Source organism: Nycticebus coucang, chromosome 1 (assembly GCF_027406575.1).
Source record: "Nycticebus coucang isolate mNycCou1 chromosome 1, mNycCou1.pri, whole genome shotgun sequence".
NCBI lineage: Eukaryota > Metazoa > Chordata > Mammalia > Primates > Lorisidae > Nycticebus > Nycticebus coucang.
In genome coordinates, this window is record NC_069780.1 from 103,157,980 (window position 1) to 103,302,158 (window position 144,179).

The following is a 144,179-nucleotide window of genomic DNA, read 5'->3' on the forward strand; positions in this document are numbered from 1 at the left end:
TAAATACTGATAAAATTAAATCAATTAATATTAAGAAAATAAGCTTAGGAAAATAAGATGAAAAATGACTAAGGAGGAAAGAATAAAAAGTATGTGAAATAAATGTCAAATCTGCTTCAGTGAGTTACTTTATCAAGGACCAGTATTTTTAGTCAACAAAATAGTTGTTTATGTTTAAATAAAATCTTAAGGTCATGGCAGAATACATTTAACCATCTGGTTTTTTTCTTTCTTTCTTTTTTTTTTTTTTTTTAAACCAGGTTTTTTTTGAGGCTTTGATTTTAAAGAAAACAATGAGGTTTTAAAATAGGAATTTCTTTATAACAAAATGGCACACATATAAGTATATGGTTGTTTTAAAATTAGAATGGTTTCACCCATACTTATTATGTTTTAGGATGCAGATAAGCTGCAAAAGAAATAACAGGAAAAGCCTCTTTTCTGAAAGAATGCTGTAAAATAGTATAGATAACATCACTTGCTATTTGTATTGAATAGGTCATTTAGGGTTGACAGCACACATGAATAATTACAGTTTATCTTATATTTTCTCTCCAGTAATCTATTGTTCAGTAAAAATGACATTTGTTTTGAGAAAAATTCACACAGAATGTTGCAGTGTTTAAAAATTATCATCTCTAAGAAGGCAGTAATAATTCTGAATGCCTATGAACTAGTTTGAACAGAAGTCAAGCTGGCAAACAAAGTTCCTTTAAAGTTATTGGTTGGTGTTTTCGTCAGTTTTATGTTGTTATAAGAGACTATCACACACTGAGAAATTCATTCGGTTCACAATTCTAGGGACTGGCAAGTCCAACAGCACAATGCAGGACCCCCATGCTTCATGTGAGCACGAGAAAGCAAGGGGGGGGCCAACTCCCTTTTACAATAAAGCCACTCTCAAAATAAGTCACCTACCAACAGTAAGGACAGTAATCCATTCACGAGGACAGAAACTTCGTGTCCTTACCCCTCTTATTATGCCCACTTCTCACGCTGTCACACTGAGCATTAAATTCTCAGCCCATGCTTATTGGGGGACATATTCAAATCATAGAAGTTGTCTTTAAAATATGCTGTGTATTTTATAATTTTGAATTAATATTTTTAGCCTGTGCCTTCTCACTCCTTTTCCCTGTATAAATCTGAGCTTTACAGAAATTCACTTATGTATAACAAAAGAGCAAGCAGTGGGCAGAAGTATAAAGGAAAAATATAGATCTTATAGGCACAAACTCTGGAAAAGTATATTATTTAAATCATTTTATTATTAAGGTATTTAAATAGCCTGCCTCAAAAGCAAACCTGGTAAGACTTATTCAGCCACCATGGCTGAGAAGGATTATTTTTATAATTTATGCAGCATCTCAAAGTAAACTTCACCCTGAAATGCTTTGTGGAGGAAGTACTGCGTATCATTCTTTCAAAGGTCGTTTACTCAACCCTCTCGTAATCACCCAGGTAGCTTACACTCAATTAGGATAGATTTTTACTTATATCGTTTCTTGAATTTATCTTTTATTTAGCCAATCCATCTGTATCTTCATTGGGCTTTTTTTTTTTTTTTTTGTCCTTATGGCTTTTTTCGATTAAACTTTCATTAATTGAATCCAAGACTGTTTCTATTATTGTGTCAATCAAAGTAATCTTTATTTCTAATACTTTGGCACTTGGGGAACTATTGAAGTTTTAATTGCTATCAGGACTTTCAAATCTTCTAGGACACTGATTTTTAAAGTGTGGTCCCCAGACCAACAGCAGTGGCATCGCTGGAGAACATGTTAGAAATACAAATTCCCACACTTTGCTGTAACCCAGCTAAACCAGACCCTGAGTGTGAGCCTAGCAGTCTGTCTTAACAAGCCTTCCAAGTGATCCTGGTGTACCAAAGCTTGAGAGCCACTGCATTAACAATCCTGGGACCCAGTGTGAAACCCAGACTAAGTACGTTAGAATCTCTGGGCTGGGACCTGGATAGCAGGTTTTTGTTTTTTTTTTTTAACTCCCTCAATGTTTGTCCACCCATTGTTAAGAGTTACTATGCCAGGAAAATGGCATGGATTGACATCTTGACAATATCGGGTCTTCCAGTTCGTGAATATGGGGTGTGTTTCCACTGATTTTTGTCTTCTTTATTCTTTCAGCAATGTTTTGGGCTTTATTGTCCAAATCATTCACCTCCTTGACTAAGATTAATTCCTAAATATTTTATTATTTTTTAATTTAGTAATTTGAATTTTCTTTTTTCTTAGTCCATCTAGGGAAAGTGTTGTCAAATTTGTTGATTTTTTCAAGGAATCAACTTTTGGGTTCATTGATTTTTCTCTATAGTTTTTCTGTCCTCTATTTCATGAATCTGTACTCCTATTGTATTTTTCCTTCCTTCTTCTGGCATTAAGTTTAATTTGTTCTTATTTTTCCTAGTTCTGTAAGCTATATATTTAGGTTATTGATTTGAGATATTTCTTGTTTTTTTAATGTAGGCATTTATGGCCATAAATTTACCTTTTAGCATTTTTTTTTGCTTAATTCTGTAAGTTTTATTAAAATTCTAGAACAGAAAAGCTAATTAAAAAGAAAAAAATCAGAACAGTGGTCTTGGGATGGGTGTAATTGGAAAGGGAAATAAAAACATGTTCTGGTGGGGATGGAAATGTTCTGTATCATAATGAATTAGGATTGCATAGCTGTGTACATTTGTCAAGGTTTTACAGCTGAGATTTCAGTGCATTTAAATACAGTATATGTAATTAATGCCTAAAGTAGACATATGATAGTAATTGTCAATATTCTTACCCATAAGGTAATTGCCATTAATATTATTGTTTTTTTTTTTTTTTTTTTTGGCCGGGGCTGGGTTTGAACCCACCACCTCAGGCATATGGGACCGGCACCCTACTCCTTGAGCCACAGGCGCCGCCCAATATTATTGTTGTTATTGTTGATATTATTGAGTGCAGGTGTGAAATCAATAAAGTATAGATATAAGCATAAGAGAATGTTCATAAATAATAAAGTTGAGTAATGCCAGATGGATAAATATTATTTTGTTTACTTTGAATGCATATATTTTCTTTTTTTATTAAGTCATATATACATAGATCATGAATACATTTGTGCCTTTGTGGGATTCAATGTGTTGATTATTTGTAAAAATTGGAGTGCTTACATCCTACTAATTAACATAGCTCTCATCTCATTTACTTAATCACAGTGTTAAGACATTTGTGTTCAATACTTGATATATTTGACTTGTACCCTTGCAATATGCTCCATAGATGTGGTCCCACCATTAACCCTCCCTCTATCGAATCACCCTCCTCCCTTCTCCTCCCCTTCGCTCCTTTATACTGGGCTATAGTTGTGATTCATCTCTCATATTAAAGTGTGAGTGATTATAAATTGGTTTTATAGTAGTATTGAGTACATTGGATATATTTTTTTCCATTCCTGAGATAATTTACTAAGAATATTTTCCAGTTCCACCCATGTAAACATAAAAGAGGTAAAGTCTCCATCTTTTTTAAGGCTTCATAGTATTCCATGGTATACATATACCACAATTTATTGATCCATTCATGGGTTGGTAGGCACTTGGGCTTCTTCCAAGACTTGGCAATTATGAACTGAACTGCAATGAACAATCTGGTGCATATATCTTTGTTGCCAATTGATTTTTGTTCTTTTGGATATACACCTAATAGAGGAATTGAAGGATCAAACAGTAGGTCTACATTTAGATCCCTGAGTGTTCTCCAAACTTCTTTCCAAAGAAGTTCATTCCCACCAGCAGGGCAGAAGTGTTCCCTTTTTTCCACATCCACGCCAACATCTGTAGTTTTGGGATTTTGTGATGTGGTCCACTCCTGGAGTTAGATGATATCTCAAAGTGGTTTTGGTTTGCATTTCTCTGATGATTAAAGATGATGAACATTTTTTCCATGTATCTATAGACCATGCACCTGCCTTCTTCAGAGAACCTTCTGTTCATGTCTCTTGCCCACAATGAAATGGGATCACTTGTTCTTTTCTTATTAATAAGTTTGAGTTCTCTGTGGATTCTGGTTATTAGACCCTTGTCAGAAATATAACCTGCAAATATCCTCTCCCATTCGGAGGCTGTCTATTAGCTTGACCTGATGTGCTCTTGGCAGTGCAGAATGCATATATTTTCTATAATTAAAGGTAAGAGAATATATAAACAGTGACACTATCTCAGACTTTTTGTTTGTAAATACCATCAAAAATTGGATCATGAGAAAAGTATCCTCAAAATTAACAGCAGGGAACATTGAAGACCCCCCCCTGAAATTTCTTCTGTGGGTCTAGATGTTTTTCTCTTATTTGTTTCAGAAAGATTTCTCTGTAGATAGTGATTTGATGTGAAAACTTCAATAATAACAATAAAAAGTTTATAATGTAAACATTAACTATTCACAATTATTACGTAAAGATATTCCAGAATAGGCCATATGTTACCTATGCTTGAATTAATATTTCATAAAACTAATCTGACATTTGGGGAAGTTCTGAAGTAAATTGTTTTTATTACATTTTTCTGCTTCCATAGAGTGGTGTACAGTATAGAAACATAACCATTATGAGTTGTTATCCCAAGAGTTCTTAAATTAATCACTATCCTTCAAGCCCTCCAAGTTCTGGTATAAATGTGACTTAGATTATGCTCATTTTCTTATTCCTCACAATTCATAATAATTGATGCCTACTGCATAATTCTATTAAAGATGTCAAATTCAATCTGTAATTCTGGTTTGCAAACTTTTCAGTGTGCTTTATTTTGTCCCTATTTGTCTGTGAAGATTGTCACTACAGAGAAAAAAGTGACTGCTTCAAAGAAAATATTCCATGAAATTATTATTTTTAGGAACCATACTTTTGTTTTTCATATGAGAAAAGACATGTAAAAAAAAAGTTTTGTGTGTGATTGAAAAGGGAGCTCTGTCGTATCCTCTGTGTAGGTGCCATGAATAATCATTACCGGAGTTGTTTTAAAGGATTCCATGTCCTGGAGGTGGCAGTTTAAAATGCACTGGTGACCTAAGTCACCGATACATTAATTCTGTTACATCAGATGGCACTGGAGGAGGGAGGCTGAATATTTAGTTATATATGTTATTAAAAATCTTAGCTTTTTAATTTTTGCCTCATTAACATGTAAAATTACCTACAGCATGATCTATTACCCAACTTGACATCCCCTTTCCAGGTAAGAATGAATCTAAGAGGGAACTTATTTCCCTTTTAGGGGTGGTGAAGGGCAGAAACAGAAGTCAGTAGAATAACATCAATTATAGTTCCATTACCCAGTTCTATAACCCCACCACAGTCCATACCCTGATTTGGGAAGAAGTTGGCACTGAACTTATGTCCCATGTCCTGGGCTTGTTAGCACTCATCTACTCTTAACAACTTTACTTCTGTTACTGTATCATAACACTATGTGTCAAGACCATGAAACTACACAGCCCTGGCTTTTTCTTGTAGTAATTCTTGGAAGAAAGGGCAAAGAACAATTATCTGCAATCACTTAAACCTCTAGACCAGCCCTGTCTACAAAGATATCATGTCAGCCACAAACGAGAACCACAAAAAAAAATTCTAAATTTACTCATAGCCATCTTTAAGGAAAGTAAAACAGAAGCAGGTGGAATTAATTTTAATAATTGTATATAAAATACTTCCATTTCAAGTTGAAATTAGTATAATATTATTCATTGGGTACTCATTTTCAAGTGTTTTTAATTTTTTAATTGTACTAAGCCTTCCTGTCCCTCCAAATTGTGCAGTTTCATTTTGCATCCCTGCCAAAGGCATCTCCACGTTTCTGCACAAATCTACCAGGTTTAATTCTATCCTTGTCCCTTCTCACGTTGCCTCCACTCCAATGCCTTTCTCCAGAACATGTAAAATGTTTGTTTGTTTGTTTGTTTGTTTTTTTCCCCTCATATTTTTGTATTTCTAATTCCCTACCAGTTCTTCTAAGGCCAACTTTTCCTTCCTCCATGATTATTTACTTCTCAATTCCTCCAATGCCGACTGTTTCCTGCAAAGGTCCTGTGGTTCCTATTACGCTGTTGCTGACTCAAGCCTCATATGTGTGTGTGTGTGTATATATATTACTCAGTGTTCTACAAGTCAGAAACTTCACACACATTTATTTTTTCAGAAAAGTTTTTTTTAATAAGAGAGCAATATATAGTAATTATAAAAACCTATACACACTATGAAATATACAAAGAACAATGCCAAAAATATCCTTTTTTTTTTTCTTGTAGAGAGAGAGTTTCACTTTATGGCCCTCAGTAGAGTGCCGTGGCGTCACACAGCTCACAGCAACCTCCAACTCCTGGGCTTAGGAGATTCTCCTGCCTCAGCCTCCCAAGTAGCTGGGACTACAGGCGCCCGCCACAATGCCCGGCTATATTGTGCTACCAAGATGAAGTCTGGTTGTATTTTCTTTCTTTTTTTTTTTCATTTTTTGGCCAGGGCTGGGTTTGAACTCACCACCTCCGGTATATGGGGCCGGTGCCCTACTCCTTTGAGCCACAGGCGCCACCCTGGTTGTATTTTCTTAGTCATTTTTTCCCTTTGCCTGTATAAGTTAGCAGTCACAGTAATACTTAACATATGCACTTTATCTTGCATATCTATCCATAAGATTCCATATTGTTGAAACATAATTTTAATGCATATATAAATAACATTTGGTAGAAGATGAATATAGTAACATGTGACCTCAGTTCCCCCACCTGCTAGCCCTTACCTCTCTCTCCCCTTTCATGTTCATATTTCCCAGTAGCATTTCCTGTGCTCATTGTCTTTTTGTCCTTATTGTCCCTTGTCCTTCCAACCTACTGAAACCTGACTTTTGCTTCCAGGTCAGCAGAGAAAGCCAATGGTTTTTCAGAGCCCATCTTACTTTCTTGTCAGGATTTCACACTGCCAGGGGGTACCTTGACCGCTGTGACCAAACAGCCTGTTAGCTTTCTTTCCAACTCTCAGTCTTCTCCTTATGCTCCTCTGTGGGCTCATTCTCCTCTTTTTGACTTTTTTCCACAGCGCTTGCCAAGGTGTGGTCTCAGGCTGGTCTATTCCCACATGATGCATTCTCTGAAGGTGCCCACAGCTCCCCTTGCGTGCACTAATGACTCTCAGATTTGTATCTGCAGCCCAGGCCTCTCTCCTGGGCTCCTGTCTCGCGCATCGGATAAGTATTCAACACTTCCACATGGACGCGTCGCTGATGTAGTGTGGAATGTGCAGTCTTCCTGCACAACTTGATCCCACTCTGCTTCCACATCTTGCTGGATTGGCACCGTCATCAGTGCTATGGTGAAAGCCAAAGCCTAAGATGTAACCCGACAGCATTCCTCTTGTTCGTTCCATGCCCAGCAGAGAACACCCAGCTCCGGAAACTTTACAGTAATCAATCCACCTAGTTCCACGTCTCCTGCCCATACCTGAGTTAAACTTATGATGCTCTTTTGACTGAATTCTCACAATTATATCCTGACGCTCATTTGTTCATAAACTCTTTCAGTCCATTTGCCCATAAACTCTTTTACTGCAGTCAGTGTATTAATTTAAAAGTAGAAGTCCAATGATGCCACTCTTCATGTTAGGACCACGGGGACTTGTCCTAAGTCACCTATGGACTAAGGACCATATGCCTTTTTCCTAAAATTCATATCCTTAACAGTTGCTACAAGGTATGATGGGCTCTGGCTGGGAAATAAGTCATAAGCCATCAGCTGCAAAATTAATGAATCCCTGTAGTTGGAGCAAACTGCAGATGTCAACATACCTCCAGTGATTAGTGGGTTTTCAGAAAACCAGAATGGCCAACAAGAGTCAGCACTAAGCTTCTCCCAGCTCGGAGAATGCTGAAGGCAAAGCATTCAGCCAGTAAAAACCAGGAAATACTTTTCCTCCTTCTGTCCTTTTACCCCCTCTACTTTTTTCTTTCTCTTCTTTAGTAGTGACTTGAAAGCATCAGAAACTGCACCTTCCAAGGACACAGAAAAGCAGCCAGGTAAAGCAACTGTGACTGCCCCTTTCTAAGATCAGTAAGACATCCTCACCCATGAACTCAGATTGAAAGGCCCCACAATGTGCTGAGGAGCTTATAGGTAAGTCATTATGGACAAATCACAGTAAAAGTAACATCATACACAAAGGGAACACGCCCACATTTTTTTTGATAGAATATAATGATTTTTCATTTCAGATTAATATGAGGGTACAAATGATTAGTTACAATGTTTGCATTTGTAGGTTTGAGTCCCTGTTGTAGCCGTGTCCCCCACCCAGGAGGTGTGTCCTGTGCCCTCACATGGGGCCCATCAGGTGGGAGCTCACCAACCCCCTTCTTGTATTCCGTGCTGCCCTCCCCCACAACTGGAATTAACTTGAGTTTTTCTCTTGTGCGAGTATGTATTAGTTCGTCTACTGGCTTCATCCCACTAAAATTTTCCAACTAGAAACCACAGATCATTAATAAGAAAAACCATATTAAAAATCTTAAAGAGGCAATATGAGGCAGTGTCTGATCTCTGGAAACTCGGCTCTGTCAAGAATTAGCTCTAAAATATTGAACAAGACACTTAACTTCTGCGTATCTCAGTTTTCTTGTTCATATCATATAGATCTTGTTTACATAATTTCTACAACATAAAATTTGGGAGAGGACTAAACATATTAGAATATGTAAAACTCCTAAAACTACAGCCAGACTCATGGTAGACATTATGTGACTATAAACTATTATTATGACTGGAATTCTCAGTATAGTATTTGATGGAGGAATACAATGGAATAACATTTTCAAAGTGCTTAAGAAAAGTAAGTCAGAGAGGCGGAGCAAGATGGCGGTGGAGTAACAGCTTCCTTTCATCTGGGCACCACGAGTCTGGGGAGATAGGACTCCAGGCATCTCTGGCTGGTGGGATCTGCCTATCATCACCCCTGGGAGGACACAGGGAGTTATTCCAGCAAGAGATTTCTGGACCCCAAGAGGAGGACTAAAACAGTGGAAAAATGGCAAGTGGTCGCATGTGTTCAATCTGTCTAAACCCGCCCGCAACTGTAAGTTCAGTAGCAGCGAGACTGCAAACCAGAAAGGCCTTACCTGTGAACTGTTTTGGTGTCTTTGGACTTGGCATTCAGTTGAACTGCCTTGGGGAGAGCCTAAGTGGGAGTACGGAGAACTCTGGCATTTGTCTAGGGCCCCAGTCTGAGCCGCTGAGCCAGATGGAGCTAATAGTGCTTGGCTGTGGGTCACAGGGAGCCATTGTGAGCGATCTGTCCCGGCAAGCTCCGCCCTCAGGGTTGCAGAGCTAGAATCAGGTGGGAGTTGGTAACCCAGCGACCAAGTAGCCTAAGGATGGGGTCTGAGCCGCCTTTCAGCCCTAACCCTTAGGGGCAGAGCGAGACCAGTTTTGGCACACTGGGTAAGTGGATAGCCACTTCAGCAGTGATTCCAGCGACAAGCACTTTCTTGGGAAATCTTCCGATCAGCAAGTTTATAAGATCTAAGTGCCTTTTAAGTGGGCTGAAGAGAGATTTAGGGTGTCTATCTGCTGGGGTATGAGAAATCAGCAGCCTCCAGTTGTAACAGAACTGTGATTAAGGGGACAGACAAGATGGCGGACTGAAGTCAGCTTTCCACAGAGGCTCCCATCCAGAAGGAGAGTTAAGGGACACTAATTTAGTAAGTATCCTGGTGGATTTGAGCCGCACCAAGAGAGAAGGTTGAAGAACGCACATCAACACCGCTGAGGCAAGCTGTGATCACAAGGATGCAAACAAAAGCAAAATGGCTCACTTCTGGATATTCTGAAGCCACACCCCCTGTCTCCATGGGCAACTGGACGAGGCCACCAGTGAGCAAAGGATTTGCATGATGCTGCTAACAAACCCAGGAAGCTTCTATGGCAGGGCTGACTCAGAGAGGTAATCAGACACAAACCTCCAGCATCAAAGATGTTTCAACTCAGAACAGCCCATCTTCTGTAGGTGATTTTAGCAGAAACAGAGACAGAACCCCACAAAGTTGTCTGTTCTGTTCTGTTCTGTTAGCATCATCAATCAGGGAGGGGGCTAAGCCTGAGTGAACACCTCCCTCCCACCACCTGCATCAAGCACTCAAAGATGTCATGCCCCATCGCCTCCTGCTAGATAGCGGCAGACTGCAGGGGCCTGGCAGACTTCCTTGCAATTCAGGAAGGTGCAAACCCCTGGAGTATCTGTTCACTACAGGCAACTGGGTTAGCCATCTGCAGAGATACCAGTGACTGGGTCCGACGGAGGGGCAAAGTGGGGAAGGAGACATCAACCTTCCCAGACTGATCCATTTGCTAGGTGGCTCCTCCACGCAGCACTGGAGTAAGCCATATGAGAGGAGTCACCAGACCCCGGTGATCCAGTTCCCAGAGACCTCTTGAACTCTCCCACCCGAGACAGGTGCCGATTGAGACAATTGATTTGGACCTTTTGAACTGAACTAATAGACTGAGGACTTTTCAGGTGGTGCCCTGGGTATGCAGTTGTAGGAAGGTTTGATTTTACTTTTCCAACTGGTGCCAGAGGTGGACGGGCAGGGTGACTTCATTGCTGGTTTTTCCACATAGCTGAGACTTCAAGCCAGAGTAAATGTTACATAGGATTGAACAGAAACCAGCTGAAAACAAGACAGAACCACTTAGCCCCACCACACAAGACAGGGCCCAGATTCTCAGGCCACAACACTGTACGGGCCCTTGATAAAGCACCAGGGGAAAAATCAAAGGGAGTAAAATAACTATGGGGCAGAATCAGCGGAAAAAATCTGGTAACATGAATAACCAGAATAGATCAACCCCCCCAAGAAAAGATACGGCAGATGTGATTGAAGATCCCATTCATAAACAACTGACTGAGATGTCAGAAATCGAATTCAGAATTTGGATTGCAGACAAGATTAATAAAATAGAATTAGGAATTTGAGGAGAAATTCAAAAGTTGTCTCAAGAATTTAACGAATTTAAAGACAAAACCACCAAAGATTTAGACACACTGAAGCAAGAATTTGCAGCCCTCAAAGATATGAAAAATACAGTAGAATCCCTCAGCAACAGAATGGAGCAAGCAGAAGAAAGGATTTCTAACATTGAAGATAAAGTCTTCGAACGCTCCCAATCTCTCAAAGAGGAAGAGAAATGGAGAGCAAAAACGGATCGCTCACTCAGAGAACTCTCAGATAATTGGAAGAAAAGCAATATACGAATAATTGGGATTTCGGAGAATGATGAAGTGGCCTCGAAGGGCACAGTGGCCCTTCTGCATGAAATTATGAAAGAAAATTTTCCAGACATACCTAGAGAATCTGAAACTCAGATAGCAGACAGCTTCAGAACCCCAGCACAATTCAACCCCAATAAGACATCCCCCAGGCATATCATAATTAGCTTCACTAAAGTTAACATGAAAGAGAAGATTCTCAAAGCAGCCCGGCGAAAGAAAACCATTACGTACAAAGGAAAGAATATTAGAATAACTGCAGATCACTCTGCTGAAACTTTTCAAGCCAGAAAAGAGAGGTCATCGACTTTTAATCTCCTAAAGCAAAATAACTTTCAACCCAGGATCTTGTATCCAGCTAAACTGAGTTTCATTTATGATGGAGAAATTAAATACTTCAATGACATATATATGTCGAAAAAATTTGCCATAAGTAAACCAGCTCTTCAGGATATTCTCAGACCTATCCTCCACAATGACCAACCCAATCCTATACCACAAAAGTAAACTCACTCAGAAACTTCAGATCAAACTCCAACTTCCACACTGGCGAAAGATTAAAAATGTCCACTGGACCTTTGAAAAACTCGATACCCAAAATTCCACTAGACTTATCAATACTCTCCATTAATGTGAATGGCTTAAACTGTCCTCTAAAGAGGCATAGGTTAGCTGACTGGATACAAAAACTCAAGCCAGATATATGTTGCATACAAGAGTCACATCTTAAATTAAAAGACAAATACAGACTCAGGGTGAAAGGATGGTCATCCATATTTCAGGCAAATGGTAATCAGAAAAAAGCAGATGTTGCAATTTTATTTGCAGATACAGTAGGCTTTAAACCATCAAAAGTAAGGAAAGACAAGAATGGTCACTGCATATTTGTTAAGGGTAATACTCAATATGATGAGATATCAATTATTCATATCTATGCACCCAACCAGAATGCTCAATTTATAAGAGAAACTCTAACAGACATGAGTAACTTGATTTCCTCCAGCTCCATAATCATCAGAGATTTCAACACTCCTTTGGCAGTGTTGAATTGATCCTCCAGCAAGAAGCTGAGCAAAGAAATCTTAGATTTAAACCTAACCATCCAATATTTAGATTTAGCAGACATCTACAGAACATTTCATCCCAAAAAAACTGAATACACATACTTCTCATCAACCCACGGCACTTACTCCAAAATTGACCACATTTTAGGTCACAAGTCTAACCTCAGTAAATTTAAAGGAATAGAAATCATTCCTTGCATCTTCTCGGACCATCATGGAATAAAACTTGAATTGACTAACAACAGGAATCTACATAATCATACAAAAACATGGAAGTTAAATAACCTTATGATGAATGACAGCTGGGACACAGATGAGATTAACAAAGAAATTGCCAATTTTTTGGAACAAAACGACAACAAAGACACAAACTATAAGAACCTCTGGGACACCGCAAAGGCAGTTCTAACAGGGAAATTTATAGCACTGCAAGCCTTCCTCAAGAGAATGGAAAGAGAGGAAGTTAACAACTTAATGAGACATCTCAAGCAACTGGAAAAGGAAGAACATTCCAACCCCAAACCCAGTAGAAGAAAAGAAATAACCAAAATTAGAGCAGAATTAAATGATATTGAAAACAAAAGAATAATACAACAGATCAATAAATCAAAAAGCTGTTTTTTTGAAAAGATCAATAAAATAGATAAACCTCTGGCCCACCTAATAAGAAAAAAAAAAGAGTAAAATCTCTAATATCATCAATCAGAAACAACAAAGACGAAATAACAACAGACTCGTCAGAAATCCAAAAAATCCTTAAAGAATATTTCAAGAAATTTATTCTCAGAAATATGAAAATCTGAAGAAAATTGACTGATACTTGGAAGCACACCACCTTCCAAGAATTAGCCAGAATCAAGTGGAAATGTTCAACAGGCCCATATCAAGTTCGGAAATAGCATCAACTATACAAAACCTCCCTAAAAAGAAAAGCCCGGCACCAGATGGTTTCACATCAGAATTCTACCAACCCTTTAAAGAGGAATTAGTACCTATATTACTCAACCTGTTCCAAAAGGTAGAAAAAGGAGGAAGACTACCCAACACGTTCTATGAAGCAAACATCACCCTGATCCCCAAACCAGGAAAAGACCCAACAAGAAAAGAAAATTATAGACCAATATCACTAATGAATATAGATGCAAAAATATTCAACAAGATCCTAACAAACAGAATCCAGCAACACATCAAACAAATTATACATCATGACCAAGTTGGTTTTATCCCAGAGTCTCAAGGCTGGTTCAATATACGTAAATCTATAAATGCAATTCAGCACATAAACAAATTAAAAAACAAAGAGCATATGATTCTCTCAATTGATGCAGAAAAAGCTTTTGATAATATCCAGCATCCCTTCATGATCAGAACACTCAAGAAAATTGGTCTAGAAGGGACTTTTCTTAAACTGATAGAGGCCATCTACAGCAAACCCACAGCCAATATCATATTGAATGGAGTTAAATTAGAATAATTTCCACTCAGATCAGGAACCAGAAAAGGCTGCCCATTGTCTCCATTGCTTGTCAACATTATAATGGAAGTTTTAGCCACCGCAATTAGGGAAGAAAAGGCGATCAAGGGTATCCATATAGGGTCAGAAGTGATCAAACTTTCGCTCTTTGCAGATGATATGATTGTGTATCTGGAAAACACTAGGGACTCTACTACAAAACTCCTAGAAGTGATCAAGGAATATAGCAGTGTCTCAGGTTACAAAATCAACATCCATAAATCGGTAGCCTTTATATACACCAACAATAGTCAAGTTGAAAAAGCACTTAAGGACTCTATCCCATACACAGTACTGCCAAAGAAGATGAAATATTTGGGAATTTACCTAACAAAAGACGTGAAAAATCTCTATAAAGAGAACTATGAAACTCTAAGAAAAGAAATAGCTGAAAATGTTAACAAATGGAAAAACATACCATGCTCATGGCTGGGAAGAATCAACATTATTAAAATGTCCATACTACTCAAAGCAATATATAATTCAACGCACTCCCTGTTAAAGCTCCACTGTCATATTTTAAAGATCTTGAAAAAACAATACTTCATTTTATATGGAATCAGAAAAAACCTCGAATAGCCAAGACATTACTCAGAAATAAAAACAAAACAGGAGGAATCACACTACCAGACCTCAGACTTTACTACTAATCGATAGTGATCAAAACAGCCTGGTATTGGTACAAAAACAGAGAAGTAGATATCTGGAACAGAATAGAGAACCAAGAGATATATCCAGCTACTTACTACCATTTGATCTTTGACAAGTGAATTAAAAACATTCAGTGGGGAAAAGATTCCCTATTTAACAAATGGTGCTGGGTGAACTGGCTGGCAACCTGCAGAAGACTGAAATTGGACCCACACCTTTCACCATTAACTAAGATAGACTCTCATTGGATTAGATATTTAAACTTAAGACATGAAACTATAAAGATACTAGAGGAGAGTGCAGGGAAAACCCTTGTAGAAATTGGTCTGGGCGAGTATTTTATGAGGAGAACCCCCCGGGCAATTGAAGCAGCTTCAAAAATACACTACTGGGACTTGATCAAACTAAAAAGCTTCTGCACAGCCAAGAACACAGTAAGTAAAGCAAACCAACAGCCTTCAGAATGGGAGAAGATATTTGCAGGGTATATCTCTGACAAAGGTTTAATAACCAGAATCCACAGAGAACTCAAACGCATCAGCAAGAAAAAAACAAGGGATCCCATCGCAGGCTGGGCAAGGGATTTGAAGAGAAACTTCTCTGAAGAAGACAGGCGCAAGGCCTTCAGACATATCAAAAAATGCTCATCATCTTTAATCATCAGAGAAATGCAAATCAAAACTACATTGAGATATCATCTAACTCAGTGAGACTAGACTATATCACAAAATCTCAAGACCAGAGATGTTGGCGTGGATGTGGAGAAAAGGGAACACTTCTGCACTGCTAGTGGGAGTGCAAATTAATACATTCCTTTTGGAAAGATATATGGAGAACACTCAGAGATCTAAAAATAGATCTGCCATTCAATCCTGTAATTCCTCTGCTGGGCATATACCCAGAAGACCAAAAATAACAACACAACAAGATATTTGTACCAGAATGTTTATTGCAGCCCAATTCATAATTGCTAAGTCATGGAAAAAGCCCAAGTGCCCATCGATCCACGAATGGATTAATAAATTGTGGTATATGTACACCATGGAATATTATGCAGCCTTAAAGAAAGATGGAGACATTACCTCTTTCATGTTTACATGGATGGAGTTGGAACATATTCTTCTTAGTAAAGTATCTCAAGAATGGAAGAAAAAGTACCCAATGTACTCAGCCCTACTATGAAACTAATTTGGGGCTCTCACATGAAAGCTATAACCCAGTTACAACCTAACAATAGGGGGAAGTGGGAAAGGGATGGGAGGGAGGGGGATGGTGGGTAGAAGGAGGGGAATCGGTGGGATCATACCTGTGGTGCATCTTACAGGGGTATTTGCGAAACTTGGTAAATGTAGAATGTAAATGTTTCGGCACAGTAACTGACATAAGGCCAGGAAGACTATGCTAACCATTGTGATGAAAATGTGTCAAATGGTCTATGAAGTGAGTGTATGATGCCCCATGATCATATCAATGTATGCAGTTATGATTTAATAAAAAAAAAAAAAGAACTATGATTAACATCTCATACCCCAGGAGACCACGTGTTGCCCAGACAATATTCAATAACATATACATACTGCTTTGTTTTTGGTTGTGATTTTTTTGGGGGGTTTTTTAGTTTTGTTTTTTTTTTTTTGGTTTGGTTGGGTTTTTTTTGTTTATTTTGATGTTGTTGATGTTGTTTTGTTTTTTAATTTCAACGTTTTCTATACAGATCTTTTCTCTTTCTTAATTTTTCTAGTTTAATTATAATTTCCCATTGCTGCCTTTTTCAATAATTAGAACTTCATTTTTGTTAGTGTTTCTACCGCTATTATTTGGTTCTTCACGCAATTTTATCCTGTAAAGTTTTCTGTTTGCTTGTTTTGGTTTGATTTATAGCATTTTTGTCTTTCGTCTCTACTTGGTGGAGGTGGGGTACTGTGTCTGATCAGGTTAGCAAAGAGCTGCTGACCTCAAGGGAACTACCCAACTGGGCACCCTCAGAGTGTGGGGTTTTTTTTAAGGTTGTGTCAAAGTACACTACTGTACACCTATATTGCTCTGTCTCCCTCTTTCTGTTCCTCTTTTATTTTTGTCAATATTCCTTTTTCCCACCCACTCTCCTTTCTATATTTTTCTTTTTTTTTTCTTATCACTCAGTCCTCCGTTCTTTCATCCCTTTTTTGCTTTTCAACCTTCTCACCCTTCTGGTCCTATAACCCTTAGTCCACAGGCAAGAGAACTTAAACAGCAAGAGGAAATGAAAGGAAAATTAGGGCAAGGAAATAGATAAAAGATATCATTCATGAGGAAGAATCAGCAGAAAAGTCCAGGCAACATGAAGAACCAGTCCAGAACAACCACGCCAAGGGACCATGAGGTAGCTACTGCAGATGATTCCACCTATAAAGAAATGTTAGGAATGACAGAAAGGGAATTTAGAATACACATGTTGAAAACAATGAAAGAAATGATGGAAACAATGAAGGAAACTGCTAATAAAGTGGAAAATAACCAAAAGGAAATTCAAAAACAGAATCAAATCAGAGATGAACGATATGAAGAATATCAAAAGGATATAGCAGAGCTGAAGGAACTGAAACAGTCAATTAGGGAATTTAAAGATGCAATAGAAAGCATCAGCAACAGGTTAGAACATGCAGAAGTAAGAATTTCAGAGGTAGAAGACAAAGTTCTTGACATAACTCAGATAGTAAAAGAGGCAGAAAAGAAGAGAGAGAAAGCAGAACATTCACTGTCAGAATTATGGGACTTTATGAAGCCTTCCAACATACGAGTTATAGGAATTCCAGAAGGGGAAGAAGAATGCCCCAGAGGAATGGAAGCCATACCAGAGAATATTATGAAAGAAAATTTCCCAAATATCACTAAAGATTCTGACACACTGCTTTCAGAGGGATATTGGACCCCAGGTCGCCTCAACTCTAACCGAGCTTCTCCAAGACACATTGTGATGAACCTGTCCAAAGTCAAGACAAAAGAAAAGATTCTGTAAGTTGCCAGGAGTAAGCGCCAGTTGACCTACAGGGGCAAATCCGTCAGAGTGACCGCAGACTTCTCTAATGAAACTTTCCAAGCAAGAAGACAATGGTCATCTACCTTTAATCTACTTAAACAGAACAATTTCCACCCCCGAATTCTGTACCCTGCTAAACTAAGCTTAAAAATTGACGGAGAAATCAAATCATTTACGGATATACAAACATTGAGGAAATTCGCCACAACAAGACCAATTCTACAGGAAATACTTCAACCTGTTCTTTACACTGACCACCACAATGGATCAGCAGCAAAGTAAGAACTCAGAAATTAAAGGACAGAACCTAACCTCCACACTGATGCAAAAGATAAAACTAAGCAATGGACTCTCACAAAATAAGATGAATAGAATACTACCACACTTATCAATTATCTCAATAAATGTTAATGGCTTGAATTCCCCACTGAAGAGACATAGATTGGCTGACTGGATTAAAAAACACAAGCCATCCATTTGCTGCCTGCAAGAAACACACCTGGCTTCAAAAGACAAATTAAAGCTCTGAGTCAAGGGTTGGAAGACAATTTTTCAGGCAAATGGAATTCAGAAGAAAAGAGGAGTTGCGATCTTATTTTCAGATACATGTGGATTTAAAGCAACTAAAGTCAAAAAAGACAAAGGTGGTCACTTTATATTGGTCATGGGAAAAATACAACAAGAAGACTTTCAATTCTAAATATTTATGCACCCAATTTAAATGCTCCCAGATTTTTGAAACAGACCTTATTCAGTCTGAGCAATATGATATCTGATAATACCATAATAGCAGGGGACTTTAACACTCCTCTTACAGAGCTGGACAGATCTTCTAAACAGAAATTAAACAAGGATATAAGAGATTTAAATGAGACCCTAGAACAACTGTGCTTGATAAACGCATATAGAACACTCCACCCCAAGATAAAGAATATACATTCTTCTCATCACCCCATGGAACATTCTCCAAAATTGATCATATCCTGTGAAACAAAACAAATATCAATAGAATCAAAAGAATTGAAATTTTACCTTGTATCTTCTCAGACCATAAGGCACTAAAGGTCGAACTCAACTCTAACAAAAATGCTCAACCCCACCCAAAGGCATGGAAATTAAATAATCTTCTGTTGAATAACAGATGGGTGCAGGAAGAAATAAAACAGGAAATCATTAACTTCCTTGAGCATAACAACAATGAAGACACAAGCTACCAAAACCTGTGGGATACTGCAAAAGCAGTTTTGAGAGGAAAATTCATCGCTTTAGATGCCTACATTCGAAAAACAGAAAGAGAGCACATCAACAATCTCACAAGAGATCTTATGGAATTGGAAAAAGAAGAACAATCTAAGCCTAAACTCAGTAGAAGAAAAGAAATATCCAAAATCAAATCAGAGATCAATGAAATTGAAAACAAAAGAATCATTCAGAAAATTAATGAAACAAGGAGTTGGTTTTTTGAAGAAATAAATAAAATAGATAAACCATTGGCCAGACTAATGAGGAATAGAAAAGTAAAATCTCTAGTAACCTCAATCAGAAATGATAAAGGGGAAATAACAACTGATCCCACAGAGATACAAGAGATCATCTCTGAATACTACCAGAAACTCTATGCCCAGAAATTTGACAATGTGAAGGAAATGGATCAATATTTGGAATTACACCCTCTCCCTAGACTCAGCCAGGAAGAAATAGAGCTCCTGAACAGACCGATTTCAAGCACTGAGATTAAAGAAACAATAAAAAATCTTCCAACCAAAAACTGCCCTGGTCCAGATGGCTTCACTCCAGAATTCTATCAAACCATCAAGGAAGAGCTTATTCTTGTACTGCAGAAATTATTCCAAAAAATTGAGGAAGAAGGAATCTTCCCCAACACATTCTATGAAGCAAACATCACCCTGATACCAAAACCAGGAAAAGACCCGAAGAAAAAGGAGAATTTCAGACTAATCTCACTCATGAATATAGATGCAAAAATTCTCAACAAAATCCTAGCCAATCGATTACAGCTTGTCATGAAAAAAGTCATTCATCATGATCAAGTAGGCTTCATCCCAGGGATGCAAGGCTGGTTTAACATACGCAAGTCCATAAACGTTATCCGCCATATTAACAGAGGCAAAAATAAAGATCACATGATCCTCTCAATAGATGCAGAAAAAGCATTTGATAAAATCCAGCATCCTTTTCTAATTAGAACACTGAAGAGTATAGGCATAGGTGGCACATTTCTAAAACTGATTGAAGCTATCTATGACAAACCCACAGCCAATATTTTACTGAATGGAGTAAAACTCAAAGCTTTTCCTCTTAGAACTGGAACAAGACAAGGTTGTCCTCTGTCACCTTTACTATTCAACATAGTGCTGCAGGTTCTAGCCAATACAATTAGGTAAGACAAGGAAATAAAGGGAATCCAAATGGGAGCAGAGGAGGTCAAACTCTCCCTCTTTGCTGACGACATGAACTTATACTTAGAGAACCCCAAAGACTCAACCATAAGACTCCTAGAAGTCATCAAACAATACAGTAATGTTTCAGGATATAAAATCAATGTCCACAAGTCAGTAGCCTTTGTATACACCAATAACAGTCAAGATGAGAAGCTAATTAAGGACACAACTCCCTTCACCATAGTTTCAAAGAAAATGAAATACCTAGGAATATAGCTAACGAAGGAGGTGAAGGACCTCTATAAAGAAAACTATGAAATCCTCAGAAAGGAAATAGCAGAGGATATTAACAAATGGAAGAACATACCATGCTCATGGACGGGAAGAATCAACATTGTTAAAATGTCTATACTTCCCAAAGCAATCTACCTATTCAATGCCATTCCTATCAAAATATCAACATCGTACTTTCAAGATTTGGAAGAAATGATTCTGCGTTTTGTATGGAACCGGAAAAAACCCCGTATACCTAAGGCAGTTCTTAGTAATAAAAATAAAGCTGGGGGCATCAGCATACCAGATTTTATTCTGTACTACAAAGCTATAGTGGTCAAGACAGCATGGTACTGGCACAAAAACAGAGACATAGACACTTGGAATCGAATTGAAAACCAAGAAATGAAACTAACATCTTACAACCACCTAATCTTCGATAAGCCAAACAAGAACATACCTTGGGGGAAAGACTCCCTATTCAATAAATGGTGTTGGGAGAACTGGATGTCCACATGTAAAAGACTGAAACTGGACCCACACCTTTCCCCACCCACAAAAATAGATTCAAGATGGATAAAGGACTTAAATTTAAGGCATGAAACAATAAAAAGCCTCAAAGAAAGCATAGAGGAAAAACACTGGAAGATATTAGCCTGGGGAAAGACTTCATGAAGAAGACTGCCATGGCAATTGCAAGAACAACAAAAATAAACAAATGGGACTTCATTAAACCGAAAAGCTTCTGTACAGCTAAAGAGACAATAACCAAAGCAAAGAGACAACCTACACAATGGGAAAGGATATTTGCATATTTTCACTCAGACAAAAGCTTGATAACTAGGATCTATAGAGAACTCAAATTAATCCACATGAAAAAAGCCAACAATCCCATATATCAATGGGCAAGAGACATGAATAGAACTTTCTCTAAAGATGACAGACGAATTGGGTGGCGCCTGTGGCTCATGGAGTAGGGCGCCGGTCCCATATGCCGGAGGTGGCGGGTTCAAACCTAGCCCCGGCCAAAAACCAAAAAAAAAAAAAGATGACAGACGAATGGCTAACAAACACATGAAAAAATGTTCATCATCTCTATATATTAGAGAAATGCAAATCAAAACAACCCTGAGATATCATCTAACCCCAGTGAGAATGGCCCACATCACAAAATCTCAAAACTGCAGATGCTGGCGTGGATGTGGAGAGAAGGGAACACTTTTACACTGCTGGTGGGACTGCAAACTAGTACAATCTTTCTGGAAGGAATTATGGAGAAACCTGAAAGCACTCAAGCTAGACCTCACATTTGATCCTGCAATCCCATTACTGGGCATCTACCCAGAAGGAAAAAAATCCTTTCATCATAAGGACACTTGTACTAGACTGTTTATTGCAGCTCAATTTACAATCGCCAAAATGTGGAAACAGCCTAAATGCCCACCAACCCAGGAATGGATTAACAAGCTGTGGTATGTGTACACCATGGAATACTATTAAGCCATTAAAAAAAAATGGAGACTCTACATCCTTCGTATTAACCTGGATGGAAGTGGAAGACATTATTCTTAGTAAAGCATCACAAGAATGGAGAAGCATGAATCCTCTGTACTCAATTTTGATATGAGGACAATTAATGACAATTAAGGTTATGGTGGGGAAGCAGAAAGAGGGATGGAGGGAGGGGGGTGGGACCTTGGTGTGTGTCACACTTTATGGGGTCAAGACATGATTGCAAGAGGGACTTTGCCTAACAATTGCAATCAATGTAACCTGGCTTATTGTACCCTCAATGAATCCCCAACAATAAAAAAAAAAAAAAAAGAAAAGTAAGTCAGTGTTAGTCTTTTAGATATTCATTTGAATAATTCTTTAAATGTAAGAGTTAAAAATATAATAAAAACAGTGCTTGCTTTGGCAGCACTTATACTAAAACTGGAAAAAATATAAAGAATAAAGATTAATATGTTAGGCATTAATAACACACAATATATAGCAATTATTATTTATGCTTTATTCACGTTTATTGATGGACTATTAAATGCCAAATATTATTGTATGTTCTTTACACATATTAACTAATTTAGCATTTGCATAAATCCCATGTGGCAAAAAGAAGTTCACCAAAGGTCATTCAGGGTAGGTCTGTCAGGCAATCAAAAGAGTTACCTCCACAGCAAGCTCTCTTTGTAAGATTTGTAAATGTCAAGCAGGTCTCAATACAAACCATCTGTTTCTCTTCCCTTTCTGAGGCTTTGCTCCATGAAAGTTTGTTTACAGATGTTATCTCTCGAGAACGGGTCCTTGAGCATGGTGTCAGTGGAGGCAGAGAAACCTTTTTTTTAGGGAGTTTTTGATTTTGGTTACCTGTCCTGTTTGTTCGCTTCCACATAAAAATTCAGTTATTGGTTGAGTTTAATTATGGATGAAACCAAATATGTATTTCATGACAAATCATGGGCACGAGCTGAGGTTGGTGCTTATAGGAAATACATACAAAACACAGAACTTGATAGTTGGTTTTGGCCAAGTCCTGCATATATTTCTCCCAATATGTGAGTCATATCAAAGAATGACTAAAGATATAGAAAATAATATTCATGTTAGAAACCTTGAATTTTCATTTGTTAATAACCATTGGCTAACTGTGCAGAACCCTAAGCCTACAATGATAACAGAAAATATAGAAGGAGGGAATGGGAAAAAAAAAAAAAGCATCAGATTCAACGTGGCTGGGTGGTCCAGTCATTCAGCTCTAGTTCTGTGGGTCTTGGGTGGAGGCTGCCGGTGCCTTGGAGTTGCCATCTTGAAATAAAGCCTTGTGGTGAAGCCTATCTCTGTCCAAGGACCATTTGCTTCTGGAGAATTCTGAAGAATTCATAGTTTTAAATTTTAGTGGAATATCAATTCTGTTGTTAGTGGGTCAAACTTTGTGTCTTTTTAGCAGGAAGACTTGAATCCAGGTATCTATGCCCCTGAGATTAACTGCTGTTCTAGTCAAAATTACCTGCTAAGTTTTGTGCAGCATGACTCCTAGAAATTTCTAGAAAGCTATGCTGTCTTTTCCAGATGACAAAGTCTGTTTTGTAAAGTTATATAGAGGCTGCTTGGAAGACAATGAAGGAAATGCAAGTTGGTAAGACTGACTGTATCACACACATCCTTTGCAGGCTTTGCCACGTCTGCCCAAAATTAGGGGAGGGATATCCAAACTTACACTTGCTCAGCAAACAAAAGTTTTGTTCCACATCGAGGGGATGATTGATTATATGAAACCCATTTGTAAGGTTTCAAAGGCACTCTGACTCTGGTTCTTGTTCATGCCCCACCATTATAGTTTTTGCCAGGATTATGCTGGTGCACAGGAGATCTGCAACCCAGAGACATTCTTAACAACATGAATAAAGTGTCTACATCAACGTTGACAAAGCACAGCAAAAAACTTGTCCTCCTCAGAGTGGACAATTGGATGCAGGGTTCCAACTGAGATCCTCTGCTGATAGCAAGCAGCCATTCTGAAGCAACAGATTATCTTCATGTGCTTTTTCTTTTCAATAACTCTTTTTATACTTTGAAACAGGTGTGGTGTCCCAAAGACAATTCTCCTGCTAAGAATCTGAAGAGGAGAGAGGGTGAAACAAGGGGAGATTGCAATTGATAGCTGCTACTTGAGTGGTTGAAGTCCAACAGAGGCTGTGTGACAGTGGGTTCTCTGTGGGAGGTCAGGGAAGTGGGAAATGGAGTGCATGGAATTCACTTTCGTTGATTCCCCACTTCCTTTTTTCCCCTGTAGTTTCCAGGGTTTGGAGGGCTGGAGACAAAGTTGTTTTCCATTCTACGTTTTGCTTGTATGTTAAATTCCCCTATTTTGACTGAGGGTCATTCAGACAAAGTGAGGCGTGAGCGGGTGGGTTGTATCTGCTCCAGGATCCTCATCTGAATGTTTTCTAAAGCTGTGAAAGGGCCTCCCTCTACACTTTGGAATTCTTTTTTTTTATTTTTTTTTTTGCAGTTTTTGACTAGGGCTGGGTTTGAACCCACCACCTCCGGCATATGGGGCTGGCGCCCTACCCCTTTGTTTCTATGCAATCAACTCTAATTTGTTTGTTTGTAGGCATGAACTCCAAAACTTCTGCCTAACATCTATATTCCTCTGTGGAGGGATACTAACCATCTATATTTCTTTGGTTTTACTATGGAGTTTGAAGTCTCTTAACTCATACTCAGGGTATTCACATTGCCCTTTCCATCCCATTTTATTGCATGTGAAGTTCCTAATAACGTAAATCAGTTGAGAGAGATCTGGGAATCCTGAATCATGTTTTTAGAACTAGTATAAACTGTTCCATAAATTTATGCCTTCCCTTTATAGGCTTTGAAAATGACTCTCAGCTCAGGCCACAACCAAGGCCTCAAATACACCATACGAGCTTATTCCGATTTGTTCAATTTTAAGAGCCACTTGAGCTTTCAGTGTTTCTGGCTAGTCAGAAGGAAAGGGAATCTAGTCTGCGAGAAAATTAGGGCAGGGGAAACTGGGGTCCCCAGTCTGAGAGTTAGGTCCGGGTAAAGAGGGGTTCCCAGTCTGCGAGAGAGTTAGGGTGGGGGAAAGTGGGGTCTCTAGTCTGAAAGTTAGGGCAGGGGAAACTGGGGTCTCCAGTCTGAGAGTTAGGGCAGGGGAAAGTGGGGTGGGAGATGAGGAAGAGTAAGATAATGGATGCTTTTAGGTTTAAGTTACGATCTGGGAAGATCTAAAAACAAGATAGTCTTTTACGTTTTTCAGTTGTCTCTTCCGTGGAACGCTGACTGAAGCACTTGTGGCATCTGACTTTGTGTTGTAAGCTTTCAAAGTGGGTGAAGGCCTGGGCAAAGTTCATGACACAGTAGTTGGTTGACACAGGTGAGCAAGGAAGGACCTGGATAAGTCAACTGTTATTGATAAGTAGGCTGCTTGCCTGAAGGAGAAAATTATTGTCATATATTGATGTGCCAGAATTTCCTAAAGTACATAGTGAAATTAATGACTGGTTTGAAATTTTACCTTTCCCAGTCTAAAGTTTCATAGAAGAAACAGCTAAGTCCTGATGATATAAGTCAGATTCATAGTCTCAGTTATCAAAGTCTATGGCTTTAATACCAGAAAGAGTGGAACTTCAAATAAAAATATCAGGTTACAAAACTAGGCATTATACACTAGTAAAGGGGAAATTAGATCAAAATGATACAGCATCAAATTATTATAAAAATAATGGAAAGAACTATAGTCAAGCACAGAAAGTTTATGATCAGAGAGTTTAAGTCACTCCTAAATAAGATTTTAATATTACAACTAATGTGGTCAAATTTAATGCCAGAGAACATGCAGAATCAGTTGCAAATGATCAGCCATGGGTGTAAAAGACTCAAGGCATTTCTTTTTTCTTTCTTTCTTTTTTTTGTTTTTTGAGACAGAGTCTCAAGCTATCACCCTGGTTAGAGAGCCATAGCATCATGACAGCTCACAGCAACCACCAACTCTTGAGCTCAAGCAATCCTCTTGCCTCAGTTTTTTTTCTATTTTTAGTAGAACTCTCTCTTCAGTTTCCACCAACTGAGGAATACTTTCTGAAAGCCACTGTTCTAGAAACCCTGTTGTAAAATAGGTCTCGTGAAGCCAGAAGTGGACTCACAAGCTTGTGACAAGAAGTTTCGTAACTTTTACAATTTCTGGCATTCCAAGGTATTTTGTAGGAGGAAAGAAAGAAAAAGTTCTCAGCAACTCTGGCATTTTACCTGTAAGACATTCTTACACAATTACTGCAGGACTGTTTTCAGAGACCATTAATTTCTTTTTGCCCTCAAGTATACATTTTTCCAGCATTTTCTTTACTCAAGAGTAGTAGGAATTACATTTTTGAAGGGAAAAAAAGATTGTGTTTACTACCTTGTTCAAATACCGTAGTTCATATCATGTGTATTTTTTATTCTTTTTTAAATTTCAGGTTACTATCAGGGTACAAACCATTAGGTTTTATATAATTGACACATCGCAGGTAAAAATCAGAGTTGTAGTTGTGACCTGATCCACGGAGTGTGACATATATCCATGCATTGTGCCCATTGGGTGGGAAGCTACTGAACTCTCTCTCCTCCTCTCCCCTCGAGTTGAGATCTTTCTCTTCTGTGGGTTTGTAATTGTTAATCTCCTAGTTTCAAATCATGCCATGCATTTTTGATACATTGGGAGTCAGTTGATTTTCCAGTTCTCACACAATGTTAGGCCCCTGGGTGTTGGAAGAGCCTCTGGTTCTCAGTTTTGGTTGCCTGGGAGCACACTGATAGCCAGACTAACTTAGCCCAGGCCAGTTACAGCAGGACCTCTGAAGGTGTACTCAAGCATCTGTATTTTTGAAATCTCCTTTTGTGATTCCAAGTACATAGGGAATGGTTGAGAAGAAACTCCAGCTTCTGTTTAATCTTACCCCAATCTGTCCTTAGCAATTTTCTTGTCATAGCTCTGTCACTGTCTGAAGACAAATAGGGACCTTGATCAAGCATGCATATGGCAGGAAGACAGAGGAGGGTATATACATGCTGACTGTGTCACAATCCCGGAAAAGTCTCTGAGAGCTGGAAGATGGGCCAAGCCTGTCAGAATAGAATTTTATAAAGACAAGTAGCAAAGCTCCAATCCAGGGCACAGTCAACCAACCCCACAAGCGCAGGGCAATGCAGACGTGACTACGCAGCAGTGCTCATGAACAATTCCTGTAGAATTCAGTTCATTTGAAGTGTGGTGTGAGTCAACACAGTGAGCTGGCTGCCAGAAAATAAACTTGATCCCAGGCTGTGTCAACAAAGGCATACTGTCTGGACCAGGGGACACTTTTCCACATGCCTTTTAGAGCACGGAATACTGAGCCATGCTCTGAGCCATGCTCTGAACTTCATGAACAGGACAACTTATAGTGTGGCTAAAGAGAGGGACTGGAGAGGTCAGACTGGGACACTGAAAGGGATGTTTAGCTGGGGGAGGAAAGTTAGCTCAGGGAGAACATGACAGATGGTCTCAAAGTATTTGAGAAACTTTCATAAGGAAGTTAGACTAGATTTATTGTGTAAAACTCCAGAAGCCGAAAGCAATGGATAGATGGAAGGAAATGGTTTTTAACAGTGTTGATCATTAATAAAGGGACTGCACAGCCACACGGAACGGAGGGCCCCTTGTCTCTGGAGGCATTTAAGCCTTCAAGTAAACGCCGGAGTAACGACTTTCACATCTCCTGGAGTTGAACCAGATATGACACTTTCCTAATACATTAGGCACCGCTCAGACCATTGTACTATTTAAAAGTGGTTTGGGAGTAGAGGGAAATTTTTCACGTTCTGCACACTGTTGAAACCCCTTAGCTTGGTCCTCTGCAACCTGCCTGCTCTGTCCCAAGGAGGCAGACAGCCAAGGCCACCAGCACCAGCGGGAGACCCTGCCTGCTTTCCACTGGGGGAACTGCAGTCCCGCTTCTTCAGATGTCACTTCCTTTGTACATTACGCGTTAACACTCATCTCTATCACCTTTTCCCCTCTATAAACCGACTTCTTGCAGAAACCTTGCTGTCTCTTTACTCCCCATGAAGATTCTGGCCCTTGTCCCCATCAGCCAGAGTGCAGGGTTCCCGGGCCTCGTTCGCATACATCCAGGCAGCCTGCATTCTCAGAACTGCAGTTCTTGCAAAGTTAAGGTTACCAGACGACGGTAAGAGGGGACCCTTCCAAGGTCCCGTCGGGGTCTCTGCCGCATTGGTGACCTTCCCTTGGAACGTTTACGACCCCCAGGCTGTTTCCAACCATCGCAGCGGGTGAGGCGCGCTGGGAGCAGGACTAGAGCCCCGGAGCCTCCAAGGACAAAGGGTGGGCTCCCCCTCCCGCCGCATCTCCTTTCTTCCCGCGGCAACTCGGCTGAGCGCGGCGTGGTCGCTCCACCGCGGGGCCCGGGAGGGGAAGGGAGGGGCGGGCAGGGCGGGCGCCGGGAGCGGGCCGGGAGCTGCCGGGAGGGCTTCCGAGGGGAAGGCAGCGGGGAGGCGGCCCGGCTCGGCACGCGCCCTCCCTCTGCCGCTTTCTCTCACATAAGCGCGGCAGAGGGCGCGTCAGCCATGCCCTGCCCCTGCGCCCGCCGCCGCCGCCGCCGCCAGCCCCGCGCGCTCCGCAGCCGCCCGGGCCGCCCGCCGCCCCCTCCCGCCCCCGGCGCCGCCGCCACCGCCCCTACTGTCGCGGCAGCTCCCGCCGCCCGGCTGCTTTCGCTTCGGGGAAGGGGGCGAGGAGGGGGCCGAGGGCGCTGGTGGGGGGGCTCCGCGGCGCTGCCCGTCGCGGGGAGCTGCCGGCTCCGCCGTCGCCTCCCCGAAAGCTCGGAGGACGCGCGCCGAGCAGCCGGCCTTGCCCCGCCAGCGCCGCACGCGGGCAGCTCTGCCGTGCGGCTCCCGTGAGGCTCCAGCCGGCGCCGCCGCCCGCGCCGAGCCCGGGACGCGCGCCCGCCGCGCAGCCGGGGAGCCGCCGGGAGGAGCCCGCGGCCCGGGCACAGGAGGCAGCGCAGCCTCGCAGGGGCGCCCGCGGCGCGGCCTCGGCTCCCGGCCCTTCCACCATGCACTTGCTGGGCTTCTGCTCTCTGGCGTGTTCCCTGCTCGCCGCCGCCCTGCTCCCGGGTCCGTGCCAGCCGCTCGCCGCCGCCGCCGCCGCCGCCTTCGAGCCCGGACCCGGCTTCTCCGACCCTGAGCCCGACGCGGACGAGGCCACGGTAGGCGCGTGGGGCCCCGGGCTGCGGGGCTGCGGGGCTGCGGGTGCGGAGAGCCCGCGCGGAGGACAGGGGTGCTGCTTCACCCAAGGGACCCGGCGCAGTGCCGCTTTCCCAGAGAAAGTCTTCTTATAAAATAAGAAGTTGTGACCGGCTGGGAACGCACGTTCCGCGGGAGAAGGGCCCGAGGGGTACTCGGGATCGAGGTGGTGGAGTCTCTTCCACTGCTTCCTGCTGCTGCCGCGAGGGGTCTCGAACCCTGCCCCGGTGGTTGACCTGGCAGAGCCTGCGTTCATTAGGGTGGGGAAACGCTCTTTTCTCCCACGAGTAACGTAAGGCTTAATTTCCCGGGCTGTTTGGAGTAAAGGAAAGGCAGGCGTTGTACCCGGTTTTAGGAAAAGTGCAAGGGCATTTAGGGCTGAGGGTTTTTAAGACTTGAGGGTTCTAAGACTTAAGTTCCCTTGAAGTTGGTCAAACTGTGAAGTTGGTTAAACTGGAGATGGAACGGGAGATAAGATTCTAATGAAGCCTTGCCTTCAAAGCTTTCCTCCTGAACTTTATAAACTCTGCATTTCTAAAAAGCTCAGATCATGAAAACTAGGATGGGGTTTCCCACCTTGTTTGGGTACTTTTTGTTTTGCTTGTAAATAAGAGGTGTTTAATCCTTTGCCTAAAAATGTTGCTGAGATACTTTTGAGGCATTCTGATTTTCATAAAAGAATTATCATGTTTCCGCCTGCTTCTTATTGGCTCTTCTGAAAGGGTATGTGTTTCCCAAAAAAGTTCATGACTTAATGATGCTTAAGAGAGGTCTGGAACTCCTGAGGAAGTTAGGTTAGACCTCCTGTAAGATGTCCCCTTGTTGAGCCAAACTGTTATGGCTCATTTCAGCTGACTTACTAGTGGGGACAACCTGCAGTTGACTTTGTTAAAACATACTCAGTGTGTAGAAATCAAATTTTGAAATACATTTTAAGATCAAGAAGGCTGGTCTTTAAAAATCAAAGTGCCTTTGTATTTAAATTTTAAGAAAAAATTAAAATATCAGAATTTTCAGTAAAAACAATGTACATTAAGTTGCAGAATAGACTGCAACTGCAAAACAGTTTTCAGCGCAGATAATTACATTGCTATAATAACAGTGATGACACTTACCTTTCTGTCCTTAAAATGCTGCAAAAATGGGCGGCGCCTGTGGCTCAGTTGAGTAGGGCTCTGGCCCGTATGCTGAGGGTGGTGGGTTCAAACCCAGCCCCGGCCAAACTGCAACAAAAAAATAGCCGGGCGTTGTGGCGGGCGCCTGTAGTCCCAGCTGCTCGGGAGGCTGGGGCAGGAGAATCGCATAAGCCCAAGAGTTAGAGGTTGCTGTGAGCCGTTTGACGCCACGGCACTCTACCGAGGGTGGTACAGTGAGACTCTGTCTCTACAAAAAAAATGCTGCAAAAATGCCACTGAGCCAGTGACACTTCTTGAAATCCCAGTCCTTGAATTTTGCCATACCTGTTCACTTTCTGTTTCTGCAAAGTCAAACTAGTAAAAGTGTGACTTGGTAAGGCAACACCGCTCTCCTGCCCACCCGAAGTTACTGTGGCGTACAGTAAGAAAGTGTGACGTAGGAAGCAAATGACAAGTATTTCCTGAGAAATTTCCTCACTGCTGGGTCAGTCCTGAATGCAGCATGCACGTGTGTGTGTGTGTGATGTACAGGTGTGGGATTGGAGGATCAAAAAGTTAATTTATTTTTAATTTTCAAAATTGCCTTATTGGTGCTGTGATCAGATTTTCCCTATGCCATGGAAAACTCTATGCATTTTTGTTTGCTGGTATTTCTTTTCATATCTAACCATCTTTCATGCTCTTTATGGTGAATATGAGTTGATATTCTGTATGTGACATGATGTTTCCCTGTGTGATGAAATGTCATTTTAAGTCTCTTGAGTTCTGTAGACCACAGGGCACAGTCATTAATACCTTCATTGAAAACTGCTGTGTCCTTGTTCAGATGCTCGCCCTGCAGCTGTCAGGAGACTGATCCAGAGACTCCCTGTCTCTCCCTAGTGGCCTGTACAAGTGCCTCTTTAGATTTCAGCACTGAAGAAGGTCTGGGGAGGAGCCAACTAATTTTCTGGTACCTGTTGTTCAGGAGGCATTTTGATTTCCATATCTTTGTATTCTGTCTTCTGAACTATGAACACCTGACTGGTACCTGTTGTTGAGAAGAAAGTTATCACTCCAAGAAGATATTCCAGAAGGTAAATAAAAGATGCTAAATAGACATAATTGCAGGAGATGCAAATTTTTGGTAATTTATGCATAGATAAGGCTTTTTTTCTTAATATTTAAAGAATACAAAAGATTTCACAAACTGTGAACAAGGTTAGTCACCCCACACCCAAAGCCATACAAAGGATTAGAGGTGAAATCACAAATGGAATGAAGCTCATCATATTCCTTGACTTACAGGTGTATTTATTAGGTTCCTTTCTCTAATTATTTGTGGCTGTGTGACTCAGGGAAGAGTCCAAAAATGTTTCTCTGAAGGATGTTAGCACAAACAAGTCAGTGTCAGAAAAGTAAAATCAACTGGCTGTGAGGCGGGGAGAAACAGGATGGCAGGTGTACAGCTGCTACCCCTGACCTAGGTGCTTAACAAACAGCGTACAGCTGTTTATGTTCCAAGCTTTCCTAAAAGCTTAAGATGAAGTGTATTTGTCCACCTCTTCTCTTAGATTTGACAGCACCCTGAGTGATGCTGGCCACACGTGGCTTGAGACCTAAAGCTCAATTCATCCTTCGTTTTGATTTCCATATCTTTGTATTCTATCTTCTGAACTATGAACACCTGACTGGTACCTGTTGTTCAGGAGAAAGTTATCACCAAAATTACTCCATAGGAAGCAGTCAGCTACTGATCAGTGGCATTATTTTCAAGACCAGTGGATCTCTATTCCTCCCCTCTCAAGTTGAACTAAGAAGGGGGGAGGGGGAGGATTTGGGAGATTTCTTTGTGGATTTCCCATTCTGGGCTATTGAGTGGGAGGTCCTGGCCCATCCAAACTGGAATGCTGTTTCTCAGCTCTTACATGTTTTGGGGACAGGGGAACTGGCTTTAGAATAATGAGTATTTCCTGTATAAAGCCTCTCCCCTCCCCACACTTCTCCTCCCCCCCTTCCCCACCCCTCCCCTTGCCTTTGGCAGGTCAGGGAGAGAGTAAGAGTTGACATAATAATTATCAGCTATGTCCTGAGCACCTGAGTGTGGCATGTACTTTACTGGGAGAGTGCAGGTTAATTTTCCCTTGTTTTTTACTACACCTCCAGGAGGTGGATATTATTCTATCTCATTAAGGATGATGAACCAAAAACGCAAATTACTTAACCAGTAAAATAGGGCTTCCCTCCCCCTTTTTTGGCAGCATATACAGTGGGTCTCCAACTTAACAATGGTTCGAGTTAGGATTTTTTAACTTTTGGGGGAAGCGGTTTTTTTGTTTGTTTTCGCTTTTCAGTGGTGAAAAAAAGCAATACACATTCAGCAGAAAGCATACTTCAGATTTTGAATTTTGATCTTTTCCTGGGCTGACAGTGTGCAGTAAGGTACTGTGTCTACGTGGGCAGTGACAGTGTGGCCACGGAACACCCACTGCTCTACATATAAAATGCACTTCCAACTTAGCGGTATTTTCAGTTTATGATGGAGTCAGCGGGATACCGCCCCATCCTTGGGCCTTCGGGGTCTGCGCAGGACCTTGCCTTCTTGCTCATTGCCACAGAGTGAAGCGCTGTGCTTGGAGTTCGCAGTGAAGGCCACCTTGTTGGCACTTGTCTGGATCCTAATTCCTCACAGCGGGACAAACTGAAATAAAGGCAGACTTTCTTCCAGACTTGACCACATGGTGTCCCTTTGAAGATAAATCATAAATGACTCAACCAAGAGCAGTATTGTTAGAATGAGTGCTTAGCTAGGGGCTTAACAAGAATTCCTGACAAACATTTTTTCTAAGTTGTGCTAATGTAACTTCAGAGGAAGACTGTGATTTTGCCTCTGCCAAATGACCTTTCACAGATAAGTGGATTTGGAAAGAACAAGCTTTACTTGGCAGAAGCCTTATACTTCCTGCTCCTTCTGGGTGTATGTTGTTTCACCTTTCACTGGTTACATTATTTCTGGTAGGTGTATATTCTGTAAGGACTCATAGGGCCACCTTTTGTTACAAACTCATAGTTGTAAGTTCAGATTTGTGTAAATTATGAATTAAGGTAGCACTGATTTTTTTTTTTATGCTAGAAAAAGGTGTAGCAGAAAAAGTCAAACACGGAGGGAGTCTAATGAGTTTGATGGAATTCTGAAATTTACTGTAAATGGAATTCTGAAATTTACTGTAAATATTTTAGGTTTGTGTAATTGTTTCTTTTGAAATTTACCACTGTAAATTGTTCAGGTGGTTCTATCCAGGATGGATTGATTTACTTTTTCAGAGTTTATATTTAACCACTAGAGAACAGGGATTATTTTTATTTAATTTGTTTTATTGGGTATCCATCATGGAATCAATCAAATAGGTACCTTTAAAATACCTTTTTGCTGATGGATTCTTACTGTTTCCTTGAACTAATAGTGCCCTTGTAGCTTTCAGGCTTTAGAGAAGACCCACAAGCTTCTTTTGCAGTTTGGAAATCTGAAGGTTATTATAAATTATTTGGGGCTCTAACCATAAACTCAGCTGACATAAAGCTGTTTATTGTCACTATTGTCTAAGTTTAATTGTCTATTTCTAAACTTCACTGAAGAAATAGTAATGTATTTATTCATGACATGCTCTAGATATGTCATGTACAGGTAGGGTTGGTGGGAATGTTAAAATGTAAACACACTGGGTTTCCTAAAAAACTCCGCTACCTGATTCTCAGGCAGCCCCAAGTACTAAGGTAAGAGATGGGAAGGTGGCACTTATTTCTTCCAAAGGACTTCCTCGATTGCCTTACTGTTTTGGGGGCTGCCTGGAAGAGACGTGGAAAGGAAAGTAACTCAGTGAGGAAGCCATGTGGATACTCCTGAATCAACTTTACCATTGAGTACCAAGTTGATGTGTTTTCTAATCCAAGCTCGCCTGTCTAAATTTACCTCAATTCAGGGATGTGGTCATCAGCTCTCACTAGTGGCAACTCTGATTCTAAGCAGGAAATTACAGTTCCGTGAGTGGTGATGGCAAAAATATAGAGTGAGTGATTCTCCTCTTTAACAAGGTTAAGATCATTCTTGAGAAACAAGAAATGTACTCATTAAAAATATCAGGAGTGGGGCAACGCCCGTAGCTCAGTGGGTAGGGTGCCAGCCCCATATACTGAGGGTGGCGGGTTCATACCCAGCCCCAGCCGAACTGCAACAACAACAACAACAACAACAAAATAGCCACGCGTTGTGGCAGGTGCCTGTAGTCCCAGCTACTCAGGAGGCTGAGGCAAGAGAATCACCTAAGCCTAGGAGTTGGAGGTTGCTGTGAGCTATGATGCCATGGCACTCTACTGAGGGTGATAAAGTGAGACTCTGTCTCTATAAAAAAAAAAAAAAATCAGGAGTGAATTAAACTATAAATCCAGGCAATATAAGGGATTTTGTAAGTGAGTTTACTGTGAGTTGTTGGTGAGGCTTCTAGGGGTTCCGTGGGCAGATCTGGGAAGGGTGGAACTCCGAGAGATCAAACTTGAAAAATGAGAAGGTACTAATTACAGAAATGTGGAAGGGAGGAGTATTTTAGATCTTGAAGAGGTAGTACAGAGGTAGTGTAATATAGAGGTAGTAATGGTCAGGGTGCTTGGAGAACTGGGAGCAGACTCCCTTGGCTCAAGAGTTAAAAGCCTAAAGGGAGATAGAAGGAAATAAGGTGGAAGGTACGAGAATCCAAAGACCAAGTCTGAGTTTGGGTTGGAAGCAACAGGAGCTATAGAAGATTCTTGACTCATGTGAGTGGCATTTTAATCTGGCATCCTTGCATAGAAGTGTTCAAAGAGCAAAGTAGAAGTTAGTCGAAGCTTCTCAGAAGCCATTTCCAAAGGCAGGGTTTCTCACGGTGTCTGGCAGGGACTATGCCCTTCTCATGTTGGTGTCCGGTCATATGTGGTATTTGAATGCCTCGATATGGGCCTGATCAGTGATGCTGATGGTGGTGATTCCTTTGGACTTATGTAAGCACACATCACTGTGCTATCTGGACACATTTACCAAGGTATAGAAGCAGACATCTTTGCTGTTGTAGTTTGCATTCCAAACAGCAAGCCGTGTAAACAGTGGTCCTGCTTAGGTACACACGCCTGCACGCGTGCACACACACCCTCTCGCTCTTAGTAGTTCTTCAAACTGCCACCGTGACTTCTGTATTCTTTCTTGCTAGGCTGAGAACTTTTAGACAATCAGTTGAAATAGAACATAAAAAACCCCTGGAAGTATATGATATTACATTTTCTGTGGTTTATATATACACTTATTTGTAGGTCAGTTGGCAAATTAAAAAGATAACCCTAAAGTATCCTAGAAATGCCTTATTTTTAAAATCTGCATAAAGGTAGTCAGGGTAGCAGGAAGACTAGCAAGTTAGGGAGTAGGGAGGATGAACGATCAAATAACCACAATAAATTACTTTAGAACTGCTGCTATAAAATGTTTTTTTAAATGTGGAAAAAGTTACTCAAACTCAAAAGATACTAGAAAATGGACATGCTAAAATGAAGGAGGAAATACTCAGATGTGCAACTTTGTGCAAATAGCAGTACTTAAGAGTTTAAAAGGCAGACTTCTGAGTGAGTTCAGTTTCAAAACTGTCCTCCTTAGGAAGAGATGACTATTTGGGGGTAGATCAGAAAGATGTGATTTGTGACTCCTGTGGTTGTAAAGGTTTTTATTAGGCATTTATTTTGTGATTTAATTTACCTTAAAACTTGGACTGCAGCTTACCCTTTTTCTCTTTTATGTGATAGTGAAGTGTGCAGTCCTAGGTGGTAAAGGCTAGAATCAAAGCTAAGTCTTTTGTTGACTGGAACCTCACTGCAGTAGCGACCCTGGAACGCTTGTCAGGATTTCTGCTTGTTTCATTCTGTTGCTGTCACTGGCCTCAGTGACATGACTCTTTTAGAGATACAGTGGATGAGAGGACAGGTTCTGAGACTTGCCTTTCACACTCTGGTTATGTGAATTCACAACCTGCCGATGGCACACCTGCCTGTGTGACCTTGGGCAAGTTACTTACCTCCTCTGTGCTTCTTTATATACAACTTTAAGACAGTAATTAATGCTCGTTTCCTACGATGGTTTTGAGGATTAAAGAGTGTGCACATGTGTGTATGTGTCCCTTAAAACTACGACTGGCACCTAGTAAGCATTCTGTAAATGTTTGTGCTAATGGTACCATGTTGATGTGTAAACATTTCAAGTCTATGTTATTGTCACAAAAGAAACAAATGTGTTCTAAATTTACGATGCACTCATCACAGAATAGTTAATACTAAAAATATACTTCCTTATAATGTTCTTTATTATTTTCATCATGGAGGAGCTGCTTCTCCGAGGGTAACTGGGTTTACCTGAGTAATCCAATCAGAATAGCTGGTGTTTGGTGGTGCTATTTGCCAGTAAATGCTACAAATTGTATGATTGCCATGTACTAAACATTTAGCAATGCTGGGGTGTTGGAGGCCGGTGACCAGACAAGAAAAGGGAGTTAAAAATCAGTGCTGTCCATTCCTCCCAGCTCTAGAATAGCTGAGGACGTACTTTTTTATGCAGTAGCATCTTGAAAGTACTCACTTTAGGATTCCAGTATGTTGTTAGTTGGAGTATTTTAGGAACTATTATTATTATTATTATTATTATTGTGAGACAGCATCTCACTCTGTTGCCCTGGGTAGAGTGTGGTGGCATCATAGTTCACAGCAACCTCAAACTCTTGGGCTCAACCAATCCTCCTGCCTCAGCCTCCCCGGTAGCTGGAACTACAGGCACCTGCCACCGCACCTACCTAGTTTTTCCACTTTTTCTTTTCTTTTCTTTTTTTTTTTTCAGTAGAGATGTGGTTGCCTTTTTGTTCAGGCTGTTCTTGAGCTCCTGAGATCAAGTGATTCTCCTGCCTCAGCCTCCCTAGTAGCTGTGACTACAGGTGCCTGCCACCACACCTGGCTAGTTTGTCTATTTTTAGTAAAGACAGGGTCTTGCTCTTATTCAGCCTTAACTCCTGAGCTCTAGGGATCCTCCCGCCTCAGCCTCCCAGAGTGGTAAGATTACAGGCATGGGCCACCACTCTGGAGTGCCTACTTTAGGAGCTTTTGATCAGATATCATATTTCTAATCAGGGAATTTTTTTCTGACTGAATCTGAGACAAAGGACTAAACATGAAATAGTCACTTGAGCAATATGTAAATGAATAAAAATCAGATAATGCTATATTATCCATATACATCCATCTATATGCAGATACTGGTATGATTTTTTTGTTAAAGTGATTTTAATATTTTAATATAAAATGAAGTTTATATTTAAGTGCTATTATATAATTTCCCCAGTTATAGTATTCAGAATTTAATGTAATTTTCTTCACAGTAATTTCTTTTTTATCAAACTAATATCTTTTCCTAGTACAAGTTCTGTGCATCCTTTTGGAGGGCTCAGAAATAGGATTAAAATAATATCGTTTATTTGATTTTTTTTTTTTTTTTGAAACAGAGTCTCACTATGTTGACTTTGGTAGAATGCTGTGGGGTCACAGCTCACAGCAACCTCAAATTCTTGGGCTTAAGTGATCCTCTTGACTCAGCCTCCCAAGTAGCTGGGACTACAGGCGCCCGCCACAACGCCCGGCTATTTTTTCTTGCAGTTGTCATTGCTGTTTAACTGGCCCGGGCTGGGTTCGAACCTGCCACCCTCGGCGTATGTGGTTGGCACTGTAACCACTGTGCTATGGGTACCGAGCCTATTTTATATTTTTTTTATATGTAGCAGAAATATTCATGAAATTGATAATACTTTGGTTCCAAATTGCTAGAATACTGGAAAAGGATGAAAGATTTATGAAAACAATATCAGAGTTTGACTTTGTGGTTATTTGAGGAGGTGCATGCATATAGGGGTGTGTGCCACTTTGCAAGGTGACATGCTCTCCCACCTGGTAATGGGCTGAGTTCTCAGCCAAAGAGTGTTCAAAGGCTTATGCCCATTTCTGAAATGGCAAACATAATGATCTCACTTAAAAAGGGGTTGGTAATGACCTTATAGCCTTGCACTGAGAAAATAGTTCACTTTCTCTTTTGTTTATAATTAAATCCACCTCCCACACACACCCATCTGCCCTCAAAGAAAGAGCGGACTAATTTGGCTAATTAAATCAGACTGGAATTTTTAAAAAATGGTCTTGATTCTTTTAACTAGAGTTGACTGCACAGCTGCCATGATTCCTTTGATTGAATTCCTAAAATTTTTAAAAGGAATTTTTTTGTTTGTTTCCTCTCATTCAAAGTTCCTTGGAAGTAGCCAATTAATATCAAATACCAGATGTGAGGCTGTTCTAAACCACTGTGGTTTAATTTACTCCAATATCATTGCCTACATGGAATATTTTTAATGCTTTCCTTTTGTTTGCCATCTGTTATATTTAGTTCCTTTATCCTTTCTAAAGTCCTCTTCCGAGTTTGTTTTGAAAAATTGGACACTTAACTCAGATTCATGTTTGCTTGTGAATTGTGACATTATGACGTCCCTAAAAAACAAACGAGTGCTTTTGTGTCAGAGCCATATTTCCCTTTCGAGAGAATAAGGATTCACTATTCATTCTCTCTCAGTCTTACATCTTTCTTTTAATTTTGGTGTCTGGACCTGAGAAATTAGAATTTTTGTCAGGGCCAAAATTATTCATGAGTCATAATCATCACACTTAAAACTGGGTAATCGGAAGCTACTTCAGATATACAGCTTAGGCAAGTAGTGATGCCATCAAAGTCAATGCCAGGTCTCTTTTCCTTCTTGACATTGGCAGCAGTGAGAATAACGCTTTGAGAGCCCAATTCTGTTTTGCTGTAGAAAGACACACCTTTCTGCCATGTCCACGTGAGCTCAGCATAATTATTATAGACTATAATATAGCATGCAGAGACATATAACCCAGTGTATTAAAGATAACAATATTTAAAATATATTACCTCTTTGTACTAGGTCTGTTTGACAGCTCAGATTCTACAGTTTTAAACCCGGATGATGTTAGTGTGACTGCCTTGGGTCGCACTAAGAGGACACCCAGAGAGACCCTCAAGCTTTCTCTAGTAGAAGATAAGAAATTTGAATTTTGCTGTGCACTTGATGTTGTTTTTTTTTTTAAATTAATGTTCTGTAAAATGTCTGTAAGGTGGCGGCAGGGAGGAGGGCACATATGCCTGATTTAAACTTAATGTAACTGTGTAAATATAATTTCATTTTCTGTTCAAAACTTGCAGTGATTTCTTATAAATTAAGATAATCATTGCTACAACTCAGCCTATAATGCTGAGGTGGATTGTGAGCCACACTATATGTTGTGCAGGAATTTTTTTTTTTTTTTTTTTGAGACAGTCTCATTTTGTTGCCCTCAGTAGAGTGCTGTGACATCATAGCTCACAGCAACCTCAAAATCCTGGGCTCAAGAGATCCTCCTGCCTCAGCCTCCTAAGTAGCTGGGACTAAAAGCACCTACCACCACACCTGCCTAGTTTTCCTATTATTAGTAGAGATGGGTTTCACTCTTGCTCAGGCTGGTCTGGACCTCCTGAGCTCAGGAGATCTTCCCACCTCAGCCTCTCAGAGTGCTGGGATTACAGGTGTGAGCCACCGCACCAGGCCTGTGCGTGGGTTTTCATAGTTACTGTGCATTTCATCCCCTCAGCCTCTCAGAGTGCTGGGATTACAGGTGTGAGCCACGTGCCAGGCCTGTGCATGGGTTTTCATAGTTACTGTGCATTTCATCCCCTCAGCCTCTCAGAGTGCTGGGATTACAGGTGTGAGCCACGTGCCAGGCTTGTGCATGGGTTTTCATAGTTACTGTGCATTTCATCCCCTCAGCCTCTCAGAGTGCTGGGATTACAGGTGTGAGCCACCGCGCCAGGCCTGTGCGTGGGTTTTCATAGTTACTGTGCATTTCATCCCCTCAGCCTCTCAGAGTGCTGGGATTACAGGTGTGAGCCACCGCACCAGGCCTGTGAGTGGGTTTTCATAGTTACTGTGCATTTCATCCCCTCTTAATGGCACACAAATCTCTGAAGCGGCATGATTTTACTACATGGAATGCTGTTTTCTATAAAGAATGAACACTTAAGTTAATTCTTTCCAGAATAGTTTCTGATTTCCTAAACCTACACTATTTCATTGTGATTAACATTTCTCCCCCAACAGGGTGCTTTGCCCTTACTGACATTAGCAGGTCCCTCCTAGGTTGAGTAGGAAAAATACCCAGTAATTCCAAGGTCATGGTTTCCCATAAAGGTTAAAAAAATTCTTAATTTAGGTATTATTGTTTCATTGCAAACAAAATATCCCACCTGATGCTGTGCTGTGGGTGCTGATAGGTAAGGTAACACTCCATTTTACTAAGTGTAACACTCCTAAGGTAACACTCCTAAGTTTCGGGCATATGTTGTGCAAATCTTATATAATTATACATTGTTTACTTTCTTTTTATAGTGCCTTTTACTCTAGTATGCTATTTTGCAATTCAGTATTTTTAAACATACTTCAAACCATTTTTCCTAATTCCAAAGTAAACTTTGTGAAGGAATGTTCCTTGTTTACACCACCTTGTATTCCCATACATAAATATCATCCTACCAAAATAACAGTAAAATTTACATTGAGACTAGATTTTCTGAGAGTAAATTTAAATTTGAACCTAGATTCTATTGGAAAGTCAAGTTCCACAGGCTCTGTCATCTTTCATCCCTAATACATCTTCTCACTATTTTGATTCAGAGATAATGCTTTTACATTGGGGTGGCTTTAATTGTAGAATAATATCAGCTGGTTTTATGCCTTGAAAAACTTTGTACATATGTTGTATCCAAAACTACAGTATTTGGTTTGTGCATTTAATGTGAAAAACCAGAAATTTTTCTTACACTGAGATGCTTGATTTCTATTTTCATTTGTTTGATTGATGGTTGGGAGGGAGGCAGTCAGTTGCCAAAACAACATGCATAAATTCATTAATATTTTTTCAAACTAATTTATTCCATTGCTACAACTTTAAGTCAGTATTTTTTAGGAAATATATCTAGAGTTTATGAGGACAGGAGGAGACATTCTCAGGAGGTGACACGGTGTTTGAGTCACAGCACGTGTTTTGCAGCAGGAGGTTGAAGCATGGTTATACAAATACATCTGGGCCAGGGTTGGTTATCAAAATTTGACTTCTATTCAGTGCGACAGGTAATTACGAAGTAAATAGAATTTACGATAGTCCTTGTAAGTCTTGAGTTGTTTGATAGAATAACTTGCTCTTAGGGCTAGATGTTTTAGCCAGAATTTTGTAATTAGCTCATTTCCCATTGATTTAACAGTTGATTATAATATACATAGTAGTGCTAAATAATTTGGGATTTCTGGCTCTAGTTGTTGGAGAAATTTTTTTTATTTTATAATATGTAGAGCATCTTAACAATTTCCTCTCCAATAGTTCTTTACTAGAAGAGAACGCTGTTTACTCACTTGCTTTTTTCCTAAACGCATGTTTTCTTTCCTTTTGGAATTGTCTTTCTTTTTTCCAATTATAATTGTGAGCAAATGCCAATAAAAATTCTTTGTAACTTCTAGCATAGTTTAGTCATCAAAGCTTAGCAACAAATATATATGTCTACTATGAAAAAATTTCACTTGTCACTAAACTACCAGCACTTGATTTGAGTGTAATATTTTGATTTGAGTTTAATATTTTGGTGATTATAATTAGAGGAAAAATAAAAACCTATTTCATTATGAACTATAAACAGAATAGATGCCAAGTTGTTAGATTTGAGGAATTATTTTTGAATTTTTTATACCTTTAAATAAAATAAGCTGAAGAACCAGATATTTATTCACATTCTGATTATAAAATAGATGCTTTGCATATACCAAGAATAGCTTTTATATTTCCATCACTTTATAATATTTTTAATTATTTAGCTAGTTACTGCCTATGAGCCAGTGTTTAAGTATTAAATAAAATCTGAAGAAAACAATTCTATAAGATTCCCAGATGTAAAGTTTTTTAGATAGTTTCAAGTTCCATATATAATAGTTACTCACAAATATAAATAAGAATTTTGACTTAGGCAAAAAAATAACTAGTTATGTGGCTGGTCCAAAGACCCTGCAGTGGATTTCAAAAATTCAGTGCAGTTAAAACATTTCCTGTCCAGTTATGCTGAATAATAAGTGTCAGAGTGTGAGAGATAGTAGAAAATTGTATCATCCATAATTTAAACTAGATCTAATAACTATAAAATACTAATACTGAGATAAAACTTTTGTAACTTAACACATCCAGGTTGTTCATTTTGATAGATGCAAAAACCCAAAACCAAACAAAATAAAACATGTATGATATTAGTAACTTCCTATTTGTGCCATAATTCTTGGGCCATGGCATCACATTTTCCTTAATGAAGGCAGTTGTTGAATTAGATTTGGCCCGTGGTGATTGTTCTCTTACCTTCCAGCTGCTCCCTCTCTGTGGCTTCAGATCTCTTATAAGCACAGTTTGCAGGTGGCCTGGGCACTGTGGGTGACGTATCCAAAGCACAGATGGACCCTTTTCACACTCAGGCACTTGACTGTCTGTTGCATGTTTTGTCTTGGCTCTGCTGACTCCTTTTAATTTTTTTAGTGTAATTCAGAGTGTTAATTGGAAATTTTAAATATAGCTGGGACCAAACTGTGTCCTTGTTTTCCAGCTTCCTGTGCTGTTAGCATTGCCTTACGGTAGTTCTTGCCAATAAAGTCTAAGTGAACGTCTAGCAGGAAATTTATGTCTTCTTTTTGTTCCATTATTTTCTTTTCTGAAAATCAGAAAATGACTTATTTATGTTGAGATAGTGTCTCACTTTGCCCTTGGTAGAGTGCTGTGGCATCATAGCTCACAGCAACCTCAAATTCTTAGGCTCCAGCAATCCTCCTGCCTCAGCCTCCTGAGTAGCTGGGACTATAGGAGTCCACCACAACACCTGGCTATTTTTATAGATGGGGTCTTGCTCTTGCTCAGGCTGTCCTCACACTCCTGAGCTCAAGGGATCCACTCACCTGGGCCTTCCAGAGTGCTAGGATTGCAAGAGGGAGCCACCATGCCTGGCTGACTTATAATTTTAAAAGTTTACTCTTGCTTATCAAAAGAACACTTTTCAGCCTTATGTGAAGACTTTCTAAGACATTAATAAGACTTTTATTGATGCCAAGCGTGGGTGGGGAACCCGAGTCCTTAAGGAAATGTATGACCTTCCTGGTCCTTAAGTGTGCCCTTTTCACAGAATCCAAATTTTACAGAACAAATCCTTTGATTAAAAGGGATACAAAAGAGAAAGACGAAGCTTTTCTTGACTCCTGTGAGGCTTAAAAAAGAACAGTCTTGAAATCAGAAGGTCACAGGTCCCCCACCCCTGTTTGACTTTCTAAATTTATACTTAATTTATTGAATCTTAGAGTTAAATTAATTTGTATTTTTATTGTCTAACATTTTTGGCTTGATTGATGGATTCGTTTAAAATGCTATGTTCATAATTTATACATGCTTTAATAAGCATTATTTAATAGGCACATTTCAAGTAAATGTTCTGTCTACTGGTAAAGGCTATCCCTTTTGTCCCTTCTAGCTGTTAAAAGTGTTAGTAGCCTGGGAATGACCCTTTGACCATCTCTAATTGTTTGGGAAATGGTAACTAGAGAGAACAGAGAAAGAGATTTCTCATAGGATTTAGAGAAAGTTGGATGAAGAGTCTCAGAATGCATAGGAAAAAAGTGCATTCAAAATATTCTCCTATGCTTAATTCAGATTAAACACCTGGACTACTCAAAAATCATGTTTGATTCTAGGCCTTTGTAAGCCTGAATTTGTCATCATAGTCATCAAGATAGGAGATTACAAAGGAATGTTAATTTAAATTTAAAACAGCTGGGAATACAGTGATGGCCTATAAGCTTATCTTTTCATCTGTCAACAACTGCTTGCAGATGTCACCCAAAGTGTTTTAACTGCAATTATAAAACTCAATGGAATGTTTAGAGGTGATTCAAAAAATATGATTGGCTGACATACTCATTCTCAAGAAAGGTTTTGTCCAACACTATTTTAAGTATATACAAGAAACTCTTGTACACTGGTTCAAAAAGTTTCAGGTTGACATTTTTGGAGAAAACTTCAACATCAAATAATAAATAATAGAAAAACAATCTTAGTTTAAATTATTTTTTGTAACCATAGTTTATAAACAAAACACTTTTACTTTTCACTTAGATTGTTTTTTTCCTCAGCTGTAAAACTTAGGATCTGGAACCCGTCGGCCAAGCTGTAGTCTGTCTGAAATAATTAAAGATTTTATACTTGAGAAGCTGTCTCTCTGCTGGTTACTTGCTTCCCCTTGGAGCTGTGGATTTATTATCCACCATTCCAGGGTAAATGTTTCAAAGTTACTTCTGCTACAGCTTGTTCCATCTGGCCGGTGCTTAGGATACCTGTGAGTCAGTAATATTTGCAGCTGGGTCATTTGAGCTGCAGCCTCTCCTGGTCTGAGGCTAGACCAGTTGGTTTCCAGGATACTCTTACCTACAATGTAGAGGATGCAAATCAATTCATGTCAAGTGTGGGAAGCAACGTTAATGTTTGTGTTCTAATGTATAGAGATCTAAAAATAGATCTGCTATTCAATCCTGTAATTCCTCTACTAGGCATATACGCAGAAGACCAAAAATCACATCATAACAAAGGTATTTGTACCAGAATGTTTATTGCAGCCCTATTCATAATTGCTAAGTCATGGAAAAAGCCCAAATGCCCATCGATCCACGAATGGGTTAATAAATTGTGGTATATGTACACCATGGAATATCATGCAGCCTTAAAGAAAGATGGAGACTTTACCTCTTTCATGTTTACATGGATGGAGCTAAAACATATTCTTCTTAGTAAAGTATCTCAAGAATGGAAGAAAAAGTATCCAATGTACTCAGCCCTACTATGAAACTAATTTATGGCTTTCACATGAAAGCTATAACCCAGTTATAACCTAAGAATAGGGGGAAGGGGGAAAGGGAGGGGATGGGGAGGGAGGTAGGCGGAGGGAGGGTGATTGATGGGATTACACCTGCAGTGCATCTTACAAGGGTATATGTGAAACTTAGTAAATGTAGAATGTAAGTGTCTTAACACAATAACCAAGAAAATGCCAGGAAGGCTATGTTAACCAGTGTTATGAAAATGTGTCAAATGGTCTATAAAACCAGTGTATGGTACCCCATGATCGCATTAATGTACACAGCTATGATTTAATAATAAAAAAATAATAAAAATAAAAAGAAATTTAAAAAAAGATGTGATCTGGACCACGAGGTGTGTGTTTACAGATCAAGTTTAAGTAGGGAAGTCATTTTAATTTCTAGAATTGGTTATATTTTCTTATTTCTTAATTCTTTGATAATTTTCAGTTTTATGTTCTCCTGTTTTGCATGTGGTCCCATTGTATATAGACAAATGTAATTGTTTCACAAAAATAAGCTGTTTGACAAACTCCATACACGTATAGTGTAACTAGCGTAACTAAATAAGGCTGATGACTGACAAGCAGAAGTGATCCTCTCATTTGGCTCTGTGGCTTCTGAAGTTACTATCTGCATGACTTAACTCCTTTCTATTTAAAAACCAACACAATGTTATTTTTCATAACTTTTCTGAGTAATTCAAGTATTAGAATTTTATTTAGTATGCAGTTTCATTCTATTAAATTGTATGCTGCATTATACATTAAGTAGTCCTATAACATACATTATTTAAGAATGACAAGTAATGGACATTCCATAAATCAACTTTATAGTATGTATTATTCTGTTACTTTATTTTTTCTATCCATGTGCTGGAACCAGTAAATTTTACAAGCAGAGAATACTAACTTGTCATTTATTCAGTATTATAAAGAAATCAGGTTGTCTTCATAAGTGAATGTTCTAGATTCCTGAAGATTAGCATCTTAAGTATAATAACTCAAATGTTTATTGTATTTATTAGTGCATATTAAATATGACCTCATTATCCTAATTACTTTGCTATAATTAAAACAAGAATTCTCGCTGCTTCCACTTGTTTCAGTGCTATCATTATTTACCACCTCTACTATTTGGCTTCACAAATTTAAAAAATTTGCCTTTCTTCTTCTTTTGGTTTCTTTTTCCTCAGGGTTCTTCTATACTTGTGTTCTTTGCTGCTAAGGTGATTTTTTAAAATATATGTAGTCATTCTCAAACCATAAAAGAATTTTATTTCTGCCTCTGGTGATTCCACCATTTTGAGAAAATCAATTGAAATGGGATTTGGCTATATCTAACAAAAATCCAACTTCAGTGGCGTACGCAACTTGGAGTTTATTTTTCTCCAGTAACCAAAAGATACCAAGGGGCAGTGAAGGGACAGTAGAAGACGGAGCCCCCTCCTGTCCTCCATGTCCCAGTTGCCGCTGTTTCTCTCTCCTGGCCGTCCTTACAGTGAGGCCTTCTTTCTCGTGCTGCTTCCCTCGTAGTTACAACAAGGCTAATTCTCCCCCAGTGTTGTGTCTGATTTCAAATCAAAGCAAAGGCTTTCTCAGATATCCCGGGCAGATTGGCACTTGTATCTAACTGGACAGAACTGTCTTGGGCCATCTGTAGCTGTAAGAGAAGCTGAGAAATAAAGTACATCATCAGACAATATTGAAATTCTCTTTGTAAAGAAGAAGAGGAGAATTGGCTTTGGTTAAACATCTTAGTCTGTTTTATACCACTCTACAGTGCAGACTGAGTGGTTTGTAATGCAGAGAAATGCATTCCTTTCATCATCCTCGACAGAAGGAAGCTTCCTACTAGGAGTGAGTCCAAGGTAGCGAGAATGGACCAAACTTAACCTTTATATTAAGTCTACTCTCAATAATAAAAGCATTAATCAATTATTGGGGGCAGAGCTCTTATGACCTAATCACCTCTTAACATTGGTGCATTGGGAATTAAGTTTGCAATACATGAACTTTGGGGGACATGCTCATATGATTGCAGTAGACAACTAGCAGTGTTTGTAATATTGTGTCCCTGTGATTTCTAGATTTTTTTATCCCGCGATGCTCATAATCTTTGTTGCATCCTTTGTATACTCACCTAAAAGATAAATGTTACTGATATTTAAGTAAGATGAATGTTACCACCTAGTATCTTTTGTTACCACCTAATACCAAAACATTAAGGTCTAGTTTGGAGAACAAGCTCTTACATGAAAAATGTATATAACACATGAGAATTTAACCTCACTAATGTTATTGTGACAAAGTGTGTAAGCGAGAAGGGAATATCTTGGGAAGGCGACTGCTCTCAAAGTATTCAAGTAATGTAGCTTTTTGTATAAGGAAATTAATGCCATATTAAGTACATATAACCTTTAAAACATGTTTTCTTTAACGTATTGGTGTTGCTTTTCCTTTTTCTCTCCACTTTTTGTGAGATTGGAAACAGAAAATTTTCAAATTTTATTTGACTGCTTTTTGATGATTTCCTTTCCACTACTTAATGCATAAACCATAATAGGGCTTTGTTTGGCCACTCTGCTCATTCTTTCCTCTGGGTTCAGCTGCGCTTTTTCTGAAATAACTTTGGTATTGGGGATATTTCCGTTCTTCCCTTTCTTCACACAGTCTGTATGAAAAGTAGGAGACAGCTACTGTCAGAACACAGGCTGCTCTGGTAACAGAATTCTGTAATACTGACTTCTTCCTGTGTGATCATCACAAAAGTCCAAGCGTAAGGGAGGGATAGATGATTACAGTTTTCTTCACACTACCCTTAGGACACCTGGTACAGATGGAGCACGTCATACTCCAGGGGAAAACAATGGCTCCATAGCATTGGGCCACATACAAGATTCTTAGTGTGTTATAACAGAGTGTCTTATGTATCTTGTCTATTTACTCACTGAGAAAGAAAAAATGGAAAACGTAAGATCTCAAAAATGTATTTAGTACATTCCTGATGTTAATAGAAGTCTTTGACACATTTCTGTTATCTCTTTATTATTCTTATTCTTTATATTTTACAATATTTATTTTATTCAAATTCACAGTCATGTATGTGTTAATTTGTTTTTGTTTTGTGAGTAGACTGTATCAAACTTAATAGGAATCTGACATGGAAAGACATTTAAAAGAGGGCAGAAAACAGTTTTTATAAGGGCATTTGAAGTCTGAATATTTTCCTTTTATTTCCATGGATCACACAGTAGCATCTGTCCAGCTTATATTATTTAAAATTTCCCCTGCAGTTGTATTACTTATTCTTAATGTTTTGAATTATTTTTCTTGATGTGCCTTATTTGTGGGTAATTGTCACATAGGCTGATGCTTTTGAAGGGTTCCATGTTTGGATTTCATCATTTTATGCTAAACCTTGATTCCTGTTTTGTAAAATTTTAAGTAAATGTCCTTGAGAGAAGTAAATTCCACATGTTTATGAGTTACTGTACTTTCTGTTGGAAGAAAGATAACAGTGGATTGGCTGGTCAGGTGGCTCACGCCTGTGATCCCAGCACTCTGGGAGGCCGAGGCAGGAGGATCACCTGAGCTGAATAGTCCCAGACCAGCCTAAGCAAGAGCAAGACCCTGTCTCTTCTAAAAACAGAAAAACTAGCCACACGTGGTGGTGGGTGCCTGTCGTCCCATATACTCAGGAGGCTGTGTAGGAGGATCACTTGAGCCCACAAGTTTGAGGTTGCTGTGAACAATGACGCCATGGCACTTTCCCCAGTGACAGAGTGAGACTGTCTCCAAAAAAAAGAAAAATAAAAAAAAGAATAGGATAGGTGAAGACAGAAAGGTAGAAAGGTGGATTTCTCATGTGTGTGTCACAGGTGAGGTGAGAATTATCTGCTCTGTGGACGGCAGAGTGGTGGAGAAGGTGTTCATCCCCTGGAGAAACCAGGAGAGCACACAGCTGTTTGCCAGCATGTGGAACTCTCATGGCTTTTCCTGAAGTTTGTATCCTAACCTGCTGCTAAACCAGGAGCTCAATTATTGTTTCAGGGACAGTGATCCAGAGAACACTACAATAGAAACATAATTTCAACGTTGAAAATGTATCAGAGACTATGTTTATTCTCTGTCTGGAAAGTCTGCACTGAGGCTTTATTCCGTTCCACTTTCTGGGGGAAGCACTGTATTTAGGTCACTGGAAATAACATGTCAGATTTTATAGGAGATTTCATATGTAGCCAAATAAACCTGCTAAATATATTTAGAAAAATAATTTTTATGACTAATATCTTAAAACTGTTTCCACAATAACAGTGCTGGTCATATTAGTATTTACCCTTTTGCATTGGAAGTAACTTGTCAAGCTTGGGAAGAGACTTTATAGTGTTCAAATGCACTAAATAAGTGTGTTTTGAAAACAAATTTAATATAAAATTTTAAAAAGAAGCCAATTAATATCAAGTAAAAATATTATCTGAAATCATTAGGTAGCTGTGGAAAGAACCTGTTTTTTTGTTTTTTTTTCTAGTGTAACTTTTGTAAATATTTTCAGTGGAGTAAGAAAAGAGGGATAAGATCCAGTTACAGCTGGAAATTTGAATGTTTAGTTTAATTTCATTTTTCAGAAATTAAAAAGCCTCTCCCCATGGAGAGATGCCAACATAGAGGCCAGGCAAGGTGGTTTGCGCCTGTAATCCCAGCACTCTGGGGGGCCAACGTGGGAGGATCCCTTGAGGCCAAGAGTTCAAGACCAGCCTGAGCAAGAGCCAGACCTTGTCTCTACTAAAAATAGGAAAACTAGCTAGGTGTGGTGGTGGGTGCCTGTAGTCCCTGCTTCTCGGCAGTCTGGGGTATGAGGATGGCTTGAGCCCAGGGTTTGAGCTTGCTGTGAGCTATGATGATGCCAAGACACTACCTAGGGTGACAGAGTGAGCCTCTGTCTCAAAAAAAAAAAAAAATGCCATAGCAATCATAGTAAATAGAAAATTAAATATATAACACATCCTCTTACTCAGCAACAGTTACAACAGCCGTCGTTCTTTTTCCAGCTCTGTCTTCATGGTGCTCATTTGGCCTCAGTGGCTGTTCTTTCTCTTTCTCCATCGCTGGCTACTCCTGTTCTTGAATTTTTAATGTTGGAGTGACCAGGGCTTAGCTTCCTGTCCTCTCTCCCTTTTGAACTCTCCCATCTCTTTTAGTGATTTAACCTAGTTCCTGGTTCTCAATATCCTGAATCTTTCTCTCTAATCCACATCTCTGTTCTTACCTTAAAATATAACCAACTCCCTTTTCAGTTCCCTGTTTGAACATTTCCACATGGATATGGGTACTAGACTTCAAGTTTAACATATGCAAAATTGAAGTTCATCGAGTTTACCCATAGCTTTCCTCAATCAATGGTGGCAAATTTCTTTCATTTGGTCGAGTCAGAATGCACAGTGTCACCCTTGTTTCTTTCCTTCCCTCCAGACTCATCAGGGATGCAGTCCACTTGGCTAAGTCTTCAAAATGTATGCAGGATGTGCCCACTTCTCACTGTGACTGCTGCTTCCTCTCTGCTTGAGCCACCTGGGCTCTCCCCTGGTCTCACTGCTTCTATTCCTCACCTCCCCAGAAAGTATTCTCAACAGAGCAGACAGAATAACACTTTTAACACATAAGTCACTTTATGTCCCTCCTCTGTGATATATAAGGCCTTAGAATAGCCTTTTACTTTATAAAAAGCAAAAGCCTAAGTCTCTATGAAGTAATAGCAGTCAGGGTGCTGGTGTTATTTTAATTTAAGAGTTTGATGACTGTCCCTTCTGTAGAGGTGTGGACAGTGTTACGGAGACAGAAGAGCGTGAAGCCTCGGGGGCCAACTGGCAACAGTGGGAAGTTTTAACCACCCTGGGTCTGCAGGGGCAGGTCTTATCAGTCCTGAGAAATGCTGGGCACTATGGAACATGGGCGGCAACAGGAGACACCAACTGCAGAGGGCACCCACTCCCCTGACTACAGGGGAGGCGTGGAGAAAGGGAGTGGAATAAATATCCCAACCCGTTTTTCCTTCATATCCTGGCCAGACACTTGGCGGGGTCAGTCTTTTTTATTTTAACTAATCCAGTGGTGATGCAATGGTATCTCATGGTGGTTTTATTTTGTCTTGCCATGGAGACTGATGAAGTTGGATGCTCTTTTATGGGTTTATTGCCCATTTGGATATCCTCCTTTATAGAACGCCCTTTCAAGTGTTGCGTTCCTTTTTCTTTTCAGTTCTATATCGGTTTTCAACAACTGATTTTGAGAATTCCTTCACAGGATTTAGAGGCCAGACTTTGTAGACTATATGCCTTGCAGATATTTGTCTCTCTCTCTCTTTTTTAATAGCCAGTTTCTTTTTAATGTAAGGTGATTTTTCTTGTTTTTCCTCTATGATTAATGCATTTTCTATCTTGTTCAATAAGTCTTCATCTATCCAGTATCATAAAAATAGTCTCCTAAAAGATTTACTGTTTTTAACTTTTACATTCACATTTGCAAACCTGGAATTGACATTTGTGCAGGGTATCAAGGGTACCTGGAATTGATACTTGTGAGGGGGTCAAGGTTAATTTTTCTTCCTTTGCTATCGAGTTAACTCAGCATCTTCCCCATTGTTCTTAGTGTTTCCCTGGTCATAAGTGATATCTCTGTACTGTTCCTTTCTAGACTTTGTTTTGTTATTGTGCTGTATCTCACATCAGGATCACACTGCCTCACTTCTGTAGTTTTATAGCAAGTCTAAATGTGTATATGACACAAATACCTCCAGTTTGTTGTTCTTTAATAGTGTGTTGACTATATTGGCTGGCATTGCATTGAATATAAAAATTGGTTTGGGGAAACTGATGTATTTACACTAATGAGCTTTCTAATTAGGCATAATGGTCTCTTCCTTATGAATAAGGTCCCTAAGAATGTGACATTTTCCGTGGTATTGAAAAAGATAATTGCTTCTGCATTTTGTTGTCTACTATTTTCTGGGTATAGAATTCTAGATGTTTTCCTTCTACATTTTAAGTATTTTTTCATGCTACGTTCTGATTTTTTTTTTATTTCCACTGTCAATCTTATTGTTGCTCCTTTGAATGAGAAATGATTTTCACCGTTGGATTTTACAACTTTCTGGGTTCGGATTTGAGCAGCACGATTACAGTGTAGTCTTTCAGGTGTAGTTTTCTTTGTATTTAATCTGCTTGGTGTTCATAGTGATTTTTTAATATATGATGCCTTTTTTTGTTTTGGAAAATTATAGACCACTATTCAAGTATTCCTTTTACCCAGTAGTCTCTGTCCTCCAGTGGAATATGTGCTAGACCTTTTTACTGTTGCCTTTGATTTCATATCTCCTCTGTCTGTTGTCCTTTTTTTTCTAGTTTCTCCTGGATGTTTTCTACTATCCTTTCAGTTCACCAATCTTCTCTATAACTCTTAGACTATTAATTTAATGTGTTGATCTATTTTCAGTTACTCCATTATACATTTCTCAGTTTTCTATTTCTACATTCCATTTCTCCCATCACATTCTTCTTGCTTTCTGCTTTCTTAAATGTACTAGATACAGCTTTGCAGTATCTATTTCCATATCTGCCTTATCTGGTGTTTCACTTTTAATGTCCATATTTTCTATTTTTTATTAGTCTTATTTTTAAATGTGGCTGAAGGTGTTTGAGTATCTGATGCTGTATATGGAAAATTGTAACTGATTTTTTTCTTCTAGAGAGGGTTTAATATATCTTCAGATAATAAACTAAAAAGGGACACATTACCCCAATTCCATCAGCGTGTGACGTGGCTGAAGACTTAGGCTACTTACCTGCATTCTTTGCATAGATCAGAATGGTCCTGTTCCACCTATGCTCTTTGAGAGTTGTTATTCTGGAGAATCCTTTCACAGTCTGTGGGTCTCTGCCATTCTTTTTCCTTGGTGGGTTATGAACCCGAGCCGTGGTGACATCAGCCTTACAGGACCATCAACATTCTTGTGCTTGGCTTCTTTGCTTTGCATCCCAAATAGTTTGAAAACTTAGTCACTGCCTGCAGAGGAAAACCTTGAGCACCAGGGAGGCTTATTTCTTGCTTACTTTCTCTCCACGATCTAAATCCTGCACATGTGATTGCCTTTAAAGATCCAAACTTTTAATATTTTGTTTTTCTCATTAGCCCTGTGAAAACGCCAGAAGTCTTACTTTTTTTCTTATTTTTTTGGCCTCTTTGTTGTTTTCTGCCTGGATTTTTGACCTCTTACACATCCAGAAGCTATCCCATTCCCAAGTTAAAACGTAAGTGACCTCACTGATCAGTAAAATTAAAATAATAGAAATTATACCTTGTATTTTGTCAGACCACAGTGCAATAAAGGTGGAACTCAGCTCCAACAAAACGTTCATCCCACGCAAAGACATGGAAATTAAACAACCTTATGCTGAATGACAGTCGTGTTCAGGAAGTGATAAAAGAGGAAATCGTTCAATTCCTCAAACATAAGAACAATGAAGACTCAAATTACCAAAACCTGTGGGATACATCAAAAGCAGTTAAGACTTGTTTTTTTTGTAGCATTAGATGCCTATGTTCAAAAAACAGAACTCATGAACTACCTTATGGAATTGGATAGAGAAGAACAATCTAATCCCAAACTCAGCAGAAGAAAAGAGATTAATGAAATAGAAAACAAAAGAATAATTCAGAAAATTAATGAAACAAAAAGTTTGTTTTTTGAAAAAGTAAATAAAATAGATAAACCTTTACCCTGATTAACCAGAAACAGAAAAGTAAAATCTCTAAAAACCTCAGTCAGAAACGATAAAGGAACAGCTAAGGAGACAACTAAAGCAAATAGACAACCTACACAATGGGATAGGATATTTGCATATTTTGAATCAGACAAAAGCTTGATAACTAGGATCTATAGAGAACTCAAATTAATACACATGAAAAAAGCCAACAATCCCATATATGAAAGGGCAAGATACATGAATAGAACCTTCTCTAAAGAAGACAGATGAATGGCTAATAAACATATGAAAAAATGCTCATCATCCCTAATTATTAGAGAAATGCAAATCAAAACCACCCTGAGATACCATCTAATCCCAGTGAGAATGGCCCACATCACAAAGTCTCAAAACTGCAGATGCTGGCGTGGATGTGAAGAGAAGGGAACACTTTTACACTGCTGGTGGGACTGCAAACTAGTACAACCTTTCTGGAAGGAAGTATGGAGAAACCTCAAAGCACTCAAGCTAGACCTCCCATTTGATCCTGCAATCCCATTACTGGGCATCTACCAGATGAATGGACTTAGTTATAATTACAGTTGACTTTTAGGATTGCACAACTTACAAAGTAGTGCCAAACAAAAGCAGGAAGGTATACACCATTATGAAACACATTGAACATCTTAATCTTTAGAACAACATAAAAATTATTATGAAACATATCTAAACATAATAAAGCTAATATGCAAAATTATCAGTAATTATTTGAAGGTAAATGAAAAAGAAAGCAGAGGAAGTAGGGTTTGAACCAAGATTTATGGGATCCCAAACTTAAGATCTTTCTTTTAAGTCATGTGCTTAAGTATACGAAGGAGGAGGAGATGGAGAAGAAGAATACGTAACTAAACAAGAGTATTAAGATACATCACGTGTCACTCCTTCCTGCCGCTGGGCACATGCCCAGGAACCACATAAGGGTATCTCATTGGCTCACTTTTCTTTTCCCTTATGTAGATTTTAGTTGCAGTTCAGAATTAATTTTCCTAATGAACAATCAGTAACAGTTGCGCCAAACATTTCAATTTACAATATACATTAAATGGGTTTTCAAGTGAAGAATGCACTTTCTCTTTTTTATGACCCACAGTGTAGTTGCCTTGTGTCTGGGATGCCCTGCACTCTGTTGGTTTATAGTTAAGATCTAGCCGTCTGAGGGGTCACATACACAGCGCAATTCAGGAGCTACATGGCAGTTTCCCAGTTGCTGTGGTACTGTATAACCAAACCATGTAAATCAGGCTCCTAAGTGGACTCTTTGGCCTGAACTTTTCAGATTTTAATGTGCATAAGGAGTGTTCCAATGTAATTTTCATCATTGCTGATAGGCCAGCTCACATAGTCCTGGGAGTGATTTACATAAACTAAGACATTATTCCAGCAATTAAATCAGCTGGAATTAGCACCAAAGCATTTTTTTTTCTGTCCTGTGCACTAAGAATGGTTCTGTGCTGCACTGTTAAGTGTAACACAACCTTCCCTGTGTTATGATTTTATAGACAAACTATCAAAATGGAGCTTTTGTTTGAAAAATAAGTATCTGGACTCTCCTGTGTGCTGAAACACAGTTCACAAGAAATACTGGACGATGAATAATTACATTGATAAAAATAATTGATAAATTAGTACTGTTAAAGCTAATTATCCTTTAACTTTCTCTCTTTGGTTTCATTTTCAAATACAGGGAGTTCTTATTGATTTTCTTAATGGATAGTAACTTTATACGTTTGTTGAGTGTTTGCTGTTTATTCATTCCTCGATCACTAAGTTATTTAACCACTGTTGCTGGAGGTTGTACTGTATATGATACATAACTCTTTAAGATGCAGTGAAAAAGGTACCTGAACTTTGGACAAATGTAAATTTTGCCTCTGCTTAAGACACTTTAAGCATATATTTTTAAAAAAATGTCTCCATGACCCATGGCAGTTTCTCTTCTTCTGAATAATCTCAGTGATGCCAAATGTAAAAACAATTATTCATTTGGAGCCAAGTCTAGTAAATACTGTGAGTATTCCTAGAATTATGAGGGAAGGCTAGTTTTGATCAAAGTGTTTATACAACTATAAAATAATGAGATCATTATTGTGTGTGTGTTCTGAAAACAATTTCAAACCTGTGGTTTGGGTGTAGTCCCAGCCCCTCTTCATGGCCTCTGGGTACAAAAATCTCCAGACAGCTAAGCAGCAAAGCTTGGGGCTCACACTTCTTGCTCTCGTTCAAGTGGGCTCCAGGCTGATTTCTCTTAGGTCCAACCCATCAAGAAGCTATAAACCTACATGGAAAGTGACCAAGACAGCACTTAATTTGAATGTGGTATTTACCAAAGCTGCTCTTATGTCCAGATTGTTTCATAGCGTGATGCGCAAAGTGACTTTAAACTCTGGAAGGTTTGCTGCTGAGTAGATGCTGTGGCCTGGTGTACATTCTCTCCTTGGTTACTTCCTTCTCCATCGCAAGTTACCAAAATGGCTAAACATAACTTCTTGGGAGCCTGGCATTTAGACTCAAATGGGTATTTGGTTTTATGTTATTTCTTAAATGAACTCAAAGCCCTTCTCTCATGATTTCAAGCTGCAGTTTATTTGCACCTTTTGCTTGGGTCTAACATCTTATTCTTTCAGGTAGACATTTTCTTCTAATTATTATCATCATGCTAACCAATGAACCTTTATTCACCCAGGGAAGAATGTGGTACACTAGCTGTAAGTTTGAAAACATGTTCTGCTCATCTTTGCTTCTACAGCTTAAAAAGATACATGAATATATTTAAACCAAATTGGGCAATTATATATAATGGGAATTGGAAACATGGATGATTTTAAAATAATCACCATGGGATAAAATATGAAAATGTTTTATGAAGAGTTTGTGCTGAAACAGCAGGTAGGTAGTAATACCATAGATCTAATAGTTTGCTGCTTCTTTCCTGTTTCATAATGTATAAAGGATAATGAAACTAAGGAAAGTTTTACTGGGGAGAAAAAAGCAAAGTTATCCTACAAAAGTTCTGTGATTAGATTCTTTTACGATTATTCTGGTCAGAACACAAATTTATACTTTTGTTAGAGGGCTTTTATATCAAAGGTGGAAAAGGTATTTTTTTTAAATTTTTTTTTTATTTTGAACATTATATAGATTACATGAACACTAAAACAGCAGTCCCAAACCATGTTGGCATCAGGGACCAGTTTCACAGAAGTTTTTCCATGGATAGTGATCAGGGAATTAGATTCTCATAAGGAGTGTGTAGCCTGCCACATGCACAGTGTTCAGCCAGGTTTGCCCTACTCCTGTGAGAATTTAGGGCCGCAGATGTGACGGGGAGCCGCTCAGGCAGTGCCGTAAGCGATGGGGAGCAGCTGTAAATACAGATGGAGCTTTGCGCCTTGCCTGCCACTCGCCCCCTGCCGTGTGGCCTGGTTCCCCACAGGCCACTGGCCATTACCATTCTGCAGCTCAGGGTTTGGAGACTACAGCGCTAAAAGATAACATTTTTTAAAGAAACATCAAAATAAATCCAGAATTAATCTACATATATTTAATTAAGCTGTAAAATATCTCAAGTTTGACATTTCTGTGTTAAAGTTATATAGTATTTTTTTTTTTTGCAGTTTCTGGCAGGGGCTGGGTTTGAATCCGCCACCTCTGGCATATGGGGCCAGCGCCCTACTCCTTTGAGCCACAGGCACCACCCTATATAGTATTTTTTAGGATACTTTCAAATTTCTTTTATAATAATTCCTTCAGTTAACTAATTTTTATGGTAGATTACATTTCTTTTTCTATCTTGGTTTACATTTGACTTTAGAATGTTTATTAATGCGGCAGAGTAGGTGGTCTTTTAATAGTGCACATTTTATTTAACCACTTAAAAACAATTATTTTTGAATTAGAAAGATAGTTTTAAAATCCATTCTTTTTTTTTTTTTGGCCAGGGCTGGGTTTGAACCCACCACCTCTGGTATATGGGACCGGCGCCCTACTCCTTGAGCTACAGGCGCCGCCCTTTAAAATCCATTCTTAAAATAAGTTATGTTTTATTTGACAAATATTGATATCAAATGATTTATAAATATTGATATCAAATGATTTATCATTGATAAATCTTTAGTCTAGCTGAGAATTGTTTTTAATTTGGTAAACAGTATAAATATGAAAAACACTGAAGCAATTATGAACTATCTGACAGTTTTACAAAAGAATATTTAAAAATCATAAATATTCTCATCAAAATGAATATTTATATCTAAGATCGTTTTTCATTCCTTATATGTGTATCAACTTTAAAATACATCATTTTCTCAGAGAAAATAGCTTACCATTTAGGAAGTATTATGTATACTGAGCATTATACTGAGGTCTATAAACTTGTCATTGCTTTTAATCATCACAAAAATATTATGAGGTAAGTGTGTTTATTTTATCCTTTTTACAGAGAGATGAAACCATACATTCAAGTTCTATAGCTGATAAGTACTGTTGAACAAAATTACTGTATTAGTTTATCTGTGCATCCAGTTATGATAGATATTTAAAATTATCATAAAATAATTGTTAACTAACTATGGGATATTTACATAGTATTTCATCACTTCATTATACAAACTTGTTTAGAAATATGAGTGAACTTTGACAAATCATGAAATCCAAAACTATCATTGTCCAAAAGCATGCAGCCTTTCATTTTTGTATTAGTGATTCAGGTGCAAATTATTTTAAATATTATCCTCCTTTTACAAGAAATATTTTTCAGGCCCAGAGCCCAAATAAAATTTTCTACTTTTGGAAATTAAAGCATGAGCCTCTATGGAGGAGATTGTGCCTTTTCTCTAGCAGAAAAAAAAAAAAAAATGCATGTAAATCTGTTATTGAACAAACAGGTACAGTTATCTCAAAGCAACTTAGTTTCTGAAGACTTTGCTATTTTAGACATGATAGAAGGCTATCGTATGTAAATGTAGCAATTTACATGCAATAAATTTCACAAATTTATATGAAAGTATTTTATATAATTTACTGAAACAATTTCACAGTCCTTTCAAATGATGTTAAAAATGACCCAAGTGGCACACACCTCTTTGAAGAACGTGTCCTGGTCAGGGTTGAATTCTCAGGATTGCATCTTGCCGTGTTCTGCCCAGGGTGTTGCCTTTCAGAAGCTTTGCATTTGCATTTGTAACCTCTTATGTTTTGCATTTTGCCATTTCTCGCTCCACTGAATTTTTTCTACATATCAAAATAGGCAAAATTTTCTCTAAAAGCCTCTGTCCAAAACATCCAGTGCTGAAACAACAAATGGTAGTAATTACAGCATATATCTACTAATATTTTGGGGTTTTTTCTTTCCAGTTTTATGTCAAACAGTAAAACAGGGGCGGCGCCTGTGGCTCAGTCGGTAGGGCGCGGGCCCCATATACCGAAGGTGGCGGGTTCAAACCTGGCCCCGGCCAAACTGCAACCAAGAAATAGCGGGGCGTTGTGGCGGGCGCCTGTAGTCCCAGCTGCTCAGGAGGCTGAGGCAAGAGAATCACTGAAGCCCAGGAGTTGGAGGTTGCTGTGAGCTATGTGAGGCCACGGCACTCTACCGAGGGCCATGGAGTGAGACTCTGTCTCTACAAAAAAAAAAAAAAAAAAAAAAAAACCAGTAAAACATAGTTCAGATACCTACAAGTCAGAATTTTGTCTTAAGTGGAACAAATTTTTACTGTTCTGAACAATAAATTATACTGTCAAAATTTAAATTGTTCAAATAAAAACATACAATCATTAACTGTACGCTGATGAAGTAAGAAGTAGTAAATCAGTCTCATATTTTAGCCTAAAAGTGCAGGTTAACGTGCCGGAGAAGGGAAAGGATGTTTTAAAATATCTGAAGTCATATAATTAATAGAAGACATTTTCATTTATATATGAAAGACTAGTTTTAAGAAACCATCATAGAACTTGGGGATTTAATGGTTGTATCTGGATTACTTAGTAAGGGGTGCAGGAAGGAACTCCAAGAGAAGATAGAACAGTATACAGCAAGGTAATAACAGTTCTTGAGAGGTTAAGAACAAACAGCAAAATTCCAGGACAGAGAAGTCTGCTGGAAATTGATACTTTCTTTTGAACCAACGACTGGCCTTTTCAACAGCTATAGATATAATCAGAAATATTTGCTTTGCTAGTCTCGTCAATTATCAAATCAATGTTGCCTTGTTTTCAAGTTACATTAAGTGAGAGGGACAGGGTTTTGCACTGTCATGCAGGCTAGAGTGCAGTGGGTTCTTTATAGCTCGCTCCGGTCTCCGACTCCTGGGGTCAAACAACCTTCCTGCCTCAGTGTCCAAGAGTGCTTGGATTATAGACATGGGCAATTGTTTATTTTCTACTTTGATACAAATTCATTAAATGATTATCTTTTTACTTATTAATTTGTTTTAAACATTTTATTTTTAAATATTGTTACACTCCCATAGGTTTTTGCCATTTTTGGCAGTTTCTTAAAGTCTACAAATTCTTTTCACTCAGTTTTCCTAAAAGCAGTTGTCAATAATGCCTTCACATTTGACATTGACTGTCCATAAAAGTGGCTGTTCTTAGTTTCAGAATATGAGCCTTATTTGTTTTAGAAATTCTTGTCTGTTTTTCTTACTCTAATGATGGGTCTTCTAATATTAAAATATATTGGTGTCTTTTATTTAGTGAACCAGACTCAGCACTAAATCCTTGTTTTATGTAACTCAGTTATTTATTGCAATAACTGTTAAACGTACTTTGAAACATAAACTATTGGCCAAAATTACAAATAATAATATAGTGGACCACCTATAGTCTACAGAGATTCCACCTAAAGTTGAAATACTTGTGTGGCTTTCTTATTCGATCTTTTATTTGAATGTATGTATAAAAACACCAAACAGTAGAATAACTTTATTATATAGATACTAAAGTCACTGTCTTATTTTTTTTTCTTTTTATTAAATCATAGCTGTATACATTAATGCAGTCATGGGGTACAATGTGCTGGTAAGTCACTGTCTTATTAATGGGGAATCTGAAATCCAGAGAAAATTTTAGTCACTTATCCAAAGTTATTTGACTAATAGTTAGAAGCAAAGGTCCGGTTTGAGCCCAATTAACGACTTTTCTTAAATCCTTCAAAATAATACAATATTGCTCTCAACTTAGAGGTCAACTTACCCCATATTAAAAATTTTAAAATATTGCTTAAATAGCTGATGAAAACTTCAATCTGAAATTAATATGTAAATGTGGCCTTGAACAGTGGGTGCTATTTTGGTGGATGAGAAAAGGAAAGAAATGTTAAGTGAGAGACAGAGTTGACAAGGGCGTTACACTCGCCAATGGCGGGAGTTGTGTGGTGCGGATTTATGTTGGGGAATAGAGAAGGAAAGCTGTTTTAAAAGGTAGCATCTGAATGCTGGAGAACAGTAAAACATTTCCACTGTATGCAATCAGATATTCTAAAGCATTATGTGTTTCAGTTTTGTTGAAAATGCAATAATATTTTTATGGAATGGTGTGTGAGAAAGGCTAAAAGTAAAATAGTGTAACTGAGCTCCTCATGAAAAACTGTCCCTTCCCTGTCCTTAAGTTGTGTGCTCCAGAGACAGTATCTTTCAGGTCTTATAATGGTTGCTGTTGGCAGTTATCTCTCTGTTTCTAAATATTACATTTTTGGTACTTTGGTGAATTTTTACGTATATATTTTATCATCGCTCATTATTGTAGAAGACAAAGATCAGGTCTTTACCACTGCTTTGGTGGCCCCACCTGCTCTTCCTCATCCCCTCCCCCATGTACCCATTTCCCATCTGTCCATCATCTTAAAGGCAGTACAGTGCAGCTGAATTTGGGAGTAAACACATTTTATTTTACTACACCACTATCATTTATTTTCAGTTATTTTTTTCTTTGTTTTCTTTGCACGGGTTTTTAAGATGGTTTTTAAATTACTAATTTTGTTTGCTTGTCTCTACCACGAATTTTCACTGTTTCCAAAATAAACTCCATTGAACAATTGGTGACGAAGCATAATAATGTAATCTAAAAATTTCTTTCTTCCTCCTTTATTTCTTGCAATTCTCTGTCTTTGTGCACAAGTGATGAGTGAGTTTCAAGGACTGCGTGCAGCTTTCCTTTTTTTCTCCAGTGCTGGTGTACTAATTTCCTGGATTGTAAGTTTTTCTCTTAGCTTATTTCCTCATTTTCTGGAAGAATGTCATTTTTTTATAGTGCAATTTATGTCTCCTAGGTCTGTAGAGAATATATCCTATGACCTGGACCTTATTTTAAGTACTGTAGCTTATGCATTTATGTCAAATCCCATTATTTGCTTCATTAGTATGTGATTATGATCAACAAAGAGGGAAAATGCCTTTTATTTTATTTATTTATTTATTTATTTATTTATTTATTTTGAGACAGTTTCACTTTGTCGCCCCTGGTAGAGTGATCTGGTGTCATAGCTCACATCAACCTCTAACTCTTGGGCTCAAGCAATACTCTTGCCTCAGCCTCCCAAGTAGCTGGGACTACAGGCACCCGCCACAACACCCAGCTATTTTTAGAGATGGGGTCTCACTCTACCTCAGGCGATCCACCTGCCTCAGTGTCCCAGAGTGCTGGGATTACAGGCATGAGCTACCACACCCAGCCAGAAAATGCTTTTTTTTTTTTTTTTCAGAGATTCTTATAAAATAAATGAAGTCAGTTTCTTCACTGACATTTTTTTTAAATATTTATTTATTTATTTTTTAATTTATTTGATTTTTTTTGGTGAGGCAGACTCTCACTATGTCACCCTCCGTAGATTGCCGTGGTGTGGTGTCACAGCTCACAGCAACCTCCAGCTCTTGGGCATTAATGATTCTCTGGCCTCAGCCTCCCAAGTACCTGGGACTACAGGAGCCCGCCATGACGCTGGGCTATTTTTGCTTTGTTGCAGTTGTCATTGTTGTTTAGCTTGCCAGGCCGGGCTCGCTCGAATCCGCCAGCCTCCTCGGTGGATGTGGTTGGTGCCTTAACCACTGTGCTATGCACCACCCTCCCACCCCACCCCACCCCAGCCTATTTATTTATTTATTTAATATTTTTCTTCTCCTGCGGTTTTTGACTGGGGTCGAGTTTGAACTCGCCACCTCTGGTATATGCAGCCGGTGCCCTACTCCTCTGAGCCACAGGCACTGAACTCTCTTCACTGACGTTTTGAGGGGGAGGAGAGTAAGTAAAGAACATAAGTTCTATTTATCTTAAAGCAAAATCCACTTTGGGAAATATGCTTGCCATCCAGAAATGTACCTGGCAAAGATTGGTAAACGTGCAGTACTAGATTGTACCACCATTGAACTCACAGTGAAGTTGAGCTGGCTAATGTTTCAGTCATATTTTAGGGTTATGATGCTAACTGAAGTCAGAAATAGAGAATCAAATGTTTGAATTTCGTCTTCATTAATTAAAGGGATACTTTCTCCTAGTGAAACTTGAAACATGAATTCTACTTATTGATACAGAACATGGTAAAATGTAAATATTTAACTCTATAAACCTCAGCTTCAGAGGTCAGATTTTAAACTTGGATTAAAATTTGGTGTAGTAGTACATGTTTAATAACCTGAAATCTTAGCTTTAGGTTATGAAGACTGGTTGACTGTTTCGTTAATGTGCTAAGAATGCTATTTTCTTATTCAATGTGGACTTTTATTCATCTGCTTACTTCTCAAAACAAACAGGTAAGAAGGATCTGTTGAAGGAGTCTCCAACGCAGTACTCATTTGTCTAAATTATGTTTTAGAACCAGGACAAGATGTAGCCAAACCCCAAGCCATCACCATATTATTAAAATAAGGAATATTCTTTCCTTAACTCTTACACTACCAGTATTATTATTTATGATGATGCACCTGCTGAAAATATCATAAAAGGCAAATTACATAGAGGAAATAGTTTTTAATTTAGATGTCTTAAGAGCATAAATTAAGAAATGTACTGTCAATATTTCAGTAAAACAGCCTTGATGCCAGACATTGGGTTGAGCAGAATTGTTCCTGAAGTGAGTAGTTAGGGGTCTAGTGGTTCCTCCCTTGATAAGGGAGTGTCTGTGGTTTCTCCAAAGGTGACTAAGTAATACTGATCTCAGAAAAACTTTCCAAATCCATTAAGATGAATTAGACGTGGTGGTAGTCTTCAGTCATTTCTTTCCAGCTTGCTTGTTTGCAAACTGTACATCTTCCACATATCCACCTACCTGCTGCCATACAGCACACACCCTTCAGAGTAGAAGACCAGGGGTGATCCGAAATCAATATCATAAAATAGAAGCAGGTGAGTAAATGCATTTATAAAGGAAGGGGTATACAGAATTTATACTTTTGCTACTTTGAAAAAATTCTTCAGTGGGCTTTAATTATAGATATTAAACAGCTCAAGCAGATTAGTAAAAATGGAAAATGAAATTTGTGTTTTCAGACATAATGCTTCTGGTTAAATAATTCAACTTTGTTTTACCCAACATTGTTTCATAGCAACAAATTCCCCTCCCAGCCACTTTAGTAACTAATCTGGAATCCCTTAGACACAGAAGCAAGCAACAAAACAGGTCATCTGGACTTAATTACAATATACTAAACAGGTATGCTTTGAAATTCACAAATTCTTTGGAAAGAACAAATTTAAGGAGCTGATATTTAATATTCTGAGCTCTCAAAATAAATGCGGATACCTTTAGCTCATAAACTCTGTGAAAGGAGAGACCTTGTTTACAAATAGCATGCCTAGAATGTTTCTTTGTAAATGAAAACATCAGAGGGAAAAAAATTCTGTCTCAAAAATGTGTTGGCTTAATAAATGTAACTCAAGCATAACAACAACAAAAAGAATAAAATACTTAAGAACTTAAATAGCCACGTGCGTGGTCACAGTAAATTTTTGTTTTATGTACCTTATTTCATGGTAGCTCATTTAACGGTGACGGCAGTCCTCAGATTTCATGTGAGGAAGTAAGCTGCACAGCTCACATGCATACGTGGATGTGAACACAGGTAAATCTGTACCCAAGCGCACTCATTCCCTGTGAGGCTGTTGCATAGTGTGTCGTCCTCCAGAACCTGTCCCTCCTGGAGAGCTCAATTCAGCCGGACACTGTGTCTTTGTATGTATTGTGTCATTTTAAGTAATGTGTATATATAATTGAGGGAATTGAGATTTCACGAAGAATGTAAGTTTTAAGTGAATGAAAATGAATACTGAAGTACGCTTTGAGGATTGAACCTGTTATCTGGGTGAGCAGGTATTGTCCTGTAACACGTTTCCAGACTCCCACCACTGCTGCTACCGTTGATGACAGCTGAGTGCCAGTATGTACTGGGCACCAGGCTGTGCATGTGATAACTATTACTTAATGGCAACAGGTACCTCAAGTTCTTTTCAAAATCCGTATTTGAAATTAGTCATAGATGTGAAAGGAAAGGAAATTGTGGTAAGTTTTGTTAAAATTTGGGCCATCACAAGTGTAAACCAAATAATATGCTTAAAATCAAGGTTAATTATAAAGCTATTGTAGTACGGTACCAGTGTAAGGGGAGCCAATGAAACCAAAAAAACCAATGAAACAAATCTAAAAGTCCCAAAAAGGAGCCCCATATATAGTCACATGATTCATAGCAAGGGACCAGTTGAGTACCTTAGCAGGCAGATGAGATTGTCAGTAAATAGTGCTGGATCAATTCAATGTGAGAAAAAATAGGATCTTGGCCTCTATCTCACACTATACTCAAAAATCAGCTCTAATTTTTTTGTAGGTCCTAATGTGAAAAATAAAATTATTAAGATTCTAGGAGATAACAGAATATTTTTATGACCTTGGGTTGAGGATTTTTCAAAGAATCTACCAAAAGCACTAACCCTGAAGAAAACTTCAGACATCATTAGTTGGAACTTTCATTGATCAGAAAAACACCATCGAGAGAGTGAAAATGCAACCTACACAGTCTAAGTTTGCAGTATACATACACATAGTTGACAAGAACTTGTATCCAGGATACATTAAGAGAGCTCTTACAAATCTACAACAGGAAGGACAGCCAAGAAAATGAATAAATGGTTTTAACTGGCAGTTCTTAAAAGAGAGGGCTCCGTGTCCGAATCACACATGACATAAACTGCTCTTTAAACTATCAGAGTGTGCCCTTCACACTCTGTGTAGTCTTTTCGTATTTTAAAAAGTATTTTCTGAATAAACACTTTAGAAAAAGATATGAAACGTGTTTTTGAAATTATAAGCAATAAAAAGAAAACAATTCTGAAACATTCTATATTTACTTACCCAAGCATACCGTGTTTTAACTTGTTACGTTCCCTTCTCATGATGAACAAGGGGCTGTTGAGAAATGCTTCTGTATTATAAAAAGAAAAATAGTATGTTACCCTGGCCAGTACTAAATCTCCCTAGGAATGTTCCATTTACTAAGCCCAGCTGCTGGTGATATTCTAGATTCATTCATCTGCTCATTCTGATGTCTCAAAGGGGGTTTATAGGGTGAAATTCAAGCAAATTTTCAAACTTCCAGTGTGCTCTTAAGAGGCTCATAAATAATCTATACAGCTAAATTATTGTGTCTGACAAAACCCACTGTTAACAGCAGGGTTCCCCGCAGCGGCGTTCCCCGCAGCAGCGTCATCCACACTTGGATAATTATTTTTTTGGTGAGGGAGGGATGGTCCTGTGCATTGTAGAATGTTGAGCAGCTCTGCTGTCATGGTTCTGAAAATGAGAATGTCTTCAGACATCCCCAGGGTCCTGTGTGGGGGGAGCAGATGAGCCCTGCTTGAGCACCACTGCTCCGTTTCATAATGTATTTGAGTAATAAAATTTAGGTTCGTTCCTTGGCACTGCCCTTAGTATCTGGAAATAATTGCATTTGTGATTTTTGGCTTCACCTCTTTGGGCTATTTTTTGCAATCATATCTGGAAAAAGGTTGGAATGAATATGTCTGAGATCATTTTGCCATTGTACAATACCAGGAAGCAGAATCAATGAGGATTCCATTCCAGAACAAAACGTCAAGGACGTAGTTTTTAGTATTCAGTACAAGAAATCAGTGTGTATAGAGAGCATTTTGCTTAGACAGAGATGACTGATTAACTGGCTACTTTGGCATTAAATTAGAAAGTAAATGAATATTTCAAATTTTCTACTTAGGTTTTGATGAAGTAAATTTTTTTTTTGTTTGCATATGTGACCAACTAAAGTGACTTTAAAAAATATTTTATGCTATTAATAGATATAAAAGTCATTCTTCATCATGACATCATTTCACAGTACAACATTTCAGACAGAAATTAAGTTAAAAATTAAAACTTCCAATAAGAAATGTCCAATGTTAAACTAAATTTAAATGTGTCTGCTCCAGGGTCATCCGGATGGCTTACCAGGTTGGCTCAAGCAGGTGGTGATCTGAGGGGCACAAATCCTGACTCACACCTTCACTAAAACAATGAATAAAATGACTTGCTAAGGTTATATAAAACAGGTCCAGATTTCTAGTCCATAGAAGGAAGCCATTTGAATTTCTTTTTTTTTTTTTTTTTTTGTAGAGACAGAGTCTCACTTTATGGCCCTCGGTAGAGTGCCGTGGCCTCACACAGCTCACAGCAACCTCCATCTCCCGGGCTTAAACGATTCTCTTGCCTCAGCCTCCCGAGTAGCTGGGACTACAGGCGCCCGCCACAATGCCCGGCTATTTTTTGGTTGCAGTTTGGTCGGGGCTGGGCTTGAACCTGCCACCCTCGGTATATGGGGCCGGCACCTTACCGACTGAGCCACAGGCGCCGCCCACCATTTGAATTTCTATATGTATTTATGACTCTCTCCCAAGGGATTTCAAAAGTGAATTTTGTAACTCTGTATTAGATGGTTTCTCAAATCCAAAACCTTCTATGCTTTGCTTAAAAGAAAATATTTTTAAATAATTAGAAGATATTTTTTAAATATACAGGCATGTGCAGTTGAAGGAATGAAGGAGCCTAGAGTTCAAAGGTTATACAGCTGCCACTGTTAACTCAGAAGGATTGAACCTTTCAGTTACTTTGCAGTTTAGGGGAAGAATAACTTCAGCTATCACTTATTCTATGGCAGAACGGGGAGGGAGGGAGTGAAGGAAGGAAGAGCCACTGGTGATACAGAGTTCCGACTCTGGTTCCTGCCTTAAGATGGGTTGCCGTCTACCGATAATTTGGTTTCTTAGGACAAAGTGGTGATGTATGTGATGAATTATATGCAAAACATTTCCTTTTAAAACTTATACTAAGTTTCTTACATTATTAAACCAATGATTTGACAATTAATTCTCCATATGCTAAATCTTAGGAACTTGTCCATAAAAATATACATTTTTTTCAGATATAAAACTTTACCTGAGCTGGACTTTTAAATATGATGTATAGACAGTTTAAGAAAAACATAAACATTTATTTTTCACTTTGAATGTTATTTTTTCCCTCTTTGCCCAAATACAGATAACCAGACTTAATAGTTCATGAATATAATACAGACTGAGCACCCTTTATAGGAAACTGTTTGAGCCCCAGCATAACACTCAAGGGGGCACTCAAAGGAACCCCACTTAGTGGAGCATTTTGCATTTCAGGTTTCTGGATTAGGGATGCTCACTTTGCATAATGAAAATGTTCCACCACCCCCCCCCCCAAAAAAATACAAAATCTAAAACCCTTCTGGCTCTAAGCATTTGAGATAAGGGAAACTCAAACCATAGTGTGATCAGACCTTTCTTTGATGGTTTCTTGCCCATTACTCCAACTCTGAATATTACATGAAAGAGGAAATGTTTCTAGGAGGAGAAGGGATATTTTTCATCATTCAACTTCATAAAACTATTAAATGTGTCAAATTTATATGTAATATAGCAATTGTTTGAAGGGACTGTTGGTGTTGGGTTTACATATTTTTAAAAGCTAATTTCCACATATTGGCAAGTGCAGGACCATAACTGACATTAATCCTATCTGTGTGTACGGCTCCCTGTTTACTCCTGATCCCCTGAGCCACTGCAGTTAGGACAACATGCTTTCTCCCACACGTGCTTTTTTCTTAACAGCAAGATGAAAACTAGTTTTTAAAAATTAGTGGGTAGGTGCTGAGGGTGATGGGTTCAACCTGGCCCCCACCAAACTGCAACAACAATGACAAAAAAAATAACCAGGCATTGTGGCGGATGCCTGTAGTCCCACCTACTCAGGAGGCTGAGACAAGAGAATCCCCTAAACCCAAGAGTTGGAGGTTGCTGTGAGCTCTGACACCACAGTACTCTACCAAGGGTGACAAAGTGAGACTCTGTCTCAAAAAAAAAAAAAAATTATGCATGTCAAATGTACAATTGTCAATTCCACCTTATGTGCTAACTTCATGTTTTGACTCTCCCTAAACTGAAGAGAATTTCAGAATGCAGGTGGAACCCCAGAGCTCTTCTGATGTCTGGAAACAGCTGTTCTGTCCTGCTGCTGAAGTGTGGAGGATAGCTTTAGGAGCATGTCTTATTGTGGACAGGAATTAACCCAGAGCCTCTGCAGCTGCCTGGTGCTGACTGTGTGCACTCAAAGTTACTTTTAGGGAATCTCAAAGTCCTCCGCTGAGTGTCACATGGGCTGCTATTTGCACAAATGCTGACACTTCCATGGAGAGTAATTACTAATACCGGTGTCACAGTATTAGACACTAAAATTTAAAAGCTGGGATAGTCATGGCAATGTAAGGTAAACAATTCATGTTGTATTTCACTTTGCAGATAAAGTTTAAAAAGTTCCATTTTTTTCTAAGCACATTCCAGACCGTCCCTCTTTGGCAAACCTGCCCCAGGAGAGAAAAGTCACAGACGGCCTCATTTAGTGTGACCCCTCTTTAGTCCAGAACTGAACAAGATCCTCCTTTAAACACACCTCCTGAGGGTACCTGGGTCAAGGTTCAGGGACCACCCTGAAGAGAGCTTGGCCGTGTGCTGGCAGTGGTCATGATCACACCTTCCAGGTGTGACAGAGTACCAGGGAATAACAATTCCCTCAGCCCTCCAGAGGCCTTTTGATTTCAGGAATCTTTTCAATCAGTGAATATTTGAATCTGTTTTTGACAAATAAAAGCATTTCAGGTTTTATAAGATCTGTATGAGGTCAGATGGTGATGGTGGTGAGCAAGACATTCGCACCGTCAGATACCTCCATCAGTTCTGCCTGCATGCAGGGGGTCACTTGCATGCAAGGCTAATGCTGCACAGGGCAGATATGTTCTGATAACAGATTTTTTCATTTGGAAAAGAATTTAAGTGACCACAACCCCCTCATCTCCCATACCACAGCTGAGGCGAGGTTGGACATTTGCAGCCACCATAGCTGCACTCAGGTTGTTAATGCTGTGTGAGTCATAGGGCCAGTGCCAGGGACCACCCACGTGATGTGTACAGTGGTCCCTCCCTGTCAGAGCAGTGGCCCTGTCAGAGACAGCACCTCTGCAGCCCAGCGGTTGGGGTCAGCCTGTATTTCTGTTTCCCTGACCCAGCTTTCTGCTAAGCCAGCAAATGAGAGAAGGAAGTGGGTGTGGGAGCCGCCCGGACATCCCTTTCTCCCCACAGGTTTACTGGTCTCATCACCTGACCGAGCAGTTTGGGACTCACATTCTTGTCTGGATCTTTGCAGTTTCTGTGGTAGAACGCTTAATACATACTTGGTAACTAAATGAGTAAAATAACAGACTTCCCCTCTAAAAGTACAATTTAGAAAAACACATTTTTTTCTTACATATTGTAACTACCTACATAGAACTTGGAATATTCCACTTACTTACCTGAGTGGTTTTGTGTGGATCGTCAGCCATTGATGAGCTGCTTTAGTTTTCTCTGAACGATTTAATTTCTATGAAAGCATCAATCTTGATCATCCAATTCTTTTGAAACAGTGGGAGATTCTGCTAAAATACAAACATTATGGTGACATTGTTGTTGAAATCCCATTCTTCATGTGATCATTTATTCTAAAATAGCTTCCATGAAAGTAAGATTCCTAATTTCAAGCATCCTGCTCAATTATATTTTATTGATACTGGTAACTAAAAAATGAAACAAAGCATTAAGAGTAGATTTCAATGCAATTTTATTTACTTAGGAGGGTAATACAAAACTCGAGTAAATTTGCGTGTTTACCAACTATGTATAAGAACTACAAGTGAGCTACTTTAAAATATAATGTTAAAGTATATCACAAGTTGTCTTAAAAACAAAATATATATTTTGTTTTCATTCATACAAATTAAAATGAATATAATTTTATCAAGCAAAGTTGTTTCACTAGTGAATGTAGCTAGTATCACATTAAACTTACAGTTCCAGGGCATTCGTTTCTGAATCCTTTAGCCAGGTGAGTAATTGAGCCTGTGTTTTTCTTTGACAGGCTTATGCAAGCAAAGATCTGGAAGAACAGCTGAGGTCCGTGTCCAGTGTAGACGAGCTCATGACTGTGCTCTACCCGGAATACTGGAAAATGTACAAGTGTCAGCTAAGGAAAGGAGGCTGGCAGCACAACAAAGAACAGGCCAGCCCCAGCTCAAGGACGGAAGACACGATAAAATTTGCTGCAGCGCATTATAACGCCGAGATCTTGAAAAGTAAGTGTGAGAAAGAAAAGGTATAATGAGCTCATGTGTCGGCCTGTGACAGGCACCAGCCTGGTCCTTCAGTGTCAGCATCTGTACCACGGAACACACTTTTAGAGCCAAAAGTAAATAGAAATTAAAAAATTACCTCAAAATACTTTTTATTATTTCATTTTTGATTCCTGGAAATATAAAGATAGGTAAGGCCGTGCAAATCAGCACACATTTTTTGTAAATTGAAACGGTATTTTATTGTGAAGTTTTAAGAACATGTAGAGACATTTTGCACTTTATATCAGCTTAATCATTTAAATATTCTGTATCCTACAAAATACCTGCACATATTCTTCCTGATTTGGGCTTAGAAATGCCTGTTTCTCTCAACACACTCAAATCACTTTTTAAAATACCATTTGTTGCCTTGTAGCTTCACAGGTAACTGGTTCAGAGCTGGACTTTTATAAAGCTGATATCTGGTGTAAATCTCCACAAAAAATTACATTGTGTAAAATGTCACAGCATAAACTGCTGAGACACTGTTAAAAAGTAACTCCCTTTGGTTGGTAGCTAACAGTTACTGTAAAGGTTTGATGTTGCAAATGAAAACCATGCCTTAATTGTTAAATAACCTATACTTTGTCTTTCATTTCCAAAAATTGTATTTTAGGGGAAATATGGAAGAAATAAACTAGAACACTTAGGAAGTAAGTGTAATCATTTTTAATGCAATATTTAAAGAGTCAACAATGTTGTAGGTAAGCTACTAACTCACTGGAAACAATTCCAAGAGAGCTGAAAGGGACAGGAAAATTTGACTTCCCTGGAGAAAGCTAGTTCAGGCCGTAAGTCCCAGGTGGTAGAAAGTAGCCTTGCATTTCATACAGCTACTGCCATGACGTTACCCAGCATTGCCAGATAGCCTACCGGAAAGTGATGTTGGACTTGCATCTGGAACGGTACCCACCTTCTCATACACGCCTCTGTTTAAAAGAGAAGCACAAAAATAAAAATAACATACATAGCTAATGAGGGGACTCCTGGCTCTGCATGTCTGGTAAACATCCTTATGTTAAATTCCCTTTTCTTAAGTGCTATGGCCTATTGGTGTAACTTTAAGAAAGCCCAATCCTATTGTATTAATACTTGTTACATGGCTGTTGAAATGAAATTTTGTAGAAAATATTCTTAGCCGTTTTGTGAAATATATCACATTCCCACCTACTGGCCACTGTATCTTTGGTCACGTGTTGCGCTTTCACCTTAACATCCGAAATCAGTGTGAACGACCTACCCAGCTCTGGCCACTTTTCCCCTCCCGGGGCTCTGTGTAACTTACAGCTTCCCTGTGATCTGCAGGTATTGACAGCGAGTGGAGAAAGACTCAGTGCACTCCCCGAGAGGTGTGCACGGACGTGGGGAAGGAGTTCGGAGCAGCTACCAATACCTTCTTCAAACCTCCGTGTGTGTCCGTGTACAGGTGTGGGGGCTGCTGCAACAGCGAGGGGCTGCAGTGCATGAACACCAGCACCGGCTACCTCAGCAAGACGGTAGGCGCCTCCCGGCTCTGCTCCCACTGTGGGGGGGCGGCGCAGCAGAATGACTTAGCTCTGGCCACAGCCTCTTTGTCTTCCTTAGGGAATGAAGTGTGTAAATATTTGGCTGCTTTGGTGACACAGTATGGCAAAGACAGTAACTGATGCTTTATGACCTCTGTTCATAGAGGGGAACTAAAGCCTAGTGGCGAAAATAATAAATGCACACACACATATACACGTGTGTGTGTGTGTGTATGTGTTGGTCTTTTCATTTGGCAAGAAATTAACTGGTTGAGTTTTCTGATAATACACATATCTCACAAATCGTGTGTTCATTACTATGGCACAGCCGTGTAGTATTGAAATAAGCCATCACCCTGAACAAAATTCATGTTCCTCTAGGGAACACAGGAAATTCGGGGACACTAAATTTTGAGTATTTTGAATAACCTGTGCCGTTCATCACATTAGATCTTAATTAAGCTAATGGATAACCTAACAACTTCTCTTAAAAAGTTTGGTGTGGATCAGATTCTCAGAGCACACCTGCTTTGTAGGTCTGAGGTGGAAGAGGAGGCAGCTTTGTTAGGACAGGCTTATGTGCTGATGACCACGGAAGTGTTGTCTGTGCCCAGAAATAGTCAGAGAAGCCCAGTGCCATTGCTGAGGCAATGCAGGCATCACCCTGAAATAACTGCGTTTCCCCTAGTGGCTTTTCCGAGCTAGTTGGAGAGTTGGATTAGCATAGGTAATCTGGTTACGTTCAGAACTGTCCTTTGACCTTCAAAATGAAAATGAAATTATTTGAAAAATGTGGTATTAGATTTGATCTGTACAATATGGTATGACAGCAGATGAACAGTTTTTATACGAACTTAGCTGACCTACGTGGTTCCCACTAGTGAAACATATTCTTATTTTAACAAATAAAAATGGAAGATTACTGCCTTAATTCCTTGAACAACATTTCCCCATCTAGTTGCACGCTTCTAAATGGTGTACTGTGGCCGTCTGGATTTGGAGACATACAATGCTAATTAGTTGCCTTTCTTTAAAACTTGTATTTCCTTGTTTACACACTTAATAAAGAAATAAACCATTTCAGGTACTAAGATTGGCAAGAGGAAACAATATAAATTTCAGAATTTTCTATTCACTTTGCTTGCTTCTGCCTTAACTCTAAAAATTTAAAAAAGAAATTAAAAGGTGATGCATCAGGGGCCTTCTGTCACTCCTTTGTCAGTGCCTGACCAAATTCTAATTACTGGACTAACAGTAATTATAGTGTTAGGGACGGCCAAAACTCATCCTTAGTTCATTCGCACCTCAAAATCTTCATTGGACAACAATCAAAAATTTGTTAACTACCAAGTTATAATTTTATATTGTATATTATTATGAATAATACTAATTTAACATATTTTCTTAGGTATATTTCTTATAACCTTAAAGTAAAAGATTCTTTAAAATCCTCTGTTAAGTGTTAGAACTAAACGCTTTTTGAAAACAAATACTTAATTCCAGTCAGATTATTTTCCAAAAGGGAATATTCGTTTTAAAATGATATTAATATTTAAAAATTTTGCTTTTATATTCATGCCAAACGCCTTGAGAGGAATTTGGCCTACTGAGTCTCTTGAAAAAAATATGTTTTTTTAAAGTTAGAGAAAATAAATATGGGTGATTTGGGAGTTAAAATATACTTTTTTTGAATCTTTAACAGTGTGTATTTTTAAATAATCCAATTAAGGAATATGATGTATTGTTTATTATTATAGTACTAGATTTGAATCAGATAGCAATGTGGTTGTTCTTTAAAAGGTCAAGTTATATCAGTTGTATTTTCAAAGTCTAAAGGGTTATATTTCTTTTAAAAATGGAATAATGTGGAATAGACTAAAAAATGATTTTGAAGAATTATTAAAAAGAACAAAATGTTATCTAGTAAGAGTTCATTTAATTGTTAGATGAAAGTTTATTTTCAAAGTGTTCATATTGTAAATAGGTAGAGTTGAATATTAGTTCTGTGGTTTGGGATGTTCTTCTTTGTTTGTTTTATTTTTTTTTTTTAGAGATAGAGTTTCACTTTGTAGAGTGCTATGGCATCACAGCTCACAGCAACCTCCTCTCTTGCCTCAGCCTCCTGAGTAGCTGGGACTACAGGCGGCCATCACAACACCTGGCTGTTTTTTGTTGCAGTTTGTCCAGGACGGGTTTGAACCCACCACCCTCAGTATATGGGGCTGGGGCCCTACCCACTGGGCCACAGGCACCGCCCCCTCTTGTTTGTTTCTTAATTTTTTAAAAATACTTAATCTATTTTCTTAATGAAAATAAGCTGCTAATTTAATTGTTAATTTCTTCCACAAATTCTTCCATGATGTCTTATTAATATAGAGGGAATGTTTTTAAATAAGCCTTTTTTTTTTTTTTTTGCAGTTTTTTGGCCCGGGCCAGGTTTGAACCCACCACCTCTGGTATATGGGACCAGCGCCCTACTCCTTGAGCCACAGGCACCACCCTAAATAAGCCTATTTTTTAAATGTCTTAACATTGTCTTGAGATCTTTGAAAAAGTAAAATATCGCAAAATATATCTCCTTTAGGTACTGATGTACCTAAATGTTTTGTTTAGTAGTTCTTCAAAGAAGCTTTTTCACAACACCACCAAACTCCCCCAAACCATAGATTTGGGGGTACAAGTGTTTTTGTCTTACATGTCTGCATTGCATAGTGGAAAGTCTAGGCTTCTCATGTACCCATCGCCTGAGTAGTTAATGTACCGAGTGGGTAATTTTTATCCTGCACATCTGCTCCCCAACTTCTGAGTCTGCAGTGTAAGTCATGTGTCTGACCATGAGGTTTTGGTTTTGTTTCTCCCCAGCTATCTTGAATCTCCATTTCCTCCAACAAGTCATTCAGGTCCCTTCGATGTTTCCCTTCCCCTCAATGAAATAAATAACTCCCTCTCTGCTCTCCCTCCTTTCCACTTCCTCTTCTCAGCCCATTCTCTAAATTGCCCCCAAATGTGATAGTTTAAAAAACACAGATCTGATGTTGTCAGTCTCCAGTATAAAGGTCTTTCAATGATTTCCCATTGCTTTTAGAATAAAACTTAAGTCTTTTTTTAAATTATTTTTATTCATATGTCATAATTGTATATATTCCTTGGGGGTACATGTAGTATTTTGATAACTGTATTCAATGTATAATGATCAAATCGGGGTAATTGGAATGTCCACGACCTCAAACATTTACTTTTTCTTTGTGCTGGGAACATAACAATTTCTTGTATATGTCAAAATAGCTAGAAGAGAAAAACCTGTAGACTGTTATTTTCTGATTGTGATATCAAAATTCCTTTCATCTCACTGTGGTGTTGTACCTCTCAACCAGCTTTCCTTCATTCCCTCTCCCCTTTCCAGCCTCTGATAACCATCACCCTTCTCTCCACCTCCATAAGACCTGCTCTTTTAGGTCCCACATATAAGTGAGAATATGCAGTATTTGTGAGACCAACCCCTTTGTCACAGCCTCTAGTCTCTGGCCTGTACCTCCTTCCTCGTATCATCTAACACAAGTATCCTACAGGCCCTGTGAACCCCTCCATTCTCTGCTCCAGGGCCTTTGCACATACCTGTAAGTTAGCCTGGTCTTCTAGTTCCCTCCTTCCTGAGGTGCCAGTTCTGCAGACCTCAACTCAGGTGTCAAGTAGCTCAAGGAAGTCCTCAGGTGGAACTTTTCTGATGTCCTTAGATTAGATCTGAGATTTCTTATAAATGCTTTATAATTTCCCATACTTCTTTTCCCCATACTACTTACTACAGCTTGTCAGTACATAGTTTGTAATCATATAGTCATTACTTGATGAATGTCTATCTCCTCCATAAAGGAAAAAATGCATCTGTTGTATTCACAGCACCTGTACACACATCCCCTTTAGAATCACATAGAAACTGAACCAGAACAAATGAAAATACAGACACATCCACAGCATTTACATATGTTTCTTTTACAAATAAGGGAGGACATTTTTCTTTATTCTCCCAGTAACTGGTCTTCTACCCCCACTCTTACTTACTTCCAATTTCTGTGCCACATTTTAGCAATGATTGTTTATTTTCTGAATGCTAAATGAGAAACTGAGAACAGCTCTTCCCTGGCGTTGTGTCACTGGGACTGCTTCAGCACCCAGCTGGAGCCTCAGGAGCTGGTCTCTTCTGAGTGGGGATTGATTGGTACAGGTGCTCAAAGTTGTTACAGATTCTGAGTGACACCCTACTTTGAGACAAAATCCCCTAACTTGATTTCCTGGGCCCTCATAATCTGGACGCCACCTAAATCTCCAGCGTCAGTGATCCTTGCTCACGTCTCCTCACAGACTAATCTCCGCCAGAACCCAGAGCCTTTTAGTTCGTAGGGTATGTCCGTTCCTGCCACCTCCAGAGTCACACCACTGCATTGTGTTTTTGAAACTTCTCACACTCAGGCACGGCCTCCCACAGCAGCCTGTTTGCTTGTGTGGCAGCCTTTGCTGTCCACATTTTAGCACTGTTACCTCACCTGATGGACTGTTTTATTCCCTAAACTCCATGGACGCGACCATGTCTGCTTGTCATGCTGGGGCACAGCCCGGTAGACAGCACTCAGGAACCCAGTGGAACAGAGCAAATGCTCGAGTGAGAGGAAGCTCGTGGAGAGGGAGAGGCAGGGTGTGAAGGAGTCCAGGTGGTGTCAGACCAGGAGGAGGGGGCACAGAATTCTAGAGAAGTAACCAGCCTTTAGATTTAAGAGGAGGCATCATGTTGGTAAATGTTATCAAAATCCCTGGTGTGTTATTAATACTTAGAGAATTCATGCGTCAGAGCGAGAACCAAAGCAAAGCCAGCCCGTAACAGTGACCGTCCCCTTGCTGCTTCTTTGATTTTATATCCATCCTTAATTCTGGTTACAGTAAAAGGGAAAATTTAAATTCGTTTGGGCAGGTGTGTGTTTTGCATGTGCTACGTGGTACTTCCTATGATGCTTCCTGGCAGGTCTGCAGGTCTCCCGATGGAGCTTACCAGTGAGCAAGGAACAGCAACACTTACTGGGTAGTGACAAGTAGGTTACATGTAAAAGAAAAGTACAAAGGTTGGGGTGGCGCCTGTGGTTCAATGGGTAGAGCGCCGGGCCCATATACTGCAGGTGGTGGCTTCGAGCCCAGCCCTGGCCAAACTGCAACAAAAAATAGCCGGGCGTTGTGGTGGGCTCCTGTGGTCCCAGCTACTCGGGAGGCTGAGGCAAGAGAATTGCCTAAGCCCAGGAGTTGGAGGTTGCTGTGAGCTGTGATGCCACAGCACTCTACCTACGGTGATAAAGTGAGACTCTGTCTCTAAAAAAAAGAAAGAAAAGTACGAAGGTTTATGGAAGTGCATATAGAGGTTTATAAACCCAAACCAAGGGAGGGCCAGGTCTAAGGTCATGTTCCTTCATTTGTGTGTGTTTGTACTAACATCATAGTTTGTAAAAGCTCGTACTTAAGTCACACCTTTTCCCGAGTTTATCTAATTTATATTATCAATGTAGCATAAATGGGCACAGTGACAATGGCTTCAAATATAAAAGAAGGTTTCTTATTACTATATGTTCTGAAGGCAAAAAGAAAAGTTTTTGTTTTGTTACAAGAGTTCCAGACCCAGGTTTTAGCAGTTCATCAATTGGATTCATATAAATGGAAAGGACAATACAACCTAAGCAATATTAGCCCAAGTTTGTTGTGATACTTCACAGACATGTTTTCTGTGGAGCTGGTGAAGGGCGGGTTGCCAGAATATGCGGGGAAGCAGCCAGCAGTGGAAAAGTAAAAGCAGAGGCACAGGTGCCCTAATCAGTGACAGTGGCCTCAGAGTCCCCCACAAGTAGTGTCCACGAGGCTTTGAAAAGCTAAGTAGATCTCATGTCTTTCTGACCTTTTTCATACACATATACGAGAGGTGTATGTTCTGCGGAGCTGTAACCAAGAAGGAGAAAGTGAATTTTGTAAGTCATCTATGTGGTGATCAAAGTGGGAGCAGAACAGGGTCATCCTCTGCTTTTGAGTAGAATGTCTACTGTAAACTTTTGGGTTAAAAACTTACTTAAAGTTTACATATTTTACTATTTTTATATTTTACTGAAGATAGAAGTGAATAGAGAAAAAATACTCAGCCCATGGGCCTTCTTGAAAACCCTGGGATCATAATTCAAGAAGATGGAGGTCTTTGCAACGTTCATTAGCACGGAGGCAGCTGTCCCATCTGGGAGACGGGCCCCCGTGAGCTGTCGCTGACACACAGAAGCCACAGTGTCTGCAGCAAAAAATATTTAATCCTAAGTAAAATAAGGGTCTATGTCATGAAATTTAGAGGTATTATTTTGCCCACAGTCAGATATTTCTTCCATCAATTAAATACAACACTGCAGCCATCTGGAAGGTGAATTTATCTTCTTCACACGTATTTAGCGAGAGGAAAATAATTGGTATTGTACCTTTAGCAAATGACCGTATGGGAGGCACAGTGGTTGGAAATCAGGTTTTGTTCTGATTAAGAAAAAGAAGAACTTTACAACAACAGAAGCTATCAGAATTTTAAGAATATTGGTCTTTAGAGCATAAATAGCGCATCTGTGGAAAATACCACTTTTTTCCCAAATTGAGATTTTTATTTTAATTGTAGTACTGTGTTAACATTCTATGCGTAACAAGATGTTAAAATTAATTCAGTGCCAGATGTAAAATCTGCTATTTCATATTCTTCCTAGACCCAGTTTAACTTCCATAGGCCCTTGATAGCTGGCCTTGTGTTTGGAATGCTACCAGTGAGCTCTCAATTTTCAGCTTTTCCTAATTTTAGGGATTATTTCCTTAAATGTATAGTTTTTAAAGTATGATTTTACAGTTATTCATATTCTCCATTGGCTATATATTGTTTTTATACTTAACAAATGGACTCAAGTTTAGAATATTTAAATTTAAATTAAATGTGGTGGTGAGATAGGAGGATCTGAAAAGAAACTGGTTATATTTTAGGTATAAAATGTTATACAGGGCGGCATTTTTTGGTGTCATATTTGAATGCACACAAACATTTTCTTTAGAATTCAGTACTAAAGTCCAACACAGGACTGCTCAGTAAGGAAGTTCTATGCCTTTTTCTTGAATAACCTTCACAGTAAGTAGAAATAGGCACTGTTGCTTTGCCACTGTTGCTGTGCCAATATAAACAATCTATTTCAAAATAGGGCTTCATTGGGAGTCCATTCTTGTTAGTGAGAATTGACTATTAAATATTCTTATTACAGAATGCCCAGGAGAAAACAACTAGGAAGCTCTCAGTTGGAAGTATTTGCCATTTCCTCATTGTATAGGTTTTACAGAATACACTGATTATTTTTTTCAATTTCCACCCTTGCTGAGATCCTTTTAATGTAAGTCCTTTTGATCTTCTCAGAAAGCATTATCTGATAGCATACGCCTCTGTAAAACTGTGTAACATCAGTCTCTATAGTGAATTTTGTTGTTACAACTTGAAACCTGTTAGACACAAGTTAATATGATATGTTATTTAAGAACAATTCACTTTTTTTACATGAAACTATTTTAGAAAAAATATCATTTTCAGAATAGCAAATTACAATTGATTATATTGTCAATCAAATATATCATCAATTAGTATTTACTAAATAAATACAGTAAGAACCTCTACAGTTGACGACCTCCCTACATTGACCACCTCCTCAAGTCGACCTAATTTTCGACATGCACCATGTGTACAGATTAGTACAGTTGGCCTAGTTCCCCGTGTTGACCAGTCTGTTACAGTCCCTGGCATGGTCCCTTAAAGATTTCTACTGTATATGTACGTGGCATTATTAACTAATGTTGAATAGTACATAGATTTTTCACTCTGAACTTTAGAAAATACTGTGTCCACATAAAAGCACAAATAACCAGACAATAGTGTAATGAAATGTTAGGAACCCACTTATTGTTTCACACAGTGATGTTTAGATAGATCTTAACTCTTGACAGAGAATTATAGTTACTGTATCAGTTAAGATAGTTATTTAATGGCGGAAATTGATTTCACAAGGGTGAATCCAGTTCTTGCTCTCTACCAGCATTTATGGTAAACTATTAGGTATTTTTAAAATGATATCAAAAATACGTGCATTTATGTCTTTCTCATTTACTGCTGTAAGTTTTGTGAACTCAAAGCTGCAGAGGGGATGAGGCATTAAGGATGACTTAACCTGAGATTCAAGCAAGAGGCTCGGCCTCATGTGGCTACTCTGAAAGCCTTCACTGAAAACCGGACAAGAAGAGACTGAGCAGAAATTTAAAAATTTGGAATCTCTTGAGAAAAGATTCAGCTCTGTCTTGGCCAATGATGCTGATAAAAAGGATGAGGGAGAGGAAGAGGAATCAACATCACTGTGAAATCACCATTGTTAACCTGACTTTATAGATAAAATGGAAAATTTATCTAAATTCCCCGAGCCTCCAAGTCACAGAAGTGGTAATTACAGATCCACATCTCTAACTAATGTCTATCGATTTCTTAAGACTAAACCTTGGTTATTCTTCTACATCTAGTAGATAGGGAGGTTGCCAGTTATTTAAGAACTATATATATTTATCTTGGGAAGCAGACATGTGAGTTTATAATGCACTTCTAACTATTAATGTTTTTTCAGTTCAAAAAAAGTTTACATTTTCTAAGCATACTTTTTAGGAATTAAATATGGCCACACAAAATTCACAAATTGGTCTGTAAATAAGAAAATGGAACTTACCATATTTATTTAAAAGGTAGTAAATACTTTAATCATGTTAAGAGCTAGTCTGGTACAGTTTGTCTTCCTGCACACACATTTGTACACTCAGATGTTCCTCATTTTTCTGCAGTTCATAGATAAATAAACCTGAATTATCAAGACTCTACTTTTAATTTTGGTCAAAGGCATCTTTCTCTGGACCCTTAACATTTTTCTATACTGATAAACTAGGAAATTAAGGAAACTGCCTTGAAACTCAGATTTAGTTTGGAGGCAAAGGACAAGAAAAGGTTTTTCGAGATAAGAAAAGGTTTTTTTTACTTTACTTTTCAGCCTTTGTGTTCCCTTTGATCTAATTAATTGAGTTCAGCCTGCCAGCTGCTTCTTGGACACAAGTAGGGGAAGTGAGACGTCAGGAATTAGGGTTTTGTTTTCCTTTGGCTTTCATGCCCCTGGCCTATCTCTGATCCTTTCGGTCACAACTTGTGAGAGCACAGAGCTGGGCTTGGTTTTGCCTTCTTCACACTCGGAGTTCCCCATCTCACCAGAACATTGCTCACAGCTGCCATTCCTGGTACTTTCCCAGTCCTGGAGATTGTGGACGGTGGACAACTGGGATGGGGGATGTCTGACCCTCTTCACCGATGCTGCTCACCATCTCCACTTTGGAGCACGTGGTACCAGAAATGGCCATCACTGGGAGCCGGAACAGAGGGGCGGAGCGGGGAGAAACCCCTCTCCCATGGCAGCTTCTGGCTTCCTCAAGCTGGGCCTTACTTCCACTCTGAGGCTCTGCCCTCTGCCTCGTGTCACTGGTTATATTTTAGGTATAAAATGTTTTACAGGGAGGCATTATTTGGTATATTTGAATGCACACAAACATTTCTTTAGCATTCACTGGAGACAGTGCCAAATCCAGCAGAATTAGGGCATTCTGTAGGCAGAAACCTTCCCAATGGCCCAAGCCACAGAGGGAAACTCCAGTTCCACGGGGCACCTCATGTCATCCCCACCCCACCCCCGTCCCCACCACTACCCTCAGAGCCACCAACTGGTACCACTCGTCTCACTTCTTTTGGCCCTATGACTGTACCCCTTTTGGAAGCTCTCCTCTCTTCCTTTGCTTAGTGTCACCTCTCCTGGTCCCTCCTTTGTCACGTTACCCTCCTTCCCAGGCGTGTTTCAGAGGTCACTTGCCTCTTTTCACACCTTAAGTTCATGTTCCCAGGTTGCAGAAAGTGTTTCCTGTACTGCTGGTTCTTAAATATCCTAATAAATGTCTATTACTACACATTTTATCTTTTCATAAAGAATGCTCTCACCAAGAAACCGTGCCATTAACCAAGACTTCAGTTACAACTGAAACGCTCATGACGTTTGAACGGCTCTCCAAAGCTCTGACATATAACCCGTAACTGCCTAATAGATAGAAATTCCCGGGCTTTTGTTTACTGACCTGTACACCTTGTTACCATTTACACTATTTTAGCATTTAAATAAAAAAATTTATATCAGTATAAAAATTAAAAGGGCTGGGCACAGTGGCCCATGCCTGTAATCTCAACACTTTGGGAGGCTGAGGCAGGAGGATCACTTGAGGCTAGGAATTCAAAACCAGTCTGGGCAATATAACAAGACCCCATCTGTACAAAAACTGTTAAGAAATAAGCCAGGCATGGTGATGCAGGCCTGTAGGCCTAGCTCCTCAGGAGGCTGAGGTGGGAGGAGTACTTGAGCTTAAACGTTAGAAGTTACAGTAACAGGTGACTGTACCTCTGCCTGAGTGACAGAGCAAGACCCTCTCGCTAAAGTTAATAAATGAAGAATTTACAAGTTAATAATTGCTTATTTTTTTAGTGCTGGTTCTTAACATAAGGTTCATTTAAAAAGAAAAATTGTAGCTTGTGTAGGCACTGCAGACTTCCCAGTCTTAAAATAGCTGTACACAGGGCAAAGGATAGCCAGCACTGCAGCATTTCACCTAACAAAAGATTTCCTCCAAATGACTTTTTAGAGAAGAAACTGGTCAAAATCTGAATAGTGGCCTATGTTGAGGTCCTGCATTGAGGTTACCTAGGTAGAATCGCCAGTGCTGGGAAAATACCTAGAATCTTGAGGATTTGTGCAAATTATAAAAACTTACCTATACCACATTTGTATATGTTAGCTTGTATGATCTTTGTGATAATCTCATGAAATAATTTGACAAAATATTATCCTCAGTTTACTGATTTTTTTTTTTTTTTAAGCACAGCTGGAAAAAGTTCGATGACTTTTCCAAATTCTAGGACTTAAAAGAGAGTATAAAGGAGCTAGTTGAAGTATCCTGAGTATAAGCATTGGCTCTTGTAGAATGTATTGTCTTCATAAGAAAAGTAGCTGAGTTCTTACATGAACATGTAATGAATATATATTTGAATGAAGGAAATGTACATTTTATGATTTAGATATTTCTGTAATTTCATTGTTCAAAATTCATTTGAAAAGTCCCCCTTTTGATGTGGACAAAATTAGCAACTAATTCCATCCTTCATTAAATATTTGCAGTGATTTTCAATGGAGGGCATGAAATTATAACAAAGGGCCAATCCCAGGGCTCTGGATAGTCCCATTTTTTAAGTACTGCTCAGATTGCCATAAAGATAGCAAGTAATGCAGGGCTTACCTATAGTTAATCACCCACCAATTGATCTTATTAAGCCGTTAGTGGGTAGGATTTCACTTTTACCATTTCTTACTAGTAATTATTCAGAATTTAAGAACCTTAGGAATTTTCCACTTAGTTTTACTTAATTATTTGTGTCTTTAATTTAAAACGTTGTTTTTGGAGAAGGATGAGGACAAGTAAGGTTCTCTATAAATGAAGCATTCTGAATTGGACTTCAGTTAAACTAAATTTTTACACATAAAATGCTCTGCCTTATTGTAAGGTCACCATTTTTATAATGCCTTTGCCAAAGATAGCAGAAATACAGATTTATCTATTAAATAAGGAGTATGTTTTAAACACAATAAATTCATAAGAGATCTGAAAAATATAAAATTACACAGAAGTAAAAATGTTACTTGAATGAAAATTAATTTTACATTTATGTAATTTATGTCTGTGTGTGCATTTCACCTAAAACAGGAAGTAACCAAGCATTTCTGGGTTGTGTGGCCAGTAGCTTTGCTCTTCAGTCACAAAGATGTTTTTATGTCTGTGCCCCTTTTTAAGTTACTGGAATATTTTGATAGCAGATAATCTGGGACTCAAACAGTTTCTTTTTCTGGAATACATTGGTCTCTCTTTGTTCTGAAATCATGAATTGGTTACCATACTTCTAATACACCTGCTAAGCAGTGAGGTAAGCATATGGGCTATTTATTCTGATAAACAATACCAATCAGGAACAGAGTCGTCTTTAATATATGCTGTGCAATATGCCCTACTTGGTTAAAGAACTAATTTCACTTTTTTGGACTCCAGTATTTACCATAAAGGTACTTTACAGCATGCATTTAATTTTTTCTTTGTGTGTTTTTTTTCTTGTCCCTTCTTTGTAGTTATTTGAAATTACAGTGCCTCTTTCTCAAGGCCCCAAACCAGTAACAATCAGTTTTGCCAATCATACTTCCTGCCGGTGCATGTCTAAACTGGATGTTTATAGACAAGTCCATTCAATTATTAGACGCTCCCTGCCAGCATCACTGCCACAGTGAGTATGAATTAAATGTTTTTTTCTACATCCTCTACTAACACAACATTTTCAAGTAAATACAAGGTTACTAAAGGAAGTTTTGTGAAATTTGCTATACTATACTTTGTATCAAATACAAAACAAAGACAATTTTTTCTTATAGTGTACCATGAAAATAAAATAAAACTGAGGCAAGGGAAGCCCGTTCTGAAGGCAACTGCTTCCCAATATAAAAGCAGCATTTCTGTGGAGTAACACACCTGCGCTAACGTGCGCAGGGTATCGTCAGGTAGCCTAACTGAGTTAATGTTTATGAAATCAGGTATGGTGGGTAATTCGTAAATGATGTTAAAGTTCAAAGTGCCTAAGCCTTGATAAGATTTTAGTCCAAACAAAAAGTAAATATAAATAATTTCATATGCTTTGTCCTCTGATACCTAGGAACTTTCTGCCCCCAAACAGGGATATAAACATTTGTTTTTTAGGGTATCCAATGCATGTGGATAAACTTACATAATTCTAACATTAGCAACAGAGTAGAAATAAATTGATGTATAAATATACTTACTACAAAAATATAAAGAAAAACTTCCATTCTAGGGGACTCAGCGATAGATGCAATCTGTTGTAAGTGCTCTTCCCAACTGAATCTACCTAGCAGGGTGGAGAGGTGGCCTTTATCCCAGAGACACTTGAGTAAAATCTGTAGGATAGCCTAACTTGAATGACAGATTTTTTTCCCCTTGAAATGAGATCTTACACCTGCAAATAAATTATGCTGATAGAGCAGAGACCATTGTCACCTAACTGAAGGAGATGTGGTATGTGCAATTTCATTCCCACAGTCCTGCTCAACCTGGTCCCCTCCACAATCCATCCATTCTGAGAACTTCACCCAATTATCTTTGGGCTCCCGAGTTCCAGAATTACTTTTGAAGATCTGACTGTATTCTTGAATTCCAATATTTTATCTGTCTTAGAGTGCTACATTTGTAATTCTATTAGATATAAGAACAGAACCAAAGATTTATTAAATCTATTTATTTCTATTTTTTTCATATACTCTGAGGCCTCAAAGTCACACAGTTGTCATTAATTTTTTTTTTTTTTTTTTGAGACTCCCTTTGTCACCTTTGGTAGAGTGCTGTGGTGTCAAACCAACCTCAAACTCTTGGGCTCAAGCGATTCTCTTGCCTCAGCCTCCCAAGTAGCTGGAACTACAGGCGCCCACCACAATGCCCAGCTATTTTTAGAGATGAGATCTCGAACCTGTGAGCTCAGGTTTCCCAGAGTGCTGGGATTACAGGCGCGAGCCACCGTGTGTTCCGGTCTACACTTTCATTTTCTTTGCATCACTGCCATCTTCACATACTGGATTCTGCACATATGTCCAAGATGATGCAGCTATGTTGATGCTGACTTCAAGGGATCACATGCTTTTATACAGTGTCACAAGTTTCCAAGGCATCATTTATTTCATTAGTCTAATCTGAAACAGTCTGTGACTCTCAAGTGCTCAGAGAGCTCAGATCTTAACCACTGTGCTCTGCGCCAGCCTCCCTTTCCCATTTTGCCTCCCACTATGCAGCCCTGGCTGTTTCACAGAGTCTGGTTCCCTGAACACCGAGCTCATTTCATGCTCTGTATCTTGTTTCTATTCTTGCCCTGGCTTGAAATCAGTTTCTTTTCTGCCTGTCCAAAGCCCTGTCCATTTCCTAGGGTTCAGAAACAGTCTGTCTGCTGTATCTGTCTCGTCCATGTCCATGTCCCACAGCTGCCTCTGCTGCTTGAACACCCACAGCACTTACTGACTGACCTCGCTCATGCATGGCCTTAGCAGGGTCTATAACACTGCATGTGAGACCAAATTCTGACAGAGGCGTGGGGGAGGTTTATTTCCCCCACAACGCCAAGCTAATAACACTAAAAAATAATCGAGCTGTTGCTGTGTACTCACCCTGTATACACATCATCTCAGCCATCCCAGCAGTCACCATGCCATCAGCTCGAATATTCAGCTTCCCTTACTGATGAAGCAGGCACAGGCACAGCTGTGGGCTACACAGCATATGTAAAGGCTTGCAAAATAAAACAGAAGACTGTCCAGTTGCCTTTCATACCATTTGGCCTGTTTCATTTTCTTCATTTATTCATATTAACTGCTACCCTAAGTGCTGTTGGAAGTCAACAAACAGAGGGTTGTACCAAAAAGGAGCCTGGCCTTGGAGTAAAAGCCAGATCTGCACTCAGGTCAGCCACTGATGAGCTGTTTATGATGGGGTTGGTATTTCGTGTCTCCGAGCTTGAGTTTTCTTCTATATGAACTGTAAAGATGTGGAGAGGGCTGAGGGAAGCACTGACTAGTGTGCAGCACTTAGCCAAGTACTTGGTGTAGAAGAGCTGTCCCCGCAGGGGATTCATTGTTGTTAAGACCCGAGTCTGACTCGTTCATTTGTCCTGTGTTGTCCAGTGGAGTTTTTTTCACCACTATCTATAAGAAATACATTTTATATTTAAACCCATATGTGTATTGCATATGTGTATATATACAGTCTATGTTACATATGGCATGTATAATACATAATTTTAAAATTAGATAACTACATGACTTTACACATAAAACAAATTACCATTTGGAAGTCTTTCCCCCTGTAGTAGTGCTGCTCAGCCTGCATTAACACACCCCTGGGGGTTCTTTCATAAACATTTTTTTTTTTTTTTTTTTTTTGGTTGGGGATTCATTGACGGTACAATAAGCCAGGTTACACTGATTGCAATTGTTAGGTAAAGTCCCTCTTGCAATCATGTCTTGCCCCCATAAAGTGTGACACACACCAAGGCCCCACCCCCCTCCCTCTGTCCCTCTTTCTGCTTTTCCTCCCCCCCATAACCTTAATTGTCATTAATTGTACTCATATCAAAATTGAGTACATAGGATTCATGCTTCTCCATTCTTGTGATGCTTTACTAAGAATAATGTCTTCCACTTCCATCTAGGTTAATAGGAAGGATGTAAAGTCTCCATTATTTTTAATGGCTGAATAGTATTCCATGGTATACATATACCACAGCTTGTTAATCCATTCCTGGGTTGGTGGGCATTTAGGCTGTTTCCACATTTTGGCAACTGTAAATGGAGCTGCAATAAACAGTCTAGTACAAGTGTCCTTATGATGAAAGGATTTTTTTCCTTCTGGGTAGATGCCCAGTAATGGGATTGCAGGATCAAATGGGAGGTCTAGGTTGAGTGCTTTGAGGTTTCTCCATACTTCCTTCCAGAAAGGTTGTACTAGTTTGCAGTCCCACCAGCAGTGTAAAAGTGTTCCCTTCTCTCCACATCCACGCCAGCATCTGCAGTTTTGAGATTTTGTGATGTGGGCCATTCTCACTGGGGTTAGATGATGTCTCAGGGTTGTTTTGATTTGCATTTCTCTAATATATAGAGATGATGAACATTTTTTCATGTGTTTGTTAGCCATTCATCTGTCATCTTTAGAGAAGGTTCTATTCATGTCTCTTGCCCATTGATATATGGGACTGTTGGCTTTTTTCATGTGGATTAATTTGAGTTCTCTATAGATCCTAGTTATCAAGCTTTTGTCTGATTGAAAATATGCAAATATCCTTTCCCATTGTGTGGGTTGTCTCTTTCCTTTGGTTGTTGTCTCCTTAGCTGTACAGAAGCTTTTCAGTTTAATGAAGTCTCATTTGTTTATTTTTGTGGTTGTTGCAATTGCCATGGCAGTCTTCTTCATGAAGTCTTTCCCCAGGCCAATATCTTCCAGTGTTTTTCCTATGCTTTCTTGGAGGATTTTTATTGTTTCATGCCTTAAATTTAAGTCCTTTATCCATCTTGAATCAATTTTTGTGAGTGGGAAAGGTGTGGGTCCAGTTTTAGTCTTTTACATGTAGACATCCAGTTCTCCCAACACCATTTATTGAATAGGGAGTCCTTCCCCAAGGTATGTTCTTGTTTGGTTTATCGAAGATTAGGTGGTTGTTAACGTGTTAGTTTCATCTTGCTTTTCAATTTGATTCCAAGTGTCTATGTCTCTATTTTTGTGCCAGTACCATGCTGTCTTGACCACTACGGATTTGTAGTACAGACTAAAATCTGCTATGCTGATGCCCCCAGCTTTATTTTTATTACTAAGAACTTCTTTAGCTATACGGGTTTTTTTTCGATTCCATACAAAACACAGAATCATTTTTTCCAAATCTTGAAAATACAATGTTGGTATTTTGATAGGAATGGCATTGAATAGGTAGATTGCTTTGAGAAGTATAGACATTTTAACAATGTTGATTCTTCCCATCCATGAGCATGGTGTGTTCTTCCATTTGTTAATGTCCTCTGCTATTTCCTTTCTGAGGATTTCATAATTTTCTGAATAGAGGTCCTTAACGTGAACTCCTTCGTTAGGTATATTCCTAGGTATTTCATTTTCTTTGAAACTATGGTGAAGGGAGTTGTGTCCTTTATTAGCTTCTCATCTTGACTGTTATTGGCATATACAAAGGCTACTGACTTGTAGACATTGATTTTATATCCTGAAACATTACTGTATTTTTTGATGACTTTTAGGAGTCTTGTGGTTGAGTCTTTGGGGTTCTCTAAGTATAAGATCATGTCATCAGCAAAGAGGGAGAGTTTGACCTCCTCTGCTCCCATTTGGATTCCCTTTATTTCCTTGTCTTGCCTAATTGTATTGGCTAGAACTTCCAGCACTATGTTGAATAGTAATGGTGACAGAGGACAACCTTGTCTGGTTCCAGTTCTAAGAGGAAAAGCTTTGAGTTTTACTCCATTCAGTAAAATATTAGCTGTTGGTTTGTCATAGATAGCTTCGATCAGTTTTAGAAATGTGCCACCTATGCCTATACTCTTCAGTGTTCTAATTAGAAAAGGATGCTGGATTTTATGAAATGCTTTTTCTGCATCTGTTGAGAGGATCATATGATCTTTATTTTTCCCTTTGTTAATATGGTGGATAACATTTATGGACTTGTGTATGTTAAACCAGCCTTGCATCCCTGGGAGTAAACCTACTTGGTCATGATGAATGACTTTTTTGATGATAAGCTGTAATCTATTGGCTAGGATTTTGTTGAGAATTTTTGCATCTATATTCATGAGTGAGATTGGTCTGAAATTCTCCTTTTTGTTTGGGTCTTTTCCTGGTTTTGGTATCAGGATGATGTTTGCTTCATAGAATGTGTTGGGGAAGATTCCTTCTTCCTGAATTTTTTGGAATAATTTCTGCAGTACAGGAATAAGCTCTTTTTGAAGGTTTGGGGTGAAGCCATCTGGACCAGGGCATTTTTTGGTTGGAAGATTTTTTATTGTTTCTTTAATCTCAGTGCTTGAAATTGGTCTGTTCAGGAGCTCTGTTACTTCCTGGCTAAGTCTAGGGAGAGAGTGTGATTCCAAATATTGATCCATTTACTTCACATTGTCAAATTTCTGGGCATAGAGTTTCTGGTAGTATTCAGAGATGATCTCTTGTATCTCTGTGGGATCAGTTGTTACTTCCCCTTTATCATTTCTCATTAAGGTTACTAGAGATTTTACTTTTCTGTTTCTCGTTAGTCTGGCCAATGGTTTATCTATTTTATTTATTTTTTCAAAAAACCAACTCCTTCTTTCATTAATTTTCTGAATGATTCTTTTGTTTTCAATTTCATTGATCTCTGATTTGATTTTGGATATTTCTTTTCTTTACTGAGTTTAGGCTTAGATTGTTCTTCTTTTTCCAATTCCATAAGATGGCTTGTGAGATTGTTGATTTGCTCTCTTTCTGTTTTTTGAATGTAGGCATCTAAAGCACTAAATTTTCCTCTCAAAACTGCTTTTGCAATATCCCACAGGTTTTGGTAGCTTGTGTCTTCATTGTTGTTATGCTCAAGGATGTTGATGATTTCCTGTTTTATTTCTTCCTGCACCCATCTGTTATTCAACAGAAGATTGTTTAATTTCCGTGCCTTTGTGTGGGGTCGAGTGTTTTTGTTAGAGTTGAGTTCCACCTTTAATGCCTTATGGTCTGAGAAGATACAAGGTAAAATTTCAATTCTTTTGATTCTGTTGATAATGGTTTTGTGTCCCAGGATATGATCAATTTTGGAAAATGTTCCATGGGGTAATGAGAAGAATGTATATTCTTTATCTCTGATTCTATGTGTCTATCAAGCACAGTTGTTCTAGGGTCTCATTTAAATCTCTTATATCTTTGTTTAATTTCTGTTTAGAGGATCTGTCCAGCTCTGTAAGAGGAGTGTTAAAGTCCCCTGTTATTATGGTATTATCAGATAATCATATTGCTCAGATTGAGTAAGGTCTGTTTCAAGAATCTGGGAGCATTTAAATTGGGTGCATAAATATTTAGAATTGAAAGTCTTCTTGTTGTATTTTTCCCTTGACCAATATAAAGTGACCATCTTTGTCTTTTTTGACTTTAGTTGCTTTAAATCCACATGTATCTGAAAATAAGAGTGCAACTCCTCTTTTCTTCTGAATTCCATTTGCCTGAAAAATTGTCTTCCAACCCTTGACTCGGAGTTTTAATTTGTCTTTGAAGCCAGGTGTGTTTCTTGCAGACAGCAGATGGATGGCTTGTGTTTTTTAATCCAGTCAGCCAATCTATGTCTCTTCAGTGGGGAATTCAAGCCATTAACATTTATTGAGATAATTGATAAGTGTGGTAGTATTCTATTCATCTTATTTTGTAATAGTCCATTGCTTAGTTTTACCTTTTGCATCATTGTGGAAGTTAGGTTTCGTCCTTTAATTTCAGAGTTCCTACTTTGCTGCTGATCCATTGTGATGGTCAGTGTGTAGAACAGTTTGAAGTATTTCCTGTAGAGCTTGTCTTGTTGTGGCGAATTTCCTCAATGTTTGTATATCCGTAAATGATTTGATTTCTCCATCAATTTTAAAGCTTAGCTTAGCAGGGTACAGAATTCTGGGCTGAAAATTGTTCTGTTTAAGTAGATTAAAGGTAGATGACCATTGTCTTCTTGCTTGGAAAGTTTCATTAGAGAAGTCTGCAGTCCCTCTGATGGATTTGCCCCTGTAGGTCAACTGGCGCTTACTCCTGGCAGCTTGCAGAGTCTTTTCTTTTGTCTTGACTTTGGACAGGTTCATCACAATGTGTCTTGGAGAAGCTCGGTTAGAGTTGAGGCAACCTGGGATCTGATATCCCTCTGAAAGCAGTGTTTCAGAATCTTTGGTGATGTTTGGGAAATTTTCTTTTATAATATTCTCTAGTATGGCTTCCATTCCTCTGGGGCATTCTTCTTCCCCTTATGGGATTCCTATAACTCGTATGTTGGAACACTTCATAAAGTCCCATAATTCTGACAGGGAATGTTCTGCTTTCTCTCTCTTCTTTTCTGCCTCTTTTACTATCTATGTCAAGAACTTTGTTTTCTACCTCTGAAATTCTTTCTTCTGCGTGGTCTAACCTGTATCTGATACTTTCCATTGCATCTTTAAGTTCCCTAATTGACCGTTTCAGTTCCTTCAGCTCTGCTATATACTTTTTATATTCTTCATATCGTTCATCTCTTATTTGATTCTGTTTTTGGATTTCCTTTTGGTTATTTTCCACTTTATTAGCAGTTTCCTTTATTGTTTCCATCATTTCTTTCATTGTTTTCATCATGTGTATTCTAACTTCCCTTTCTGTCATTCCTAGCATTTCTTTATAGGTGGAATCCTTTGCAGCAGCTACCTCATTGTCTCTTGGTGGGGTCGTTCTGGACTGGTTCTTTATGTTGCCTGGAGTTTTCTGCTGATTCTTCCTCATGAGTGATTTCTTTTATCTGTTTTCTTGCCCTAATTTTCCTTTCACTTCCTCTTCCTCTTTAAGTTCTCGTGCCTGTGGACTAAGGTTTCGATGAGTCCTTTTGGTACAGGACCAGAAGGATGAGAAGGTTGAAGAGCAAGAAATGGATGGCAGAAAGGAGGAATGAGCGAAAAAAAATAAAAAAAAAAATAGAGAAAGGAGATAGGGTGGGTAAAAGGAATATTGACAAAAAGAAGAGAGGCACAGAAAGAGGGTGACAGAGCAATATAGGTGTACAGTAGGGTACTTTGACACATCCTTAAAAAAAAACCACCTTCTGGTGGTGCCCAGTTGGGTGGTTCCCTTCATGTCAGCAGCTCTTTGCTAACCTGGTCAGACACAGTACCCCACCTCCACCAAGTGGAGAGGAAAGACAAAAATGCTATAAATCAAACCAAAACAAGCAAACTTAAAACTTTACAGGATAAAATTGGCTGGAAAAACCAAATAATAGCGGTAGAAACACTAGCAAAAATGAAGTTCTAGTTATTGAAAAAGGCAGCAATGGGAAATTATAATTACACTAGAAAAATTGAGAAAGAAAAAAATCTGTATGGAAATGGTTGAAATTAAAAAACAAAACAACATCAAAATAAACAGAAAAACAACCAAACCAAAATAACAGAAAACAAACACAACCAAAAACAAAGCAGTATGTATATGTTGTTGAATATTGTCTGGGCAACACGTGGTCTTCTGGGGTATGAGCGTTAATCACAGTGCTGATACGACTGGAGGCTGCTGATTTCTCAAACCCCAGCAGGTAGACACCCTCAATCTCTCTTCAGCCCTCTTAAAAGGCACTTTGAACTTATAAACTCGCTGAGTAGAAGCTTTCCCAGGAAAGCGTTTGTCGCTGGAATCACTGCTGAAGTGGCTATCCACTTACCCAGTGTTCCAAAACCGGTCTCACTCTGCCCCTGAGGGTTAGGGCTGTAAGGCGGCTCAGACCCGCCCTTAGGCTACTTGGTCGCTGGGTTACCAGCTGCCGACCAATTCTTGCTCTGCGACCCTGAGGGCGGAGCTTGCTGGGGCAGATCAGTCACAATGGCTCCCTGTGGCCCACAGCCAAACACTATTAGCTCCATCTGGCTCAGCAGCTCAGACTGGGGCCCTAGACAATGGCCAAAGTTCTCCGCATTCCCACTCAGGCTCTCCCCAAGGGAGTTCAACTGAGTGCCAAGTCCAAAGACACCAAAACAGTTCACAGGTAAGGCCTTTCTGGTTTGCAGTCTCGCTGCTACTGTACTTACTTACAGTTGCTGGCGGGTTTAGACCTATTGAACACACACGACCACTTGCTGGTTTTCCACTGTTTTAGTCCTCCTCTTGGGGTCCAGAAGTCTCTCACTCACTCCCTGTATCCTCACAAGGATGATTATAGGCAGATCCCACCAGCCAAAGATGCCTGGAGTCCTATCTCCCCAGACTCACGGTGCCCAGATGGAAGGAAGCTGTTACTCGGCCGCCATCTTGCTCCACTCTCTCATAAACATTTTTTTTAATTTTTTTATTAATTTTAAATTATAGCTGTGTACATTAATGCAATCATGGGGCACCATACATTGGTTTTATAAATAATTTGACACATTTTCATCATACTGTTTAATATAACCTTCTCTAATCGCTTCCCCCATGAAGCTTTAATACCACAGCTATGCTGTGTTTCTCTTTAGGCCGTGTATGTATCTGTGCTTTATACATAAAAAGGAAGTAAGATGTTCCCTTTGTTATGCAGTGTAGGGTTATAATGACAAACTTTTTAAGTTAAAAGTTAAATTGAAAATTTTAAATCTGTTAGCAGCTAATATGACTTTATGTCCATATTTGCCAAGAGACTTTAAAAGTAATTTATCTACTAAAATAAATTGTAATATATCAAATTACATACACAAAATAGCAATTGATTTGCATTGTTTCTAAAGAAGTAAAATGCAGTCATTAAAGGACTCTTTTTGTAAAATGGGTCGTCCATAAACTGTCGAATCACAAAGATAGACAAAGAATGTTCCAGATACTGGGAGGACAGAGATGTCCTTGGCTGCCTCTGATCTCAGAACACTCGTAGTCAGGGAGGAGGGACATAGGTCTTATCATCATGAGCCACACACAATCTCATGCTCCCACTGACCCTGCCACGGGCCTTTCAGGACACACCTTATATAGCACAGGGCCTGGGATGGTAGACTCTCCTTTCTCATCTATAAAATGATACAAAATTAAGAATGTTACATTTAATAGTGTAGTATTTATAACCTAACCCTCATAATCTGCTCAGCAACCTTATACAATACGATAAGTTACCCTGAGGTTACCTAACAGTGTCATATAATAGGAATGACCCCCTACTCACGGGAGCACTATGAGGTGTACAGTCAGCAGCCAGGGTTACATGCGAGCATAGTGCCTGGCATACAGCAAGCACTGGATAAACCATGGCTGCTGTTTTTAAGAATGTCTTACAAATGGGGTGGTGCCTATGGCTCAAGGAGTAGGGCGCCGGTCCCATATGCCAGAGGTGGTGGGTTCAAACCCAGCCCCGGCCAAAAAAAAAACCACAAAAAAACAAAAAAGAATGTCTTACAAATGAGAAAAATTGAGTCTTAATGTGTACAATGCTAAACATCTAAAAAACTGCTAGAAAAAGATAAAAATTCAAGTCATTTTATCTCTGACACCCATGCTTTCTCCCTGGTGTCTTAGGGTACCTCTAGTATTGATAGCAAAACTTCCCAGTCCCGGGATCAGAGTTGTCATCATCTCAGAGGTAGGAGCAATTTCCTCCAGCAGAGGCAGCTGTTACATGTCAATATTCATGTTGCTGTTCTCACAGAAGATTTTTCTTCTCTACAATTATCTCCTTTTCTGTTTTCTGTACACCGAGCTCCCTGTGTTCCGGGCCCCATCTTTATGGACAGAGCCATCTTTGATGCAGCTGGGCCCCCTGAGGCTTTGTGTGGCAGGAGTCAAGTCTGTTTATTCAGTTGTCATACTTCTGTCATGTCTTCTGTCTGTGGAACTCCGTACTAGAAAATCCGGGGCACTAGAGGAATCTAATTCCTTAACCACAGGAATTCATGCACCAGAGTACGGGCAGATATTTCTAGTAAGTGCCTAGAGCATGGCTGTGCTCCACTCTGCCACTCTGAACAGCGTCTGTGAGCCAACTAGGTGCTAATAACGCGCCGGGCCTCGGGGATATAAATACAGAAACACAGAATTGCTGCTCCAAAAGAAATCTCATACTCGAGTCTAGCGTGTAAACACATAACTGGAATCAGGACGGCAGTGTGACTGTGTAGAGGAAACAGCAGGGACATACATGAGTCCAGAGAGATCAGCAGAATCACATACGAGGTGGGACACTTAAGTTGGTTAACTCTTTCTAGAGAAAGTGCTACACATGTCACTGCTGAATGTCACAGTGGTCATCTTCGAGGTCCTCCCTTGGGGGAAGCTATGCACCGACACCAGGGCCTGGTTCACCCTTAAAAACACTTTCCTAGGATGAGTTTGTGAACTTAATTGTCAGACCTCATGTGCCATGCCATGGATGAGCTTTTCTCTTTGAGACAGGGTCTTGCTCTATCACCTGGGCTAAAGTGCAGTGATGTCATCATAGCTCACTAAACCTCAAAATCCTGGGCTCAAGTGATCCTCCTGCCTCAACCTCCCCAAGTGCTAGGATTACAGGCAGGTGCCACCACCTTTTGGGCCTTTGGGCCTTAAAGTCTTCTAGGTACCACTAAAATGTCTCTGCAGGGGTGTGGTAGTTGCATGTTCGCATTTCAGAAAGAACAGCCCGATGGCAGGTGATATATGTACAGGAGGTGGGAAAATTTGGGAGGAAGCCTTTTAAATAACCCCAGAGAAATGTAGTTAGAATGGAGGCCATGGCAGTGAAAAGGGGGGTGGAAAGAAAAGAGAAATGGTGTCTGAAATCCGAGAAAACATAGGAAGTGGGTGTTGTATGGGGAATGACACAGAGGGAGCAGTGGGATGGAACAGTGATGCGGTTCCCCAAGATGGAGGAGGACTGGCCTCTGCCTGCAGCGTTCCTAAGAAACTCAAGTGGTAGGTCAGACGGCTGGAAGATTTGAAGGTAACCAAGGGAAATTCAGAAGTAAGAGGAGGAGCCACAGGTAGAACCCAGGGGAAATGAAGGTTTTAAGGAACTTGGAGAATTGGTCAAGTCTTTGCAAGAAAGCGGACAATTAGGATAAAAGCTGGAAAGAAAATTACTTCCAAGCCCATAAAGACAGGAGTTAGGGAAGGAGGAAGGGGTGAGAGGTCAAATATCAGAAAAGTCCAGAAAGACCAGGCCGACCTTTAGCTGTAGAGCAGGACATAGAGACGTATGTTTATTCTTTAATAGTTTATCACATAGTAGGAGCACAGAGGGAGAAGGGTTTTGACAAGGGAGTGTGAACCAAAATCCCATTTACATACCAGAACCAGAACCACAGGAAGTAAATTTTCTCAACATCACACAGCTAGAAAAGTAGCAAAGCAGATGTTCAAACTCAATTAGTTTGAATATAATCCCTGTTGGGGTGTTGTCATAATTGCATTTTTTGGTTTTTAATTGAGACATAATTTTTCATATGTATTCATGGTGGACATCCACCACCCCAAACATTTGTTGGAAACATTTCAAATCTTTTCTCCTATTTTAAAATATACAGTAAGTTATTATTAACTATTGTCACTTACTATGCTATTGAGCACCAGAACTTTATTTCTTCTAACTGTATTTATCACCCATTGACTAACACCTCTTCACTGCCCATCCTTCCCAGCCTCTAGCATCCATCACCCTACTTTCCACCTCCAGGGGATCAACTTCGGTAGCTCCCACACACACCTGAGAATATGTGATAGTAATTGTCTGGCTGATGGCATTCTTTTTATGGTATATATGACACCAAATATATTTTTTCTTTATTTTAACTTCTTTAAAATTAAACATATATACATAATAATGAACAAAATGTACCCCTCCACTTCAATTTCTAATTCAAAGACTATTTTGTCATATTTACTCAAGATACAACCCAAAGCCCCGGTCTCCACTGTGGTAGTGCTGTTTCCACAGGTAACCATGACCCCGAAGTTGGGTCATTCTCATTCTTGCTTATTTCTTTTTATGGCATCTGATTTATTAACTTACCACAAGAGATGGTGTAGTACAGCTTTAAGTGTTTTAAATTTCAGGGTAAAGAACTGACATTAACCTTTTTCTCTTGGCATTGTGTTTTAGAGATGTAATCACATTAGCATTTGTAGGCCTTATTCATTTAATAGCTAAGTAGTATTAAAGTTTTTTATTTTCTTTAATGGTAGTATTTTATAAGGAAGTCAATACACTGCAGATGAGGAAAAGAGAGCAAAGTAAGGGAAGAGGTATGTTACAGACAAGTTCCTCAAAGTTTGTAGTAGTGAACTTATTCATTAATTTTAGCACATATTACTTTTAGATTTATAACCAAGTGAATCAGTACTGAATATCTTTCTTTATACTCTACTTTCAGTAGAGATGGGGTCTTGATCTTGCTCAGGCTGGTCTTGAACTCCAGAGCACAAGCAATCCACCTGTCTCAGTCTCCTAGAGTGCTGGATTACAGGTGTGAGCCACTGAGCCTGGCAAAGCTGGAAAATATATTAATGTAATTATTGAAAAAGAAATCACACCTGTAATGCCAGCACTGTGAGAGGCTGAGATGGGAAAGTCCCTTGAGGCCAGGAGTTGAAGGCCAGCCTGGTCCATATCGTGAGGGCATAGTGGTGTGTACACCTGTAGTTCAGTTACTCAAGAGGCTGGAGGCTCACGTAAGCCCAGGGATTCAAGGTTACAGTGGGCTATGGTCATACCCACTGCCACAGAAGACTTTTTTGAGACAAAAGATAATAAAAAAAAAAAATAAGAAAGGTGTATCATCCCATTGGCTGTGACCTGTGAAACTGTCATGGCAGATCCAACCTACACATCCTGTTCACTTACACTCAGTGTCCGTTTCAGGACATCTACTGGTGATTCTCATAGTCTGCCAGTCTGTACTGCAGCTCAGCACTCTTCATCACATAATGGTGTTTACAATATTGAGCTTCAAAAACGTAAATAAATATTCCCACTGGTGTCTGCACCAACATCAGTTGAAAAATGAGGCCATGGGAGATTTTATACACACACACACACTCCATAAAATCCCAAACCCCCTCTACTGGGAAAACTCTAGAAAATGTTCTGCCCCTGGAAAGACCTAGAAGTAATGTAAGTGGATGCTGTTGAAATCCCAAGTGATAGCCTCTAAATGCCATTTTCCAACACAGAATTAGGGCTGCTTGAAGGGATGGCTGACTCCAAGTGTGGAGGAGAAAACGAGCAGGCTAAGCCCATGTCACCTGTCCCTCCTTGAGGGGCTCATGCCACCCAGGCAGCCACATGAGGGCTCCTGGGAGGGTCAGACAGCAGCAGACAGTGAGGCATCCTCCTCGGCACTGATGAAAGTCTGTGCGTTCTGAGTCTCAGTGAAACCAGAGGAGGAAAGGAGGAATGAAGAGAAGGAGATAAGGAGGGAGTCAGACAGGGAAGGAAGGGCTACAAAAAACAGATACTGCCTCTGGTACCATTTTGGGGCCTGGACAGCTACGGGAGTCTGGGCTTCAGAGGTCAGTCTGTACAGGTATGTGTATCCAGAGGCCCCCCCCACAGAATTATTTGAAAAAGCCAAAAATTGGAAGCAACTTAGTTACTCAAAGAGATTAATAAACTAAAGGCACAACTACCTTTTTTTTTTTTTTTTGAGACAGTCTCACTTTGTCATCCTGGGTAGAGTGCTGTGGTGTCATTGCTCACAGCAACGTCAATGTCTTGGGCTCAAGCGATTCTCTTCCCTCAACCTCCTGCATAGCTGGGACCATAGATGCCCACCACAATGCCCAGCTGTTTTTAGAGACAGGGCTCTTGCTCTTGCGCAGGCTGGTCTCAAATCCCTGAGCTCAAGCAATCCACCCGCCGCAGCCTCCCAAGCACTGGGGTTATAGGTGTGAGCCACCATGCCGAACTAAAAATAATGGCACAAAACTTTATGCAATGACATATAAAGATGCTTATAAATTGTTATTTAGTAGAAAAAGGAAATTTCAGAGTAATATAAAAGTTATTACCCCATTTTCCCAACAAACTAACACACTGTGATTATACAAATAGACATATTTGCCCTAAAAAGATGAAAGTTACAGAATCACGTGAAGTCTATCCACTCGCAGTGGTCACTTCTAGGACTAGAATTTGATAGCAGTTGTGGGTGGAGTTAGTTTGAGAGGGAACTTTCGAGTTTCATTTCATATGTTGTTATATTTTTAAAAGCTTCTGGGCAAGCATGTATTGCTTTGTAACACATACGTGAGGACAGAGATGACCCCGTCATTGTGTCAGCCACGCTTTTGCTTCACCCCATCTGTCTCTCTAAAGGTGTCAGGTGGCCAACAAGACGTGCCCAGCAGAGTACAGGTGGGACGATGGCTTCTGCAGATGCCTGGCTCAGCAGGATTTTATTTTTGCTTCAGACACTGGAGATGGTAAGCAGAATGGTGTTTTAAAGACTAAATGCTAAGGGTCTGCATTTTGACAAACACATTTTAATATTAAAACTACATTGACAATATTCAGACCATCATTCTAAAAAAGAAGACATTTTCTACTTCCCGTTGGCATCATTTAAACCGTTCTGTAAAGGAACACCGCCATGTTTACACACCACCCTTTAATGGAAAACATAAAAGGGAATGTGCTTTTAAATGCTTTTTAATCTCAGGCCACACCCAGAACCGAGTGAGGTAAAGATGCTCTCGCTGTGTTTGTCTAGACTCCGCCCAGGGATTCCGCGGCATCTGTGGGCCAGACAAGGAGCTGGATGAAGAGACGTGTCAGTGTGTCTGCAGAGGGGGGCTTCGGCCTTCCAGCTGTGGACCCCACAAGGAACTAGACAGAAACTCCTGCCAGTGTGTCTGTAAAAACAAACTTTTCCCCAGTTCTTGTGGGGCCAACAGAGAATTTGATGAGAACACGTGCCAGTGTATATGTAAAAGAACATGCCCAAGAAATCAACCCCTAAATCCTGGAAAATGTGCCTGTGAATGTACAGAAACCCCCCAGAAATGCTTCTTAAAAGGAAAGAAGTTCCAACATCAGACATGCAGGTACGACGCCTTCAGAAATAGTATTCACTTGTCTTCCTGGGAATATATTCTCAGCCAAAAGCAGTTGCCTTAACTAAATCTACCAGTCACCTGTCAGAATAGGCCAGTAAGTCCTGAAAGACAAATTGTGGTATTTTTCAACCAATGCTAAGTTTGTATGAGACTGGGTTTGCTCCCAACAAAGCATGACAGAGGCCTGACCCAGGCCCCAGAGGTGACAGTGGTAGTTTCCCGTGTGTCAGGCCTGTTCCTGCTCCGGTTCCCCAAAGATAGGTTCATTCACTTCAGCAGTGGGCCTGCTGATAGACTGGGGATTGAAGTCTAGGGGACATGATCCCTCTCACCCGCTGCCTCAGGCATCCCCTGTTTCACACGGAGCCCAGGTGGAGGAGGGACAGTGAGCCACCGTCCTGCATCCAGATGCCCATGGTGACAGTATGAGGGTGAGGCTGGTCCCTGGGGATCGCAGTCCCGCCAAGGTGGCTGGGTTTCATTGCCTAACGTCTGGGTCCCCTGTGAGTCCCAGACTCCAGTGAATTCTGCCCTGTTTCTTGTGATCACAGTAAAGCAGCCGGCTTTAAATACTCACTTTTGACATTCCCGTTCCTTTCCCCCACGTAACCGAGAGCACTTCAAAAGATGTGCCCGTTGTCACGCACCATCTCTCCATCAGCAAGCAAGAGTTTTGTTTCAAGGGCTTTTCCTTCCCTCTTTAACTATTGTGATTCTAACTATAAACTTTTACAAACCTCTGAACAATTTTATGATACATTAGAATTTTATTCTAGTTTGAAATGTAGAAAAACACAAAGGTACCTTGGTTGCGTAATGAATCTACTGCCTTGATCATTAATGACAGCATGTTGCTCTGTGTCCCTTCAGTTGTTACCGACGGCCGTGCACAAACCGACCGAAGCCTTGTGAGCTGGGACTTTCGTTTAGTGAAGAGGTGTGTCGCTGCGTTCCCTCATACTGGAAAAGGCCACATATGAACTAGACTGGACCATTGTCCAGTTCGTCATTTTTCTGTCATGGAAAACTGTTGCCACATTAAACCTGTCTGTGAACAGAGAGACCTGTGGGCCCCTGGTAACAAGGACAGACTCTCTTTCCTAAACCACCTGGGTACCAGCACAGAAAGGGACCACAGCCCACCTGCAGAGGCCTCTTTATAAGGACTGGTGTCTTGCCAGAGATCCGACAGTTGAAGTTTTTCTCTTTTTTTTTTTTTTTTAAATAATGACTATATAATTTATTTCCACTAAAAATATTGTTTCCGCATTCATTTTTTGTAGCAATAACAATTGGTAAAGCTCACTGTGATCAATATTTTTATATCATGCAAAGTATGTTTAAAATAAAATGATAATTGTATTATAAACTGGTAAGTTCGGTCCATTGCCATCTTATACAATAAGCAAAAACTGCAATCACAAAAACATTTCCCTTTGCCCTTTTTCTTTTTCTCTAGCCAGATGTCAGGTTTTTGGTTGCTATGAGTAAGTGTGATCCTCTAAAGCAGTGGTTCTCAATCTTCCTAATGCTGTGGCCCTTTAATACAGTTCCTGTGGGTTGCGACCCACAGGTTGAGAACCACTGCTCTACAGGAAAGTTGCAGAGGAACAACAGTATGCTATCACATTTTGTTTAAATTCATCTCTTACTATTTTAATGATTGTAAACATTTTGTCACATGATGCTTTTCAGTTTATAACCAAGAGAATTAATACAGAGTATTTTTATAAGATAGTCCGCTCAGCACATCTATGGGGTTCAAAGTTAGTCAGTGAGCTGGGAAAACCCTTAACTTTGGTAGAAAATCCTTCAATATGAAAAAGGCTTTAAAATATTTTCCATATATTTAACAACTTCTGATCAGCTAAAGTGCTTCCTATTACATTTAAAGTAAACAGGAATAACATTTAAATGTTGACATATGCCACAAAGGAAATATGTCAGCCACCCAACTGAAGAGCGATGCTTCATTTTTAAAAGGGCATCACACTACAAAAACTTCTCTCTGAGAACAAATGCTAATATTTTGTCTGCATGAATACAACCAAATGTGTGATTTGTTGACTGTTAAATGCTAGTGTGACGTAGCTACTGTATAAAAATAATCAGTCCTGAAAGGAGAAAACTTCTACACAAGTATGTTAACGTAACTCCCTAGAAGGTGGCAAACTTAATGTCAACAAAAATATTTTTAACTGGTTTAGGGATACAAAATATTAGTATCTATTATCTATCTGTTTTGTTACAACATAAATATTTCATTAGGAGGTTGATACCTAAAAAATACCCTGAGTGTTTTTAGTACTTTTTATTAATATTAAATCATAGCTGTGTATATTAATGCAATCATGGAGCACCATACACTGGTTAATATAGCCTTCCTGAAATTTTCTTAGTTATTGTGTTAAGATAATTATATTCTACATTTACTAAGTTTCAAATGTACCCTTGTAAGATGCACCACATGTGTAATCACACCAATCACCCTCCCTCCACCCATCCTCCCCCTCTACTTTTTAAAAAAGTTTTCACATGCAACATTTACTAAATTCCAATTAAATGCTCTGTCCAACACTAACATCTAGTTCATGAAGATTTTTTACATATTTGAAAAAAAGACTTCTGAAACTCTCGTTATAGATTTATGAACCATCTTCCTATTTTTCACTAAAGCTGACTCCAGCTGACAACTTACACATGCTACATGTTTATACTGGCTAAGGTCTGCACAGTTTTCAAACCTGAGAACAGGAAAAAAATAAATTTCACAACAGCTAGATTTCTTAAAATCTCTTCAAAAGAACCAATTCAGGAGTGATCACAGAAGGAAACTTAGAATGAAAACAGCCTCTTCCTCTGACAGGGGCACAAGCCATCGTGCATAAGTGTCAGCTAGGGTTCAGCTTGTCATTTTTCACCTCATTTAAGCCCAAAATGAAAGCAAACAAACATTAGCTATGTAATCTGCTACTGTTCATCTGCTCACTTTTAGATTTGATACATTTAAAATAGATTCCTTTCTTAGCAAAATCAGAAAAAACTCAGTAAGCACTTCAGGCCCCCTGAAGAATATGAGAACCTGATACGGTGACTTGTGTTATCAGAGTAAAAGACAATCCAAGCTCTGTGCTGACAACAAGTTTCTCCTGGTGTACGGGTAAACCAAAAAGGAAGAAATCACTAGACCAAAGAAGGCAGCCAGCATCATGCCATTTAGATTTGTTCCTGGAGACTTAATTATCTTGACCAAAAGCAAGAGTAGCATGAACAAAGATAACACGTCGTTAGCAGCCCTGCAAACAATGTATGCGGACCATAAAAATCCCACTTAGACACAGCTCACCTTCAGTGAGTTGCTGGACTAGGGATAAAGCTGAATGATTATTTAAAATATTACCAAATGTGATTTGGCAAGAATGTTAAAAAAATTATGGTGAGAATGTTCACAAACTGTGAAAGACTCTCAAGATACTGATCTAAAGGATAAAGAGGAGTAAATGCTGTAAGCTCACCACAGTTAATATGTCCAAATCTTGGAACGTTTATAAACAGAACAGCCTGTCCAGAAACCACATAGTCTATACTCAGTTTAAAAGACTCAGGTAAAAATATTTTGTTAAGCAGTTGCAAGTATAAGATTTAGCTTCCTGATTATTATTATTATTATTATTGTTTTTGGAAGGCAGTTTTGACATTTTTCTAACTTCTTGAGAGAAACAGATTCCATTATTACAATTTCTAAAAATAACCTTTGTCTTCTCCACACCACTCACAGCAAGAGGCAGAGTGTGGAGACAAGACCTGATTCCCTGGCACACTCGGGATGCCCAGTAAGGGACAGAGCGAGGGCCGTGCATTACCTCTGTGGGTGGTAGGCTTTCCTCAGGAGCCCCTGTGTAAGGAGGGATTTTACTCGGGGTGGGACGGGAGCAGAGACACAGGAGGGGGAAGACTTTGTATTATGGTGATTGTTCCGGCTACTACTGAATCTTCTGAAACTCGTGTGCCTGCAGGTGCCCGTGCTCATCTGTCTGGAAAGTGCTGGGGTTGCACCCCCCTTCTCTACTTTATTCTGCTCTGCCCAAGATCTGTGCTTTCATTTTCAGATTTTTCAAAGGATAAAATTACAAGTAAGAGGTGACATAAAAATAGTATTTCACGCTGTTCCAGAAGAAAGCATGGATGTGTCTGATTGTTAGATAGTAGATGAATTCCAGAAAGTTCTGAATAAATCTATCATTGTATCTGAAAAGCACATACTATGCACCCAAATGACCACTTAAGGAATTCAGTGATACATAAAAATAATTAAGATTATTTGTTCAGGTGTGTGAATTTTTGATATATTGGGTATTTTTAAGCAGGAAATAACTATCTCCTTATGGAAAGTCAACCAGTTTTATACGATCTTTTCATTCTTTTGCTAACAACTCAATGCTGAGTTGCAGTAACAGCTGTGGATAGGGAGTCGTACACTAGGTTTCTAATCTCTGCATCTTAATCGGTGTAGGAGGGAGTTGGCTTAACATTGTGTATGACATCCTGGCTCTGAAGTTACATAAAGTTATATTAAACTATATACAGAAGAGAATCAAAACCAGAACATTTTAGAAAATGCAGGGATACGTCATTCTTGAGAATGTTTTAAATTTTTAAATTTTTTTCATAGCCAGATATAGTGAGTGGCTCACACCTGTAACCCAAGCACTCTGGGAGGCCGAGGAGGGAGGATCACCTGAGCTCAGGAGTTTGAGACCAGCCTGATCAACAGCAAGTCCGAGTTTCTGCTAAAAATAGAAAAACTGGCCGAGTGTTGTAATGGGCACCTATAGGCCCAGCTACTCAGGAAGCTGAGGCAGGAGGATCGCTTGAGCCCAAGAGTTCGAGGTTGCTGTGAGCTATGACTCTACAGAACTCTACCCAGGGTGACAGAATGAGACTCTATCTCAAAAACCAAAACAAAACAAAAATAAATTTTTTCATGTAATAAATTATAAAACTCAGCCTTCTGCTGTAGTTCTAATTCTTAAATCCTAACAAATTTAGACAGTTTGCAGGGGTCCTCAAACTTTTTAAACAGGGGGCCAGTTCACTGTCCCTCAGACCACTGGAGGGCCAGACTATAGTTTAAAAAAAAAAAACTATGAACAAATTCCTATGCACACTGCTGCACATATCTTATTTTGAAGTAAAAGAACAAAACAGGAACAAATACAATCACATTGCCTCATGTGGCCTGCGGGCCGCAGTTTGAGGACTCCAGGTTTAAAGAGCCACCTTGGAACCACACCTGTGTTCTCTGTGTACTCACTGTGGGGAAACCCTGTACAGAGCAAGGCTTTCATTTATTTTCCTTCCATGGTTCTACAAGAATGGTATTTGGGCTCAGGCCTGTAATCCAGTACTCTGGGAAGCCAAGGTGGGAGGATCCAGCCTGAGCAAGAGTGAGACTCAGTCTCTAAAAATAGCCAGGCATGGTGGGGAGCGCCTGTAATGCCAGCTACTTGGGAGGCTGATGCAGGAGGATCACCTGTACCCAAGAGTTTGAAGTTGTTGTGAACTGTGACACCCCTGCACGCTACAAAGTGAGACTCTGTCTCAAAAAAATTTTTAAAAAGGTCACTCTTTTTCAAGAGTATATAATGCTCTCCTACATAAAATCAAATAAAAATATCAAGCCAAAAAATTTGCAGATAGACACCCAGAAAGTAACAACGTCAGCTTGAATGTGCTGGTGATCTTTCAGTCTCTTCTCCTTTCTCCCTGGTCCGGAGACTCTGCAGTACCCACATTAATGCACATTTACCTTCTCTGAAAGTTTAATTCTCTGATCTTTTTCTCATCTCCTCCACCCACACTCTCCCATCTTACCCCCTAAGTGGCAGCTCTAGAAAACTTCAAAATGATATGCATATGCCTGTTTAAAAGCTGAATAATGCTTATTAAAGCTTATGCCACTTAGCATAGAAAATAAAGGAACAGGAATGCAACCCTCCAACCTTTTGGAACCAAGAAATGGCTTTGGAGGCTGCAATGCCGTTGCCATTTTCCCAAGAGAAGTCAAATAAGTTGCAGGCACAGAGTAAATGTAAACAGTATACTTGGTGGCTCTCCATGTATTTTTTCTTCATGATGCAGAAATAATCTCATTGTACTTTTCTCTCTTGCCCTGCTGCCTCCTCTGTTCACATTTTAACCCTCAGGAACATGTCGGACCATCTGCACTCTCAGGTGTGCCCATCTCAAAACTAATGCATTGTGTTTCCTTGGCTATGGCGAAAAAATTGGGAGAATATGAAACTACATGGAAGTTTCTCACTCCACATAAACAGAACTGTGTGGTGAGAAGTCATGGGCTATGGGGATTTAAAGCTACTTTGTCTGCAAAGACAGATCAGGCCAGTAGGCTGCAGGTGGGCCTGGGCTGGGCTCAGGAGGGGAAAGGTACTGAATGAAGCACTGAAATTCCATGTTGTTCACGTGACCTGTGGGCAGAAAAATAATCAGATTTCCTTGATAATAAAATTAATGGACCACACTAAATATTCTTAAGTCAAATGAATAAATTTTGTTGTCTCTAAGGGACACAATATATACAATGCTGGTTAGACATTTATTAGAAATTGTATCCAGAATTAAGCTGGGTAGCTTCAATTTCTTCATACAGATGGCTTCACAGACACTTTGGAGATGATGTTCATATCTACAAAGAAAATCTTAGCTGCCTCAGATTTAAGGAATGGGTTTCATTTAACTATTCCTGTTACTTTGCCTGACAGAGCTACAGTGGGACCTCCCTGCATTGACCCCCTCCCTGCACTGATCCCCTCTTATGTTGACCTAATTTCTATAGACTGGATGTGTACCACATGTGAATATCGGTGCAGTTAGTCGGTCTAGTTCCTATGGTGACCACCTCTGTATGCTGACCAGTTTGTTACGGTCCCTTGGGTGATCACCTTGCAGAGGTTCTGCTGTATTATCTATAGCACAAAGTCTGACTCAGAATCTAAATTGCCACAGTTGAATTGTACTCTAGATATAGACAAAGCATAACAAAGTTGAACTGCTAGGAAAGGAAGGTTAATGCCATTCCTATTTAGAATGTTCCAGTATCTCACATTGATTTATAGGTCCCTTCTCATTGGACTGATAATTTGACCACCATTCAAAAGCCAAATGATTAACAAAATGAATTTTTTTTTTTTTGAGACATTCTTTCTTTGTTGCCCTGGGTAGAATGCCATGGTGTCATAGCTCATAGTAAACTCAAACTCCTGGGCTCAATCCTCCTCCTTCAGTCTCCGGGGGAGCTGAGACTATAGGCGCCTGTCACCACATCCAGTTGGTTTATCTGTTTTTAGTAGAGATGAGGTCTCTCTCTTCCTCAGGCTGCTCTTAAACTCCTGAACTCGTGCGATCCACCTGCCTTGGCCTCCCAAGTAACTGGGACTACGAGTGTGAGCCACCACGCCTGGCCCCTCATTCCTTCTCTGGAATCACATGCTCTGGGGAAAGCCCTGCTGTGCACCCATCTAGGGAGAACCCACATTGATAAGCAACTGAAGCTTCCAACAGCAGCCACGGGAGATAGCTGCCAACACAGCTTCAGTCGAGTTCAGAGATGACGGCCTCAGCCTGTTCGACTACAAGCTTCCCATAAGACACCCTAGGCTAGAAGTGCCCTGCTAACCCTCTCTGCATTTCTAACCCATTGAAAATGTAGATGACGAAGGTGTAGCATTTTAAGCCACATAGTGTTGAGATATCAATATTATTGTCTTTTTGCCACATGTTTTTTTCCTTCTAGAATTCTATTAGTCACCTGTTTGGCCTCTTAAATATATTAATTCCCTCGTGATTTGCAACTTCTTGATATTTTTATTTTGGATATTAAAATGTTCTTACACCTGATTTTCCAGTCCAATAATCCAAGCTTCAAAGGTGGTTGACCACTCTTGCAATTTATCTACTGAATGGTACAGTCAGAATATCATGTTTTTTAGTTTAATTCCTACAGCTCCTTGTTGGAAGGTAGGAGGTTACCTGTTTCTGCAGAAACACCTGCATGGATTTTACTTCCCCCCTGGGCATCCAGCTCTTTTTCTGGCTTTTTCCAGCCCCCTTCTCCCCAGGTACAGGCCTTCCTACAAATCTCCACCTGGCTGTTCTCAACACTCCCTGTGTCAGCTTTTGCCCCCCGTTAGGATGCTACTGCTCAGTCTGTTGAGAAGCCAACAGGCAAGACTCCCCTGTCACCTCCTTCTGTCGAAGCTCAAGGACCCAAAGCCTCTTTCCTCTCTGTCATGGAAACTGTGCTGCCTTTTAGACTAATATAGGCAAAAAGCTCGGACTTGGACATACACACAAAAGAAGTGACTTGGGTTACCATTCACATGGGCAAATTTCAGAGAAAAAAATATATTTGAGGACTGAAACTTCAGGCTTGGAGACAAAGTCCTAACATGTGCAAAGTGTTTCTCACTAAATGGAACTGGCGTTGTTATCACAGTTACTACGGACAGGATAGGACGCCAGGCTGTTTATTTCCTGCACTGCTAGTAGCCCAGAGTTAAGGAGACTAGAATCAGAATCTCACTGGCTTTTCACAGCCTAAGACAGTTGGAATAAGTCACCCCTGCATCCTTCAAGCCAAGGAACTTGTCATCTCGATAAGGCCCTTGTAAAAAATTAAGACTACTATACATTAGGCATTATGCTGAGGACTTGACACAAATTTTCTTTAATTCTCCCAAACCCTAACATTTCAGTTATGCGTCCTCATTTGGTGAAGGAGAAGCTAGTGGTTAAATGCATGTGTTCTAAAGACAAAATGGCTTTCTATTTTATCTGCTGAGTTTCAATTTTTCATAGTTAGAGACACCAATGATGCCCGCCTCTAGGAGGGGGGATAAAAAGGCAAACTTGGGGCGCCAAGGGAGTCAGAGTCGCCTAGGGCAATGAGGAGAATGTTGGTGGAGTACATAAATTATTTTACAGCCCTCTTAATTCTAAATTTTGAGACAGACATGAATCAATCTTTGGGCACTGTTAGGGTTTGTGCCAAGCAGCAAATGCAGCACCCTTGGAAACACCTCTCTTCAAAGCTGAAGAGGAGTGAGAGGGTGTTCCTATTTCTCAGAAACAGTGACTGGTCATGAAATCCACACACATACTTCAGCTGCCCTGAGTGTAAACGTGCCCTAAAAATGAGCACCATGAAGCAGTTATTTTGCTCAAAAGGCCTCTTTTGCCTCTAATCGCTTAACATACAGCTCAGGAATCTTCCAGCTCCTGAATAATTATGTGCAAGATCTAATCTTCCTCTCATGGCCTTATAAATCAGAAAACAATGTTCAGCTTCAGCCCCACTGAGGTTCTCACGGCAAAGAACACAAAGAACGTTTCCAGGGTTACATGCCACCAAATGAAATTAAGCCTGAAGCAGTGCCCACGATGTCAACAAAAGACAAGAAAACAGGGGCTCCCTATAGAGAAACAGTTTACACGTCCAACACACACATAGGTGACTTCCCAAGAAGCAGCTGCTGCTGAATCCATGGCTGTCCCGTCATCTCCGTAGGACAACAGTGATAAGAAGTTTCAAAGTTGCCTCTGGCCACAGATTGCTCAACAGTTTTACTTTGAGAGTGGCAGCCACACCCCTGCAAGGTGGCAAGGTGGCCGGTGCTCCCATATGAAAGTCAGGGCAGAGCAGAGTGAAATGGAATTGCTCCTCCGTGAAGGCACACGGGCGGCACCTCCGAAGGTGCCGGAGTCAAAGCAAGTTCCTGCTGCCCCAGGTCAGAAGTGAGAAAACCCAAAACGATTCCTGTCAGGCCTGACAGTCCAAAACTACCCCCAGAGAAGTTCGAGAGCAATTTCCTGTGAAAGGAAAAACTCACTCTGAGTCCTTAGCTGGTCCTTGCATCGGGAGACCTTGACCTTGGCCGTTTCTAGGCTCTCCCAGCCTGTGCTTTGTTCTCCAGTTCTGGTTATACATAAAATTACAGCCCCGTATCATAGTGTTTGCTCTTTATTTTCAAAACCCTCAACACGAGGTTCAAGGTGTATAGGTTCAAGTGTGCCATGAGATAAAAAAGGTTGGAAAACACTGCGGTGAGCAGGTGGACCAGCCACCTGGAAAGAAGAAAGGAAAGGTCCTGGGTGTCCTCCGCTCGCCCTGCCGCCACAGAGGATGGGTCACGTCTGCTGTCCCTTCAGACATCTCTGAAAGAGGAAGGTCTTACTGCGAGCCAAACGATTCCTCTGGTGCCAAGTTGCGGGGCCCCGTGTGGCTGCCTTCAGGTGGAAGCCTCAGCCAGGAGCCTCCTCTACAGGCGCAAGTCTCAGCTGGGAGGCTCAACCAGCTGGGAGAAAGGAAGGAAGTGAGGAAGGGGAAGGAATGACATGGGGTAAACTAGCATCATCGCCTTGGATAGCAAGGTGCAGGGAAGCTGAAGCTGAAGGACTAGTTGGTCTGACAGGGGCCTCCCTGAAGATGGGCACCACATGTCCCTGGATGGCCTAATGGAGAGGGGGTCCAGCCTTGTTAGCACCCTTTGCTGTCTGGAGCAGCTCACCAGGAGGCAGCTGTGGGAAGTTGCATCTTTCACAGAGAGCACGGGGCTCTCTCTGCCCCTACAGCTCAATGTCTGGCTCCTGCTCTCACCACCTTCTAGTAAAAATGGAAGGGAAGCAGTCAGGCCCTGGAGTACAACATGAACCCAGAAGCCATGTGCTAAGACTGTGCTCTGGAGATGCTGCTGTGCCACTCAAGGGCTCTCTCCTACCCCACAACCCTGTCAAAGAAGGGACATGTCCCTGCACTCCCTCCCACACAGCCACCCATGCCTCCTCGGTAGTAAAGGGAGATGGAGTTAGGAGTGAGTGTGATTCAGGAAACCTTCCTCCTCCTCCTCCTCTGCAAGATCTTCACCAGCCTCATTCCCACAGTAGCCCAGGGGGGCCTGCCACAGACCGTCCAGAATAGTACAGCCACATCCCGCATCCTCTCTGCCTCTCTCTAGCTAACAACCTAACCACGCTACCTAACTATATGGGACATTGCTTATCATAGGTGGGTTTAAAGATTGTTTGGTTTATAGTTGGTTAAAAAAATGAAGCTTCACCTAAAGGCTTGGAATGTTCTAAGGAAAGGACTTAAGTGATCTTTTAAGTATGGGATTGACCTAGAAGTGTGATGAGAGCTGTTTTGCCTATCAGGTGGCCACTGAAAGAGTTACAAGGACATCTCCAAGAAGAGAGGGGACATGATGAGGCTTGTCTAACCTCTCTCTTCTCTCTGCGGGCAACTCAGCTTTAAGACACTGCTGTGGTCCCCTTGGCCACGAGGGGATTCAATCAACTGGCTATAGGGCTTAGCTCTTAATTTTAGTTCACAGAGGACTTAGTAAAGTCTTTCCATACACAAAAATTTCCTCAAATCAGAAAATGTCGTTAGTTCAAATATTAAATTCGGAGTGCTAGCAGAAAAATACCACCTTAGAGTCAAGCAGTGACTTAGGGGTGACTACAAACCCCTGTATGAAGACCTCAAAAAGATTTATGTGTGTGCCCTATAGATGCTTTCAGATAAACAAACCAACAAAAAAAATCTCTCTAGCAATCATTGGGCATGGCTCTGTTTAAAAAAAATTAAAGCTTGTGAAGATCTTAAGAATGTTATTACACAGAAGTCCCATAGGGACCCCAAGTAGAATAGGCTTGTCTCTGAGAGGTCTGTGACTATAGATCTTTCTAAGTGATTAGACTTACAAATCTGTATGTGTAACAAGACCATAATGTTTCATGTCAACTGGGACTAAAGGGACAGAGGCAGCATCACATGACTCTCCCACCCACACAGACAAACCCTGGGGCTTCTTTGCAGCAACAGTCCTGCTGAGGCCAGCGTGTCCATCATGGCCACACAGATGAGGAAGGGTCCAGATGATTCCAGCCCTTGGATATTTCAGGGCCTTTGAGCCCCTGAACACGTACAGTCAAGAATAAACACAAAAATTAACAAATGCAAACCTGCTCTGTTGCAGGTGTGGGCTACTGCTTTTACAAAGGAAGAAAAACTCTGGGTGATACCAAGGGCCCAGAGCCACGTCCCACATTGTGTGTATCAGCCATAATCACGGAACTGGTAACAGGTGGTCTGTGCAATTTCAGAACTGCCATACAACAGTGGTTCCATTTTGGAATAGCAGCAGCTATCCTCTCTCTGTCTGTTAGGTGTCCGCCATTTCAGGGACAGGTAACTTCTCCCTCCCTTTCACATTCCTCAGGCTTGAGGAACTGCACTTGAGGTCTCTCATCTGCACACCACGGGATGGAGGTGACAAGATTCTAGGCCTCAAGCTTGAAATCAATGTCAAAATGAAACGAGCCTTTTCAGGGTCTTGGGAGGGGATAATTTTATTTTGCACACGTGCAGGATGGATGTTGTTGTGGTCAAAAGGCACATGATGGCATGCTGTATTTTCTGGGGATGGCCACCAAACGTGTCCCATCCACTTTTCTAAAACATGCCTTGCTGCTCTCCATCAGAAAGTGTAGCCTCAGTCCCCCACCCCCAAATTTTTGCTGCTTTCTGCTGCAGGAGCACAGTGGAAAGTGCTGCTATGTGACCTCTCATACTGGGTCATTTCGAGAACCAGCACGAGGGAGAATGAACCAGAGTGGGAATAGTGGGGAGGGAGGAAATAAGACACACGAGAGAAAAAGATGGGACCAAGAGGACCTGAGCAGCTAAGACCACGCGCTGAACTGTGCTCCAGCTTTATTTATATAGTGCCTTAAACAAGGCTACTAAATGACATAAATCTTGGCACATGGGTTAAAGATTAACTTTAAGGAGGAAAAGCTGTGTGCTTGCTGGCAAGATAAAAAGGAAAGTATACAGGGGCTACGTGACTTCTGGCAGAGTAGAAGAGAATGTTGTTAAGGAGAAAGAAGCAGCTGGGGTTGTTCCCTGAAAGTCTCCCCAGGCTGTGGGGGCCCTGCCATCTCACAGCCCATCCTCCGCAGGTCATCAACGCCATACATGTCCTGTTGCCTGGGACATTTGAGACACTCCTCTGCATGTCACCCCTTGTTATATTCCTTCACAGAACTCAGCCACCATGCTGTGACTCCCATAACCATCCGGACAGGCCCTGGTGGCAAGTCTCCACTCAGGCCAGCCTTTTCATCATGGCATCCAGATGCTTCCAGCCCTCTGATATCTGAACTGCCCCTAGCTGAGGCCCCAGACTTCGGGCACAAGTCAGCCTGCTCACATAAAGGGACTTGACTGCCAGGTGAGGAAACCTCCCACTAACAGGCAGTGACAAATCAGTGCAGTCATCCACGCCAGCAGCCAAGTTCACAGTTAAGATCTGTGGCAAGAATAATGCCAATAGGAGTAACTAAGTGCTAACAATGTTGATTTGGCCAGTGGCACAATGTATTAGTTCTGTAAAGCTATGTAACAAATTACGGAAATTCTGCGTCTTAAAACAACACCCATCTATTAGCTTACCTTCCTATAGGCCAGAAGTCCAGGAGGTCATTACAGCTCACAGCAACCTTAAGCTCCTGGGCTGAGGAGTGATCCTCTCACCTCAGCCTCCTGAGTAGCTGGGATTACAGGTGCCCACCACCATGCCTGGCTAGTTTTTCTATTTTCTGCAGAGACAGGATCTTGCTATATTGCTTGGGCTGGTCTTTTGTCCTCACAATGTTCCTGCCTCAGCCACCCACAGTGCTAGGATTACTGGTGTGAGCCACTGTGTCCAGCCTATATTTCAAATTAAGCTCTATGAATACAGTCATCTTCCTAAACACTATTTTGATTATATTACTTACATAAGTATTACAATGTGGCTTTCCATATCATAAGCAGAATCTTCCTGCTAGCTTTCAAAGAATGGCACAAAATCTCAATGGGAGTTTCCACCAATCTCTGGGTTATAGTACGTCTGGACTAGACTCTCCACTTTCCAGAATATTCCCTCTCTTTTCCCACTACACTTTTCTGGAGCTCTTCCCCTTTTGTAACAAACTATCCATTCTTTCTCAACTAAGTGATATCTTATGCCCTATTTTCTCTAAAACTATTTTGCTTTCAAACTGGACCATTATGAGAGTATAATTTCATTATAGAGTATTCAGAAAGCAAATGAGCATGAGAATATAATTTTAAATTCACTTTGATTCTGTCATCAAGAGGTAATTGCTGTTAATAATTTGGTGTAATATTTTTGTTCTTTTCGATTTGGAACATACTTTAAAAATGGCATCCTACTCTGTGGAGCATCTGATATGCTCTCTTTTCTTTAGCTACTATGTTATAGACATGCCAATAAATACCTTCTCATCCTCAATTCCTTGATGAGTTCTCTCCAGCAAAGCCCTGCTCTCCTCCCTGCGCCTCCCAACACCCACACATAGTGTGAGATGCAGGCACACACAGCGACGAGTAGTCCAGATGATACTGTGGTTTTGCAGCTTTTGAGTACTTACAATTATCAGAATAAAACAAATCCATTAATGTTTAATGACTTCTCAGTTAAATTTCATGTAACATTTTATTGCATATAAAAACAGATGAATAAACTTGTCATACAAATAACCAAATAATGTATTTAATAATATATATTTATATTTTCATGTAAAGAAATTCTTTTAAAGAATGGTTAAAATAAATTGAATCATGAGAAACTCTAAAAAGGAAGATGTTCCCAGAGAGAGGGAATATTCTCTAAAACAAATTTTGTCTTTAAATTGATCCGTATGACAAATGGGGAGGGGGCCAGAAAGGCTTGATTTCGAGTAGACAGGAAAATCTCTGTGTGAGTACCAGAGTGCCTTTCAAGTGGATGGACCTGGGCTGCAAAGGGCACAGAATCTTTTGGACATGAAGCCACATCTGCAGATTCCTGGTCTCTGACTCACAGTTTAAGAAGCTTACTCTGATTTTTAAATGAATATATTAAAGCAGGAACTGGGCAGGGGCATCTAGCGTGTTCTTGTCACAAACTTCTTCCAGAGAAACAATTACGCGCACGCACAACTGAATTACTAGAAGGCCTTTTTGCAAGATAGAATTGGATGAGGTTAGACAATTAAGTTCAGGAACTTGAAAAAGTGCTAACTGTCTCACTGCTGAATATCACTACGGTCACCTTCGAAATCCTCTTGGGAAGCTCTGCACTGATGCCAGGCCCTAGTCCACCCTTCAAAGCACTATTTTATTGGAAGACTGAGGGTGGAAGGATCTCTCAAGCCCAAGAGTTTGAGGCTGCTGTGAGCTATGATGATGCCCTGGCACTCTACCCGGGGTAATACAGGGAGATTCTGTCTAAACAAAACAAAACAAAAACAACTTGTCAGCCTTCATATGACAGCTCTGATGGCCATTCTAGAAAATGAGTTCCAAAATTGTAACTGTTCTAACTGGGAAAGTTATCATTTATTTGTCCCAGGACTTACTGAGATTTGCCTCATGAGTTGAAGTTCATTAGGCTTCCTGATCCCAGAAAATTGAGCATGTTTTCTTACCTTTGGTGGCGGGTCAGGTCCTCCTGAGAACAGAAGATTTCAATGTGAGAAATCTAGTGGAGAATGCTGTCAGAGTAATCCCTGCGAGAGCTGAAGGGATTAAGAGTGGGAAGGGGGGCAGCTGGTATGTGGTGCAGCCTCTAGGAAGGGCGAGGCCAATAGCGTGGGCAGCTCTGGAGCCACGTGGCCCTGCTCAACTGCCTCTGGTGGAGCCGGGAGAGGCCTCAGACCCCTGCACTGATCAGTTATTATGGACAGAGCCCCCAAGGAGGGACTGGGAGTTTAGGCAAGGCAGTTTACTTTAGCCCAGGGCAATTAGGGAGAAGAAACTCAAGGGTGAGCTGTCCACAGGCAACCACCCGTCATTCCTGCAGCTCTGGGGTAACAAACACCTTCGGGTTTGGTTAGAGTTAGGGGTTAGGAGTTAGGGTTAGGGGTTACAGCAAGGGTTAGGCATTAGGGTTAGGGGTTAGGAGTTAGGGTTTGGGGTTAGGGTTAGAGGTTAGGAGTTAGGGTTAGGGTCATAGCTTCCAGGCTGTACCCAGCCGCGTCCACTACAGTGTGCTGTGTGCTCTTTGGATTCATTTGCTTCTATAAATAAGTTCACTCATCTTTGGAAAAATTTCATGAGAATTCTGGTTTGTCTTCTCTTGGGGGAAATTAACAAGAGACAGTTTAGTAGTAGAACAAACTTCAAACTGCTCCTGCCCTAGCTGGTCTTAGGACCACCCCTGAAACCTGTCATCTCCATATTTTACTACATTCTAAGACCAGTGTTTTTCAACCTTTTTTAAATCTCACAGTACACTTGAACCTATAAACTTCCGTGGCACACTTAAATGAGGTCAATTTAAAAAAAAAAAAAAAGGTAAAAACAAGATTCTTACTGTGCTTTGAACTTCTTTCAAAAATAATTTAATTAATCACCTTGAAAATGTTTCACAGCACACCTAAGATCTCACAGCACAAGGGTTGAAAATCACTGATCTGGACTCTGTTTCCCTTGGCCAGCATCCCCACAGGACAAGATGACATCTCAGGTGGGCTGACCAGACTTACATGCCTGAAGGAACCCTGCCTGAAATGCCATTCTTCCTCAGCTTGTGGCTGCAGCCTTTCTCCATATCCAATTGAAAATGGGCAAGGGAATTCATAATCATACAAAGAGGTGCCCTCCCAGGTATCCTAGGTTCCAGCAATAGCATTCTTTTGCACAGAGTTTAGTGGTAGTCTTAACTCCTTCTGATAAAGAGAGTCAACTGCCCAGGCCAGAATGCTGACTATTTCTTTGCCTGTTTTTTTAATTTTTATTTTATTTTATTTTATTTATTTAATTTTTGAGACAGAGTCTCACTCTGTTGCCCTGGGTAGAGTACTATGGCATCATAGCTCACGAAAACCTCAACCTGGGCTCTAAGGATCCACCTGCCTCGGCCTTCCAGAGTGCTGGGATTATAGGCATGAGCCACCTTGCCTGGCCTCAATATTTTTTCTTATGGATTCTTATTTCATTACACTTAAAAAGGTATCTACTTCTTTTGAGCCACAAGTATAGTTATGAATATACAGGAGGTTTTAAAAAACATCATCAGTTGACTGATATATGGAAAAAGATTAATAAAGAAAAGCATACTGAATAATACAAATTTGGCCATAAAATTAAACCATCATGCCTTGGTGGGGGGGCGGTTCTTCTACCAGTGGAACTTCACCCCAGAAGTAAGAACAATGTAACCTAAAAATTGTACCCTCATATTAATTTAATTTACTCAAAAATTTGAAATAAAAAAATCATAAAAAGCAAAGATAATACATTTAAAATATCTGAAAGTTTTCTCTAGTTACCTGGAAGGCATCCTGGCTCACTAATTAATTTTTAAGTCTTAGAAATTTCATTGCAATAACCAGCATATATTTATTTTAAAAATATACTATAATATACTGTAATAAACAGTTTACCAAATTGAAATGAATAAATGAAGGCTATGTTAACCAGTTTGATGAAAATATTTCAAATTGTATATAAAACCAGCACATTGTGCCCCATGATTGCATTAATGTACACAGCTATGATTTAATTAAATAAATAAATGAATGAACGAATAAATGTTATCTGTTGCATTAATAATTTGTTAAACTGGTGTGATGTTGGACGTGGTGGCTCATGTCTGTAATCCTAGCACCCTGGGAGGCTGAGGCAGGTGGATTGCCTGAGCTCACAGGTTCGAGACCAGCCTGAGCAAGAGTGAGACCCCATCTCTAAAAAAAAAAATAGCTGGGCTTTGTGGTGGGTGCCTATAGATGCCCAGGAAGCTGAAGCAAGAGAATTTCTGAAGCCCAAGAATCTGAGATTGCTGTGCACTATAATGCCACAGCACTCTACCAAGGGTGACAAAGTGAGACTCTTGTCTCAAAAATAAATAAATTAATTAATTAATTAAAATCTACCAAAAGACAAAAAACAACCTGATGTGATATCAAGCACTCCCAAATTTTCTTTCCATGTTTATATCATTGTCATTTATCTGTCTGTCTTACTGTACCAGCAACTCATTGAGAGAAGAATAAGACATGAACCACCTGCCCGTATCTACTGAGGCATTTCATTAAATATCTTCTTACACATTACCACTATTATCACTATCAAATAGCTAACATGCATTGAATTCATATGATAAACTAAGCAGATTCTAAGAGCTTTCAGTTATTAATCCAGATAATCTACACAATAACCCTGGGAAGTAGGTGATTTTACCAGAAGGAAGAGCTAGGGCATGGAAAAGTTAAATAATTTTCTAGAGGTCACACAGAGCTGGTTGAAGAAATGGAAAGTCTGACCCAGGCCATCTGGCCCCTGGGCGTGCATTCAGAATAAATTACATATTTAATTAGCCATAGCAATCTCTCATCAAATTCATTTAATGGGCTGAGGGCATGCCACTGTTCTGCTGCCATGAACATCTGTGGAATTTAAAGCAATTGGACTAGAGCTTATTTTCACAATAAAGTTTGATGATATTGTGTTGGCATATCAGGTTATATTTCTGTTTTAGTTTAATTTACCTCTATTTTCTAAAACTCTAGAATATCCTTGAATAATTTAGATAATAGAAATAAAATTATATTTGATTTGAAGTACAAAAGGAAAAAATGCAACATTCATCAAATGATAATCTATAACATCCATGTGAGATAAAATTTTGGACAGGATGAAAAGGAAGAATTCAGTTGTTTTTTTTTCCCCAGCCCTTTTTTGTTGCTATTCTCCCTAGAGAAAAGCATATTGATTTAGGCCACTTATGAAAATAAGCCTTTTATAAACTCACATTAATAATTCCAATAATATTGTCATTTCAGGACAGATCCACTAGACCCTCAAGATGCTTAACTTTTTTTGGCTTTAACATTAATCATTTATTAGTTATATAATTAAATTCTCCAAATTATGGTTTTAGGAAAGTTGAGTCAATTACTAGGAGCTGATGATTTGGAGTTCGTACACAAAATGAGCATTATGTCATCATCGGAACAAATAGCAATCTATGTGACTGTCCAATTACAGTTTCTTGTTTCAGGATTGGAAGCAATTCAGTTCTGAACACCTCACACACCTGAGGGATGTTCTTTTGGGGGATCATTCAATCATTTAGAGTGGGCAGCTGTGCAATCTTAGTGTCCTTGCTTTTTCAGATACACTCACACTGCATGGCAGTGCACAGCACCAAAGGGTAGTCACGTTACAGAGACATCCATTGTCTTTGCAAGGTGAATCTAACTAATACCCTATTTCCCCGAAAATAAGACATCCTCCAAAAATAAGACCTACTTACAGGAAAGATAAGGCGTCCCCTGAAAATAAGACCTAGTGCATCTTTGGGAGCACACCTTAAAATAAGACACTGCCTTATTTTTGGGGAAACACAGTAGTTCTTGTCTGGTGCCAGGTGGAATTATCTGCACTTCTTCATTCTCTTCAAAAGCAACCAAGTCGTTTTATTCTTTTGCAGATGACACCATGCGAGCCAAATATTCTAGAAGAATGTTTCAGCAATTTTCTGAAAACTCTCCAGCCGTTTTCTGTGGAAACTCCATGCTTTAGCTTCAGAGAAACTGCAGTGCAGACAACACCAGCTTCTCTGCTCATGCTATAGGTGAACTTTCCTGTCCTAGGGGATGACGAACTTGCCATTTGCGTCACTTAGAGAGAGCCTGAGGTGTCCCCAGGGAGCTATCGGAACAATGAGCCACTCCTTCAGGAAATGAGAGAAGAGAAGTGCCAGCCCAGTGGAAATTTCTTTATTACAGGTCTGAAGGCTGCTGAAATAACAAAACATCCTTAACAGGCAAACCTGTTCTATTCAAAGGAACTTGAGCTGATTTCTCCCGTTGGGGCAGTGAATGTGGTTTGGTCAAGTGCTGAGGAGCAGCGTCCCCAAAGAAGGAACACAGCCAGGCATAAAATAAATCACACATCGGTGAAAAGCTTTTCTTGAACCAACTCCTTGCAGGAAATCTGCTCAAAGTACGTCATGGTAGCAAATAGGTCAACAACTCTGGTGTCACAGAGCAAGGAAACCCCTGCTCTGCGGTTCAAAGTGATAAAATAAAACCACTCCCAGAATCAGAGGAGACCTCAAGCTTCATTTTCCAACCTTACAGGAAATCTAGGGATTGAACATCTTACTCATTTTCTGTCCCTTTCTGAGGCCATCTCTAGTCCAGAGACATTTTGTGTTGGCCTGGGTCAACCTGCAAAGCCACTTCTATGCCCTCAGAGTTAGGTCACGCCTGAGGACTCGGCCTTTCCTTTTTTCATCTTTTGGGACTACATGTTAGGACCTACCTCTGAATTGTAAATCTCTGTCAGTCCCTGAAAAGGAAATTCTTTTTTCCAGTTTTCTCTACCTATTCCTTTTTCTCCTGATAGTTTGTATTCTTGGTCCACTTTTGAGAGTACTCCTATTTTTCAGTTGAAAATTTGAAGTATCCATTTGAAATGAGATGTGTTGCCATTTGAAGTAACATCATACATGAAAAAAAGGAAGGAATTCTGCCTCAAGATGGTCACACAGGAATCCTGCACAAGCTTCTACTGTTACAAACTCACAGCAGCAACTTCAACTCCTACCTGAGCTTCCAGCCTGCCAGTGGGTGTCAGACTTGCCAGCCCACAATTGCTATTAACTCCGCCGAGGTGCTAAATGGCTTCCCCTGAGGATACAAGCAACTTCCCTGGGTTCTGGAAGCCTCCACCACGGGGCAGTCCTGATCCAGGTAACCTTGGTTGTCAGTGCTCAGAAACTTCTAGTTTGCAGGAGGACCCTTTCGCCTGGGGTCTGGCTGCCAAAATGCTCTGGGAGAAGGCTGTTCCTGCCTTGCTATACAGTGTCACTGCCTGCTGCAGGCAGCACTGCATCCTTCCCAGGGCTGCCTGAGCCACCCACCCCCTGTCTCAATAGGCAGAACACGCTCCCCAGCACTGATGCTGTCCACCTGAGAGCTGGACCCTGCCCATGGACACCTGAGGCCTTTTTCTGACTCAGGATGGACACAGATGGCGGAGGGGAGTGATTCACCAAAGAGGGGTTGAGCGGGAGTCTTCTAGAGAAAGACAAGGGGAAGGAGATGTGCTTTGAAGTAATTAAAAGTTGCAAATTAAGCCAAAAGAGAACTAGCCTTCCCCAGGCCATGGGCACCCCTGTGGCAGCAGGTCCCACTGTCAGGCCCTGACACGCTTGTGTGCAAGGAAGAACAGTGGGGTGGTGCTGCCTCAGTCCTCTGGGTTTTCAGTAGGGACAAGTGGTGTCTCAGTGGCCCAGGCCCCACACTGGCATCTGCCTGTTATCAGCCCTTTCCATTCTCCCAAATGTGCCACAGAAGTGCCACCATGGTCTCTGTGTGCAGAGAAGGTCACAGAGTACCGTTTCACAGACCCTGGCTGGCTCCTGCCCTATGCAGTTCACTGTTGGTCAGTGCTGCTGCCAAGAGCTTGTGTGAATGAAAGAACACGTTCAGGATTCTGTGCCATTGTGTGCAGGACACAGGCAATCTGAAGCAGAGCCCAGAGCCTGGACAGCCATGGAGGACCTGCTATCTGTCACAAAAACATCTTCCCAGCTGGTCGGGAGCCCCTGAGGGGTGCTTTACTGCTGTTGTCCTAAGACAAGTCCTAGGTGTCCCCAGGTTTCCCTGGGAAAGCCCGGTAAGGATGGCAGACCCTAGTTGTTTTTATCATAAACAGCCAACATGCTGGAAGGAGGGCAGAGCTGGCCACCAGTTTCCTTGCCCAGGTTGAAACGTATCACAAAGTTAGTGAGAAGATTGGGCTAGTTACAAAAGCTAGGAAGCCCTCAAATTGACCATAGCCAGTCTTCTGAAGTTACAAATAAATTAAGTCTGCATGCGTTTTCCCTTGAGGATGCAATAGATTTTCTCCAGAAAAGGACAGAAAAGCAAGAGCCTCAACTTTGATTCTGTGGGCAGCCTCTGCCAGCTCACCTTCAAGAGCAGAAGTCACTAAAAGAGGTATCAAAATCCCTCCCATCCCAAGTGACTGAAACAAAAAATAAATATAAAAAAGATCTTAAAAGCATCTCAGACAATGTAGAACAGCTTCAGAAGCAAATAACACACAGCTCACATGAACGCCCTCCTCATGGGAAACTGTAAAACTCTCATTCAAGGAACCGCATCGGGAAGTCGAAGTTGAAGGAGCAGGAGAAAGTGCTGGAAACTCAAGTGCACAAATACCTCAGGCTGTGAAGCATGAAGAGAGCCAGCTGAACACAGCCGTGCTGAAGACCAGAAGTCCACCTGACCTCCTAAGAGAGGATGACAGGCAACACAGGCTTAGAGAGGTTAAAAGGTGGACAGCACCTAGCGGTCAGAGGTCGGCCGCGAGAAACACGTTGATGCCGTGAGGTAGGTATTTCCATGAAGGAGCAGGAAGGAGAAAAACAACAAATGTTTGATAAATTATTTAAAGAAAAGCAAATGAATGATCAATGTCCAGGACACCTAAAAAGTCTTCCAACTGAGCAAGTGTCTTTGCAGTCTGAAATCTCAAGCTTGAATGTAAGTTTCAGAGTTTCAGCTGAAGCTTCGAATACTGCCCACTTGACACTAGATTCGACTTGAGGGAACATGCACTGGGTAGAAATGTGCCACTTCAAATAGAGAACACCGTCCTGAAGCATGTGGATCCGTTAACCACCCACCCACCTGGAGGGCAACCCCTGCAGAAGATGGCGAGGGAGTGGATGGAGAGTAGGAAGAACTATCTTCTTCTTATTATCAAATCCAGATTCTTCTCTATGGCAAAGGTCTCAGGGAAGGGGCTGGAAGCTCTGGTAGCCAAGAAAATGACCACAGCAAACAATGGCTGAACCAGAGTTTGAGGTCTAGCCTTTCCTGGTGGCCCCATGCCCAGGAGATGTGCTGGACCATCAAGGACCCAAGGAAGGAAGAGCTGTTGGCTGTGGGACCCTGGGACTGGTCAGGGAGGTTTGACTCAACTTTCCCATCAGCCGACACTGCATGTCCCATGATCACCACAGAACAGCTGCCTTTGTTTGCTCTCTTTTCAAGTAAGTTCAAGTCATCGTTTTAGTTTAACTGCTCTTATTTAACTGAAGCTGCAATCGCTCCTATCAAAGTTTGATAGCATTATAATTGTTAAGATAGTATTTCTTAAATAACAGATTTGTTTAATGTAATTCTTTCCACTTCATTAGACCCTCTACAATTAGATAGTGATTTAGATATAGTATTTTGATTTAAATAAAAAGATTAAAAGGCCCCTAATAAACTATCATTGAAGTCTCACATGGATAGAAACATTTAAAACATTTTTAAAAAAGCCAGGCCATGTGTGGTGTCTCAACCTGTAATCCCAGCACTCTGGGAGGCTGAGGAGGGAGGCTCCCTCAGGCTCAGGAGTTCTAGACGAGCCTAAGCAAGAGTGAGACCCTGTCTCTACTAAAAACAGAAAAACTAGCCGGGTGTGATGGCAGGTGCCTGTAGTCCCAGCAACTTGGGAGGCTGAGGCAGGATGATCCTTTTGAGACCAGGAGTTTGAGTTGCTGAAAGCTATGATGCCACAGCACTCTAACTGGAGCAAGGAAGACTCAGTCTCAAAAAAACAAACAAACAAACAAACAAAAAAAAAAAAAAACAGAAGAAAGAAAGAAAAGGAGGAATACATTGTGTTTAAAAAATAAAAAATAGTGTAGACACTTCACATCCAATGTGGTTGGCCCTTCGATGCATCTCATCTCCCTTAAAAATAGTCTAGTCTTCTATTTTAATCCTCAATACCTCTACTGAATTTTGTTTTGAGGAAAAGAGAGAGATTATCAGAATTTTCTTCTGCTGAGGGAAATGTGAAACTGGTAAAGAAATAAAGCATAGGCCATTTTCATTCCTGATGTGAGTTAAACAGGTGATGATAGTTTTAGCCTGTGTGTTTGGACCAAAAATGCTTATTCAGAGCGTCATCTACTGCCTGGAGCACAGTGGCTGTGTGGACCGCAGTGGGCTTGGCCTCCAACCAGATGCCCCAGGAGGGCAGGGAGAGCCCAAGAATGTCAGCAAACAAGCCCCTTCTAAACAGAAAAGGCATAACTTAAGGGGCGAGCAGGAATCCGTGGGGAAGTCATTGACATAAGCACAGTAAATGGAAGGAAAAAAGAACAAATATCAGAACCTGCACAGCCTTGCCTTGTCCATTAGGGTCAGACAGGCCCTTTCCCACCACCATATGGCGTCACAGGAGTAAAGCCAACTAGGTTAAGGTTCTTGCCTGTAACTCGAAGGTTTATCTTAACATTTTTGTGAGTGGTATGTGCAGGGCACAGTGCAGAATTTTACATTAGAGAGAAAATTATGAACACTTCTGTTTTCTTTCACTTTTTTTTATATAGCATAGTTCTATGTATTTATGAGGTACACGTGACATTTGATACCTGTATAGGACATGTAATGGTCAAATCAGAGTAACTGACATGTTGTCACCTCTTAATATTTATCTTTCCTTTGTGTAGGAAGCGTGATTCTTCTCTTCTAGTTTATTTGAAATGGACAATACATTATTCCTTCTATCCAACTGTACGTTTGGACCCATTCACCAGCCTCTTTTGATCCCCCTCTGCAACCCCAACCCTCCCCAGCCTCTGGTATCTGTCATTCTACTCCCTACCTTCACAAGATCCACTTTTTTAGTGTCCACATTATGAGCAAGGACATTTGTCTTTCTGCGACTGGTTGATGTCACGTAACATCATCAACCTCCAGTTCCATCCAGGTTGTGCAAAGGACAAGATTTCATTCTTTCTCATGGCTGCATAAAAATCCCTTTTGTACATACCTCACATTTTCCTTGTCGGTTCATCTGCTGGTGGGTACGTATGTTGATTCCACATCTCAGCTATCATGATTTGTGCTGTGGCAGACGTGGGGGTGCCTGGATTCCTCTGATATCCTCATTTCCTTTCTTCCAGGTCAAAACACAAAGCAGTATTGCTGGAACATGTGGTAGCACTATTTTTAGTTTTTTGAGGAACCTCCATCTGCTTCCCATGCTCTTTAGGATAGAAGCTGAGCAACAGAAACCAGAAGCAGATAGAAGAGTTAAGAGGCTGCTTCCCCACCCAAGAGATGGGAAGTTAACAGGTGACTCTGAGACTTCTGAAATACATGAGATACACACAGATGTGGGGGAGATGGAGGGGAGTGACAGTGTTGTGAAGCTCTCTTTCCTCATTTTTTTTTTTTTTTTGTTAAGATTTTCCAAAAAATGGGCGACACCTGTGGCTCAGTCGGTAAGGCGCCGGCCCCATATACCGAGGGTGGCGGGTTCAAACCCGGCCCCGGCTGAATTGCAACCAACAAAATAGCCGGGCGTTGTGGCGGGTGCCTGTAGTCCCAGCTACTCGGGAGACTGAGGCAAGAGAATCACTTAAGCCCAGGAGTTGGAGGTTGTTGTGAGCTGTGTGAGGCCACGGCACTCTACCAGGGCCATAAAGTGAGACTCTGTCTCTAAAAAAAAACAACTCTGTGCCCTGGATGACTGGGGCACTTTAAAAAAATTAAAAAAAAAAAAAAAAGATTTTCCAAAAAATGATGACTTTTAACTCTAATAAGATACACATTCACACAAACAGGTGGACCAGGAAAAGTAAGTTTTTTGGTCCAAGGTCAAATAAACCTAGAAAGAGACTTTTGTCTAAACTTTGTCTAGTGTTGCAAGAAAAGGTCATTGATGCATGTGTGTGCTCTCTCTCCCTCCCTCTCTCTCACTCCCTCTCTCTCCATCCCTCTCTCTCCCTCCCTCTCGCTCCCTCTCTTTCCCTCTTTATCTTTTTCACTCAGGTAAACACAATCTGCTTATATTTTTATGACTCATTCTCAGGCCCTCTCGCTTTCCCATGACTCTTCTTTCCCAACAACGTACTGCCAATCCCTACTCTGCAAATCAGAATGTAAGAAGAGACAGTAATTAACGTCTTTGTGCTTCCTCTGGCTAAGCCTGCTCACTCTGCCTCCATCCAACATATGGTAATCATCAGCCTGTTTTTATGTAGCTTTATGAGATATACAGATACACGCATAGCTTTCTAAAATAGGTATTTTAAAATTCCACCTACTTTTAACTCTTTGCTTTAGTAACATGTGGCTGAGATTCATCCCTAATGTCACACCAGGCAGCGCCTTTTTCTCTGTGTGCATAATTCTCTCGTACGTGATATTTATCCACTTCCTGTTGAGGAACATCAGGCTGTTTCTAGGTTTGGGTATTTGTGGACAGTATTGCTTATGTCTCATTTCTACTCCATAAGATGCTGCTGACAGGTTGGGATCCCTTGTCTTTTTCAGAAGGAGGAGATGCCATAAACTCTCTGTACACACGTTCAGTCCAGGTGGGTTTTTGAACCACCTATTTCAACTCAACTAGTCTTTCTTTCTATGCTGACTGTGGATCCTTAATTCACCAATTATCTATGTTTACATAATACAAAAACAATGAACCATTTGACTAATTAAACTACAGGTTAACTTAGTGGGAATTAATTATTCCTACAAATTATTTGGATTAACCTGTCAAATGAGCATAAACAGTACCTACAGGAGCCCCCACACATCCTGCAGCGGTGGTAGTCTTGACTATTTTCCTAATTTATAGATAAGAAGTTGGCGGCTACACATCCTCCTGACCCTTTAGACTCCCTGTTCTTAACAGAAACAGAAGCAGTCCAGAGCCTAATCTTCAGTCAGCCAAAGCCCAAACCAAAGATAGTCTGCTGGTGCAAAAAGAAAAGTGTTGCTCATGTATTTCAAAGCGTGAGCCGTGGCACTGTCCCTGCCATGCTCTGAGCACTTCTGCCCCAACATTAGTCCCCAGAGCTGTAAGCTGTAGCTCTCCCTGCAGCTTCCCCGGCTTGGCTGTGTCTGTGTCAGACATAACTGGGCAACGCTGGTCAGCGTCACGGCAGGAGGGGATTGCACAGAGAGGGAATGAGGTCTTAAAAGCTCTCATCCTGCTGCCCACCTTTTGATCTTGCACCACGGAGAAGCAGAATCCAAGAAGGTCTCACTAGTGAGGCCGTCGGTGTCCCCACGCAGGGGGCGGGGGCTGCAGGGATATGTGTCGGGTCTATTGATTCCAGATGACTCTCCATCTCGTGTTGCAGAATCTCTGTCTCAACAAACTCTGGATAACAAGTTCAAAGGGCTTCTCATTCCTAATCTGTTTCTTTTCTAAAGGCTCTCTGGAAGTTAGGACTTTTTTTCTCTTTCCTGGCAGATTTAACAGCACTTCAGAGATCAGGTGCCAGGAACTCTGCTCCCACAGTACGGTGCTGAGGAAAACAGACGATGCTCAGGCCCCGAGGACTGCAGTTAACCACCCACCATGGGGAGTGGTGAGACGATTACAAGGAGCGGGGACCCCTGCTGTAAAGAAGTGAAGTCATGTGGCCGTTAGACCTGAGTGGGGGCAGCACCTAGTGAGAGAAAACTCTCCCCTGTCACTACTTGTCTTTCCTTGTGCCCGCCACCGCTGTCACCCAGCACATGACATCCTGCCTCTGACACTTCACTGCCCAGGTAGAAGACCCGTCTTCTTAACTTGCATCTTTTCTCAGTAGCCTGGAAAAAAACAAACATTAAAAAACAAAGTGGGTCACCTCAAGCTCCTGTTTCAGTTCCTTCCTTGGCCTCACATCTATGTTCAAGATTAATTCTCCCTTTTTTGGTGCAGGAACCCTGCCCAACCTCCCAGCACTGACCATTCTCCTGCATTTCTCTGTCAACTCCACAATGACCGTCCAGAGAGTTTCTTTTCCATTTTTTGCAGCATGTCAACATCCTGTGCTGGGTTTCCAGCAGCTCTGCCGGGAATCCTCTTCCTTCTGTTTGCATGCCTGAAACCTTCCCCAGGAATGGGAGTCTCAGCCTCACTGACACCACCTCATGGAGCCCCCATCCCCTCCCTCCAAGTCTTTTGTATTTGGCTTATTTCCTTCTGTGCTGTTTCTCTCCACCTACCAGGGTGAGAAATGTCTTTTCTAACTATACCACAGAGGAACAGTACCTGGGATGCTAGAAACCTCCATATGCATTTTTTTTTTATCTACATGAACACAGCAAAACTTTAAAAGAGGCAGCCAACACATAGAGAATTTTTTAAAAATATTCCAAAGATTATTTTGTACATAGAGGTAACGGGAGCTACAATTTTCTATTTTCTGTCTGTATTAGGACTTTAGGGATGACTTTTAGGGATACCCTGTACATTTTTATGTCAAGTAAAATATTCATTAGAAAGATTGATTCCAATAGCAAACAAAAAAGTTTAAAAGGGGAAAATGTTAAATAATTAAAAATGCAATTTTGCTCCCCGCCTTTCTGGCTTCAGAAACACTGTGGGTGGCATTAGCGATTCCAGCTGATTAATTTAGGGGGTGATTGTACACCCCCCTAAACACCATTGACCTTTAAGGCACCCAGTGCAGCTAGATTCAGGGCACGGGGCCTTCTAGGCACCCTGTGTGTGACTGCAGACAGGTGGTCTGGTGCCTCTGGCCTGCTATGAGGCCATTTTGATTTTCCTGGGTTGGGATTCTGCCAGACAAGTGAGCTGATGTGACCAGAGGCAGAAAGAGGGCCCAGAGCTGCGGTGCCACCATCATCCTCAAACAAGAGAAGAAATAGAATCAGCAATGTTTGTTTATACCCACAGTACCTGTCACATATCATTATTAAATAGGCTCACACAGTGCATGTCAAATACTCTTCCGAATACACATAGTCATTCATTTGACCTCCCCAACAACACAACAACACTGTACGTGCACATTATTCCTCTTTTATAGATCAGCAGACAGACTCAGAGAGGTTAGCTAACTTGTCTAAGGACATAGATAGTAAGTGGCAGATCCCAGATCCATGTCTAGAGAATTTGTGCTATAGAATCTATGTTCTTAGCTTGTGTGTCTGACTGCCTGTTGAGAGCTAATTGTGTGCTTGTTGTATACACAGGGTTCCTCTTTAATCCTGACATCAACTCTGAAGTTTAAACATTATTACATGAGGCTGGGCACAGTGGCTCATGCCTGTAAGCCTAGCTCTCTGGGAAGCTGAGGTGGGCAGATGCTTTGCACTCTGGAGTTTGAGACCAGCCAGAGCACGAGTGAGACCCCATCTCTACCAAAAATAGAAAAACTAGCATGGTGACAGGCACCTGTCTATAGTCCCAGCTACTTGGGAGGCTGAGGCAGGAGGATCACTTAAGCCCAGGAGTTTGAGGTTGCTGTGAGATAGGACGCCACAGCACTCTACCCAGGGGACATGAGGAAAATGAGAAAACAAAAGCTAATACACAATGAGGAAAATGAGGCAAGATGATGAAGTGACATACATGCCCAAGGTTATAATGTTAATGAAAGAAACGATTTTTCGTACCAACTCTGCTTGGCCCCTAAGTTAAGTCTCCTTTAAATACTCCTCAGACACCCCCGTGTGTGGATTGAATCCAAGTGGGCTCATCCAGCGGCAATGTTTTCAATCAAAGGAGAAACATATTCCCTATATAAAGCATCTCAGGATCACAGGATTTTAGTCAGGTTGTGTTTTGTTATGAGGATTGTGTTTATGAAACAAAGCTGGATTAATACCTCTTACGAAAAGGTAGCTTAATACTTCTGCCTTCCCCTCTGCTTTTATTGTTTTCGATGATAAAAATTAATCAGCTGGAATTGCTAATGCCAGACATTTATTCCTTGTGCAGGACATTTACAAGGCGATTTGATGAATCTAAAGTAATGTGTTGATCCCACTGCTTAGGATACTACACAGGGAAAGAACAGGCTCTCGGTACAGACTGCTAGGGATCCTAGCGGGCACTGAGGAGTCACCCGGGGCAGTTCAACAAGGCTTGCTTAGCTGACACTCAGTCTGCTGTTGTCTATACTTCTAGAATTTTCCTGTTGTAAATGGACAGGGAGTAAGCTCATGAACCTGGCTAAGCAATCGGGAATTCTGAGTCCCTTTGGGGCTACTTGAGCAGGACCACCACAAGAACTGTTCCTCTCACCTTTGTTGCTGTGACTACAGTCTTCATTATGTATAATTTCTCCCAGAATTAGCTCGTATTCTGCAGGTTGCTTTAATAATAATTCTAAGTGTTTCAACTCCTATTCAAATGTTTACGTATGTACATACATTTGGTTGTTTTAAAACAGTTCCTAGAGATGATTATTTACTTTAAAGAAGTAGTTCTCTCAGATAATTACATGTAATTATAATGATGGGCTTGTGTTTGGGCACTGTCTGCACCACAGAATAGCCAACACATTTAAAAAAGACATTACAGGGGTGGCACCTGTGGCACAAGGGAGTAGGGCACCGGCCCCATATGCCAGAGGTGGTGGGTTCAAACCCAGCCCTGGCCAAAAAAAAAAAAAAAAAAAGACACTAGAAATAATTCACATTAGCTAAATGGGCATCTGTGAAGTGTGTTTCTCAGCAGAAATTTTTTAATCAACTAGATTCCCATCTGACAAGCACAGACACGTAGAAGCTACCTATGTGCCTAGAATCCACCCAAGGGAAAAAAAAACAACCTCAGAACTTAAAAAAAAAAAAAGCATATTCCCCCAGTTTTAAGTATGAGTACACACAGGGCTGGATGCACTCCTAGCACTCTTGGAGGCCGAGGCAGGTGGATTGCCTAAGCTCACAGGTTCAAGACCAGCCTGAGCAAGAGTGAGACCCTGCCTCTAAAAATAGATGGGCATTGTTGTGGGCTCTTGTAGTCCCAGCTACTTGGGAGGCTGAGGCAAGAGAATTGCTTGAGCCCCAGAGTTTGAAGTTGCTGTGAGCTATGATGCCACAGCACTCTACTGAGGGTGACAAATGAGACTCTGTCTCGGAAAAAAAAAAAAAAGTATAAGTACACCTTCTGTTGGGACAAAGTGGATGTTCTCCTGAAGTTGTCTGCTGTCTTGAGCAAAGTCTAAGGAAGAAGTGGCCAGAGAAAGCAATGCCGATTTTATAATGTGAGTTTTCACTTACAGACCTGAGGTGGGTTGAGGTTTGGTTGACAAATGTTTCTGGTTCTATCCCTGGAGAAGCTCTGATTCTCTCCCTGATGATGAGACATGGATTTAGATTTTTTTTTTTTTTTTTGCAGTTTCTGGCCAGGGCTGGGTTTGAATTCGCCACCTCTGGCATATGGGGCCGGCGCCCTACTCCTTTGAGCCACAGGTGCCACCCCGGACTTAGAATTTTTACAACCAGTCCAGGAATGAGGAGGATGAGCTACAGAGTTGGACAGTAATGTGAGGAGAAGGCACAGTGGAACGTCCTTGATGGACAGGTTTTGATGCCTGGTGGAGCCCACAGACAGTCCGTGTGCTGCAACCAGAAAAGGTCAAGCAGAAATGTTCACTCAGTGTGATTCACTCCTAGGTTTATCTGGTGAAGCCCCCCAAACCTCCATGGTCTCAGAGAGTGGCCTGGCCAGACATAAGCCTTTCTACTATGATTTGCATTTTATTTTCAGTCCTGTTCTCACCCAGAAGTTTACACATCTCCCTGTGGCATAATTTTGTAATTCTTCCTCTCTCTCAAGAAACTGACGGGGCTGTACCTGTTGAGAACAGCAGGCTGCTCTGTTTGGCATTTCCCCAAGTTGTGTTAGCAAGACCTTGAGTTTGACTTTGTTATCTTAGCTCGAAATAGTTCAACTCAGAGGTTGAGAGCAAGATGGTGGCCGAGTAACAGCTTCCTTGCATCTGGGCACCATGAGTCTGGGGAGATAGGACTCCACGCATCTCTGGCCAGTGGGATCTGCCTATCATCACCCCTGTGAGGATACAGGGAGTCAGCAAGAGACTTCTGGACCCCAAGAGGAGGACTAAAACAGTGGAAAAACGGCAAGTGGTGGTGTGTGTTCAATCGGTCTAAACCCGCCCGCAACTGTAAGTTCAGTAGCAGCGAGACTGCAAACCAGAAAGGCCTTACCTGTGAACTGTTTTGGTGTCTTTGGACATGGCACTCAGTTGAACTGCCTTGGGGAGAGCCTGAGCGGGAGTGTGGAGAATTTTGACTGTTGTCTAGGGCCCCAGTCTGAGCCGCTGAGCCAGATGGAGCTAATAGTGTTTGGCTGTGGGCCACAGGGAGCCCTTGTGAGTGATCTGCCCCGGCAAGCTCTGCCCTCTGGGTCGCAGAGCTAGAATCTGGGTGGGAGCTTGTAACCTAGCAACTGAGTAGCCTAAGGGTTGGGTCTGAGCCACCTTGCAGCCCTAACCCTCAGGGACAGAGTGAGACCGGTTTTGGCACACTGGGTAAGTGGATAGCCACTTCAGCAGTGATTCCAGCAACAAGCACTTTCCTGGGAAAGCTTCTGCTCAGCAAGTTTACAAGTTCAAAGTGCCTTTTAAGTGGGCTGAAGAGAGATTTAGGGTGTCTACCTGCTGGGGTTTGAGAAATCAGCAGCCTCCAGTTGTATCAGAACTAAGATTAACATCTCATACCCCAGAAGACCATGTGTTGCCCAGACAGTATTCAACAACATATACATGCTACTTTGTTTTTGGTTGTGTTTTTTTTTTCTTGTTTTGTTTTTTTGGTATGGTTGTTTTTTTGTTTATTTTGATGTTGTTGATGTTGTTTTGTTTTTTAATTTCAACCTTTTCCGTACAGATCTTTTTTCTTTCTCAATTTTTCTAGTTTAATTATGATTTCCCATTGCTGCCTTTTTCAATAACTAGAACTTCATTTTTGCTAGGGTATCTACAACTATTATTTGGTTTTTCACCAAATTTTATCCTGTAAAGTTTTCTGTTTGCTTCTTTTGGTTTGATTTATAGCATTTTTGTCTTTCCTCTCTACTTGGTGGAGGTGGGGTACTGTGTCTGATCAGGTTAGCAAAGAGCTGCTGACTTCAAGGGAACCAGCCAATTGGGCAACCCAAGAAGGTGGGTTTTTTTTTTAAAGTTGTGTCAAATTACACTACTGTACAACTATATTGCTCTGTCTCCCTCTTTCTGTGCCCCTCTCCTTTTTGTCAATATTCCTTTTACCCACCCCCTCTCCTTTCTCTACTTTTTTTTTTTTATTTTCACTTGGTCCTCCTTTCTTTCATCCCTTTCTTGCTCTTTAACCTTCTCACCCTTCTGGTCCTGTACCAAAAGGACTCATTGAACCCTTAGTCCACAGGCACAACAACTTAAACAGCAAAAGGAAGTGAAAGGAAAATTAGGGCAAGGAAACAGATAAAAGAAATCACTCATGAGGAAGAATCAGCAGAAAACTCCAGGCAACATGAAGAACCAGTCCAGAACGACCCCACCAAGGGACCATGAGGTAGCTGCTACAGAGGATTCCACCTATAAAGAAATGTTAGGAATGACAGAAAGGGAAGTTAGAATACACATGATGAAAACAATGAAAGAAATGATGGAAACAATAAAGGAAACTGCTAATAAAGTGGAAAATAACCAAAAGGAAATCCAAAAACAGAATCAAATAAGAGATGAACGATATGAAGAATATAAACAGGATATAGCAGAGGTGAAGGAACTGAAACAGTCAATTAGGGAACTTAAAGATGCAATGGAAAGTATCAGCAACAGGTTAGACCATGCAGAAGAAAGTATTTCAGAGGTAGAGGGCAAAGTTCTTGAGATAACTCAGATAGTAAAAGAGGCAGAAGAGAGGAGAGAGAAAGCAGAACATTCACTGTCAGAATTATGGGACTTTATGAAGCATTCCAACACACAAATTATAGGAATCCCAGAAGAGGAAGAAGAATGCCCCAGAGGAATGGAAGCCATACTAGAGAATATTGTAAAAGAAAATTTCCGAAATATCACCAAAGATTCTGACACACTGCTTTCAGAGGGATATCGGACCCCAGGTCGCCTCAACTCTAACCGAGCTTCTCCAAGACACATTGTGATGAACCTGTCCAAAGTCAAGACAAAAGGAAAGACTCTGCAACCTGCCAGGAGTAAGCACCAGTTGACCTACGGGGGCAAATCCATCAGAGTGACCGCAGACTTCTCTAATGAAACTTTCCAAGCAAGAAGACAATGGTCATTTACCTTTAATCTACTTAAAAAGAACAATTTCCAGCCCAGAATTCTGTACCCTGCTAAGCTAAGCTTAAAAATTGATGGACAAATCAAAGCATTTATGCATATACAAACATTGAGGAAATTGGCCATAGCAAGACCAGCTCTACAGGAAATACTTCAACCTGTTCTGCATACTGACCACCACAATGGATCAGCAGCAAAGTAAGATCTCAGAAATTAAAGGACAGAATCTAACCTCCACACTGATGCAAAAGATAAAACTAAGCAATGGACTCTCACAAAATAATATGAATAGAATATTACCACACTTATCAATTATCTCAATAAATGTTTATGGCTTGAATTCCCCACTGAAGAAACGTAGATTGGCTGACTGGATTAAAAAACACAAGACATCCATTTGCTGTCTGCAAGAAACACACCTGGCTTCAAAAGACAAATTCAAGCTCTGAGTCAAGGGTTGGAAGACAATTTTTTAGGCAAATGGCATTCAGAAGAAAAGAGGAGTTGAAATCTTATTTTCAGATATATGTGGATTTAAAGTAACAGAAGTCAAAAAAGACAAAAATGGTCACTTTATATTGGTCATGAGAAAAATACAACAAGAAGACTTTCAATTCTAAATATTTATGCACCCAATTTAAATGCTCCCAGATTCTTGAAACAAACCTCACTCAGTCTGAACAATACGATATCTGATAATACCATAATAACAGGGGACTTTAACACTCCTCTTACACAGCTGGACAGATCCTCTAAACAGAAATTAAACAAAGATATAAGAGATTTAAATGAGACCCTAGAACAACTGTGCTTGATAGATGCATATAGAACACTCCATCCCAAAGATAAAGAATATACATTCTTCTCATCACCCCATGGAACATTCTCCAAAATTGATCATATCCTGGGACACAAAATAAATATCAACAGAATCAAAAGAATTGAAATTTTACCTTGTATCTTCTCAGACCATAAGGCACTAAAGGTGGAACTCAACTCTAACAAAAATGCTCAACCCCACCCAAAGGCATGGAAATTAAACAATCTTCTGTTGAATAACAGATGGGTGCAGGAAGAAATAAAACAGGAAATCATTAACTTCCTTGAGCATAACAACAATGAAGTCACAAGCTACCAAAACCTGTGGGATACTGCAAAAGCAGTTTTGAGAGGAAAATTCATTGCTTTAGATGCCTACATTCGAAAACAGAAAGAGACCACATCAACAATCTCACAAGCCATCTTATGGAATTGAAAAAAGAAGAACAATCTAAGCCTAAACTCAGTAGAAGAAAAGAAACATCCAAAATCAAATCAGAAATCAATGAAATTGAAAACAGAAGAATCATTCAGAAAATTAATGAAACAAGGAGTTGGTTTTTTGAAAAAATAAATAAAATAGATAAACCATTGGCCAGACTAATGAGGAACAGAAAAGTAAAATCTCTAGTAACCTCAATCAGAAATGATACAGGGGAAATAACAACTGATCCCACAGAGATACACGAGATCATCTCCGAATACTACCAGAAACTCTAAGCCCAGAAATTTGACAATGTGAGGAAATGGATCAATATTTGGAATCACACCCTCTCCCTAGACTTAGCCAGGAAGAAATAGAGCTCCTGAATAGACCAATTTCAAGCACTGAGATCAAAGAAACAATAAAAAATCTTCCCACCAAAAAATGCCCTGGTCCAGATGGCTTCACACCAGAATTCTATCAAACCTTCAAAGAAGAGCTTATTCCTGTACTGCAGAAATTATTCCAAAAAATTGAGGAAGAAGGAATCTTCCCCCAACACATTCTATGAAGCAAACATCACCCTGATACCAAAACCAGGAAAAGACCCAACCAAAAAGCAGAATTTGAGACCAATCTCACTCATGAATATAGAGGCAAAAATTCTCAACAAAATCCTAGCCAATAGAATACAGCTTATCATCAAAAAAGTCATTCATCATGATCAAGTAGGTTTCATCCCAGGGATGCAAGGCTGGCTTAACATACGCAAGTCCATAAACGTTACCCACCATATTAACAGAGGCAAAAATAAAGATCATATGATTCTCTCAATAGATGCAGAAAAAGCATTTGATAAAATCCAGCATCCTTTTCTAATTAGAACACTGAAGAGTATAGGCATAGGTGGCACATTTCTGAAACTGATTGAAGCTATCTATGACAAACCCACAGCTAATATTTTACTGAATGGAGTAAAACTGAAAGCTTTTCCTCTTAGAACTGGAACCAGACAAAGTTGTCCTCTGTCACCTTTACTATTCAACGTAGTGCTGGAGGTTCTAGCCAATAAAATTAGGCAAGACAAGGAAATAAAGGGAATCCAAATGGGAGCAGAGGAGGTCAAACTCTCCCTCTTTGCTGACGACAAGATCCTATACTTAGAGAATCCCAAAGACTCAACCACAAGACTCCTAGAAGTCATCAAAAAATACAGTAATGTTTCAGGATATAAAATCAATGTCCACAAGTCAGTAGCCTTTGTATACACCAATAACAGTCAAGATGAGAAGCTAATTAAGGACACAACTCCCTTCACCATAGTTTCAAAGAAAATGAAATACCTAGGAATATACCTAACGAAGGAGGTGAAGGACCTCTATAAAGAAAACTATGAAATCCTCAGAAAGGAAATAGCAGAGGATATTAACAAATGGAAGAACATACCATGCTCATGGACGGAAAGAATCAACATTGTTAAAATGTCTATACTTCCCAAAGCAATCTACCTATTCAATGCCATTCCTATCAAAATACCAACATCATACTTTCAAGATTTGGAAAAAATGATTCTGCATTTTGTATGGAACTGGAAGAAACCTTGTATAGCTAAGGCAGTTTTTAGTAATAAAAATAAAGCTGGGGGCATCAGCATACCAGATTTTAGTCTGTACTACAAAGCCATAGTGGTCAAGACAGCATGGTACTGGCACAAAAACAGAGACATAGACACTTGGAATCGAATAGAAAACCAAGAAATGAAACTAACATCTTACAACTACCTAATCTTCAATAAACCAAACAAGAACATACCTTGGGGGAAAGACTCCCTATTCAATAAATGGTGTTGGGAGAACTGGATGTCCACATGTAAAAGACTAAAACTGGACCCACACCTTTCCCCACCCACAAAAATAGATTCAAGATGGATAAAGGACTTAAATTTAAGGCATGAAACAATAAAAAGCCTCAAAGAAAGCATAGGAAAAACTCTGGAAGATATTGGCCTGGGGAAAGACTTCATGAAGAAGACTGTCATGGCAATTGCAACAACAACAAAAATAAACAAATGGGACTTCATTAAACCGAAAAGCTTCTGTACAGCTAAGGAGACAATAACCAAAGCAAAGAGACAACCTACATAATGGGAAAGGATATTTGCATATTTTCAATCAGACAAAAGCTTGATAACTAGGATCTCTAGAGAACTCAAATTAATCCACATGAAAAAAGCCAACAATCCCATATATCAATGGGCAAGAGACATGAATAGAACCTTCTCTAAAGATGACAGATGAATGGCTAACAAACACATGAAAAAATGTTCATCATCTCTATATATTAGAGAAATGCAAATCAAAACAACCCTGAGATATTATCTAACTCCAGTGATAATGGCCCACATCACAAAATCTCAAAACTGCAGATGCTGGCATGGATGTGGAGAGAAGGGAACACTTTTACACTGCTGGTGGGACTGCAAACTAGTACAACCTTTCTGGAAGGAAGTATGGAGAAACCTCAAAGCACTCAACCTAGACCTCCCATTTGATCCTGCAATCCCATCACTGGGCATCTACCCAGAAGGAAAAAAATCCTTTTATCATAAGGACACTTGTACTAGACTGTTTATTGCAGCTCAATTTACAATCGCCAACATGTGGAAACAGCCTAAATGCCCACCAGCCCAGGAATGGATTAACAAGCTGTGGTATATGTATACCATGGAATACTATTGAGCTAGTAAAAAAAATGGAGACTTTACATCCTTCGTATTAAACTGGATGGAAGTTGAAGACATTATTCTTAGTAAAGCATCACAAGAATGGAGAAGCATGAATCCTATGTACTCAATTTTGATATGAGGACAATTAATGACAATTAAGGTTATGGGGGGGAGGAAAAGCAGAAAGGGGGACGGAGGGAGGGGGGTTGGACCTTGGTGTGTGTCACACTTTATGGGGGCAAGACATGATTGCAAGAGGGATGCATGATTACCTAACAATTGCAATCAGTGTAACCTGGCTTATTGTACCCTCAATGAATCCCCAACAATAAAAAATAAATAAATATATAAATAAAAAGAAATAGTCCAACTCTACTGTAAAACTGGACCAACCAGCCAAAGGAGTGGAGAGAGGACTATGTATATATTTTGGAAGAGAAAGACAGATGGAGTCTTATCTTCTGTGGTGTATCACCAGCTCAAATTTTTAACTTAAATGTACAAAATTTGAGTTCACATCAGAGTTTACTTCTTAAAATGATGGTTTCTGGAGGTATAGAAAATGCAGATAGCTTACAGAAAGAAAATTGCTCTCTTTTTTGCTATCTCCTGGGTCTCATGGTTAGAAAGATCATGCTTCCAAATTCCATAATCACACATATCAATATATGAAACAATTTTAAGACCCCTTCCCAGTTATTAAAAAGGGTATTTTACAGAAAATAAAGTCAGTTCCCTCATTACATGATACAGGCATCTTTTCAATGTTTTCTCAATTTAATTCTGTATGTTATGTTCATAAGAAACTGTATCTGACATGGCCCCTGACAGGGTTGTATTCCCCTCTGCACCACAATAGATACTTGTCCAGAAAGTCCCCTACGGATTTGTTGGTTTGTTTTTTTAACAAGTAAAAATCGTTCCTGTTTGCATCCCAACATCTAGCATGCTGCAACTGACACAACTTCAGGTGAGAACATTCTGGAACCAACGTACAGGAAAACTGGAAATTAACCAAGAGATATTTACTTAAAATTCTGTGAGCCAATCATGGGGCCCAATAAATGCTTGAAAGTAACAGTATGAATGAAGCATTAAATGAGCAGTTTGGGAAATTCTGGAGGAAGTTAGGCACTAGTTGAATTAAAATTAAGGGGTAGAATCTACAACCAAGTTTGGTACACCAAAGCAATGCCTTAAAAAATAGTTTAAGTGTCATTTTACTTTTGAATTTATTTTAAAACATGTTTTCTCAAGTAACAAACATATTAGCTACTTTTGCAGCACTTTGAACTTAGATTCTAATTAGTATTACAGTGGAGTGATTTCACACAGAACCTGTATCTGGGATTTGTCGTTTGCCAAGTAACGTGTGGACATCCATGATGTTCCGTAGCATGAATGTATTCCGTAACCTGGCAGGAAAGTGTGTTGATGTCTGTGTGTATACCCACACAATATTCCCTTACAATAGAACTTCAAATGAATTCCTGCTACTAGGTAATGTCAAAGGGCTGAGGTTTTAGGATATCTATCTGTGTGCTCACTTAAAAAGTAGTGTTCACATTTTCTTATATTTCATGTTTCACACATAAGTCACTATTTCTAATCTGGGTCTCTAGTGTAGACAAGAGTCTGCCTCCAGTTCTTTGGGATCAAGTGAAACGCACAAATCAGCTTTTACATCATGTTCCTTCATATCTCATAGAAAACTACATACAAAGAAAGGGGCCAGCCAAGGTGGCTCACACCAGTAATCCTAGGACTCTGGATGGCTGAGGCAAGTGGATCCCTTGAGCTCAGGACTCCGAGACCAGCTCGAGCAAGAGCGAGACCCTATCTCTACTAGAAATAGAAAAACTAGCCAGGTGTGGTGGGGGCACCTGTAGTCTCAGCTGCTGGGGAGGCTAAGAAAGGAGGATCGAGTTTGAGGTTTCTGTGAGCTATGATGCTACGGTACTCTACCCAGGGTGACAAAGTAAGACTCTGTCTCAAAAAAACATACATACAAACACACATACATATATACATACAAAAAAAAGCATAACATCCTTAATTATCTTCTAAAGAGCCAGGCCCTGGTCAGCCAGAGGAGAGTCACCCTCTGCTGATGGCACCAGCTGCCCTCAGGTCCATCATCACTCAAGGGCAGCAGGGTCCAGATGATGCTCTCTCTGTACCTTTATTCTCTGCACCCTGTACAAATGAAGGCTTCAGGGAGGCCGCAGTAGTGGGTGCTGCCCTGGGGTGGAGAAGCTTGAGGCTACATCGGAGCAAAGGATGTGGCAAGTGGGAGTTCTGAAGAGCCTGTCATCAAGCTCCCAAACTCTCAGAGAGGCCAGGTAACAAGGCAGTTACATAAGCTGAGATCAGTGAGGTCAACAGGTAAATGGAAAACAAACATGTCACAGAATTCAAACACAGCTGACAGAATTAATAAATCAGTGCTTCCCTAACCCAACTCCTTACAGTCTCACACCATGTTACTTTCCACCCCCTTCTTCTTCTTTACATAAGTTGCTCAAACCAGACTTGATCACTCTCTGGATAAACTTGTCATCACTGGGGAGGGGAGACAAGATGGTGGACTGAAGCCAGCTTTCAACAAAGGCTCCCGTCCAGAAGGAGAGTTAGGGACAGGAATTTAGTAAGTATCCTGGTGGACTTGAGCCTCACCAAGAGAGAAGGCTGAAGAACGCACATCAACACCGCTGAGGCAAGCTGTGATCACAAGGACGCAAACAAAAGGTACAAAATCCACCACCAAGGGACGGGAGTCCCCCTCCCCCATGAGACCGGCTCTAGAGCCCCACAATTGAACAAGCGGGCAGAAATTAAAGGCCCTCCCACTACACTCCACGGGAGAGACCTTCTAAAAACTGGACCTACCTCCCCTACTGGGGTGCCGTGGCTTCTCCTGTCGGACATAGGGCTGAATAAAACTTTGGGAATCCTTTGCCGGCAACCCTGAATCCCCGGCGCTCCCCTCCCGCCCACTGAGGTCTGGAGGCCTGTCCCCCAGAACTTCGGATCCTTGGGTGATTTCTCAAGGGGAGTGGACAGTCCCCGAGTTGCGACTGGTCAGCATTGACTCTGAGGGGCGCCGAGTGAGGAGAGGGCACCGGGCTAGGGAGAGTCACGCCTCGCGGCACTTCCCTGCGGTGCAGTGCACCAACCCTCCCCGGGCATATGGGGCCCAAGACTGAATCAGACTCTGGCCTCCCCGCTGAGAGCTGAGAACCCCTACTCTCACTCGGGGTCTGAGGGCCTATCCCCCAGGAGTTCGGCTCCTTGGGTGATTTCTCGAGGGGAGTGCACAGTGCCTGAGCTGCGTCAGGTCAGCGCTGACTCTGGGACACGTGAGCGAGGAGAGGGCACTCTGCTGAGGGGAAATCAAGCCTTGGCGGCACTTCCCTGCGGTGCAGTGCAGGAGCCCTCCCCGGACCGTAGTATTGCGTGAAACTGAATGAAACTCTAGCTTCCCCCCGCCCCATTCCCAATCCGGGTCTGGGGGCCCATCCCCCAAGAGTTCTGATTCTTGGGGGATCTCTTAAGGGGTGTGGACCCAGCACAAACTGCGGCCGCTCAGTGCTGACTCTGGGGCGCGGGACAGAGGAGAAAAGGGTCGCCTGAGTGCCCACACCAGAGCAGCAGTTCCCTGGAGGTAGATGAACAGCCGTTTTTTTCTTTAACGGCAGAACGCTCACTTCTGGATATTCTGAGGCCACACCCCCTGTCTCCCTGGGCAACCAGAGGAGGCCACCGGTGACACGGCTCACAAACCCAGAAGCCTCCAGGGCGGGGCCACCCAGAGAGGTGTTCAGACGCAATTCTCCAGCAGCAAAGACGTTTGAACTCTAAACAGCCCGTCTCCTGTAGGCGACGACAGGAACAGAGACAGAACCTCACAAAGTTGTCTGTTCTGTTCTGTTCTGTTAGCAGCATCCATCAGGGACGGGGCTAAGCCTGAGTGAACACCTCCTTCCCATCACCTGCATCAAACACTCAAAGATGTCAGGCCCCATCTCCTCCTGCTAGATAGCGGCAGTCTGCGGGGGCCTGGCAGACTTCCTTGCGATTCAGGCAGGTGCAAACCCCTGGAGTGTCTGTTCACTGCAGGCAACTGGGTTAGCCATCTGCAGAGATACCAGTGACTGGGTCCGACAGAGGGGCAAAGTGGGGAAGGAGACGTCAACCTTCCCAGACTGCTCTGTTTGCTGGGTGGCTCCTCCTGACTCCACGCTGCACTGGGGTGAGCTGTGTCAGAGGAGTCACCAGGCCCCTGTGATCCAGTTCCCAGAGACCT

At 40.4% G+C, this 144,179-nt stretch overlaps 1 protein-coding gene and 1 long non-coding RNA gene across 2 annotated transcripts; one reads left to right on the plus strand and one right to left on the minus strand.

The window, feature by feature from the left end:
- Positions 1 to 28,702: 28,702 nt before the first annotated feature.
- On the plus strand, positions 28,703 to 103,117 carry VEGFC (vascular endothelial growth factor C). The gene is made up of 7 exons (XM_053585177.1): positions 28,703 to 28,988; positions 71,476 to 71,689; positions 73,034 to 73,224; positions 85,557 to 85,708; positions 101,009 to 101,115; positions 101,403 to 101,736; positions 102,619 to 103,117. The coding sequence occupies exons 1-7, from the start codon at positions 28,836 to 28,838 to the stop codon at positions 102,731 to 102,733; spliced, it is 1,266 nt and encodes a 421-aa protein (XP_053441152.1). The 5' UTR covers positions 28,703 to 28,835; the 3' UTR covers positions 102,734 to 103,117.
- Positions 46,216 to 59,587, minus strand: LOC128581876 (uncharacterized). The gene is made up of 3 exons (XR_008378935.1): positions 59,092 to 59,587; positions 56,131 to 56,289; positions 46,216 to 46,888 (listed from the first exon to the last, which is right to left on the minus strand). It is a non-coding gene; the product is annotated as an uncharacterized LOC128581876 (long non-coding RNA).
- Positions 103,118 to 144,179: the final 41,062 nt, after the last annotated feature.

Bases quoted from the DNA above. Each gene is read 5' to 3' on its own strand.
- VEGFC (XM_053585177.1), top strand. From the start codon at position 28,836: ATGCACTTGCTGGGCTTCTGCTCTCTGGCGTGTTCCCTGCTCGCCGCC. The intron at 73,225-85,556 runs GTAGGCGCCTCC...CCTTCTTTGTAG, and splicing joins CCGGCTACCTCAGCAAGACG to TTATTTGAAATTACAGTGCC. The intron at 101,737-102,618 runs GTACGACGCCTT...GTGTCCCTTCAG, and splicing joins TTCCAACATCAGACATGCAG to TTGTTACCGACGGCCGTGCA.